This window comes from Lampris incognitus, chromosome 8, assembly GCF_029633865.1.
Source record: "Lampris incognitus isolate fLamInc1 chromosome 8, fLamInc1.hap2, whole genome shotgun sequence".
Taxonomy (NCBI): domain Eukaryota; kingdom Metazoa; phylum Chordata; class Actinopteri; order Lampriformes; family Lampridae; genus Lampris; species Lampris incognitus.
Window position 1 is genome coordinate 30,975,924 of NC_079218.1, and position 144,179 is coordinate 31,120,102.

Here is a 144,179-nt window from a genome sequence, read left to right on the forward strand (position 1 = left end):
TACATTACTCTTTTCAATGTGAGTAGGTTATTGTAAAAACTTTTAGCATCACTTTTGTTTGAATGTAGTTTGTCAGTGTGGGAAGTCCAATAAATTCTACAGGATTAAGTTGTTACAGATGAGGAGACAGTGTCTGCTGCCTCATTCAGTTGTGGTTCTGAAGTCACTGATATTATAAGAGGAAATCTCCGGTCCCATTCAAGCCTTTTAATCCAGGCCTGTGGCAAAGTTATAAAAAGAGAGGGATGGTGGGCTATGGCCTATGGGATAGACCTACAAAGTGTAGGTTTGAGGAAATGCTACCAGAAACATCAAGGTTGTGTATCCAATGGAATGCATGAATGAAACGGATGCAGTGACACAGGAGATGGTGTACCAGAGGCTGAAAATACAGAAACTGGACCTCAGCAGGGGGATCTGATTTCAGAGAGGCAACTGGTATAATAGTATCTCATGCTATACTATACACTCTTATACCCTGACGAAGACTCCCTGAGTCGAAACGCTTTGCTTTATCCATGATTTAACAAAGGATTTTAGTTACCATCAGAGTGCCTTGGATTCTTTGTAGACTGCCACCAATACCATGGACTTCCATTACAACTAAACTAGACAGTCATTGTTTTTCTAGTCTATGTCTTGCTAGCTTGCAGAGGTCCTAAAGCAGATTTTTTTTACATGACTTTTGCTTTGTAACACCTAACCTTGCTTAAACATTTACATTCTCAGCAGACTAAAATAAATCAGTCCTAACTTAGAGTTAATCAATAGACGGTGTGTACCTAAAATAAACTCCAGTGTCTTGTATTGGATTAACTCTCTTGTATGCATTGTGTAATCTAAGGGGAACATTTCCAAAAATGCTCTTAGTTGGTGGAAAAGGTTAAATCCTCTTGTGAGAAACATAAGATGATGTGTAAACACAGCATCCATTGCACGTTGTCCATCTTGGGTGAGAAATCCCTCCTCTGTTGCTCTCCCTGAGGTTTCTTCCTATTTTTCTCCCTGTTAAAGGGTTTTTTTTTAGTTTTTTTTTTAGGGAGTTGTTCCTAGGGACAGGATGTTGTGTTGCTGCAAAGCCCCTTGAGGCAAATTTGTAATTTGTGATATTGGTCTATACAAATAAAATTGACTTGACTTGACTTGTATCATTGGGGTATCAAGGAGACCTATTTAATTACACATTCTTCATGTTGAATTAGGTCCCAATCAAGTCAAGTTTATTTGTATAGCTCTAAATCCCTGTTGCAGTCTCTTGAGAACATTACATTTACACAGTGATACGACAATGGGTGACACCTTCTGGATTCATCTCTAAAACTGTAACTACTCCACTTCTTGGACAGATCCGCCTTTTCAAAATGCTCTCAGTGAGAGCCAAACACAATCTCTCGAGTAAGGTCAGTGTGATTAACTTGCAAATATAGTAAGGCTCACAAACTAGTTCGGAGCCACCACAACCTTTGATTAGCGATCATTTCTTTGGTTGATTTTCAAATAAATACAAAGTTCAGTATTTGTTTGATTTTGGCATCGTAATCGTATCAAACCAAGGAGGCTTTGTAGGTGAGACAAGATGCAGCAGCGTTGTGGCGGCAAAGATAAATTCATCAACTTTACAATGTGGAGTGATTTCCATGTTAAAAATATCATGAGAAGGGGTGTCCGGGTAGCATAGCGGTCTATTCTGTTGCCTACCAACACGGGGATCGCCAGTTTGAATCCCCGTGTTACTGCCAGCTTGGCCGGATGCCCCTACAGACACAATTGGCCACAATTCTCAGGGTGAGAAGCCGAGTGTGGGTATGTGTCCTGGTCACTGCACTAGCGCCTCCTCTGGTTGGTTGGGGGGGGGGCGTAGCGTGATCTTCCCATACGCCATGTCCCCCCGGCAAAACTCCTCACTGTCAGGGGAAAAGAAGCGGCTGGTGACTCCACATGTATTGGAGGAGGCATGTGGTAGTCTGCAGCCCTCCCTGGCTCGGCAGAGGGAGTGGAGCAGCGACCGGGACAGCTCGGAAGACTGGAGTAATTGGACGGGTACAATTGGGGAGCAGCCTTCATTTATAGAAGCTCACTAAAAGTGACAGTCATCCAATAGTTAACTTGGTGTAATGGATGACAAGATCAGGTGGCTCTCACAAGAGCGACATACTGATGTTCACACTCAAAAGAAGTTTGGAAACATACAAGAGTCCATCTCATTTTGTCCTCCCCTCCCAAAACATGGAATTTAAACTCATTCTTATCATATTTCGAACTTGTTGTTGTTTTGTTGTTTTTACTGATAGTACTTTTTCACAGACAAGGATTTTGTCATGGTAGGAGGCTCAACATAGAAACACAAATAACTTAAGCACAACACTGTTTGGTAGAAGAAAAACACCAGACTATCTGTACACGAGTATGTACGGCGCTCCGATTAGATCCATGGACAAGACAGTCAGGAGCCTGCCAATATGGAGACAAACACATATACCTTCAATAGTGTGGACTGCGGAGCTTAACAATAAGTTGTTAAAAAAAGAACACGGGATACATAGAGGTGTCATATAAATAGTCTACTAGTTAGTAACTACACAGCCTGTAACTAGATTAATTAATGATTAATGATAGATGGTTTTTCATCAAGCAGGAGGATTAGGTTTGGACTAGATAACAGCAGCAGGAAGTGAATGTCATTTAATGTTCATGTGTGTGTGTGTGTGTGTGTGTGTGTGTGTGTGTGTGTGTGTGTGTGTGTGTGTGTGTGTGTGTGTGTGCAGAGACAGTAGCAGTGTTGTTTGGGCCACTGCTAGTTGGATAAAGCTGTTTTTGTTTTCAACACTACAGTTGCATTCATTACTTATTGCACGTGCACACCACACACTCTCACACGCACGTATGCCAACGCGCACACACACTCTCACTACATTATTCCATGTTTCTGCTTGATTTATGTTGCCTATTTTATGTTTGCCATTTTATTTTGTTTTCTTGCTTGTTTACATTTGTGGATAACATACTTTTGTATTTGCTCATAATGCCTATTGAGGTGAGATTCCTTTTATAAGCCTCTAGGTTTTTGTTTTGTTTACATCTCACCTGCACATCTTGCTTATTTTCATTTGTTGTTGTCTTTCTGCTGCTTTGTTTTATATATGTGCAGATAAAATCAAAAATCAAATCATCGTTGCACATTGATGGGATGTAAACAGTATATACAGAGATGCTCTGCAGGACGGCTTTAGGGTGCTCATTGTCTCTGTTGTCTTCTGGATGATTGACAGACAGCATGGCGTGTGACTGGCAGCCAATCAAATCGACCTTGCTATCAGAGTAAATATTGCATCAACCACCATCCCTCAGACCACAGACGTCCTCATTGCTGTCTGTTAATATACTGTGTCTGCTCAAGCCGGGGAAAAATGTATTTGCCATTTTCATAGGTGCCACTTTGCGTCCTAAAACTTGGCACAAGCTTTTCAAATAGTTTGTTTTCTAACATAGAAAAATAAAACATGCAAAGCCCAACATTTGTTCCCCATTAGGATAGAAAAACCAGGTACACACACACGCGCGCACACACACACACACACACACTCACACACACACACACACACACACACACACACACACACACACACACACACACACACACACACACACACACACACACACACACACACACAGGCAGAAGTTAATCCCTTGTCAGGCAGATGAGCAGCCCATAATTCTATTTGCCATCAAAGTAATGTTAAAACTATGCCCCTGCCACAAAGACATTTTACATTAAGAAAAACATTATCTTAACATCTTAAATGGGATGTAAACGGTGGTTTTACTGTAAAACAAGTACCTATCCGTACACGCCATATGATGTAACAGTTATCGTGCCATGTTGCAGAGGGAGGGTCGTTTCAGAACGGTGTGTGACCCCATCAGGCATGTGTGGAAGACACCAGGCCAGGCCAGACTGTCATGGGTCTTCTGGCACATCTCACAGACGGCATCATTTATCTCTCAACTACAAACACCAGCTATCAGGAAGTTAAGAGTACGAGTCACTGGGGTAATCAGGTTTGCCTTCATTCACTGATGGTTTTTTTTCTTTTTTTTTTAAAGGCTCATGAAACGATAAAGAAGGCCCAATAGAGCAAAGAGTTGCCCAGGAACTGCTCCTCAACATCTTGCCAGAATTTTCTTGAATATCTTTATTTTCAATATGGCAATTATACATTAAAGGATAGGTTCACCTTTTTTTCTCCCCGCTGAGACCTCATTGAAATGTTGTCAGGCATCATTTAGAATTGTAAATGGTGTCTGGGTGGCATGGCAGTCTATTCTGTTGCCTACCAACATGGGGATCGTCAGTTTGAATCCCCGTGTTACCCCCGGCTTGGTCGAGCGTCCCTACAGACACAACTGGCTGTGTCTGCAGGTGGGAACCCAGATATGGGTATGTGTCCTGGCACTGCACTAGCGCTTCCTCTAGTTGGTCGGGGCACCTGTTCGGGGGGCGGGGGGAACTGGGGTAAATAGCATGATCCTTCAATGCACTACGTCCCCCTGGCGAAACTCCTCACTGTCAGGTGATAAGAAGTGGCTGGCGACTCCACATGTATCGGAGGAGGCATGTAGTAGTCTGCAGCCCTCCCTGGATCAGCAGAGGGGGTGGAGCAGTGACCGGGACGGCTTGGAAGAGTGGGGTAATTGGCTGGATACAATTGGGGAGAAAAAGTGGGAAAATCCCCCCCCCCAAAAAAAAACAAAAAAACAAACAAAAAAGAATTGTAAATGGTGACTTATATGTCCTTCCTGAAATCGAGAAGATCACAGAACAGTCACACGTGTTTTAATTCATTTAAATTAAAAAAAAAATAGGAGCAAGCCATGCTTTTGGTCAAGTTATTAAAGCCATTCTCTGGAAGTATGCTGCTGTAAGTAATCCTACAGCACTGCCTGGCTATCTCAAATGTGGACGTTTACAGTTGGTTGGGATGTCACATTCAGACCTCCTGTGCCTCCCTCCTCTGGCTAATCCTCATCATGCACCTCTCACCATCACTCACTCACCTGTTCCCCATCAGGATTCATCACTGCATCACATTTTAACCTGCTCTGTCATGTCCACTAGACCAGATGTCAAGTCATGTGTACATCAAGTTTTGTTGTCCTGCCTAGCCTTAGTCACAGCTATTTACCTTGCCTAGTCTTAAGTTTTGATCCACACAACAGTTGCCATGCTGGTTTTGTCTCGTCTGCCTTATTTTTGTGTTCTTGTCGATATTGCCAAGTAAAGGCCTTTTCAATTTTTCAAACTACATGTTTCACTCAGCCTTGTTCTCTCTGTGCCTGAGTCCCACCTCGAACCGGGTCAGTACAGTCTGCCCACAATGGACTCGATGGACACGGACAGAACGCCCTGACCACGCCTGGAGTCAGCAGACACCGCCCCTGCATCTGAGTCCCACCTCGAACCCTTCCAGATCAAACTGGATTTTGCTCCTATGAATAACACATTCTGAGTGGACATACATATATGAAGACACATGTGACCGTACTGTGAGCAGCGTTCTGTTTTGGAAATGAAGATATATCATGGTCTTTGAAAGATTGCCCATTGGATTGTGTTGAACCCTACGAGAAATCTGAGTCGAGCGTCCAGTTTCTCACCAATGCAGCGATTTGTGAATTTATGCAGAGGGGCAGGGAGGGCATCTGAGCATGTGTATGTGTTTTGTGTTGATGTGGGGTGATGGCGTTAGGTGTGTGTGTGTGTGTGTGTGTGTGTGTGTGTGTGTGTGTGTGTGTGTGTGTGTGTGTGTGTGTGTGTGTGTGTGTGTGTGTGTGTGTGTGTGCATGCATGCTGGCGTGCTTAGTACCATCATACCACCATACTATCAAGACATAATACTAAAGACAATCTAATTGAACATGAATTACAAATTAGCAACCATGAAACCTTGCCTTAGATAAGGTCAGCTACTATGAGGATGTTCAAACAACTGATTTAAAAGAAAAATGACAGCTGTGAATCCATTAAACAGCTGGATGACAAAGCTACCACTGTCATGCAGTTAGTTACAAAAAACCCATGCCATTCAAGAAGCGCGCACACACACACATGCACACACACACGCACACACAAACACAAGCGGGGGCATTAGTTACCATGGTAACCACTATGAAGCGCTGCGATTCTCTCCCTCCCCTCCCCCCATCCTCTGTCCTGATTGGTGGGCTCTGAGAAGACTGGCGAGATGTGACAACGGCTGCTGATCCCATCATGCCTTGTTGCAGGAAGCAGGACGATCTTGTGGGCAGCAGAGTGGATGCCGGTAAAGGAATGCGTTAGTAAACGGTGGGTGTGCAGGTGCTGCTGAAGGAGGGATGGCTGATGTTGTCTATGACTCAGAAATACGCTGCTCTCTGGGTGAGTCCTCTCTGTGTTGGGTTTTGTTAGGCACTCTTATGCTCTTCTCTGTTCTATTTGTTTTGGTCTCTTGAGTTTGTTGTATTTTCGTCCGTTTTGCTGTTCTTTTCTCTTCTGCTCTCATCTTGTATTGTCTTTAATCAGCCCAGCTCATCTCTTCTTGTCCATATGACAAAACTGATTTGGAAATCCTTGCAGACTGTTTAAACAGACACAATAGGCTACAGTGTGTTGATCATACACCAAACTAACAACCAGCAATTTATACAATACACTCCTTATCGGTGAGTGCTACTAAGGTAGCATATGGCCACTGACTTGGATTGATTCATGCAGAAGGAGGCTGCTGGTATATTTAAAGTGGTAGTGTAGTAATCCTGTCACACGTGTCTGGTTGATAGTCTAATTTACATTCTGAAAAGATATCACAAATGGCTCCTTTTGGTATTGAGGACATTTCGTTTTACCACTGTTCTTGTCCTCATATTATTAATATGGAGAAAAAAAACAAACATTCTGTTTGGACCTGACCTGTTGTGTCAAAGTGGGGAATTATAAGGGCTACTTTGTTGGAAGTCAAATGTGTGTGTACCCCCCCCCCCCCCCACACACACACACAAACACACCATGTCTCCCTTTACTTGTTGGGACCCCTCATTAATAATAATAATAATAATAATTCTATTTATATAACACTCTTCTAAAACAATGCCACAAAGTGCTTCACAAAACAAATAAAACCAGACAAGGTAAAAAGAAGAGTAAGACCAAACAAGTAAAAGTAAAAACAAAAACAGCATAGATAAGAACAAATATCAAACATTTGTAAAATCTTATTTGTAAAAGCCCATTGACTACATTCATTCCATAGCCCTTAATCCTAACCGTCATAACTACTTACCAACCTTAACCCTTACCCTAACCTTAACCTAATCCCAATTCTAACCTTAACCCTAAACCCAAGTCTGAACCCTGAAATAGACCCTTTCCTCATGAGGCCCCATAAAATGTCCCTACAAGGTAGGGGGTTTCAGGTTTTTCTATCCTAATGGGGGCATTTGTGTGTGTGTGTGTGTGTGTGTGTGTGTGTGTGTGGGTGTGTGTTTCTATCCTCATCAGGACAGAAACACACACACACACACACACACACACAAAAAGCTATCTGTTTTGGTTTGTATACTATGCTACAAATGTATTTCAATTGCAAACTGTGTTTGACAGATTGAGCGAGAGAGAGAGGGAGAGGGGGGGGCTAACTGCCATGTTTTCATGCTGACATGAAATAGGATGCCAGTCAACCAACTATGTCGCCACACACAGGCAGTTGGGCGAGCAAACAATGTACTGTAACCACACACACACACACACACACACACACACACACACACACACAAAGCTATCTCTGCTTTGGTTTGTATACTATGCTACAAATGTAATTCAATTGCAAACTGTGTGTTTGACAGATTGGGGGGGGGCTAACTGCCATGTTTTCATACTGACATGAAATAGGATGCCAGTCAACCAACTATGTTGCCACACACAGGCAGTTGGGCGAGTACACAATGTAATGTAACCACACACACAGACACACACACACACACACACACACACACATCATAAATGATGTATGTGTACAACAAAAGTAAAGACCAAAAAATAGTCCTGCATATACCCAAAATATCAAATATAAACATGCACACAATAAAGTACAAACACAAAAATTTACACTTATGCACAGTTACACACACAAGAACACACAGCCAAGGCTCTGCCACAACGAGAGAAGTTAATTATAATTTTAAAAACGTTCAACTATTTCTGAAGATGGTGCCAAACAGAAATGAAATGATAACTCTGGCTCCTGCCATGTGACTATATTGGCCTTTGGCTTGAGGATTTGTCTGAGGCGCTAAGTGTTTGTCCAATGGAGAGGCCTCACCTAGCCATCAAATTACTCTTCAGCAAAGGAACCACAGAAATGAGAGGCCAATTCTAGTGAAAAACATTAATTTTGTTTTTTATAAACACAACTTATTTCATCCCACTCCTTATCAAAATGTAATAACGGTCATGTAACTGTACTGCAACATACAAGCATCCATTTACCTTCTTGTTTCTGTAATTCAACTCGTTAAATAGTCAAGTTCTGACTGAGTTCTTGGCCCAACACAGTTAACAGTTCTTGGGTAAGAGTTAGTCCGGTGTCTGTTTCCAGAACCACCGTTGGATCTATAGGGTCAACTTTATAATTGCAAAGGATTTAGTGCAACTATCCCTCGTCTTTTCAAGCGGCAACATGAAGAAATGTTGGTGTTTGAGGAGGCTTATCGTAGTATATTAATGATCGCTGATGTTAAACGTTCAGTGGTGAGCAAAACCACCAAGTCAACTCCATGCAGTGTAAATTACAAATTACATCATCTAGAACCCACTGTTTAACTTGCACACATGCTGTATGTGTTGCTACAAGGAGGTCCACTACTTGATATATAAATATGAAACCGCCCTAATTTACCCAATAACTGCAACTTTGACATAAAGGGAAAACTGTAGACTGATTTACTGGCTAAGGATGCATGCTGTAGCCATTTTGTATAACAGAGCTATCGAACTAAAATAATTCATTATACGGTAGTGCTTGACTTGTGTTAAACAGGCAGTTAACCTGAGCTTGAGAAAACACAGGAGATATTAGTTTACACCTGCTAGTGGTGCCAAAGCAGACAGACAGGAACATGAACCACTCTGCTGCACCAGGACCAAAGTTGACAGAACTGAATATATTAAAACCTATACGTGGATATTGCGCAATGTTAATTTTATCTTATTTTATTTAGTAAGTAGTACCCGTTGTCCTGCAATGTACCAACATTTCGAGACTAATGCTATGATTTACCATGCTTAAAAGGTCTATCCCCCACTCACTTTATTACACAGCAAAGAAAAAAAAACTGCAAAGTTGTTGACCGGTAAGTATGCTCCCAAAGAAAGATAGCAATGACTCTTTGTTTATTGTACTTGATGAAGTAGCTATATCTATTATCTACTATCTAGGCCACTCAATCTAATAGGATGTATTTAAATTGTGTGGCATACTGATATATGAACCCGTGTTCTGTTTTAGTTTGCAAACAGGTTCACAGGCATAGGCGAGAGAAACACTCCAGCAGGGTAAATGGCCAAAGCCTTGTCATTCAGTAAAATATTGACTTGGTTTACCCTCTTGCCCTGATCGGCGTTAGATTGCCCAAGGGAGATCACTTTAGCAAAAACAAGCACACACTCACACACACACACACACACACACACACACACACACACACACACACACACACACACACACACACACAAACACATGTGGAAATGCAAAACCTTCACATTAACTTTAAAAGTGTCAAAAGGTCCCGCCCACTAGCCATTCAGCCAATAGGAATCAGTCTGAGTTGGACTCCAGAGGCCGTGCTTATCTTTATATTTATTCTGCATTGTAAAACCTAACATCTTCCTTTCTGACTGCTCACATGACAGAGAAGAGACAGACAAAGAGAATGAAAGGAAAAGATAGCGAGACGAAGATTGCCACTGGTTGAGCACAAGTGAGAAGTTGAGCCACTGACAAACCAACGGTTGAATCTTGGCAGGGATGCCATGTGAAGAAAGAAGTGGAGAGAGGTGGCACAATCAAGATATATCAGGGTGACAGTGTTGTAATTACTTGACGTCTGGTCAGCCCTGTACCACTGACTGTGTAGGTGAGTATATTTCATTTTTTATTGGAAAATTATTTCCTAATCACTGGATCAGAACAAAAAAAAAAAACAAAAAAAACAAAAAAAAAACCCCAACACAAATGTGTGGGTTGAAAAAGTACTTTGGGACTTGTAAATTTGGCACTCGGTCTGAGATGAACTGCTGTAAAACCGATAGCAAAGTTTATTTTTGATTTACAATATTCTGTTTTTCAGTGGCAATTTATAATCCACACTCATGCCTTTTTTTTTGTTAGTCTAGATTTCAATAATCCTCTGAATCTTCCTCAAATCTTTTGTTCCCAGAATCAATACCTACCACAATCTTAATTTGAAACTTGAAGAATGTTCCTCACCATCTCTTTAGCGAGCATACTGATTTTGATTTGGGTCATGGAGCGAACATGATCATGTTGATGAAGAGCATTTGTCATAAGGTCATACCAGTCTGGGTCATACCATATCTTTATTGGTCTGTTTTATGAGCCAAATTTGCAGTTCTGCTTGCACAATATATCCAGGCTCAATGCACCAATAACTTTGACACAACATGAACATGTGGAACCTAGACTGTTTATGTGTACAGACTGTTGGGGCCAGTTGTCCCCACAAACTTTAAAGGTCTATATAGGCATACAGGTAGCATAGCGGTCTATTCCGTTGCCTATCAACACAGGGATCGCCGGTTCGAATCCCCATGTTACCTTCGGCTTGGTCGGGTGTCCCTATAGACACAATTGGCCGTGTCTGCAGGTGGGAAGCTGGATGTGGGTATGTGTCCTGGTTGCTGCAATAGCAACTCCTCTGGTCTGTCGGGGTGCCTGTTCGGGGGGGAATAGGGTGGTCCTGCCATGCGTTATGCCCCCCTGGCAAAACTCCTCACTGTCAGGTGAAAAGAAGCAGCTGGCAACTCCACATGTATCGGAGGAGGCATGTGGTAGTCTGCTGCCCTCCCCGGATCGGCAGAGGGGGTGGTGTAGCGACCGGGATGGCTTGGAAGAGTGAGGTAATTAGCCAGATACAATTGGGGAGAAAAAGCCAAAAAATTTAAAAAAAAGGTCTACTATAATGTCCCTACCAATATTTTATAGCATATGAAGAAAGCATTGGCCACTAGTTAATAATTAATAGAGGCTGTGTTTAGTCAAATAAATAATGTTTGGGTTGATATAAGATCATAGTTTTGACTTATTCTCAATCAAGTTTGGCTTCTATCAGATCGTGTACCATCTTCTTGTATGCTTGAGTGGACAATCAATTCAGTTTTGCATAAATATTGAGGGAAAAAACAAATGTTCTCTCTAAGATATAATAATATCTACAATATTGAAAATGGCTGTGTAAATGAAATATGTAAAAACAGAGAATTCGTTGAAATTTTATTTCTCATAAAAATATAATTTTGTTTACACAAAAAAAAGGTGAAGATATGAATGCAGTCTGAATTTGTGTGGTGTTGTCCCATCAATTTTCCAGCCAAACCTTTGATTAAATGCCCAAGTCGGGCATCGGGTGGCGTGGTGGTCTATTCCGTTGCCTACCAACATGGGGATCGGCGGTTCGAATCTCTGTGTTACCTCCGGCTTGGCCGGGCGTCCCTACAGACACAATTGGCCGTGTCTACAGGTGGGAAGCCGGATGTGGGTATGTGTCCTGGTCGCTGCACTAGTGCCTCCTCTGGTCATTTGGGGCACCTGTTCAGGGGGGAAGGGCAACTGGAGGGAATAGCGTGATCTTCCCATGCGCGACATCCCCCTGGCGAAACTCCTCACTGTCAGGTGAAAAGAAGCCGGCGGCAACTCCGCATGTTTCGAAGGAGGCATGTGGTAGTCTGCAGCCTGCAGAGGGGATGGAACAGCGACCGGGACGGCTCGGAAGAGTGGGGTAATTGGCCATGTACTATTGGAGAGGAAAAAGGGGGGAAATCCAAAAAAATAATAATAATAATTTAAAAAAATGCCCAAGTCACCAGAAAAAGGTGAATAAATGGGCAGTATGCTCAGCCCCAACACACCATTTAAACGTGACTAGATCACGAGTAAGCATTAAGGTCATTCCTTAGTAGGGGTGGGGTGTCTTCAAGTCAAATGATGAGAGAGCAAGAACATTGATTTGACACAGTTGCAGTGACAGACATAAATTTAATTGATTGTTGTCTGTGCCTTTTCAGGCAGACATAATTAAATAGCACATTTTCCTTCGTAAAGGACTGTGATGTGAGCCCCGCGGTGTTCAGCGATCGGGTGTATTTGTTACTTTCTACTTTAAAGGAAACCCATGTGTAGAAGGAGGAATTACCAAAACTGTCTCATGTTTCAAGTACATTGTGTCAGCGTAAAGAGTCTCTGAATTAAACCCTGTCTTGTGTGTCAGACAAATAGAGCATTTGTTTTATGTGATGTTGCACTGTAAAACCAGATGGCCCCATACTTCCTGTATTCACGTGTTATTTTCCCCTGCTCCTTTGTGTGTCCCACCCGTAAATAGAGGTGAGATCCATAGGGAAATACTAAATCTCAATAGTGTTCTTGTGTCTAATTTATACGGTATCATGTGTGACATGTGTGACAAATTCAGTTCAGTTCACTTCAAAACTAATTTCTTGCAAGGGCAATTTAGCTTGGAGACAAAATTCAAGAAAAAACATGTTGAATGATCACAATGTTTTAATGTTCAACAATTGAAAAATGTTATATACAATATCAATAAGGGACTTACTTTTTCAGCCCCCAGTGAGTGGGAAGGGGTGTATGTTGACAGTTTTACCACAGGAAGCCAAAACCACACAGCATGCCAGTGTAATGTGGTTATGATGTAGTGATTATGATAAGACATCAGTCTTTTATGGTTTCTGGGGCACCATTATATCTGCTGGGACAGCAGCTACTAAGAACCAAGTCTGGAATAAGACCTACTACTCTGTCCCTGTGGTTCTTAAAATAGGGTCAAGGGTCTAACAGCAGGCTTTCAGGTAGCTCGAGGAGTTTCCCTGCAAAATCAAATATTTAATTGCACTATAATCTAAATCACAAGACATAATCCCAATTAACAAACAGATAACAATGACTTGTTTAGGCAAAACTTTCATCTATACTCTTATATTGTCTCCATATACTCAATTTTGAATTTTCAGGAATCAGGAACAGGAATCAGGAACACTTTTGTCATTTCACTTCATGTACTTGCGTACATGAAATGGCCGTTTCCCCCAGCCCACAGCAGTACAACACAAAGACAAAAACACATCCAAAAACTCCAAGAACACATATCCAAACTAACACATTTAAACTAAACAAAAAAATCCCTGTCCAAGGGAACAAACTCCAGCCAGGATGACTGTTGGAACCACCGGTCTGCATGGGTTAGTAGTCAGCTTAGCCCACCTCGCTTCTGCGTCCTGTCAGACCGCCTTTGGTGTTTCCTTCTTGGGTGCTGCTCCAGGCAGGGGCCACGGTCCGCAGGCCCACCAGATGAAGCAGACCAAGCTCTCCCAGCCGATCTAGCGCCAGCTCTCCCTGCCAGACACCCTCGACACACCTCTCTGCACTCCTCACGACAACATCAAACACACCACAGTCAACACCAGGTGAGGCCACCGCCAGACTGCCCTCGGTGTTATTGGAACTGCGGGCTGCATGGGCTAGCAGTTAAGTTAGCCTGCTGTACTCTCCCAGCTGATCCAGCGCCAGCTCTCCCAGCCATCAAACGAAGACAAAACTTAGACGCAGACGTGGACAAAGACACTTCATGGATGGTACTGGGTGAGGCCGCCATAAATGTGAATTCGCGCTGCCATCTTCTGACACCGGCGCTGGGTGAGGTCGCTGCAAACACGAATTCGTGCAGCCATCTTTCCACACCGGAAGCTGAATTTTACACATATCATTAATACATTGTGTTTAATAGGATTATCTGGGACACAAGCTTTTCAGATGTTCTCTTTGTTAATTCGTTTATATATTTGGGATTATTCCACCATGCTTTGCTTGAAAACAATACAAAGGCTTAGACTTTGCCAACACACAGCCATCTTCTGGGCTTTAAACAGGCATCTCTTATTTAAATTCTCATTATCCTAATTAAGGTTTTGTAGAGGGGCTCAAGCAGGAGTCGTGACAACTTTCTCTTTTGGCTACACAACGTGCACCATTTATTCCTTCCACCATTACAACAACAAAAACCCGCGCAGCGGAAGTGTATCACTGCAAACCCGAACTGAGAAAACAGCAGCTGTAAACCAATGTTCCTACTAGCTCAATAAGGGGAATTATGTATCCCCATAACCACTACAGTTTAGCAAATACTAGTTGTTCTGAATGAGCCAGGGGCAGATTTTCTGGGGGTGCAGGGGGTACTGTTACACCCGGGCGCACAGCTTGTAGCACCTGCTTCACAAGGCAAATGAAATGCTTGACGGGGAAGCAAGTTGTGCAATGCATGAGTACAGTACCTAGTGAGATGCAGGAGAAGCCTGGCCTTGAGTCACCCCAGAGTGCCTAGACCCTCCACGCTCCACCAGCCCCACCCTAAGTCAGGAAATCAGAATATCACTGGAACAAGTGGAACAAGTGGCCTGCTGCCAACAAGGAGAGATAGTGGCTCCAGTTTGATGAGTATGTGGACCTAGCACTTGAAGCTACAGCCAGGGAGGATGATGACCAGAAGGTATGGGCAATGTGTACAATGATCATCAGCATTGTTGCTGAAAGGTTTGGCACAAAGGAGCAGTGGCTAACAAGAGGTGCAGGGGGGCTGAACTGATGGCAAGTGAAGACCAGCCAGCTATGGCAGGAGCTTAGACTACTAGGATGACAGTACAAGAAGGCAAGGGAGGAGGAAAAGGTTGGTCTAGCAGAGTCCCGCAACATCGTGAGGAAAAAGCTCACCACCCTCAGTCAAGCTGAATGGCATAGGAGGAGGGGTAGGTAGGGAGAGGGCCAGGAGATGCACTGCCTTCATTGCAAATCCCTTCGGATTCACCAAGAAGATCCTCGGCAGATGTGAAGTGGCCAACTTTCCTGCACTCAGGAGGAGGTTGACAAGTACCTCAGTACCACCACCTACAATGTCAGTGCAAGGGAGCAAGACCTTGGGCCATGTAGTGCCTTGATAACCACCAGAACCCACCTCGGGGTTTAACATCAAGGAGCCCATCCTGAAAAAGGTCAAGGAGGTCATCAGCGCTGCTAGAACCAGCTCAGCAGCTGTTCCAAGTGGAGTGCCATATATTGTCTACAAGAGGTGCCCCAGATTCTTGCAGCGAATATGGAAAACTATAAAGGTCATCTGGAAGAGGGGGAAGGTGGTCCAGTAGTACAGATGTGTGGAGGGTGTCCGGATTCCCAAGGAGGAGAGCTCAAGCACCATCAAGAAGTTCAGGTCCATCTCACTTAGTGTTGAAGGCAAAGTATTTTTCAGTACTGTTGCCTGATGCATGACAGAATTCCTCCTGAAGAATGCATACATCAACACTTCGTTCAGAAGGGGGGGGGGATCCCGAAGGTACCAGGATGTATTGAGCACACAGGAGTGGTCACTCAACTGATCCAGGAGGGCAAAGGAGAACTGGCTTTGGCTTAACCTTGCCAGTGCTTACGGGTCAATGCCCCATAAGTTGGTGGAAATCTCACTCGACCGATACCATGTTCCAAGCAAGATCGGGGACCACATTCTGGACTATTACAGCTGCTTCAGTTTGAGAGTCACCTCTTCCACATCAACATCAGCATGGCATCTGCTGGAAAAGGGTATCATCACTGGATAAACCACTTCAGTGATCTAGTTTGCCTTGGCCATGCACATGCTGGTCAAGTCAGCGGAGGTGGAGTGCAAAGGCTCCCTCACCAAGTCAGGCGGTGGATCAGTTGTGGATCAAGTGATCCGTGGACCACACTACTTAGACACAAGTTGGGGCCTGATCATCCCCAGCTGGGTTGCCTGGGTGAGGGTGTCTTAAGTTGGAAGACCCGAAACACCTGATGATCCTAGGATACATCACTGATGATGTGTCTAAGCTGCATCAAGAGTTGTGTATCAAAACCAACTAGTTAATTAATTGATTTAGATCAGAATAATAAAATTTTGCACACTTATATAAACAACCCATTTTAATAATTTTAGTATAATGTCATTTTAAGGTGACTTTTTTCAGATAAATGTGGTTTATTTTAATTTAGTGTAAACGAGTTGGTGCAATTTGCCTTGCTTTACTACATTTTGTAAATTCAACTCACAATGTCACCAAATACCTAAGAAAGTCATTGTCTGTTTCTTTCAACTGTAGTCTTCACTGCAATAAGATCAGGGAGACTGCAATAGGTGTGCAAGGAATGTAGGTTCAGTATAATGTGTTTGGGTTGGTGATGTAAGTGTTTTCAAATGATCTTTATCAGCGTTTTTATGATGAGATGCCATATTGGTATGAAGTGCATTAAACACAATATCAATGTGTTTGAATTGCTATATTGGCATTTTTTTCAGGGACTATGAACCCATTAAGACTATTTAGTGTCCACTAAAGGTTTTTCCACATCTGAGCATAGATGGGTTGTCAATGATTTCTCTGTCCCCTATGCCTCTGCAGGTACTGTTACCATTGTCAATGTATGAATGCAGTCTGTCTAATATTGGACTGAATGTGGAAAAATTATAAGCTGCAGTGACTTTTTATGGGCAATGTTTACTACTGAGTTAGTCATTCAATGGTGAAAATAAAGTAAACCATAGATCAAACTGAGCCATAGAACACTTTCTCCAACACTGATTTGTGCAGAATCTTTATATTTTACAAGTATGCTATAAAGGACTGATTAAAGCCAGTAGATTTCCTAATTCAATGACTTTACTAATTTTCCTGACACTTTTGGCCCTGGAACATTTTTAAAATACAACGTGTACTGAAACAATTGTGAAAAATCCTTAGAGAAAAATGGCTGCAGCAGGAAAGCAAGGAATGAAAAGTAATACTAATTCCAAACTTTTTTTTTTTTACTTACAGTACTAGCATTATTCTTGTAGCTCATGGAGAATAATCTTTTGTTCTGAAAGTGAAATTCTGATAAACTGTGATTTTAGTGGCAAACAAGATTGAAAGCAATGGTGCAACCTCGGGCTTGGCCAGGCGTCCCTACAGACACAATTGGCTGTGTCTGCGGGTGAGATGCCAGATGGGTCCTGGTCGCTGCACTAATGCCTCCTCTGGTTGGTCGAGGTGCCTGTTCAGGGGGGAGGGGGAACTGGGGGGAATAGCGCTATGTCCCCCTGGCGAAACTCCTTACTGTTAGGTGAAAAGAAGCGGCTGGCAACTCCACATGTATCGGAGGAGGCATGCGGTAGTCTGCAGCCCTCCCCAGATCGACAGAGGGGGTGGAGCAGTGACTGGGATGGCTCGGAATAGTGAGGTAGTTAGCCAAATGCAATTGGGGAGAAAAAGGGGGGGGGAATCCCACCTCAATAAATAAATCAAATGGTGCAGATGAAATAAAGGATATGAACAGAACTTTTTTATTGCCAATTTTGAAACTTTAAACACAAGGTTATAGTTGCTATAAGTTTAGTTTGCTTAAGTTACAAACCCCAATTCCAATGAAGTTGGGACGTTGTGTAAAACGTAAATAAAAACAGAATACAATGATTTGCAAATCCTTTTCCATCTATACTCAATTGAATACACTACAAAGACAAGATATTTAATGTTCAAACTGATAAACTTCATTGTTTTTTTGCAAATATTCACTCATTTTGAGTTTGATGCCTGCAACACGTTCCAAATAAGCTGGGACAGGGGCATGTTTACCACTGTGTTACATCACCTTTCCTTTTAACAACACTCAATAAGTGTTTGGGAACTGAGGACACTAATTGTTGAAGCTTTGTAGGTGGAATTCTTTCCCATACCTGCTTGATGTACAACTTCAGTTGCTCAACAGTCCGGGGTCTCCGTTGTCGTATTTTGCGCTTCATAATGCACCACACATTTTCAATGGGAGACAGGTCTGGACTGCAGGCAGGCCAGTCTCGTACCCGCACTCTTTTACTACGAAGCCACGCTGTTGTAACATGTGCAGAATGTGGCTTGGCATTGTCTTGCTGAAATAAGCAGGGACGTCCCTGAAAAAGACGTCGCTTGGATGGCAGCATATGTTGCTCCAAAACCTGTATGTACCTTTCAGCATTAATGGTGCCTTCACAGATGTGCAAGTTACCCATGATGCCATGGGCACTAACACCCCCCCATACCATCACAGATGCTGGCTTTTGAACTTTGCGCTGATAACAATCTGGATGGTCCTTTTCCTCTTTAGCCCGGAGGACACGACATCCATGATTTCCAAAAACAATTTGAAATGTGGACTCGTCAGACCACAGCACACTTTTCCACTTTGCGTCAGTCCACCTCAGATGAGCTCGGGCCCAGAGAAGCCGGCGGCGTTTCTGGGTGTTGTTGATATATGGCTTTCGCTTTGCATGGGAGAGTTTTAACTTGCACGTGTAGATGTAGCGACAAACTGTGTTAACTGACGATGGTTTTCCGAAGTGTTCCTGAGCCCAGGTGGTAATATCCTTTACAGAATGATGTCGGTTTTTAATGCAGTGCCGCCTGAGGGGTCGAAGGTCACGGGCATTCAGTGTTGGTTTTCGGCCTTGCTGCTTACGTGCAGAGATTTCTCCGGATTCTCTGAATCTTTTGATGATATTATGGACTGTAGATGATGAAATCCCTAAAGTCCTTGCGATTGTACATTGAGAAACATTGTTCTTAAACTGTTGGACTATTTGCTCACGCAGTTGTTCACAAAGTGGTGAACCTCGCCCCATCCTTGCTTGTGAACGACTGAGCCTTTCGGGGATGCTCCTTTTATACCCAATCATGACACTCCCCTGTTTCCAGTTAACCTGTTCACCTGTGGAATGTTCCAAACAGGTGTTTTTTGAGCATTCCTCAACTTTCCCAGTCTTTTGTTGCCCCTGTCCCAGCTTCTTCGGAACGTGTTGCAGGCATCAAATTCAAAATGAGTGAATATTTGCAAAAAACAATAAAGTTTATCAGTTTGAACATTAAATATCTTATCTTTGTAGTGTACTCAATTGAATATAGGTCAAAAAGGATTTGCAAATCATTGCATTCTTTTTTTATTCACGTTTTACACAACATCCCAACTTCATTGGAATTGGGGTTTGTATTTCATGTTCTGCCCTGCTTTTGGGAATCGTTTGATAGGGAAAGCTGTAGATACAAATAGTGCTATATCTAATGGGGCTAATTTCACACATTTTATTTTACTTTGTAAGGTTACTGTATCCAATGACCAACGGTTTTATGGCTACTAGTGACTTGTACTGGGTTTATGTATCTAACGCTATCTCTTGTCCTCTCTGTCTCACTCTCCATCTTTCATTTTCTATCTTTGTCTTACTACCCGTCTGTCCATCTGATCATCTAGGAGCACAGCTGACCACTTTGGCCTCAACCCTTAACTGCACGACCACTACCTCCTCAAGGTCATGGATGCGGGTACCAAGGACATAGAAAACCCCCCACCCCTTCCACTTATCCTGGAACGTCGCATCCGCAAGAGGCGACCTCCACTTTCTATCCTGAGATCCAGGGTGAAACAGGAGGTGGCATGCTCCACACCTAGGGTTCGAAGCCTCTTTTCTGGGTTCTTTCCTGTGGTGCGTTGGCTGCCAAAGTACAAGCTCCAACAGTATGTGTGGGGGGATGTGATGTCTGGGCTGATCGTGGGGATCATCCTGGTACCCCAGGCAATAGCCTACTGTTTGCTGGCTGGAGTGGAGCCAATCTATGGCTTGTATACTTCATTCTTCGCCAACATTATCTATTTCTTCATGGGGACATCCAAGCACGTTTCTGTTGGAATCTTCAGCCTCATGAGCCTTATGATTGGTCAGGTAATGAATCAGCAGGGTAAAAACTGTTTGTTGTTTTGTTTAACTATGTAGGTAAATTAGAAGTGAAACAAATCTGTGTCATGTGACATTACCCAGAACAGCAGTCTCTTTTCCCAACATGCCTCCATTGTCACGGTTGCTCCCGGTTCCAGCCACTCCAGCCCTAGTGTCTACGTCTCATGTCTCGTCCTGCTCTGACAACACCATCCCAGTCCTGAGTCCTGTCCACTTTTCCTCGGTTCCCATTTGCCCCAAAACTGTTGTTGATTATTCAACCAAGTTTCTGCATAAATCTGTTTGGCTGTTTAGCTTGTTCATTGTCAGAGTGTTCCACGTCTGTACCATGTCACCTCTACGTTACCATGTCTCTACCAATTTACCACCATATTACCATGTTTCTACCATGTTATCACCATGTTACCATGTCTCTACCATGTTCTCGTCATGTGTGTTCCTGATAAACTCATGTTTCCTACCAGTAAACCTTTTGTTTCACTTCTTACTATGTCTACATTTGGGTCCTCAATTCCTGCTCAGAACGCTCTGACCATTCCTGGACCCAGCGGACACCACTCCTACTGTACCAGTGACAATCATACTGCCTAAATTAATCAGAATGTATTAAGATTACTTTTCTATCACTGATGGGTTTTTTTTTTCCATTGCCTCCAGGTAGTTGATAGGGAAGTGTATCTGGCAGGTTTTGACCTGAACGAGGACTCCGGAATCAGCGCAAACAGCCTTGACATCTTGAATGGCACACAGGGCACCAACCTCTCAGCAACGGAAATGGGGAGCATGGGCATTGAATGTGGCAAGGAATGTTATGCCATTAATATAGCAGCTGCCGTCACTTTTCTCGCTGGTATCTACCAGGTACAGAATCATTTGGTTGGTATTAAATGCTGCATGCCATTCAATAAAAAAAAAAAAGAAAGAAAAGAAAAAAGAATTTCTACTATTCTACCAGGACTGATGCAATGGGGCAGCCCCTTGAAGTTTAAATTTCATCCTGGAGCGTCCGGGTAGCATAATGGTCTATTCCGTTGCCTACCAACACAGTGATTGCCAGTGTGAATCCCTCTGTTACCTCCGGCTTGGTTGGGCATCCCTACAGATGCAACTGGCCGTGTCTGCAGGTGGAAAGCCGGATGTGGGTATGTGTCTTGGTCACTGCACTAGCAACTCCTCTGGTTGGTTGGGACGCCTGTTCGGGGGGGAGGGGGAACTGGGGGGAATAGCGTGATCCTCCCATGCGCTACGTCCCTCTGTTGAAACTCCTCACTGTCAGGTGAAAAGAAGCAGCTGGCTATTCCACATGTATCAGAGGAGGCATGTGGTAGTCTGCAGCCCTCTCCGGATTGGCAGAGGGGGTGGGGCAGCAACCGTGATGGCTCAAAAGAGTGGTGTAATTGGCTGGATACAATTAGGGAGAAAAGTGAGGGGGGGGAGAAAAAAAGAAAAAAAATCATTCTGGGAAGTCAGGTCAAGCAATATTTCTTAATCCCAACTTTTCTGAGATATAGTTGTCTGATGTCACGGGACAGGAAGACATATATTGCAATTACATTGGTAATTAGCAATTATAGGTAATTAGAGAAATTATAAAGATGAATTTATTATTATTATTAATCATTTATTGAAAAAATTTTATTGAAATATCAATAAAATATTATTGCATCCCATTCCAAGGGGATGGGATGACGCATAGGTCTTGGGCCAGATCCAAATGAAGGACATTGTTGCTAGGTCAGAGATTTTACTGTATGTATTCTATCTGACCAAGACACAAGGATGCTTCCTTGAAGGATTTAAACACCGTACATATGAATAATCACCTCCTCATTGTCCCATCAACAGTTCTGCGAGAAATACAGCGAACCATAACACAGTCAACCCCCCCAAAAAAAATCAACTGCAATTCATTTTGAAATATGGTGACAATTGTTAAATATAAAAGTGGCATGTCAAAGTGTAACCAACTGTTGTTTGAATTACTCTTTCTCTTCTTCCCCTACCTCGTCATCCTGGGGTCAAGGTGATGATGGCGATTTTTAGATTAGGGTTCGTTTCAGTCTACCTTTCGGCCCCCATGCTGGACGGATTTGCCACAGGAGCTTCATTCACTATCCTGACTGTCCAGGCGAAGTACCTGCTAGGGCTGAAGATTCCTCGTCACCAGGGCTATGGGACAGTGGTTGTCACCTGGATTAATATTCTTTCCAGCATTCACAAGACCAATATCTGCGACCTCATCACCAGCGCCATCTGCATCACTATACTAGGTAATAACAATAATAATGCATCCATCCATTCAAACTCAAATCCATTCAACTCATAATCCATTTCAGGATCATAGGGGACTGGAGTCTAGTCCAGATGGAAGTCAAGGAGACACCATAGACAGGTTGCCAGTCACCAAATCAAGCTACGTTTACACCACAGGTCTTGATGCCCTATTCCAATTTTTTGCCTATTTCCAATTTTTTGGACATGTGCTTATGCCATAACTCTTTGGTTTGCACTTGAAACAACCCACATGCGTGAGCCTTCATGGGAGTTTGGTCACCGATGCAGACGTTAACAACCGCACACGTAAACCATGTAATTCAAAATGCGACAAGTGTGTGAGTGTAACATTTTGAATTATGTACAATTTGTAATGACTTGAAAAATCTGATCTGTGTGGTTCCATGAGAGTTGCATTAGCATATATTAGAATCCATCTATCCATCCATTATCCAAACCGCTTATCCTGCTCTCAGGGTCCTATCTGATTTAATTCCACATATGATAGTGGGCAAATTAGAAAATCTGAAAATATCCGATTCCATGTGCTTTACTCCTGGTTACTCAGTCATAATACAAATCCAATCTTTGCCACATGTAAGCAAAATCAGAATTGGGTCAGTTGTACCAGGCAGTCTAAACATATTCCTACACACAATCACTCACACACCAATGAATAATTATAATGGACAATATAAATTCTCTGATTCCCCAAAAAGAGGAGACGTATTTGAAAATGGAGAGAACTTGCAAATTCTACTCCAGAATAAGGCCTGGCATTGAACCGAAGGACCTCTTTACACATGTTCAGAAATTGCTCATAAATTGTATGTAACCTAAGTCTCTGTTCATGAGACTTATCCTTGATTTCAGTTAATAATAAATTAAAATTAAAGCAGATCACTCCTAGAGATTTTAAAATTATCATCAGGAACCTTGAGGACGACACCAATAAGACCTGTCTCTCCCCCACTGAGCCAGCCTCAACTTTTTTTTTTTTAATATAGTTTCTTAAAGGGAAATTTCACCGATGGATTTGTGTATGTGTAATAAGTACTGATGAGTAATGTAGTTGATTGAAGGAATAAAGTCCTCACTGTGTACTATATTGATGGAGAAATCAGGGTTTTCCCACTCACAGAGTCTCTCCCACGGTGCCATACCAGAATGCATTGCACGTAAACGTCTGTATTGTCATCCATAAAATACTCTGTGCTAGAGTTGTGGGGCATCATTTGAACGTAGCTTAGCCGAGAGCATAAAGATGTATTTTTTAAACAGTGTCTTTAGAGTAGATTAGTGTTAAAAACCCTGCTAGGCTGTAGTTTTTAGTCTTTCTGGCCCCAAACTCGTGTCACAATATGCCACTTGGTGGTTGGGGGGGGTTCGGTTTCACTACCACCCCAAAGATGCAGAAACAATTGGGAACAACTGCAGGCGTTTGTCATGTCCTATCCCTGTTGCAGATAGGCAGAGACAAGGTTGAAAATCGGTGAATTATCCCTTTAACTGCACCACTTACAGTAGGGCTACTGCACATTTTTATGGACTGTACCGTTTTAACTTTCTTAAACCACTGTGCAATGCTTCGATGTTATTCCTCTGAAACATGTTTGTTACTGAAGCTGTGATTTCTTTAGCTGGGTCTAGGCTGGGTTAAGCAAGAACTAGATTTGAAAAAAAGTTTACAGCTTATGTGTAAAAATATATTTACTTCGCCAAAAAAAGAAGAAAAAAATGAAAATGGGAAAATAAAAATTGACAGTCTCACTTAAAGTGTTGACAAATGTTTGACTGCTGTTTGAGACCGATTCCTCCTAGACAGAATAAGTGCCTTTAAGAAATGCTATTCAACTTGTTAAAATGCAATGCACACTTTATGTTCCAACATACATTGTGTATGCATCTATGATGCCACGAGCTGAGTCCTGTCCACTCAGCTTGTGGCGTCATGTAAAAATGCTGACCTGGTTTTCTTTGCATTTTTAAACACACTGAAATACAAATGTGAGGATTTGGGTTTTCTTGAATGAGATGCAGTGTTTCATGCCCTTTTGAAATCTAATCCAAATCTTTGAATACAATTCCTGTAGCTACTGCCTTTTGCTCTCCCAGCACTATACAGGTGACACAACTGAATGCCGAGCATGTCAATTTATCTCTCTGTGATTAGTATTGTATTTCTCAAAAGACTGGACATTTTGTCTGAATTTCAGTGTATAGTCAATGTTCTGTTTGATAGAGCCTGTCAATTTTCATATACAGAGCACCAATCTAAAATTAATCCCTTATATTAAATCCTTCATCAAAGTTGCTGGAAAGGAGATTCAGGACCGCTACAAGGCTCGTCTGAAGATCCCCTTGCCGACTGAGCTGATAGTTGTGGCAGGAGCAACCCTCATTAGCCATTTTGGGGACCTTCACAGCCATTACGAGTCTAGTGTCTCCGGTCACATCCCCACTGGGTTTATGCCACCGACAGTACCCAGTTTTGGCCTCATGCCACGAGTGGCACTGGATGCAATTCCTTTAGCCATCATAAGGTATTGCATATCCAATTTGTTCCTCTATGTTTGTGCATGTGAGATATGGTTGTAAGTTCGGTTAAGAAATTGTGAGGTCCGGGTGACGCAGTGGTCTATTCCGTTGCCGACCAACACAGGGATCACTGGTTCGAGTCCCCATGTTTCCTCTGGCTTCGTCGGGCATCCCTACAGACACAACTGGCCATGTCTGCGGGTGAGAAGCCGGATGTATGTGTCCTGGTCGCTGCACTAGCGCCTTGTCTGGTTGGTCGGGGCGCCTGTTCAGGGGGGGAGGGGGAACTGAAGGGGAATAGCGTGATCCTCCCATGTGCTACATCCCCCTAGTGAAACTTCTCACTGTCAGGTGAAAAGAAGCGGCTGGCAACTCCACATGCATCGGAAGAGGCATGTGGTAGTCTGCAGCCCCCCCCCCCCCCCCCCCGATCGGCAAAGACAGTGGATCAGCGACCGGGATGGCTTAGAAGAGTGGGGTAACTGGCCAAGTACAATTAGGGAGAAAATTGGGGAACCCCCCCCCCCAAAAGAAAAAAAATTGTGAGGTTTGTTTACATATTCTCAACATTTATAAATGCATGTTAACATCTTTTTTCGTTAATGTATAATTCCATCTTTATGAGAAATTTTTAACATGTTCATTTTCTTTATAAGGAGTGCATTTATATTATTCAGAGAATGCTAGGCTTCTTCTCTTTGTATCCTTTGTGTCTTCTTGAAATAGGCTAGCTGATTTATACAGCAGGCCAGAGAGGACGAATCGTAAACAAATAATTGTAAAAGTCCTTTCCAGGCTGCCACTCTCTTCTTGTTATGCAAAATTATTTTGATCCTTCACTTAAGTCTACAAGAAATTAAAATATATAATGAGAAAGGCAAATTTTCTATTATTAACTCATACATGGCTAAATGGCATTTAACATTATTTGTAGAACAGAATGGAAAAATTAGTAATGGAGACAGAAATATTTTGATGTCATAAAAATATTGCTGGGGAGATTACAGAAGACCCCTAATGAACCTTTGTGCTCTATTAGGGTCAAAATGATTTGTTTTATATATAACCACTATTAACCAGCAATTGAGATGATGGTAAATAAGTTTTACAACTGTTTTGATATAAAATCCAGGTGGTCTAGGTCAATGTAGCTGGTGAACAGTTCATCCATTGCTAATTTGTCAGCAGAACATGAGGGGTGAATTGGGTTCACCTGTTTTGTTTTTGTTCAGTTTTGCCTTCACAGTGTCTCTGTCAGAGATGTTTGCTAAGAAGAATGGCTATACGGTGCGTCCAAACCAGGAAATGCTAGCCATCGGCTTCTGCAACATAATCCCTTCCTTCTTCCATTGTTTCACCACCAGTGCAGCGCTGGCTAAAACCATGGTGAAGGAGTCAACAGGTTGCCAGACACAGGTAAAATGAAAGATTATAAAACGTTTTTTTTTTCTCACTCAATTATTGATAGGTTAATTTTACATTATGTCAAGCCAGCAGGGTGGGCTATTTGTGGTAGGCTTTAAATTGAGAACAGGAGAATGACACAGTCCTGAGTTTCAAACACAACTATGGATATCATAACAGATACAAAAGATGAGGGGAAGACATAAAAATAACTTCTGCATGTTTAGTAATGCAGGAGTAGGAGACCTATTGTACAGATAAGAAAATGTGTAAAAATTACAGGGAGGGCTTAGAAAAGGCAAAGCACTTACCACTTTTCAGCCTTCGCCTTTTAAACCAGACTTACTATGTTGCTCAACATTCTCACTGGGATTTAATGAGGCCCAGTAAGCCAGGCCAAAAGGACAATCATTTAAGCTTTCAAAAACCATGATAGAACTAATTTCTGTGTTCAAAATATTGAATATTTCCTTTCATTGACCTCCAAAGAGGAGACACAAATAACTAAAATTTAAACTTTATAAAAATTAGTTCAAATGCGAATCAACTGCATTTCCTTCAGCTGCCCCCCCCCCCGCATGCAGTATATAAAGACTACATCATAAAAAATGTTAACAAGTACTATGCTCAACACAGGGATTACTCGTTTGAATCCCAGTGTTACCTCCGGGTTGGTCAGGTGTCCCTACAGACACAATTGGCCATGTCTACAGGTGGGAAGCCGGATGTAGGTATGTGTCCTGGTTGCTGCACTAGCACCTCCTCTGGTCGGTCGGGGCACCTGTTCAGGGGGAGTGGGAACTGGGGGGAATAGTGTGATCCGCCCATGCACCATGTCCCCCTGGCGAAACTCCTAACTGTCAGGTGAAAAGAAGCAGCTGGCGACTCCACATGTATTAGAAGAGGCGTGTGGTAGTCTGCAGCCCTCTCCGGATCGGTGTGATTGGGGAGAAAAAGGTGGGGGAGAACCCCCCCCCAAAAAAAAACAACCCCCCCAAAAAAAACGTACCATGTGCAGATCTATTTGAATCCTGACCTCTGTTGATCAGAAATATGAATAGCAATAAATAAAAGTAAACAAGACAAGGAAAGCGGCTACACTGCATGCTTGCCAACATCTGTCTTTTTTTTTTTGAGTGCCCTCATTGGGTATATTTTGCTACAATCACTGCATAGTTTCTCAAGGACTGTGAGTGCTAGCCAACAATTTGGCTAACATGGGAGGCAGGGTGTTAAACAACAAAAACAACTTTGCAAGCCCAACTGCTTTGTTTCTGAATGCAGAAATCTGCGGAAGTGTGTGTCTGTGTATGTGTGTGTGTGTGGGGGGGGGTGATGAGTCTTTACCTCTGATAAAGTGTCTATTTTATCATGCTTCAGGGTAGCCAAGATATTGCACACAGCCCCCCCTTTATAGGTTGACCGGCATCACAAACCACTGGTGAAAAAAAAAGAAAAAAAAAGAAGCTTCCATTGCACTTTTATTGCAAGTCGCAACCCTCTTTATCGTCATGTCATCGTTTCCACAAGTGAGCTTAAAAATGGAACAATAGAATAATGGAACAATAGAAAAGATAGCAAGGAGTGGATCTTATTCAGGTAAAGCCTCTATACTATGGCATAGTGATGTGAAGTCTAGGCAGAGCCAGTCTACAGACAATCTGCCCACTTCCTATTAATCCTACACGCTCCCCCTTCCACAGTAGGGGGAGCATGTGAGTGAGTGAGTCCTCAATGAATGGGAGTCAATGAAATAAACAGCTAAAATCATTTATTGACATTGTTTCTGGTGAATAATGTCACGACTTTCTTTCGCTTGTGGGAATTTCAGTGACGTATCATAGCTAAACATTATTGAAAACAACGTCTTCTCGATTTTCTACAGCAATGGCTCATTTTGGAGTAAACTGCAAGCATATAGGTCAGGTGAATTGGCTGTACTAAATTGTCCCTAGGTGTGTGTGTGTGTGTGTGTGTGTTTGTGTGTGGGCCCTGTGATGGTCTGGCAGCCTGTTCAGGGTGTCTCCCTTCCTGCTGCCCAATGACTGCTGGGATAGGCTCCAGCATCCCCGTGACCCTGAGTAAGGATAAGCGGTTTGGATAATGGATGGATGGATGGATGGATGGATGAATGCTTGCATTGCTGCTACTGTGTGTTGATTGGTTGGTAAGCTGACACGAAGAGTTACAACCAGTTACGACAAAACAACTTTGCTTACTGGTAGCTCCAGAGAGTTGGCTGTGGAGACATGGCCAGGACTGGCATGGAAGAATCAGCCATAAAGTAGCTTGCTCTGACGTCACCAGACCAGTGCATAAAGGAAATGACAAAACCCTAAAAACTGTTTTTAAAAAAATGCCATGGAAATAAGAAAGCAATTTTAAGATATTCCATGTGTTCGTTTGTGTTGGAAAAAGAAATAAAATAGTCAGTGACAATTAACCTTTTTGTGCAAATGCTCCATAGACCCCCATTCATTTTTGGATCGCACAATCACCCCTTAGTTCTAATTACAACCCGGAAGTGTTCAGAGACAGGGAGTTCTCCATATCTAAAACTTCTCTGGTCTATGCCCGCCCCCAACAATTCTGACTGGTTTAAGAAATACAAACAACCTAAAACGGTTTCTTTTCACCTACTCCAAAAAGATGATGGATTCTGGTTCCATCAGATTTTTCTCCCGCGGTGACACTGCTAAAACGTAGCTTGGAGATAGGTCTGGCAGCACAAGATCTATCAAGTAAGGTGATAATGTCTGTGCTTGAAAACTGGAAAATTTTAGCAGTAAGGGTGTACATTTCCATGTCTTTTTTGCAAGAACTTCTTATAATATGATTGCACTATAAAGTTTTCTTTTTCTCTTTCTTTCCATCTTACGATCAGGTATCCAGTCTGGTGAGCGCTGTAGTTGTCCTTCTTGTACTCCTCTTCTTTGCTCCTTTCTTCTACGCCCTTCAGAAGTGTGTCCTTGCCAGCATAATCATTGTCAGTCTCAGGGGAGCACTGAGGAAGTTCCGGGATGTTCCGGCCAAATGGCATACAAGTAGAATTGATGCCATAGTTTGGATGGTTACCATGGCAGCCACTGCTCTGATAAGCGTTGAACTAGGCCTCTTGGTGGGAGTTTTCTTTTCAATGCTCTGTATTGTCTTTCTGACACAGAAACCTAAGGTAAGTTAAAATTCAGAGGTCCATGTACCTTTCTGTCTGTTAATATCTATCTATCTATCTATCTATCTATCTATCTATCTATCTATCTATCTATCTATCTATCTATCTATCTATCTATCTATCTATCTATCTATCTATCTATCTATCTATCTATCTATCTATCTATCTATCTATCTATCTATCTATCTATCTATCTATCTATCTATCTATCTATCTATCTATCTATCTATCTATCTATCTATATATCTATATCTCTCTCTCTATGTATAGATATATATAATGGCTGGACTAACCTGCCAGGGGGCCACCTACCAACCTGACGGATTGTCCACTGTCTGTACATTGTGTACGAACACAGAGTGGACATCGGCCCCTCTGAAGTCCCCTTTAATTTCAGTTGATATTGTGCTTAAATGGTGCATAGTCCCAAACAAACTAGCATTTAGTTGAAGTACTACCACAAGCCAATTGACACACGGTAAACTTGTGGCCTTTGGGGCCCCAAAGGTCTTTACCTGGTGGGTAATCCAACCTTCATCTATCTGTGTCTATTTGTCTGTCTGTCTTTCTGTTGTCCATCTGGATATAACAAAAATGTTTTGGAGTCTACGCAAATGTACAAACCCCAATTCCAATGAAGTTGGGACGTTGTGTAAAACGTAAATAAAAACATAATACAATGATTTGCAAATCCTTTTCGACCTATATTCAATTGAATACACTACAAAGACAAGATATTTAATGTTCAAACTGATAAGCTTTATTGTTTTTTTGTAAATATTCACTCATTTTGAATTTCAAAAAGGATTTGCAAATCATTGTATTCTGTTTTTATTCACGTTTTACACAACGTCCCAACTTCATTGGAATTGGGGTTTGTAATTAACATATGTAGCACCTCAGGGATGTTAAATAATTTTTCAGTGTGGATTTTGTGAATAGGAAATATCATGACAAATGCTAATCACTATATTGCAAAGCAAGTTTTGTTTTTCATCTTTCAAATAACTGAAAAAAACGTCTCGTTCAACCTTAACTGTAAGGTCTCTCTCCTGGGCCGGGTCAACGACACTACGGTTTATGAGGACCTGGAAGAGTATGAGAACCTAATACCACCTGCACGGGTTCACATCTTCCAATTCCAAGCTCCTCTCTACTACGCCAACAAAGACTCCTTCCTCAAATCCCTCTACAAATCAGTCAAGGTGGAGCCCTTCTTGGAGTTGACCAAGAGAAGAAAGGCAGACAAGATAAAAGCCAAAGAGATGAAAACAGATAAAACCAATGGAGAGGTTGTTTTAGGACTAGTTGAGAGGGAATTGGATTTCCATACAATTGTTCTAGACTGTTCAACCATTCCTTTTATAGACTCAACTGGTGTGGCCACTATTGAAAGTTTGATCAAGGACTACAAAGAGGTTGGGGTGAGCATTCTACTTGCTAGCTGTAATACTTCTGTCATTGATAATCTGAGGAGAGGGTCATTTTTCAGGAAGAATGACAAAGACATTGAAAACATTCTGTTCTATACCGTCCATGCTGCAGTTCTTCATGCTAATACTAGGGCAGCGGCAGTGGAACACATGATGAATAAAGAATTTACTGTAAAAGAACTGAAAGAATAACAAATTGAATTTGAGAGAAAAGATGCAAAGCTGAAACCCCCAAGACACCAAGGTTCATTCTTATCTGCAAGTTCAAGACAAGGGAGGAGGGTGAAACCTAATGAGCCTCATCTGAATCCCTGGTGCTAAAACAAATGCAGGAACAAAAATCAGTGATTCTACCTTTGTTGTTTCCTGCTACCTTTCAGGACATTGTGTCAGACTACTGCTCTTATCTGCTTAGTTATGGATATATTTTGCTCTCATCAACATAGACCTCCTCACAGGTGCTGGAATGAAAAACAAAAATTGATATAAAGAGAAAGCCACCTCACTGTTTTGTTGTTTTCTGAAGTACTAGATATAAACTGTACAAAGACAGTATAGTATCAACTTGATTTCTTTATACATGCTCAATAATCGAGGTAAGAAAATCACAGAAAGTTGAATCAGTTCATCTGGACATAACGGTTATTGAGAGACAAACATTTCATCACTCATCTAAGTGCCCTCTTCAGTCTCAACTGACTGCAGGTATCCCCACCCTTGTAGACACAGTGGCATAACGACTGAAAACAAGGATCAGTTTCATATGCAAACTGCCGTGACCATCAACTAGAGTTTCAATGGACATATGTACTATTCACAGAGGATTGGGGAATGGTTGCAATCACAGCGTTGTAAATACTAGGTAAGCGATGAAATGTTTCTCTCAATCAACGTTGTGTCCAGATGAAGCAATTCAACTTTCTGTGATACCAACTTGATTGTTTGCAGCGTTTTAACGGCACTCCATTATCTGGTTATACATCTGATGGAACTAGCAGAAAATTTAAAGAAACATTCTATCCAGAAGTAAGGCAGTCTTGTATCCAAATCTGAATTACCATGGAAAAACGTATTTAATACAAGCCCTGGTGATGGGTCTTGTAATGAAATGTTGACTTTTTATGTCTGGGTAGATTCATGTCAGTCATCCAGGGGAAGTTCAGATCTATTCACTGTTGTTAGTTTTCAGTTTGAAGATGTTTCGCTGTTATTTATATGTTATTGTGGTGTGCTTTTGTGTTCTGCACATGTGCTCCATCGATCTGGATCAATGGATCGATGCAATGTTCAACGATCCAATATCACCAATGCAAAGTGAAAACATCAATCCATATCAACATCTTTAAGATGATAATAATAATAATAATAACAATAATAATAATAACACTTATATAGTGCTTTTCTAGACACCCAAAGTGCTTCACATTGAAGGAGGAAACTCACTTCAACCACCACCAAAGTGTAGCACCCACCTGCGTGATGCATGGCAGCCATTTAGCAACAGAATGCTCACCACACATCAGCTTGAGGTGGAGAGGGAGGAATCATTGAGCCAATTACACGGGGGGATGGTTAGGTGGCCAGATGGAGACAGCCAGGTTGGGAATTTTGTCAGGACACCGGCGGACCCCCTACTCTTTGTGACAAGTGCCATGGGCTCTTTAATGATGACAGTGAGTCAGGACCTTAGTTTAAGGTCTCATCTGAAGGACGACATCTACAGCACAGTGTCCCCATCACTGCACTGGGATTTTTTTATATTTGTTGTTTTTTTATTAGGACCAGAGGGAAGACTGCCCCCTACTGGCCTACCAACACCAATTCCGACAGCATCTCAGTTTTCCCAGGAGGTCCTCCATCCAAGTACTAGCCAAGCCCATATCAGCTTAGCTTCTGTCATCTGGCAGAGCCAGGGTACATGTTGGTATGGCTGCTGACAGCCTAGGATAGATATGCCTAGGATGTGAACATTTGAAAGCTCAATATCGCTAAACCACTGAGCACACATATAGAGCCTTGTAAATACAAGGTGATGAAGCAGAGATGTGCATGGTTTATGTTCATAATTGAAAGGTCATCAAGGGCTCTCTCAGTTAACTGATAAAAAAATGCACTTAAATATGAGAAATGTTACACTTTATAGTGAATAACAGGTCTATTTTTATTCTTTTTATTAAAAAGTATAGATTGTTTTTCATTTAAATGTCTGAAGGAGCTCAGTAATGAAATTGTCAAATCATAATTTAGTTGCTTTTTGTGAGTCGATATAAATGTAATTGATTGTGTTAAATGGGCATGTGACTTTGTCTCATATCGATCGCAGGCCCCTGAATTGAATCGAATTGAAATCGTATTGGGGCAGACTTTGTGACATCAGTAAATATTACATTGTTGTCCAAAGAATAGATATAATATCATATCATGATGAAACTTGTGATTTACTCCACCCAGCGTCAAAACTGAAGAAGTCATCCAGATGAATGGCGATACGTGCTTGAGCTGAAAACTAACATCAAGTGAATAGATTCAAACCTCTCCTGGATGTTGGCTTTTGAATTTGTGAATGTTGGCACTGGCATTTTATTAAAAAAAAAAAAAAAAACAATATTTGTCATGAGGGTTAAATTTTATTTGTAATCACGACATAAAATAACAGAGGAAGGCCACATAATGGTCCCATTTACACCTGGTATTTACTGTACATACAATCTGTACTGGGATGTTATCTGGAAAATGGACACATCAATCGACCTGTTGTACACCTAGTACTCATATGCATTCATGAGGTTCGCATTGTGGCTGTGCCATGATGGGATTTCCTTTTCAAAATGCACAATGTAAACCAGACGGGTAGGTGGTAAGGTGGAAAGTACATCTGCCGACACAAATCAAGCATAGCACTTTGTCCAGGATGCCATTTTAAACCCTGTTGGAGGCAACAGGAATGATGAGTTGTTTTGCCATATCTACAGCTGCTGTGACTGTTACTAGAATTGGCCATCCACTGTTGTGGTTGTGCCAGAGCTCAGAGCATCAGAGTAGATGCAGCAAGTGCTGGCTGCAGGGGCGATATTTCTTTCTTTCTTTTTTTTTGGACCCCCCATGATATTTCTACTATCGTGCCAGTACCATCTCATTTATGTGAACACACCGTTGTGATATTTACGTTCTGGCTGGAATGTGGTTATAAATGTGAGCAAGACAACCTCTGACAGATCTGACCAGAGCCCAATCTCACTGTCTGCTGTGTATGTTTAAACCTTGCATACACTGTGTGCAGTTACTTAATGGGTTTTTCTTTGTCCAGGAAAAACATATTTTAAATAAGATTGCATGTCAGTTCCAGGTGTAAATTTAAGTGATGTTTAGATACAAAACGAATTTACCCATTTCATATTACTGCCCTAATACAGATACTTGAATAACATGAGACCAATAAACTTTTGTTGACTGAGGACCATGGAGATTGCACACTTAAAATTGACTACCCAATTTATGCAAAATCTATTAAGGTAATCACTTTACTGTGATTAAACCTCGGTGAATACATTAACAAGTAGCACACTGTGAATTAACACACAGCGACAAAAATTACTTCTTGATGATGATTATGCACCAAGCAAACAGATTGCTTGTACAGAGATGAAAATATTGGGGATTGACACATGAAGGGTATTGATAAGAAATTAGACAATGATTGTAAATATATCATTTGAAAATTTGGGCTATCGTGAAGATGTTATATTTTCATACACTGCCACATCAAATATTAAACATCAAATAAAAAGTAATATGCCTTTTCTAAATAACAACTTGGTACCTAACAAAGCCAGGGCATAGTATGTATCATAAGGATCTCAGTTGTATTTTGATCACTACCGAGGCTTTTATGGTGCACCTCTCCACTCTGATTTAAAACTAATTTTTATTTCATGTCAGTGCTAGTGTGACTTTTTTAGGTTGGAGTCCGGGATCTGTTTTTTTTGTAACCGTTTTTGTAATTTTTTTTAAATCAGCCAAATAAATGAAGAGATTATTTAATGTAAAATGAGTTTTTCAGAATTTTTATTTGAACTAATGGCCAAATATTGTCTCAAGTCTTCTCTCACTGTCATTACCATGACATGACACCTGCTACAGACACAAAATAATCTTTATGAACGTTTGTAACTGCTGTCAGTAAGTGTCATTTGGTCGATTGTGTCATTGGAATCACAGTAAAAGATGATGATCTCAGATATTAGATTCACGTACTTCCCTGACAGGGTTAATTGGGTGTTTTGGGAGGTTAACTTCAAGGGAGATGAGGCTCTCATGTTGGCTAATTAAACAAACTGTGGCTCAAACGCCACAAGTTGGCTGTCCTGTTTTCGTGTCATTTTTTGTTTTTAAAGTCCCAAGGAGTGAATGAATCCACTTTGATGACGCTTAATGAGGAAAACACACAATTAAAATCCCACAGTGAAAATGCTAATGGTACCTGGTCACGATAGCCGAAGCTTGATCCTTTATAAATGCGCATTAAAATAAAATAATGTTAATGACAGGTGTCATGTCATGGTTATGACAGTGTTATGTCAGTCTTATGCACACCCCTTCAAATGAAATGTTACCCATAGAGGCTAACTAGAAAAGAAGATAAGCTCAGCAGCTTTAAGTAATATCTGTCACCAGGACAGGAAACTACAGGCGTTTTCATACTGTTTGTCTGATCGCAATGGTCTGAATCAGGGTACTGCTGGTTGATTTTATTAATTGGTACTGATTTCCCAGTCTTTTTGAAACATGGTTGCCAGCAGCAGATATTTTTGCTTTGGTAAATACACTGGTAGAAAAAGTTCCCTGACACGTTTATCTAATTGTAATACTTCTAAAATAGGTTTATCAACTTTTACACTTGGTATTTACAACATCTGCCTTTCTTTCCAGTTCAGCAGAGCCTGCAGTAAGTTTTACATTTGCCGGTTATCTCAACATCAGGTTATGTGTCTTTTCAAGGAATTCAAAATGCCTACCTTAAGTACAACTCACTGGTTTCCAAAATATTACAGTAGGATAGCTGGAGTATTTGTGTATACGTGGATGTTTGGGGTTCAAAAATATGAATGCACTGTAAGGTTTATGAGGCAATCCGAAAGGAAATAATGATTAATGTCCCTTAAAGGATAATCCCCTAAGATGCCGTTGTATAACTGTGTCCAGCCAAGATCTCCAAAATGACATTGGTAAGTAAATTGGTATAATAACCAATATGCACGATGGTATAAACCACAAAAATAAGACACAGGTTGTAAAAAAACAAAACAAAAAAACAATCATCCTGTGTTCATTCATGGGAAAATCATTAATAATTGCTCTGCCAATTAGAAATTAAAGTTAAAAATTACCAGTATACAGTTTAAATAGACTGTAAGCAAAAATTGTGAATACAAGCTTCAGAAAGAAAAAAAAGAAACTAATATAGAAAAATTGGGCAGCATGGTAACACGATGGTTAGCGCGGTCACCTCACAGCAAGAAGGTCCGGGGTTCGAGCCCCAGGGTAGTCCAACCTTGGGGGTCATCCCAGTTCGTCCTCTGTGTGGAGTTTGCATGTTCTCCCAGTGTCTGAGTGGGTTTCCTCCCACAGTCCAAAGACATGTAGGTCAGGTGAATTGGCAGTACTAAATTGTCCCTAGGTATGAATGTGTGTGTGTGTGTGTGTGTGTGTGTGTGTGTGTGTGTGTGTGTGTGTGTGTGTGTGTGTGTGTGTGTGTGTGTGTGTGTGTGTGTGTGTGTGTGTGTGTGTGTGTGTGTGTGTGTGTGTATGTATGTCAGCCTTGTGTGATGGCCTGGCGGCCTGTCCAGGGTGTCTCCCCGCCTGCTGCCCAATGACTGCTGGGATAGGCTCCAGCATACCCGCGACCCTGAGAGCAGGATAAGCGGTTTGGGAAATGGATGGATGGATGGATAATATAGAAAAATAAACATTCTAAAAAATAAGATACCATTACCATGGAATGATAGCATTCCATGGTAATGGTATCTCTGTTTAATTCAAGCATTCCTGTAATTTTATCTCAAGTCAAGCCTTCCTCACAAAGCTTTGAAAACACCCAGGAGTGACATGGTTTTACTGTTAGGCTATGACAATTATATGTAGAAACAAGGAAACAGTGTCACAGCTGCAAAGCAAAACTCTTTACAAAATTGTGTGTCCTATTATTAAAGAGTTGTAGATTTTGAGATATTTTCACTGCATACATCGCCGGTTTTCCAACATATCAAACAAAAAATAGGTGGCTGTGTGACTTTGCTGTGAATATACGTATGTTAAGGGGTTCATTGCCTTAATATTTCTAAGTGGAGATAGGCCTCATATTGACTGCACATTTTAATTATTGACATAATATCCTGATTGGATGCTGAACATTGACAATGTAAAATAGATACTCTTACGCCAGTTCGACAGCCAACGTTGAATTGTCTTACTAGCAACTCAGAAAAGTAAGCCGACACATCAGAAACACTTCAAAGGTTTTATGAAAAGATTGATTTGTTTGAGCACATTAAAGACGTTAGTGTATCTCTGGTAACAGCATTTCTACGAAATCCTACCTCATGAAGCTGCATGGGCAGGAAAGGCTAAGATCTTCAACAGGGGGTTCTTAGAGTTACTACAGGGGGTCCGCCAAATTATTTGATCCCAAACTTTTTTTTTCTTCCAAAAATATGTCCGAAAATACACATTAACAACTACGTTAATCAGTCGGTTGTGTTGCTGTAAAGCCCCTTGAGGCAAATTTGGAAATTTGTGATATTGGGCTTTACAAATAAAATTGACTTGACCTATTAGCCAAGGGCTAGCGAGTCTATTTATCCATGCATGTTACACTACCCACCTCCTTCGGGAAGCCAGCGTATCAGCTCCCTCACGCCTCTGGGCGCACACACTTCCAATGGCCTCACGGCCTCACCATCCCACTTCTGACACCAATTTAGAGAATTCGGGGGGCAGCCCGTTGGTCCCCCCTTTGCAGCTATAACAGCTTCCACTCTTCTGGGATGGCTTTCCACAAGATTTTGGAGTGTGTCCGTGGGAATTTTTGCCCATTCATCCAGAAGAGCATTTGTGAGGTCAGGCACTGATGTTGGACGAGAAGACCTGGCTTGCAATCTCCGTTCTAGTTCATCCCAAAACTGTTCGATGGGGTTGAGGTCAGGGCTCTGTGTGGGCCAGTCAAGTTCTTCCACATCAAACTCACCCAACCATGTCTTAATGGACCTTGCTTTGTGCACTGGGGCACAGTCATGCTGGAACAGAAAAAGGCCATCCCCAAACTGTTCCCACAAAGTTGGAAGCACAGAATTGTCCAAAATGTCTTGGTATGCTGAAGCATTAAGATTTCTCTTCACTAAGGGAACTAAGGGGCCTAGCCCAACCCCTGAAAAACAACCCCATACTATTTCCCTCCTCCACCAAACTTTACAGTTGGCACAATGCAGTCAGGCAAGTAACGTTCTCCTGGCATCCGCCAAACCCAGACTCATCCATCAGACTGCCAGACAGAGAAGCATGATTCGTCCCTCCACAGAACACGTTTCCACTGCTTGGCATTGTGCTTGGTGATGTAAGGCTTGCATGCAGCCGCTCGTTGATGGAAACCCATTCCATGAAGCTTCCGGCACACAGTTTTTGTGCTGATGTTAATGCCAGAGGAAGTTTGGAACTCTGCAGTTATTGAGTGAACACAGCATTGGCGACTTTTACACACTATGCCCCTCAGCACTCGTTGACCCCGCTGTGTGACTTTATGTGGTCTGCCACTTCGTGGCTGAGTTGCTGTTGTTCCTAAATGCTTCCACTTTTCAATAATACCGCTTACAGTTGACCGTGGAGTATCTAGCAGGGAAGAAATTTCACAAACTGGCTTACTGCAAAGGTGGCATCCTATGACAGTAGCCCGTTTGAATTTACTGAGCTCTTCAGAAGGACCCATTCTTTCACAAATGTTTGTAAATGCAGCCTGTATGGCTAGCTGCTTGATTTTATACACCTGTGGCAATGGGTCTGAATGAAAGACCTTAATTCAATGATTAAGAGGTGTGTCCCAATACTTTTGTACATATAGTGTATAAGCTGATAAGGAACTTGGCCACACCGCGGAAACCGGGGGATATCCCATATGATGAACTGGTCAGACTCGTGAGGAACCACCCCAATCCAAAACCTTCTGCAATAGTCCAACATTTCAAGTTTCACAGCCATTTTAGGAAGCGAGGTCAGTCTGTAGCCAACTTTGTAGCAGAGCTGCGGCAGCTGTCAGAACATTGTGACTTTGGGGCAGTTTTGGATGATATGCTTTGAGTCAGATTAGTGCGGCATCAATAACAACACCATACAACACTGCCTGCTTGAGGGAAACCCTACCTTGATTTGCAAGAAAGCCCTGGAGATTTCCCAAGGGATGGAGACGGCCTCTAATAATGCTAAGGATATCCAGAAAGGAAATGGAGGGTCGCAGACAGCAGCAATGCACAGTTAGGAGAGAGACTGGTAAGCGTGCAAAGCAGGTGGAATGTTTTCGGTATGGAGGGGTACACTATGCAAATTATTTAAAATTCAAAGATACTGTCTGTCATACTTGTAGCAAAAAGGGACACTTAGCTAAAAAGTGCAGGAGTGCAAAAGGGAAGGGGAAGCCTGGGCAGGGGGAAGCTAAACATGCTCAGGCAGCCACACATCACCTAGAAGAAGCAGATGAGGGGGCACAGTGTTCCTACATGTTTGGGGTGGAAACGGATGAGGAACCACCCAAGCCCTATTATGCCACAGTCAATGTGAGGGGGCGGGACATTAAGTTTAAGGTCGATTCAAGGGCTACGGCATCAGTCATCAGTGAGGAGACCTACAGGAGGACATGGGGGTCTAATCTGCCTCCCATCAGGCCATCAAAGCTCAAACTCAGGACTTATACGGGGCAGCCCATACCTCATTTAGGGGTGCTATTTGTGGACATTGCAGCTGAGAGCCAGAACGCACGAGCCAGGCTGGTGATAGCTAAGGGCAGGGGGCCCAGTCTTTTGGGCCGTGACTGGCTTCACAAAATCAGACTCAACTGGCATGAAATTAAGTATGCACACATGACAGAGGACATTCTGCAGTGGTACAGTGATGTTTTCAGGGACGAGCTGGGCACACTGAGGGGCCTGACAGTGAAACTCCATGTCGACTCTGAGGCCACACCACGGTTTTTCAAGCCCAGGTCGGTGCCCTATGTCATGAAAGGCAAAGTTGAGGAGGAGCTGGAGCATTTACAGAAACTGGGCATCATCGAGCCCGTCCAGTTTTCAAGGTGGGAAGCGCCCATTGTTCCAGTTTTGAAGGAGGACAAAACGGCAAGGATTTGTGGGGACTATAAGCTTATGGTGAACCAGGTCTCTAAGCTGGAAGAGTACCCATTGCCACAGGTGGAGGACCTGTTTGCAACCCTGGCAGGGAGTAAGCTATTCACAAAACTGGACATGAGCCACGCTTACCAACAGCTGCTGCTCAACGATTCAAATGAATACATCACAATCGACACTCACAAAGAATCGTTCAAATACAATCTGCTGGTTTTTGGAGTGGCCTCCAGCCCCACAATTTTCCAAAGGACAATGGACTCATTGCTGCAGGGGATTCCGCATGTAGCAGTGTACCTAGACGATATTCTGGTCACAGGGGCCACGGAGGCGAAGCATCTGGCTAACTTGGAACAGGTGCTGAAGAAGCTCTCGGATGCAGGGCTGTGATTGAAACGCAGTAAATGTGTCTTCCTGGCACCAAGTGTAACCTACCTGGGACACAAAATCACCGCTGAAGGGCTCTGCCCAGTGGAAGACAAAGTGCGAGCTATCAAGGAGGCTCCAAGCCCCAAGCGTGTCACTGAACCCAGATCATTTTTGGACATGATGAATTATTATGGAAAGTTTCTTCCTGACCTCTCAAAGGCCTTGGCTCCAGTGCTTCACAGTGACACTAAGTGGCAGTGGAAGGAAGAGCAGGAGGAAGTTTTCAAAGAAGTAAAAGAACTTCTCCACTCAACAAATCTGCTCGTTCACTATGACCTCGGCAAGGAGATCTCCATTTCATGTGACGCCTCGCCCTATGGCGTCGAGGCAGTTCTCTCATATGTGATGGAGGACTGTTCAGAGAAGCCTATTGGCTTTGCTTCACATACCCTGACAGCAGCTGAGAGGGGATAGTCACAGCTAGACAAAGAGGGTCTAGCCATTGTCTTTGCTGTCAAACGTTTCCATTAGTACCTCTATGGCCGAGCCTTCACGGTTTGTACGGACCATAAACCACTGATGAGCCTGTTCAGTGAGACCAAATGCATCCCACCACTAGCCTCAGCCAGGATACAGCATTGGGCTCTCACACTGTCAGCCTACCAGTACACCATAGTGTACAGAGCAGGGAAGGATAATGCAAACACTGATGCGCTGAGTCAGTTGCCTTTACCTGAGACACCTGCTGCTACATATGTGCCTCCAGAGACTATGTTTTCATTGGACAGGCTGTCAGAAATACCTGTGAAAGCAGTCCAGGTCAAGCAGTGGACAGAAAGGGTCATAATCAACATGCATGAGAGAGACAGTTAAAACCAGATGACCATGTCTATGTGAGGAACTTCAGCAATAACAACAATCAGCAATGGCTACCTGGGGTTATTCTCAGGCAGAGTGAGCCAGTCTCCCATGTTGTTAAGCTGACTGATGGACGTGTGTTCCGCAGACATCAGGACCATGTGCGCCACATCATGATACAGGCTAGGAGACAGTCAGTTCCAAGGAGCATCCTATGGTGGGACAGACTACTGGGGGGGGGGGGGGGGGGCGTGTCTGCCAGAGACTTTGCCATAGAGAGAGAATCAGGTAGAGGTGTACGTAGAGGTATGCAGCCTCTACTTCTGTTCGGCGAAGCTGTTGCAGCCGGGCCATCCGCCCCCCTCCACATTGACTTATGGTGAATTCTGGGGGGATGTATATAGCAGACTCTGTGGACATAATTCCCCCTAATCGGTTCTGGTCACTTTAAGAAAGTGTTTCTGGGTTAACAGGGTGAGCTACGATGATGATTGGTTGGGGCAGCGCCATGTTGCTCGGGCTGCTGGTTTTGAGATAAGAGGAAAAAAAAAGACACACGTTCGTGTAGTCAATGAGAGAAATTGTCATATATATATATATTTTCTTTCACTTATCTATCATCTTTCACTTATTCAGTTCACTTCTGTACAAATAATGTAAGTCAATGTGCATTCTTGAGTTTCCTAAATAAAAAAAGAATTACAGAAAACTGTTCTATAAATATATGACTGTCAATAATTATTTTAATGGCTTAGCATTGTATACACCATTATAAAGTACTTTTATACATGGCACTACAGGCCGCCCTACACATTATTTTTGGCACGGTTTAATAAGCAACACAATTTTATACGATAGGGGTCCCTATATAATATATTTATACAATAGAGGGTCCCTCTGCCGTGTCTCTATCAGCCAAAGGGTCCTTGGCCTGAAAAACGTTGAAGACCTCTGCTCTAAGCAATGTAAGAGGGTACTGTGATTGACCATGTCACAGGCAGTGCTTAAGTCTAAAAGAACTAAAGTCAAGCAGTTCCCTCTGTTTGCAGTCAGCAATAGGTCATTGGTGACCTTAACTAGAGCTGTGCTCTAAAACCAGACTTGAAACCATTAAACCCACCATTAGTGTTCATAACAGTATCAATGAGATTAAATTACTTTCTCCAGAACCTTAGATAAAAAAAGTGAATTTGGAGATTGGTATGTAGTTACTTAAGGACAGGGGATCCAAATTAGAATTCTTTAGCAATGGGTGAACATTGGCATGGTTAAACTGTCTGGAAAAGAACCAGATGCCAAATAATTATTAAGAATTTGCAGAATAACAGGGCTAACAGTGGAAAATACCTCCTTGAGCAGCTTAGTGGGGATGATGTCTAAGATGCAGGAGGAGGAGTTCATATTGGAGACTATTCTCTAACACTGAAATTGTAATGGGTTGAAACTGGGTAAAAGAGGCAGAATTAACACGGGGAATGGAAAGAATGCAAGGGCCAGGCTGGATTTGGGATCTGATTTCCCCAATTTCCACTCGGGGATGAATAAAGTATTCTGATTCTGACATTCTCCACCTTATTTACAAAGTTGGTGAGAAATTTTTCAGACAGCTCAACATCAGGTTAAAAAAAGAAAGATTAATAGAGGGACCATTAATAACAGAATCAATTACCCCAAAGATAACTTTAGGATTGTCGTTATTTCTAGATATCAATTCAGAGAAGTAAGTTGATCTCTCATTCTTAACTGCCTTCTGGTAAATTAACATTTGGTTTTTAAGGGCGTTATTGTGCTAATTTGGATTTGTTGACCTTCCATTGTAATCCAGATTTTCTACAGTGTCTTCTAAGGGCAAGAGTGTGGTCATGTTATGTGCTATCTTGGACTTGCTGACCTTCCATTGTCATCTAGAAGTTTGAAAAAAGAGAAGCCTGCTTTGGAGTTATCATAACACAAGTCCCAATATCACAGTATTCAGTAGAGCATCCTTTATTTCATTCAAAATTTTGGAAAATATATTTTACAGATTCATATATAATACAACTTTTAAATCAGTACCAGCATTCAGACATAATGGTCCACTCTGCTGTGAAAACTCATCAACTTCCACATTAAAATGATCACAGAAATGATATGAAATACAAACACATACGAGTAACAACAAATAAAAACAGTTGTAAAAGGTCATTCAAAGTCAACCAAATCATGGTTCTCAAAAGGCCATTGTTAATAAAAACCAAAGCAACAATTCAAAGGCAAAAGCATACAGTGCATTTTCCAGTCCCAGAGTCTGAGGTGCTGACAGCCTGAAATAAAACCACATCATGAAATAAAACCACCTCATTAAATAAAACCACTACATGAAATAATCTCATGTAGAAAGACACACTTGATTTCACTGGCCTCATGGGATAACATTTAACAACACACAACAAGAACTCATCTGACAAGAACTTGTGAACGAGCTGAATTCAACAAGCTCACAATTTATTGTTTAACACCAGCAAATAAAATGGTAGGGTAAGAATTTTTTTTTTTTTTTACAAAATGCTGTCAAACAATCGAAGGAAACAAGGCAAAAAACAATGTGGTGATGAGGCAGCTGAAAAGATTGTTCTGCAAAAGGGTTGTGACATGTAGTTGAACCTGTCCTGAAATGTGAAAATAAAACTAGTAGAGGATCTCACTTGGCCTTATTTTATTTCATCAGCTCATGTCAGCGTATGTGTCCATGTTACAGTCAGAACAAAATAATACTGTTAACCCTACCCAACCGACTGCATGAAAGTATGTCAGGGCCAAAACACTGGAGAGCGTGCAAAATTGACTTTACATTCACAGAACAGATTCCATAAATCAACACACTGGAGGATTTGATTTGCAAATATGTAGGTCAGTAGTGACTTTAGGAGATGAAAACTCATAAAATGAAGTTTTCTCACATTTGTTTCCTTCTTATTTTCTTTTCTTCAGCCAATGAAATGAGTTAAAACAACGTTTGTTCTTTGTCTGTATTTGCATATTTCTTTTTTTGAGGGACTGGAATTTTCCTGACCTTGAAAGGATAGGTTCACTTGATTTTAACCTAGACCTCAATAAAACATTGTCGGGCAACATTCAGAATCCTAAAAACAAAGACTTCACCAGTCACTTCTGTATTGAGAAACACTCCTTTGTTGGATTGTCTTGCTGGACTTCAACACAGTCCAACAGGGCACGCCATGATACATCTCCTTGATAAAAGGAAGCTAACACTACAGTCACATGTATTTTCATTTAGTTTGTATCTATCCATCCAGAATATGGACTGAATATGAAACAATTTAATATGAAATTAATTTTGTGAGTTTATTAAAAAAGAGAATATATTATGATGCCAAATTAATCTTGAAGACATTGAGTCTCAAAACAACAAACATCGCAATGTATTAAAAAATTGTGAGTCAACAAAAAAAAAATTGAGCTAAAATCAAAATTAGACACCTCTCAAACTACTTTTTTCATCTGAACACATACAGTCACATATTGGTACTTGCCACTAGTGATGGGCTATTCGCAAATGAATTGTTCATAAACATATTCTTATAAGTGACAGAGTTGAATTGGCTCACACGCGAACGAGTCAAACAAACTGATTCGATGACCGCAGAGCCCACCACAAAGCAAATACAGGAGACTGTGGAGTACAATCTAGGTTCAAGAACCCATTCAAGAGATTCAGGAAAGAACGAACAAATACGAGCCTGAAGCAAGGCTGCCTTCGCAATAAGCTCATTATTCTCCAGTAACAAATTTATCAACATTAACAAACTTGTTCATTGCCAAATGTTCGATTTGATTTTACTAGCTGACAATCACATTTAATTGAATCTGTGAGTGAAGCGAATGAATGAACAGAGTGAGCAGTTCATAAGTGTAAGATGCTGGAGCCTACGGTCAGTTGTTCAAAAAGCAAACCATTAAAAATAACTCATTCAACATGTAGGATTAAGGTGTGACCCGTGGTATTTGGTTTGTCGTTGTGGTGGAGTGGGGTGCAGACCAGCTGCCCTGTTAGCCTCATTAACATGGGAGAGAAGAAATAGAGAGAACGAGATGCGGAGCAGTGCACCTCTTTCCCATACAAATCCTATAGATGTCTTATTTTAACTTTTTTTGTCATGTTAGCTGTTATTGGTGAATTTAACTGTGTGTTAATTAACAAGCTGTTGAGCCTTCAACTTCCATTTTTGTCTGTGTCTCTGTGCCGGGGGGCCTTGCCATGTTCAATTCATCTATTAAATGAGTGATGGGGACAGCCATCCATCCATCCATTATCCGAACCGCTTATGCTGCTTTCAGGGTCGCGGGGATGCTGGAGCCTATCCCAGCAGTCATTGGGCGGCAGATGGGGAGACACCCTGGACAGGCCACCAGGCCATCACACAGGGGCTGACATACACACACACACACACACACACACACACACACACACACACACACACACACACACACACACACACACACACACACACACACACACACACACACACATTCACACCTAGGGACAATTTAGTATGGCCAATTCACCTGACCTATATGTCTTTGGACTGTGGGAGGAAACCAGATTACCCGGAGGAAACCCACGCAGACATGAGGAGAACATGCAAACTCCACACAGAGGACAACCCGGGATGACCCCCCGAGGTTGGACTACCCTGGGGCTCGAACCCAGGACCTTCTTGCTGTGAGGTGAACATGCTAACTATTGTGCCACTGTGCCGCCGGGGATAGCCATGATTTTTTTATTTGTTTTCATAATTTATTTTCATGACTGATTCAGAATCGACTCTCTACTCTCGGACAGTCCGAAAGAACGGAGTGTGTTGAAACACTAGGACTTCCCACCATTACTTGATGCTCATGTTGATTGACCTGAACACTTCCAGTTATATCTGCATGTCAATCAATCCGTGATGATTTGACCAACAGAAAAGCAATAGAGCTTCAACATTGAAAGGCCCTGTCCTAATGTCACCCCTTAAACATTTGTTCAGGAAAAACAGTGCAAATCTTGGAATGCAAACCAAATCCCACAAATACAAACTCAAATCCCATCAATGCAGTATCACTTCATGAACATCTGGTGATTAAAAAACAAAAACAAAAAACAACCAACCTGGTTGAAACTTGAGAGAATAACATTGTCAGTGTATCAGAATGTGATAACACACGTTCAGATGATGAACATCATTTGATAGGTCTCTAATTTTGACTGTAGATCGTTTTTTTTTAACTTGCAAATATGTGAATACTTATCAGAATTGTCTTTAAATTGTCTATAACTTTTGTTTGGCCTTCAATTTCTTTGCATTTCAATAAACTCACAAAATTGATTACATAAGTGAGGCCCTGCAGGAAGATTCAGCAGGTTTCTCAATATTGAATCTATCAGATCATTAACATATTTACCTGTACACCTGTACAATTCTAACTGATGCAAAACAATATTTCAATAAGGTCTGGGTTAAAAAAAAAGAAAGAAGAATAAACCTACACTTTAAGCTTCTTGACTTGTTTAAGAGCTCATGGATAAAAGCCTGTGTATCATTGCATAATATTGAGACAAAAAAAGAGTTTTGATTGATTTGGGATAATTAAGCTACTTATAATCGATAAAGACTATAGGAGGGTTTCCGTGCAACGTCATCACAGTGATGCGTGTGCAACTAGGGGGCAGAAAGCAGCTACAGCGCAGAGATTTTAACCAGATACAGCCAAGATGATGTGCAGTTGTTGTGCAATAAACTGCACAAACCGCCAAAAGGATGGGTGGAAAATGTTGAACATTTTCAATGTTGAACCGCTTTGGTAGCTCTCAAAAGATTATGAGATGCATAATCTTTTGAGAGCTACCAAATCAGTTTTGCTCCCTGGCTGCGCACGCACCCAGTAATGTCTGTAAACAGGAAACCCGTCTATACTAAGAAAGAAAGGAAGAAAGAAAGAATGAATCCCTGATTGGCAAGTTTCTTGCCATGTTTTACTAAAAACTAAAATTAAAAGTACTTCCAGCAAACAGGTAACAATAAACAGCACAGTGTTGAGATGCCCAAAACTTTTGCCTTTGTCATACAGCAACCTCCATGAGGCAGTGGGTTTAAAAAGCTAACATGGTGGCTACTGAAAGCAACAAAATCCAAACACTACTGTATCTATAGTATCTACAATGACTGACCCTTTTCACAGAACTAGAATTCTCGCTTTGAATTCTAACGTCTAGCTTTGTGGATGCACACTTTCATCCACCCTAAAGCCTTATTTTCATCATTCTCTGTCCAGTGTTCTAGAGTGGTTTAGATTCAGGACTGATGACATTTTTACCTATTAGCTACTGGCTCACCTTGTCACCTAGTGCAAGTTTGTGTTAGCCTAAAAGCATACTTTAATTACTCTAAGCATACGCAAAGTGGTTGCCATGAGAGCGACATTGTTCCCATATTCATCCGTGTATTTTTTGTCTGACTGGCGGTTTAAAAGGTCTATCCACTAGGGGACAGGACAGAGACAAGCTCTGTCAGCTTCGCTTCTGTTTCCACCTGTCACATATTGCACCTTGCAGAAAAGTAGCGCTAATTTTGGAGGACGTGCACAAACAACATGCCGAACAACCCCAGATTACAACAGCTATCTTGAGTGTGCGCAAGCATAAATAAAGCAAAGTATGTTTTTTTGGCCTCAGATGTTCTGCTCCAAGTCTCTGCAGTTAGCTTCTTAGGTACAGTACAATTCTTAGCCAATATCAACAGGTTAAGTGACTCACCACTTAATAAAACACTGGTCCTTATCAGCTGATGATGAACAGTGAGCAGATTATCAGTAGTCACTTGTTAAGGGCCTCAGTTTCTAACCATTATATAAAAGGTAAGATATTTTTGAAAGCCATCAATTGCAAGGCACCTTCAGTCAGTTCTTAGTTGAGTTTGTTTGAATTAATTATCATCTTCTTCTGTTCTATCTAATGAGTATCAGCCAATCAATGCTAGGCCTAGCCTTGTGCTAATGGTACCATTTTCAAAGTGCTGTTGCTCCTGATGAAAACTACGTTCACCATCAGGAGCCATTGACCCTCCTTATTGAGCTTTGTAAATTCTGTCAAAATGTTGTATTAGAAATTTTGGAAGATTAATTGTTGTCACTAAGGTTGCGTTGTAATTGTTTACCAGCAAGCAACATTATGTGGCTGGACAGTGCCACCAACTCCTTTACACTGTTGCTGACTAGTGTTAGGCACAATGTTGAGAACTTTTTTAATTTAACTCGCCAGTCATTAGTGCTAGAGCAATAAAATATGTAGGGTGACCAGATTTTCAAAATCCCAAACTGGGACCCTAAAAAGTGCACTGCACATTCGTGCACATGCACACACATATGCACACACTCACAAGCTTGTCTGTCTCACCGGACATGATACATTGAAGGATTTTTATCCCCTCCCACCAAAAAAAGACAGGCTAGAGTAGCCGGGACTTGGGACACCCAGCTTGAAACCGGGATAATCCCGGATAAACCGGGACGTCTGGTCACCCTAATAATATGTGCTACCATTGTATAATTATAATGAGCCAATATTAATGGTGCTTGGTTAATACCAACAGTGTTACTCTAATACTGTATGTCACCAGAAAAATCGGCCACCATCGCAAGCCTAACTAGCCCTTATATAATTTCTTTTTAGTTTTTATGTCCTAACTAGTCGCTACTTGATGGCGCTGAGCAGGGCTGGCTGTGTCTGAAGTGCATGATGTAGACAGCAGTTTGGTGCCACCAGTAGAACATGATGACCACAAGTACATGCCATACCTGGTGACTTGCACCCAAGTAATTCAGCTGGCCTTGAAGAGAGAAAGGAGAGAGAGATACATGTTTACCATTTTCCCCATACCAGAAACCCTATATAGCTCCTTCAAGCAATCTATCAATCAAACTTTATCCAAGTCATACATTTCATAATTATAAAATTGCAATGCAATGTACTTTACACGATAGCAAGTGGAACCCCTATTCAAACTCTGGTTAGAGTAAGTGTCAAATGCAATGAATCTTGGTTGGGTAAGGGAGAAGTGTGTGGCTCAATCTCAGTGACTGCACTCACAGTCTCACAAACTTGGGCATGCATAAGTCCACAAGAGCTCAGGGTTGTCCCATGGTAAGATCAACAAATGCATGAGGGCTTGCTCACAGACTTTTCAAGCTCTTACTGAACACGTTCTGTGTATCTACAGTCCTGCAGACCTCGCTTGAGGGAATAACCAACAATTAATTGCAATGTGACGTTTAAAACGGGGATGACAGGGAAAACCCTGTAAGTGTAAAACATGTAAAGAGAGGGAACTGCTCACATGGAAGGAACCGGCAAGAAGAATTTTACATGTATATCATGAAACACTCAATGTGCATGTCCAATGATGACATGATGATTTCCAAATACGTTTTCATTTGTTTTGAGCCTACTCACTTACTTACTCCTCTTTCTTTCTAAAATCCTTGAAAGAGTATTTTTTAACCAAATGTTGTCCCACCTGGCTCAAAACTGCACTTTTGAAAAATTCAAAATTTCAGAGCTTTCCCAGGACTGAATCTGCATTTATGCACCTTGATCATGCAGAATGCAAAGTAAAACTCAAAATAAAAACTCCTAAAACTGCAATTGTTAGAGACATCACAGATCCCAGTAGCAACAACTGGCAATGTTATGGTGACACTGTGATGTCAAAAAGTGTTGTCCCCTTTCTAGTAGAAAGACCATTTTGAGCACTTGCACCCCCTGTGCATTCACACATTTACATTGATCATGAAGGTGCCCTTAATATAAGTCTGTAAGGGTTGTTAAAGAATCACTCTCAGGGTTTATGGTGGACATTGAGATTGGGCCAATGTATCAGGGTGTGTGTGTGTGTGAGTCTGTATGTTAGTGGTTAATGGTGAGGTTGGGGAAGAGAGTTAAAGTTAAACAGTTAAATCTGTCAAATCAGAACTTGGATTTAAAAAGCCATTGAATTCACGATGTTGTATAAAAGGGTATTTTGATATAATTCAACATTTTCAGTTAATATTAGACATTTGAACATATTGGGTCTGAATTCATCTTGGAAATTCAGATGGAAAAAAAAAGGTTTCGAAAATTCAGATCGCATGAAATTCTGTACCTTATATTCAAGTGGCTTTATTGCAGGGTGTTAAATTTAGTTTTTAAAATTCTGGAAAAACATCTGGGGTAGTCAGTAATAGATGGAGACTTGAAATTAAGAAGCTGCTGAATTCATGATGCTAGAACCCCCCCCCCAACAAACAAACTAAAACAAACAAAAAAACCCACACCAGCATATTTTGATGTTGTGTAAATTTTTCACATTGAATCTTAGATATTTGAATATATTGGGTCAGAATTTACCTTCTTGAAATTCAGAATTTAAAAAAAATTCAGGTGTTGAAAATGTAGGTTTAAAAAAATTCAAGTTGACTAATTGGGCCTGAACTCACCTTCTTGAAATTCAGATCGGATGTTTTCCCTAAATTTCAAAACCTGAATACAACACCTTGAAATGCAGCCATTTAAATATAAGCTACCAGATTTTATGCTGCATAATGTTGTTCTAAATCTGAATTTTCAAGATCTGAATTTCAAGGGTGTGAATTTAGACCCAATATATTCAATCTGAATTTTTTTTAACCCGAACCTTTCACATTTTTTAAATTTTCAGGATCTGAATTTCAAGGAGGTAAACTCAGACCCAGTTATATTCAATATCAAAGATTACCTATGAAAAAATTCCTCATCAAAATATGCTTCTTTTTTTTTCTTCCAAGCATCATGAATTCGGTAGCTCCTTAAATTCAGGTTCTGCTGAAACTGATCTTACTCTATAGCCAACCTTGTCGTACTGCCCTTTATATGGGTATGAACTGCATCACATAAAACCCCATATTCAGTTTCATCCTGGCATATCAGTGGCTGTGAGATGATGTTTCAAATTAATAATCTGCATTACTTATTTAAATATCAAACAGTAAATTGATGATTTGGGTAACTGCATTATTCTACCCTTTCTAACTATGAATAAAACTAAAAAAATGAAGTGAACTTTAAATGATTAATTGGAAATTAAATTGAATATCCATTTTCTTTGCTTTCTGATATCAAAAAGGAACTTAGTGGTTTTCTTTAATTTGGCCGATTTAAGAAGATAAACTTTATTAATTCCTGTAGGGAAATCAAATAGGGCTGTTTACAATTGGTAAACCAAACACACATAAGTTTGACTTCAATTACTTCACTGTTTGCAAGAGGTAAAATATTAATACACACAATCACATGTTGTAAGTTCTAGTACTAGAAACTCTGATAATACTCTCAGTGTATTTTCCTTTTATGTGTGCTGAAGCCCGAGAGAGAGGAAGAGGGCGGACCAGCAACAAGACACAGAGAGAGGAATAGAAACAGAGAAAGCCCAAAGGCAGTGAGCACAGAGAATGTTAGAAGACAAAAAGAGAAAAACTTACCAGGAAAGTACCGTTCAGGGACCTTGGTGATGTAAAACACAAAGGCAGACCCAGCGATCAGATACATGACCATCACACGAGGCAGGAATACCTACACACACACAAAGACAATCAGTTAAGCAAAGACAGTTGTCAGAAACTGAACTGTTTGCTACATATCACTGTAGTTTTGTGAAGTGTCTTTTCTGCATAGATTTAAACAGAAATATAAACAGAGAACTGGAAAAAGAGAATTGACAAGACAGAGCATAGACAGACAGACAGAATAATAAAATACACCATTAACCACCACTACTCCCACAGGAACAGACATGCTAGTCCCGACCTGCACAACGACAGAGTTGAATCCGCCATTGAGCCAGACCCAGTGGCAGGCTGGTATCACACTGCAGCCTGCCACACAGCAGAAGGTGGCAGTACGAATCCGGCGCCAGTCATTGCTGAGGTAACGAGGGTGGACTTGGGTGCAGAAGACGGCCACGATCAAAGACAGCACGATCATCAGGTAGACCTGCCGCCAGAACTACGTGAGAGGTGGGCAGGGAGAGAGGACAAGAGTCAAGTTAACCAAGCACAGGGTCCCGCGGCAAACATATTCACCTCACCTCCCCCTGGCCAAAATGCAGATCTTCCCTGGTCATACAGCTAACTTCAGCTACATTTTGATCTTGAAAATGTTATTTAGGGTTATACAAATAAACTTGACTTGATCTGCTTTGCTAATATTCTTTGTGAACTGTGATACAGACAGTTTTATCTAACCTCATCTTTGTCAGCGCTGCCAACATTTCTCGGCTGTGCCCCGGCTAATCTGCATCGCTTTCAACCCCGCAATTTCAGTAAAGAGCACCATCTTGAGTATTACTTTTCAAGTGGCTCATACTTACAACGTTACAGTAGAAAGCATAGAATATGCCTGGTACGTAGCAGCCCAGGATGCCAACAGATATGCCTGCATAGTCCAGCGCCAACCAGCGACGACAGGTCTCCTCTGACCGGTGGCCCGAGAACAGGTGATACCCCACTGAACACAGCATACACAGCTGGAATGGAGACATATATTATGACAAAGTTGAGCAAGTGCCATGAATTTGGAAATAAATTTGTTGTCAATTTGAAGAAAATGCTCAATGATCTGATGCAGTGGTTTAAGTCAAAAATTGTTTGTGTGACTTAAGTGTTTCAGCCTCATGATTTAAAAGTTTATTTTGCAATTGAATTAAAAAAAATGCTATTTGAGCACCAACTTTTGACCTTTCCTTAACCATTCCCACTAAGCAGTCATGATTCAATAGAACAGCTTAGAGGAGACAGTTTCTTTCCGCCAGCTGTCATTCAAATGAATGCTTAACACTGTCAAATAAATCCAACGTTGTATATACTGTACTGTACGTTGTACATATACTGGTACACTCTGTCATGTCCATCTACCTCAGGCATATATGTAGGTAACCTGCTAACATCTATTTCAGCATCTCTGATATATTCTCAGGCTGGTACACTCTGTCATGTCCATCTACCTCAGGCATATATGTAGGTAACCTGCTAACATCTATTTCAGCATCTCTGATATATTCTCAGGCGGCACGGTGGCACAGTGGTTAGTGTGGTCGTCTCACAGCAAGAGGATCCTGGGTTCAAGCCCCGGGGTAGTCCAACCTTGGGGGTCATCCTGGGTCATTCTCTGTGTGAAGTTTGCATGTTCTCCCTGTGTCTGCATGGGTTTCCTCCAGGGGCTCTGGTTTCCTCCCACAGTCCAAAGACATGTAGGTCCGGTGAATCGGCCATATTAAAAAAAAAATTGTTCCTAGGTATGAATGTGTGTGGGTGTGTGTGTGTATGTCAGCCCCTGTGTGATGGTCTGGCAGCCTGTCCAGGGTGTCTCCCCACCTGCCACCCAATGACTGCTGAGGGAGGCTCCAGCATCCCCGCAACCCTGAGAGCAGGATAAGCGGTTCGGATAATGGATGAATAGATGATATATTCTCTGCACCACTGCACTTTATCACCTCTTATTTCGCCTGTATAAGTCAATCCTTGTTTATATATCTGAAGATTGTTGTGTTGTAGTGTTGTTATTCTATTTTAAGTACACTGAGAGAGCCACGGAACCGGAGTCAAATTCCATGTATGCGCAAACCTACATGGCCAATAAACATGATTCTGATTTTGAGGAAGAATCAGTTTGTGTTGTCTTCAACAAATGATGAAGGGGATTGTTAACTATGACTGGGCTATAAGGAGTAACACTACGACTAAAACTAAATGGCAATCTGAGCAAAGAGCTGTGGACTCTTTGCTGTTGTTTAGGATACAGCATATTACAGTGCAGACATGAAGCTCCTCAATTTAATGACAGTTCTCCATATAATATACAGAATTAAACACATAATTGGCTAGGTTTTATCCGTATCTTATTTTTGCCTTCAAATCACCAATTTGTCACCGTCTATGTAAATATTTATCTTTGACCTGTAAAGATTTGCAAAGGTTATTCACATGCTATACATGCACAATGATATATTTCCAAACTTGTTCAAGTAGAGAAAGTTGAGCAATTCAAAATTACTCCTACAGCTGCAATAATATGGAATAGAGCATAGCCATCTACCACGATATAAAGATGATCCCCATCTGTGACCACTAGTTCTGACTTATTGGCACTGTGCACCGAGAGATACCGATCATTCTCAGATTTCTTACTCACTCACCAAATAAATATTTGGGAATTTCAGATATATAGATACCTTTTCATGAATGTTATGAGTTTTTTTTCCGTGTTAAAATGCTAGTTTCATATCGTTTTGTATAATTTTCTTGTCATTTATCATCATATTATTATCGTTATTTCATATTATCAAGTCTTTAAGATTAGCATGCTACCAAGACAAATTCCTAAAAATGTGTAAACATACTTGGCAGTAAATAAAATTGGATTTGAAATTAATTTTTCCCAGTACCCACCTGTAGGTCTCCCCTATCCCGTCACCCTTTCCCCTGATGGGCTAACAAATGGTAAGAAAAAAATATAACAAAAGAAAGTGGGCTGACTTTTTTTTAAAGTTATTATATGAGGTGATGGTGAAATAGAAAATGGGTAACTCTTAACCAAACAAACATATAGTGTTGTATAAGATGTTCTAATAGAATTTTGTCTAAGTAATGGTTATGATCAACAACATTATAAACTATATACTGCAATCAAACATACTACACCACAACTCTGTATACTGGAGTGTACTCTATCACTACAAGAACTATGCCAACACACAGCTTACAAACCTGGGCAAGTAGAGATGTATTTGTCAATGCACCTGTTTCAGAAAAAGGCAAATCTACATGTTCATGCAAGCAAAACATATCTCCATAACTCGAGATTAAGTTCGACAAACTAGTTTCTACACAAATTGGTGACAACACCACATATTTTACACTTTCCCCTTAAATAATTTTACAAAGAACTGTCACACAAATATGTATACAAATGCCAAACCACTCTATAGCCAAAATAATGCACAGGACCATCTGGAGATTCTCTCTTGGAATCTTACTGACTGTTTTGGAGAGCGAGAGAGCAAGAGAGACAGAGAGCGATAGACAGAGAGAGAGACAGACAGACAGACAGACAGACAGAGCGAGAGTGAGAGCGAGAGATTGATTTGAATGAATCTAAACCTGGATTTGCTTGAGCCAAGAGGGTGTACACAGGTCAATTCCAGGAAAAAGACACAACTCAACAGTAGTGAGCAAGGTTATACAGTAAAAGCCTGGTTATGCCTTGTGTCTATGAACAATACAGTATGTTTTAGTCAGACTACTAGTCTGGGATTCTGAAAATGTTGTAGCAGAATGCAATATTGTAATGTGTGAGCTACAATCACAGTATCCATCACAAAGTTCTGCAAAATAAACGGTGCTTGGATATTTAAAAATTAATGATCCATGCAATGGTGGGATGACAAATTATAGGGATATGTGCAATTTCTATCGCTCTCTTTCATACACACACTTGTGCACGCATCCTGTAAAATTCCTGAAATTGGAACTTGGACAAAAAATAACAGATTCTGATACACAGGACCCTAGATGTATGTAAACAGAAACACTTCCACATGTCCCCACCTGAAAGCAGACTAGTCCTATAGCATAGATAAAGTAGTCTTCACTGCTGCCCCTGGAGGATGGGAGGACTGAGGAGAGGTCATTAACTCCCAGAGAGAAGAAAAGCAGGAAACCCAGCAGGTGGCTCCAGATGTTCACAGTCTCATTGGACAGGATGAAGATACTTCAAGAGGGGAGAAAACATTAAAGGTCAATATACCAAAAAGCTTGGCACTGTGGGTGGTATTCCTGTTGATATATGGTATTACAGCATAGCAAGTGTTATCAACTTTGCACCTTCAATACTGTTTTGTGCAAAATGAAAGCCCAGTACAAATGTTTGGTGAGTACGTTAAATGAATAAACCTATGCAACCACATGCCTAATGTCAACATCTAAACACAGATTAACACAAATCCAGGTCTACAAATCTTCGGGATAAAGGTGTCTCAACAGGAGCATTGAGGGGCCAACAGTCCTTTGCTTTCTTTGATGGTTTCACAATTTAAGCCTAAATGTTCCATTTTGACTTAAACAATATTTTTTTAGCTGGTGTCAATTAATGCAAAGCATTAATAAAACACAACTTTAAAACAACTTGCCCTTATTTCTTATCCCTGACTTAACATGGTTATTTTTGCTTAGATGCCTTGCTGATATTGTTAATAAAACATTCACACCAATAAAGCATTTAGAATTGAAAGAGAGAGGCAGACAGAAAACTGAGACAGAAACACAAACACACACAGATACAGAAAAACAGCGTTAGAGAGAAACAGAAATAAATAAATAGAGACCTAATATGGATGAAAAAAGCATGGAAGCAGAAGAAAAGTGGGAGTGAAACTCAGAGAGGGGGGTTTCACATTGTAGATAAATGGTGATGCTGTGTTTACAATCCCAGATTCCTGTAAAAAGACAAAATCCGCAGAAGGAGAAGTGACCTCAGTGCAAACAAACACGTACCTCTTCAGGCACAGTTTGGAGGACAGGTGGGCCCTGTAGCCATCTGTGATGTAGGGGTTGTCTCTGAGGAAGAGGGGGATCTGTTCATAGGTGTACAGCCGTATTCTCTGAGGTATCAATACTGGCCAGTGCTGGTAGCTGCCCAGCTCAATGTAGTGGGCTGTCTTCAACAGCTTCTGAGGGACCTTCAACAACATCTTGCTCTCTGCTCTTCTGCAAAGTAAGCTAAACAGTTCAGACTGTTTTAGTGGAGCAATGAATTAGTGACGGGCAAAATGAAAGACCAAATCATACCTGAATCATTTTTGAGCTGGATTCAACTCGAGCACTGGTGTGGCTAAAAATGTAATTTTAAAGTGGGCCTTGAGATGATTGGGGGCCCAATCACACTTTCTCTGAAAGGTTTACTGAGAAATGGTCTTAATATAAGAAGATAATCATATGAAAATAGCCGATGTCAAGGTGGACAACCCAATGTAGCATCAGCCACAATATTTTAAAAACAGACTAATATATATATATATATATATGTGTGTATATATAGCGTTTTTTCCCCCAAAACCATCAGTGGTGTTGAATGCTCGACTAATGATGAGCGGAATATCTACACGGATACAGGAAAAAATATTTTAATGCATACCAGTACATGCCTGTTTCATGCGTCTCGCACTCATCAGCTGCTAATGTTTTTTTTTTTTACAAAGAATCAGTTACGTTGCCTAATTTCGGTTGGACAGCAACCAATCAGATGGGGAAACATTCAAATTATAACAGCCAATGGGGTAGGTACTTATGATGCACAGCAACCAATGGAGGGGTAGAAAACATTACAACCAATGGGACTGGGGTTTGTTTTGAAAAGCATATAGGGCCCAGGGCACTGTTGAAATGGCGTACATTAAAAATAACAAGGTAACTTATGTGAATTATATATTGGGGTGGTCTAGCACAGCAGCCAGCAAACAGGTGCATTGATTGCCTACTAAAGGCACAGCGGTGTGAATAGGAATGAAACCCATTCATCTAAATGTGAATTGGACTGAACCTTTCCCCTCCTCGTATTAGAACAGATGACTTTGAATTGACAGAAAAACATATTTCATTGTAAAAAATTACCTGCCAAAAAAATTAAGGTCTTTGACTGGGTGGCCAGGGCTGACAAGTAGGTGCTCATGCAACAGATTTTTTTTAACTCCTGTTGATGTATGCTCTATTGTTTATTGTGTGCTTTATTATTGATTGTGCTAATGTTTTCACTGCTTTGTTTTGTTGTGTTTAATGTGAGGTGACCTTGAGTGTCATGAAAGGCGCCTTTAAATAAAATGTTTTATTACTATTCTTATTATTATAAATTGAGGGTCTACTAGTTCTGGGCCTACAGCATGATATGCCTGCTACTGAACTGTATGCAGCCATAGCCTAGTTTACCAACTGTCCAAAGTAATGAGGAGTGTAGAAGAGAAGTGAAGAAGAGAGTGCAGACAGGGTGGAGTGGGTGGAGAAGAGTGTCAGGAGTGATCTGCGACGGAAGGGTACCAGCAAGAGTTAAAGGGAAGGTTTACAAGACGGTTGTGAGACCAGCTATGTTATATGGTTTTGAGACAGTGGCACTGATGAAAAGACAGGAGGCGGAGCTGGAGGTGACAGTTGAAGATGCTAAGATTTTCATTGGGAGTGACAAGGAAGGACAGGATTAGGAACGAGTATATTAGAGGGACTGCTCAGGTTGGACGGTTTGGAGACAAAGCAAGAGAGGCAAGATTGAGACGGTTTGGACATGTGTGGAGGAGAGATGCTGGGTAAATCGGGAGAAAGATGCTGAATATGGAGCTGTTAAGGAAGAAGAAGAAGAGGAAGGCCAAAGAGGAGGTTTATGGATGTGGTGAGAGGGGACACGCAGGAGGCTGGTGTGACAGAGGAAGATACTAACAATAATAATAATAATAATAATAATAACCTGGCCCATTCCTCATTCTAGTGAGCAGTAGTAGCGTAGTGAGGTGTAGCGATGCAGAGGACAGGAAGAGATGGAGACGGATGATCCGCTGTGGCGACCCCTAACGGGAGCAGCCGAAAGTAATAGTAGTAGACTGCTGTTTAAGACGATACTACAAAGCTCAAAAGCGGACATGTATAAAGCACCAGTAAATAATCGTTCACACGCCAAACTTGCGTTAAACCGAACATCAAGCAGCCTTTTCAAGAAACAGCACATTTCTGGTGAAAGGCAAAAATAAGCTATCACTTGTCCTCAACTGATTTTAAATGGCCCCATCTACAAATTAACATGGTATGGAGCACACACACACACACACACACACAAAAATCAGCAGATTTAAATGGAGTTCAGCTTGGGCCAGTTATTAAAAAAAAGGTCAAAGTGCAAGTAATGTCCTCAATATTTATTGATCAGGCATGTTAGACCTCCACTGCAATTCTGCATGCACTGCACGCATCAGGATGGAGGACCAAGTGTGACCATACGTGCAGTAGTTTTAACTGCCATACCTGTCCTTTAATTTACAATAATAAGGCAGGTATATAACGCTCCTTTTGCCTCCTGTTGTGTGACTAAACGGGGGACCGGGTGACATCATTTGACGGAGGCATGGGTTTAACCTTGTGCTAACGAGACGTAGGTTAACATTAGCAAGCTAGCGATAATGCCAACCCATAAATACACGTGAGCCTACCATTTGATCCAGTCCAGCTATCGACGCTGAGACGTTTCGTCCGTATCCATAACAAAACGACAAACAAAACTACCTGGCAACTAAAAAAGAAGCATAGAAACGTCCCCACCGGCAGCCCAGCTCCCGATTCATGCCTCTAACCAGTTACCGTTAGGTGTCACATTGGCCATCCGGGTATTTGTAGGGAACGACCCCCGCCCCACACACACGCGCACACGCACACTCCCCTCAAGACGCGCGAACATCAACATTGTCAGTTATTGCAATTTCACACAATATTGACAGCGGAAGTGGAGAATCACGCCGATTCAGTCGCGAAAATCGTATGACGCGCTGCGAAAAGATCAGAAAAAAGAAATAAAAAGAGCCACGAAACATGTTTATATTTGCCTGACGAGACGTGTTTAGAGAACCCCACGAGTCTAGGCTATTATGTCCTGCTGTGTGTTATATATTTTCATAAGAGTTTGATTTTACATAGATATCCATCCATCCATCCATCCATCCATCCATCCGCCCATCCGCCCATCCATTATCCAAACCACCATGCATTTTCCTATTCAGCTGGTGAAATGCAGGTGGATCACGAATCCCACAATTCGACACCAAAATCACATCTTTTCATGTGCAGAATTATGAAATTACTAAACATTCCAATTGCGGTTATTTTTGCAGACTCTTTAGGGCAATTGTAATTTTTTTGATTTAATTAGAATACATTTATCACAGCTTGCATGCACAAATATGTCGTCAGTAAATCAACTGCAGATAATGTATTTCGTTAAAAACTTTCAAACAAAGGCAAGCGACGTCGTAATTTGGCTTGCCTGTTTGAAAAATCACCTAACTGTTTATAACAAACGCATACGTGTAAGTCATGTAGTTTTGCAGTCTCTCTCTACACATTTACATTACAAACTGAGGATTTGGATGACATACTGAGTGGTTTAGAGTCCATTGTCACAAAAATCTTCAGTTCTTGTCTGTACTCTTTTGTGTTTCCTCTGGGAATTTATTTTTTATTTTTACATGTGATAGGCCCTACAATAAAAAGGTACATTCGTGCCTACAGAAGCAGTTATGCATGCAAATTCAACAGGTATACATCAATCAAATACACCCTCTGAGGTGAGTGAGCTGGCAGCCCACTCTTCCCAAACGTTGATATTGCATGTTTCTGGAAATGTACAATACCAACGTCTGGATTTTTTATCTTTTTTTTTTTTTTTGCAGTGGAGCACTAGTACTGATGTAATACTTAACTAAAGCACTGTCCAAAATTACTGACATGGCCTTTAAATACAAATGTTAAAATTAAAATTGAGCAGAAAATGTGTTTATCATTTAATGTAAACCTTAAATAGGAATATACTGCTTTAACAAGTGTTATATCAGAACCGTCTGTCTTACTAAACTTAATCCAAAAGTCAAAGACCTCTCCAGCTAGCTTGGGAAACAGGAAGTCAGACTGTGTCAGTGATTTAGGAGAAATGGAAAATGAAATTCATTTTGTGAATTTCTGTCTGTTAAATTACGAGCTGAAAATTGGGCATTAAGGAAAGATTACTGTTTCCATGCCTAGCAGTTTTTTTCTTTCGGTTAGGTAATTATGAAAAACTTGATATATGTTTCAGAAGGGGCTTTCTATGGGGAAAACTGTGATACCTGGGAAGACTGACAATGTGCTCCGTTTATTAGATGTCAGCAATTTGTTTAGGAACCTATCTGCCGCTCGCAAATTGCAAAGAAACAAAACAATGCAAACAGAAATGTCTTGAAAGCCTCTGTGAGCTGGTAGCTTCTGCACAAGAAATTGAATTTGAATTACTGAATAGTTGTTTCCAGCCAAAAGTCATTTTAAGCAAACAATCAAAAGCTGTAAAAAAAAAATAAGGGCAAATCATCTGGTTTTAAGAGATTTTACAATCTCCCTGTGCACTGGATATGGTCAGAAACATTCAAGACCAAAAAAAAAGCTATTTATCAAATAATCTCCATCATCAATACATCAACTTGTTCACTGTGAGAGTTCAAAACCTTTGTGCCAGTTTTGTTGGTATTTTTGGCATTTCCATTCAGCTTTTATTTGAAATGTCAAAATGTCCACCAAACAGGTAGAAACACAGCTAATCAGTCATATACAAGTGTCTCTCCCCAATTCACAATACATTGACAATGATCCTTGTATTATATACAAAATTATTTTCCATTGTCTAAACCTGTCCCAAACCTGCCATCAGCAACAAACTAAGAACCCTAAGAAAACCTTTCAATGCCCTAATTTGACCTGTTAACTTCTCTTCAGTGTATTTCTCATCGTTTGAAACCTTACAAAAGAAAAAAACAAAACAAAAAATTATTGTGAATAGTCCATAATTAAACAATTGTGTAGTTGTAGAATGATTTTATTTAAATTCCACACACGCACACACACACACGCACACGCACACACACACACACACACACACACACACACACACACACACACACACACATACAATCCCAACCCCACAGCGTTCATTGTCCTCATCATTTCGCAGCAGCATTGCCATGTGATGCCTGCTGCTGCTGTGGCTGCTGCTGTTCTGCCAGCGCCTGCTGGAGCCGGGTGCGTTTCCTGGAGTAATGCTGCCAATGCAGCAGCTGCTGTTCGTCAATGAACTTGGCACATTGTGCATTGACCAGTTCTTTCCTGAAATGCTCGTACTGCAACAGCTCCAGCATGTGCAGGCAGTGGGGGTACCTGTGCAAGGCGAAAACCAGGAAGGACAATACTGATGTCAGAATGTGAAAGTGACAGCTTTCTTAATTCAACTTTTATGATTTTGCCAAATTCGAACATGTTATCTATCAGCAGTGTCCTGCTTTACAGTCCACATATTCTTACTGGGCAACTGTCCAGTACATCAATAGTCTTTGCTATTTGAGCTCCAGTGGGGGAGTTGGGATATGTGCCATGCTAACCAATATTTAATAGGATAAAAGGACACATTAGCTAGTAGATTTACACTCTGGTTAGTCTTTTTTTTAGCAGCTGGAGTCGTTTTTAATACTCAGTAAAAAAGTATGTAAAGAGGCTTCCAGCTGATATAGCCAGAAGAAATGCAGTTTGGCAGGCAATTTCCATATAAACACAGAAAATTACCTGCCAATTCTGATTCTGAATCACTTCTGATTAAAGCAGTTGGAATGTTCATTACCAAGGATTTAAAACCATATTCTGTGGTGGATATGGGGATAGTTTAAAAACAAATTTATCTTTCAGTGCTGTTGCTGTTTTTTTATATAAGTTACAGTCTGGTCAGACATTACAATTAAAGAAAAAAAAACAGCAGCTGGTTTTCTCTATAAATAAAGACTGTACAGAGCATAAAGGATCCAGAATTGGCCTTAACAGTGCCCTCAAAATGAAAATTCAAATCAACCGGTAAATTTTGAGAATTGTTACATCTCAAATTTTTACCATTTGTTTACTTTTTCTTTTGTTCCAGATCGATGCACTGTTTTGAGTCTGCTTGAAGTTGCAAAATTGAATTTCCTTACAACAATTAGAAAAATTATTCTATCTCATTTTTTATCAGTACTAAAACTTTTAATTTATATGGAATTTCAACTACGGAGTAAAACAGTAAACATGTTGATATAAGCGGCAAGATGTGCACTGCAACAATTTGAGTTCTCAAATCTCAGACTAACATTCTGAACTCAATTTTGATTTCGACATATACTCATCAATATGTCATAACTTTCTTGTCCCATTATTGAGTATCCCTTCAAGGGTACAAGGTTGTCTTACTTGAGGAACTTGGCGTACTCTGGTTCCTTCCAGTACAAAAGGTACTTCAGATAGTTGACAAAGGGCTTCTCTCGTAAATATCCCCTCTGAGCCAGAACTGGTGATTAAAACAAAGACACAATTTTTTTGCTTTATAAACTGATAGTAACATATTAAAAGAAAGAATGTGGTATTATCCAAGTACCACATGGATTTAACCTATTTTTAATCAACCACCCACAGTGAGTGGATTAACAATTTTACCAGCGAGTTCAATTTCTTTGGTTTTTCTTCAGAGTAAAAAACAAAAAGAAACGGCTTGGTAACTACCTAAAGGGAGCTGCCAAGAAAGCTAACTGTAAAGATGACATTATTTGCTATGCTAGGAAAGGACTATGAAGAGACTCTTGTCTTGCAAACGTCTTGCCAATTAATGATAACGGAATCATAATATTTAATCCATCTGTTACCATATGTATTCTATGTGAATGAAGTTATTTTGCTGATTTTTCATAAAAACATATCACCAGATATCCAGAATATAAAAGAAAATAAGATGTTCCTGTGATTTTCAGGCTATGGAGGGTGGCAGAGGTTTCACCTTGTGAGAGTTAATTTGTTGAATTGCCAGTAATTTGTAGCTTTTAAAGAACTGCAAAAGAGTAGCAATTTTTTTTATTGTGTATTATTTAAGATTTTTTGTATGAAACAAACATTTAAAGCTTAACTGTGGTTTGAATTTCCTAAGAACTGTTCTACAGGAGTTAAAGCAACCTGCCCATCTGAACGAATATGTTGTAATACCTTGTGGTAAAATGGTACTCCCAATAAATGAAATGAGGTAAACTTTGTTTAAAACTACCAGTCCAAAACACCTTAAGATTTTCTTGGTCTCTGAAAGGGTTCTACAAAGAATCAACCACAGGACTGTAGAAAATAATGGCTAGCACAGAGAGTGGGCCACCCTCCAGTGTTCCCTTTGCTATATCATGCATGGCCAGTTTGGCTGTTCAGTTTTCATTGTTCACCAACTACTTTACCATAATTAGGATATTATAGCAGAAAAGGCCAGCTGATTGATTAGAGAACAAAAGTGACTTGTGAGATTTGTAATTTAGCTATAACGTAAAGGTTTATGGTTTCCTGCTTTCACTCACAGTTCAGGTAATTTGGATTGGCCAGGCACTGAACAAATTCCAGTTCGGACTGGAAGCGATTCCTGCCCTGCTCCTCTGCAATGTTGGGAAGACAAAAACAGAAGAAGAAAAAAAAACATATCACTGCGTGACTTCAAAACAAGTAACATCATGGAAACATGTATTTATTTGCATCTATTAGATGGAAAACCGTTTCCCTAGGTTCTGATACATCTGTATTACATTTAAGCCATATGGGTAGTTTTAACAACTACGAGCAACTGCAATATTTACTCCTAAAACCATCACTGTCCGATAAGATAAACTATTGTCACGACATACTCAATCATTTTAACAGTTAAGGAATCACAACGTTAACTAATAATCACGATGGCTGGTATTGTTAACGTTATTTTTGGTTCGAAAACTAGCTTAGCCTAGCCACTGGCAATAAAATGTCATCAAACCTGTTTCCATAACACCTGCCATGGGTAAAATGAGGTCCAAATACGTTTTTTTGTCGTGAATATATTTGTCAAAATACGCAAATATATTTTGGTTACTCTCTCTGAGGTGTTCTCTAGCTGATCAACAGTAAGCTGCCATGTTTGCCGGAAACGGGCGATCAAAGGATCCACGTCAGTTTACGACACTTGCTTTTCCCATCTCTGACCACAAGAGGGCAATGACCAATAACTAACCACGAACCAAACCGTGACAGGACGAGCAGGCTTTTTTCCTTTGTTTTGTGAATTTGGAATTTCGAACTCGCTTCTTCTTCTTCTTCTTCTTCTTCTTCTTCTTCTTCTTCTTCTTCTTCTTCTTCTTCTTCTTGTTTTTTTTTTTTTGCTCATGGGAATTTTCACTTGGTAATTTTCTGCAGCCAGAAGAATACATTGTCAATTGCTTACAAAAAGTTGATGGTCACAGCTGAGTCTGAATCAGTTCCTAAGTGCTAAATGGATCCATTTGGGTCTCAGGTGCCCCAGGATAATTGCCCTGGTTGTTCTGCTGGTCTGCATAGACACCTGTCTGGAACATTGCTGTTTAGTTGTGCTTTCTTCATAGAGATGAGTGAAGAGAAAGTGTTTCTTTTAGCGAGGGGGGCAGTGGACTGTAAACTTCTATGTGGAAAATTGCAGATGTATTTGTATCTGTTCATGTTTTTGGGTGAGTGTCTGTTAATGTGCATATACTTGGGGGTGATTACATGCATTCATATGTACCTGTTCAAAGAGCCAGTCAAAGAGTGTGTGTGCATATGCATGTATTTTGTATGGAATTTTTGTGTCTGTGCCTTTGTGTGTGTGTTAGTGTGTGTTAGTGTATGTACATTTTAGATTTTCTGACGTCAATAAGAAACTTCTCACTTCCATCAAAGTTTACATGATTTCAAAAAATGACTTGGTCACAGTGGAAATAATGCAAACTTTCAATTTGAGTTACGTAAATCTTGTCCAGGAAAAAAAAATCTTTCTCGAAAAATACAAGTTTGAGTGAAGAACAAAGGCTACACTAATACTGAAGAGTCACAATGGTCAACAGTCAAACTTAAGCTGAGGTCAAACATCTGCTGCAAATAGTTGTGCTAACATGAAGAGTTTTACACCTATTACAGAGACCATTAACCTATTGTGCCCACAGATATTTCATAAGCATCTTTAGAGATACAAGTTTATTAACACGAAACAAAACTGTTAGAAACAGGACAGCGCAAAAATGTACCTACGTACAATATAAATTTCTTCACATAAAAATACAATGTTATTCCACAAAATGCCACACTTTTAAATATATAACTGTAAGTAAGAGTTTTTTTGTAAATTATAAAAAAATCATTATCATTTACAACAATAAACAAAATTTTTTATGTGTTTGGTCATGGCACATACGTCAATGTATATATAACAGAGTAAGACCATGTCTTAATGGCAATGACATTGTGAGCATGGTGTGAGAGTACTTAATTCTTAGAGGTATTTACAGATATAGCAGGGTGATCTCCTCTTACTAAACATCTTAGCCAAGTTTCTGTGTTGGCATCCTAGTTTGACAGCACACGTGTAGTCACATAGTCCTTGTGTTTTGGTAAAATAGAAGCACACTATTCCTAGACAGCCAGTGTGGTATTTGCCCAGGAGGGGAAGGTGTCCAGATGAAACAGGATTCGACCCCAGCTGTTGATAGCCAGGGTGATGCAGAGAATCCCAATGATGTTCATCACCACACCTGTTCTAGCCTGCAAGGTAGAGAAATTAGGAGAGAATGAATAAGAGTGTAAAAGAGGAGGGGGGTGAAGACAGGCAAGGACACGGATTGAAGAAGAGAGCAAGATGTGTTCATGAAGAAGAGAAAATGGTTGACATAAAGGTGAGAAAGTGAAATGGAAGTGAAACTTTTTGCCCTAAGCTAGTCACTACCAACTACTTACAGAGAGAGGCCAAAGTGTTGCTGAATAATGCATACAGGCGAGTATCATTCAATAATTTTTTTTTAATATTAAAAAAAGTTCCTTTTAAAAACTTTGTGGAAAACTCACCATGTCAGACACTTTGAGATAGCCATAGGAAAAGACAATGGCATTAGGGGGCGTGGCCACTGGTAGCATAAAGGCAAAGGAGGCACTGAGGGTGCAGGGGACCATCACATACAACGGGTTCACGCCAATGGACTGGGACTGAGAGGGGAGACACAAACAGTATCAGAATCTGCAGTTTTACACAAACAGGAGTTTGCACAAAAAATAAATTTGTTTTGGTGGGTTCCTTAAATGATTGCCCCAGTCTGAGCCATATTAACAATTATGTGCGACTCTAGTCAGAGTAAATACACTAAGAACAGTACTGAAACATTACTATGCAGCAATACACAAAGGGGTGCAGGCAGACACACACACACACAGGCACAAAAAAGATTTTTCTTCAGTTAACTAAAATTGAAGGGTGAGACAGGCACCATTGTTTATACAGTAAAAGTTCTCTAGGACTCTATGCAAATTGAAAAATGGAATAAAAATGCTGGTAACATTATGAGGCTGGTAGGCATAAATGATGTACCGGAGCAACATTCGCCGGTTTGCTGCACTCTGAAAGTACCAAGATGGTCAAATGTGGGCTTACAAGATAATACATCTTCTATACTGAATGTTCAAAATGCATAAGATTAGAACGTATCGACATAAATGTTTGTGTGTTCTTGTACTTCTATCTTTGTGAGGACCAATTTGAGTTTTAACCCTCAGTGTTGACATTTTTGCAAAGTGAGGACATTGTGTCCATTCCTCACCTCTTTAAAGGCCTAATTTAGGGTTAGGACTTTTGTCGTTGGTTAAGGTTAGCATTAGGGTTAGGTTAAAGTTAGGGTAGGAGTTAAGGTTAGATATGTAGTTCTGATGGTTAGGTTAAGGGCTTTGGAATATGAAGGGTTCTCACAAAGATAGAAGTACAAGTGTGCGCGCACGTGTGTGTGTGTGTGTGTGTGTGTGTACCATGGAGGCCAGGATGGGCAGGAAGAGTGTTGCGGTCGCAACGTTGCTGGCACACTCAGTGAAAGTGGCGACGAGGAGACACAAGACTATGGCGATGGCCCAGGAGGGAATGGAGTGGAGAGGGGTCATCTGAGCCCCCAGCCAGCGAGACAAACCAGACTCCTGGTGATACAGCAAATCAACCGAGTTATCTAGTCAGACCATCTTATATGTAAAAAATCATGTAGTACTTGATATTGTTAAATGTATTTTTTTTATTTCTTCTGTTGATTTTTATTTTCAAGCCTCTCAGAACATATTTTTTATTGACACTTTTTGACAGGTCAACAGAACAGAAAAGACGTTATAATACATCATAGCATTCAAAAGACATGTTCATTGTCCCCTCTTTTTTTAAACTGAAAACACAGATAACATCCTATCAACCAAAACAAAGGGGAGTAGAACAGAAATTATTCCACAAACAGACATTTCTCCCCTTAAATTAACCCAGCCATTCAATACAGCTTCAACATTAAGATTAAGATTAAGATGCACTTAAGCCCCGTGGAGAAATTCGTCCTCTGCGTTTAACCCGTGCTAACAGTGCCTGAGGACCACCTCCAGTTCTTCTTCTATTGCCTCGGTCAGGATCACAGACCTATTGACCCTATCATTTTGTGTTAACCCTAACATACATATCTTTTGATTAGACACAACTGTGGACAACACAAAACAAACACTGCAGTGAAGACAGCAAAAAAGGGCCAAAAAGTCCCTTGAGTATACCAATTACATCTGAATCCACCAAGCCATTATAGCAGGTGCTCGTACAAATTTAGCCAGATATTCCTTCCATTAAGGCCAGAAAGGAGCCCCACACTCGTTGGAATATCTCTTCTCTCCAAATGTCGCCATTTTTGTCATCAGCTCAATCCATTACTTAAAACAACATGGGCTAGACGAGTTCCAGTGTCTCAACATTATCCTACGTCCTGTTGTTGTAGCCAGACGAACCCATAGCTTCTTTCATTCATTCACAATGATATTGTCCTGTAACCAACCCAGAATACAGAAAGCTGGATATTTAATCAACCGTAACTTAAACAATGTATTCAGGAGAGTAATAACGTCCTCCCATAGCTGCTCATGTTTCTCATAGAAATACACGCGTACAAGAGGACCAGCTTCTTTCCCACATGTCCAGCAGGTGGCACTGTTCCATAGTTATAATTTAACTTACTTGGGGTCCAGTAGCTTCTATTTAGCACTTTATAATGAATAAATTGAGATTGTGCTTCGCGCGAACAAGTATGCCAAGAGGCAACAAACTTTTCCCATCTGTCTTCTGCAATTGTTTTCACCCAGACCCTTTTTCCCAAATTTATTCTCAAACCTTCCAATCGGGGTAAATGTACCTCTCAAATAAGCCCATAAAACTTGGAAGCGCCACCATTTTTTTTTTACCAGAATCAGAATCAGAATCAACTTTATTGGCCAAGTGTGCCTGTGCACACGAGGAATTTGACCAGTTCACAGCAGCTTCTAGCACTTGCAGACATCGCTCACACACACAAAAAAGAAAAAGAAAAAAAAAGAAAGAAAAAAACAAACAGAAGAAATAAAGAGAACAACAACAGGACATTGGAGGCAACATGTATGCACAACAGTATGTCACTACTATAGAGAGTTTTGTTATGGCTGAGTAATCAACAACCTATGTCCATATATTATACCATATTGCTTATATATCATATTGCCCATATACTATATCATATACCATACCACAACCCCACAACCCATCATGCCCATATACAAGTCAAGTCAAGTCAAGTCAATTTAGCCCAAAATCACAAATTACAAATTTGCCTCAAGGGGCTTTACAGCAACACAACATCCTGTCCTTAGACCCTCGCATCGGATATGAAACAACCCCCTAAAAAAAGAAGAAGAAAAAAAACCTTTAACAGGGAGAAAAAATAGGAAGAAACCTCAGGAAGAGTAACAGCATATAGCAACAATGCTATATACTCCCACTATATTACACTATATTATCTTATGTACCAGAGGTATACACTATACTATATTCACCTACCATCCACATCACAACTGCATACTATATTATATACCTATGTTACAACCACAACAATAACAGCAATGATTTGTAACAAGTATACAGCAGTTGAATGAGTATTTACAATTATAAATTTTTGCTAAGTTATGTGGAACAACTCCTGAATCCTACCAGGAGGGTCAAGATTATTATTATTATTTTTATAGTGGTCAGAACACAATGCCTGATCTGTACAAAATTACAAAAGTTCTCATGATTAAGATTATATTAACTCTGAATTTCATCACCTCCGTCCATTTTCACTAACCAAGTCACCAAGAAGATGGATTCCAGATCTGGCCAAATTCTCCCACATAATAGTTTTATGCCTATCAATGTTTGCTATGCCAGACCGAGGCTTCGGGAGTAAGATATGGACTAGCTTCTATCATTTGGTGAGTCCTTGTTCAAGTTTCTTGGAAAAAAAACACCAAAAAAACAAAAAACAAAACACAATACTGGATTCTTAAAAGGTACTGGTCTTCCCATGTGGGTCAGCAAAGCCTCCAAAGAAGTTTGGGCTACTAATTATTCTTCCCTGAGCACATTTTAACTTTAGAGCCATGCTCACGTTTCTTCGTCCACACTCCATGCCCTAACTGAGTACATCAACGAGTGACTATATGAGTGACTAAGTGACTAAGTGAGTTAATTTCTAGGATTTCTAGGTACATCACACACACACACACACACACACACACACACACACACACACACACACACACACACACACACACACACACACACACACACACACACACACACACACACACGTGTGTGTGTGTGTGTGTGTGTACTGTATGTGATTGTAAGTGTGTTTGGGTTACAAGGATAGATAGATAGATAGATAGATAGATAGATAGATAGATAGATAGATAGATAGATAGATAGATAGATAGATAGATAGATAGATAGATAGATAGATAGATAGATAGATAGATAGATAGATAGATAGATAGATAGATAGAAAATTACTAAACCACTTGTTAACCTGGTAAGCATTTAAGCTAGTAAGCATTACTTACAAGCTACAAAATAAAATTAATGTTTAAGTTTTATTTTTATTACATTTGCCTGAAATACATACATGCATAGATACATACATACATACATACATACATACAGACACAGTCACACACACACACACACGACTAGGCACACATCTTCACCTCGCTGCCCTTGGCCAGGGCAAAGCCTCCCCCCAGCAACAGCACAATGTTCCAGGGCATCTTCCTCTGAGTCACCTGCCAGGTCAGCAGGGCAGGAGCTGGCTCACGGCCCACCCAAAACTCTGATTAAAAAAAATAAAATAAAAATCATTCGATCAGGGGCAATTACAGCATTCATGTTTGGAAATCAGCATTTTGATGGTCTTTGTCTTTTTTTGTTCACATTTGTAAATCTGTCTGTCTGTTTGTCTGTCTATCTGTCCAGCTGTTTGGATGTCTATCCATCCATCAATCTTTGCTAACAGTATACTGAAAGCTGTAGCCACGGATAATGTTGAATAGCCAGCTGGTTTAAAGAAAGATTGTCATAAGCGTTTGCCGGCTTACTGTTCCCAACAAGCATATGGCCTAATCTTGGGATTTTGTGTCTCAACATGCTCTTTCAAATCCACGAGATCATTTACAAAACACAAAGTTTTTCATGTCAGTGTGTGCCTGTGTGTGTGTGTGTGTGTGTGTGTGTGTGTGTGTGTGTGTGTGTGTGTGTGTGTGTGTGTGTGTGTGTGTGTGTGTGTGTGTGTGTGTGTGCGTATACACTAGCGTGCGTGTACCTGCGTCAGTACTCCTCCAGCAGCAGAGGTGACGGGGGGGCTCAGAGGGCAAAACAAACAGCAGCACAGCCACAAACACTGCCACTGTCGCATCTGTCACAAACCTACAGAGAGAGAGCGAGAGAGAGAGAGAGACAGAGAGAGAGAGAGAGACAGAGAGAGAGACAGAGAGAGAGAGAGAGAGAGAGAGAGAGAGAGAGAGAGAGAGAGAGAGAGAGAGAGAGAGAGAGAGAGAGAGAGAGAGAGAGAGAGAGAGAGAGAGAGAGAGAGAGAGAGAGAGAGAGAGTTGGTGAGGGGAGAGAATGTGAGAAAGACAGAGGAAAGGGAAGGAGCAAGACAGAGACAGGGAGAGACAGGTGAGGGGCGCACATGCAAGAAGAAATTATTTATCTGACAAAAAAAGAAGCTTCGCTCTTTTACATCCCCAAAAAGCTGATGTTTGGGGAGATGGAAGAATTTCGATTGAGTCGTAAGATTGATTTTCTTGAAAAATCAGAAATGTAACGTACCATTGATCTGCTGCCAAAATCAACACCGCCCGTCTCTCCCCCTCGGTAGGTTGTGAAATGCAAGCTCGTTGCTTATCTTTTATCAGGGCACATGTTCCCCGTAATTTCATGAATGTGGATTTCACCGCAGAGGCCAAGGGTTCTGAATTGTCTTGTACTACATGACCAAAGGTACTGAATAATCTTTGATTCAGACTCCAAAGTATTGTTTTAAGTGAAGGAGTAGTTTCAACCCAAAACTTTATAAATCAACCTCAGAAAGGAAACTATTGCCCCAGGTCCACTGCTCATTATCCAAAGAAATGCAGAGGTAAACATCCTAAAAAAACAACATTATTCTGAAAATATTGGTGAAGGTAAATGTATGTTGAACAGTAGGGGGGGGGGTGAATAGAGCATTTTGCCCTGGAAGAAGCGAACAGACACACTTTCTATAGTAAAGGATCCATATGAGGCTATGCTACAGAATTTAAAATCAGTTCAATTCAAACTTCTCTAAACAAATTCTGGCATTATCGTAAAGCACACTGTGGATTAAAATTCATAATTATAGTACTCAAAGCACTATAATGTTGTTACTCGTTTGTCTGTTCTTTTGAAAACAAAAGAAGATATACTCTCCAAACTATTGAGTGCTGATGTGATTCATCCTGGTAGACCATTATTTTGTGGGTTTACTTCACGATATTGAATCAGGATCTGAATTCCAGCTGGTATCAAAATTATTCCCTTTCTTCCAGAACAGGTTGCATTATCTAAACACTTGAACAGTTGTTTATAACCTTTGATAAAATCTGAAACATGGATATACGTATGTGTTCGCTCTGAGCCATTTAATGTGAAAACTAGAAGAGTGCACTCTGCAGATCCCCGCCAGGCGTACCTCCCCTTCCCCGGTGCTCAGATTTGGGAGTGTAAAACAGGTTGTGCAAAGGCTTTGAATCACTGCGACCACGAGAGGTCCTTGATACCTTGATCCTCATAAACTCATAACTGTGCACAAAAATTATTAGGCTGACGGACTGTTATATATTGTAGTTAGTCCGCCGCCCACTAGGGGGGGCAGTAGAAGGGAGAAGTAAAAACAATACATGTAAAAAAGAGAGGAAAATAAACAGGGCTGGCCAGCTGTGCAGCGACCAGGACAAATACCCGCGTGATTTTGTTCGTACCCGTTTTTCGGGAACTCTGCCTCTGATCGGTTAGTACTCGTTGCCTCCGTTAGTTAGGTTGGTTAAGGTTAGGGTTGGGGTGGGGTTAGGGATAGGGTTAGCCAATCAGAGACAGAGTAGGGGCGGGTCTTCCCGGAATCCAGGTGGGAAAAATAATCACGCCACGTAGTTCCCGATATGGTGATGGCGTCCGGGTGGCGTAACGGTGTATTCCGTTGCCTACCAACACGGGATGGCCGGATTGAATCCTCGTGTTACCTCCGGCTTGGTTGGGCGTCCCTACAGAGTTGGACGTGTCTGCGGGTGGGAAGTCGGATGTGGGTATTTGGCGTGATTTTTTTTCGTACCCGTTTTCCGGGAACTCTACACCGCGTTATTATTTTTCCCACCTGGATTCCGGGAAGACCCGCCCCTACTCTATCTCTGATTGGCTAACCCTATCCCTAACCCCACCCTAACCCTAACCTTAACCAAACTAACCAACGGAGGCAACGAGTACTAGCCAATCAGAGGCAGAGTTTCCGGAAAACGGGTACGAAAAAAAATCACGCAACTACGTGAGCGACGCGAAGGCAAAGTTACATCACGCGTGAGTAGGCGGCGTAGCCAGCGAGAGTGACACCAAGTGAAGCATCGGCGACAAAACGATACTAAGATGTCGGTCTTTGGAAAAGTGGATGCGTTTGGAGTAGATACGTGGACAGACTGGAGTTTTATTTCGAGGCAAATGAGGTAACGGAAGAAAAGACAAAACAGGCCATTCTTTCTGCGTGCGGCAGCACACTGTGCGGGCTGATAGTGCGCCACTGAAATCACGTTTGCGGTCCTAGTTAAATGTGTAGGTGAAAATTTCGAGCCCAAGCCAAACGAAATTGTGGAGAGATTTAAATTTCAGTCCTGTACAAGAGGAACAGGTGAAGCCGTTTTATCGTATGTGGTTAGATTAAAACATCAAGTCACACAATGTGGCTTCGGTACTACAATAGAGGAGCGACTGAGAGATCAGTTCGTTTGGGACATAGGCTGTGAACAGATACATCTCCTCCTACTGGCAATCTCTGGTTTGACATGGAAGTCTGCCCATAATACAGCCATAGCACTGGAAGCAGCAGATAAAGGTGCACAAACCCTGCAGCCTATACCCCAAGTTAATCAGGTAGCAAACCCCGTGTCAGTTACACATGCACGACAAGGGACAAAGTCAACAACATGCTATCGCTGTGGGTGTCTACACACAGCTGACGACTGCAGGTTTAAAGACTTAGAGTGCCATTACTGTAAAAAACGGGGTCATATTGCCCATACGTGTAGGCAGCGGATAAAGGACAAAGGCAAGCAGACTCGGACGCTGGGCTCAAGGAAAGCTCATTGCATGTCAGAGTGTTCTCCATCGTCGGCTGTAGAGGAAGGGGAGGAACAGGCTGATTACCTTTTGGTGCTGAAAGACAGACCACATGGCCCACTAGTGATAACAGTGGAGCTGAACAACTGCCCAGTGCATTTTGAAGTGGAAACGGGAGCATTTCGTACGGTTATAGGTGACGAGTGTTTTACCAGACTACAAGCCACAGGGTTGGAGTTGCAGCCTTCGACAGTTGTGCTGAGGTCTTTCACGGGGGAGAAGGTCGATGTCCAAGGCAAAACTAAGGTGAATGAGCACTATAAGGGCCAGACAGCACAGCTGAACGTGCTGGTAGTCCGCAGCTGAGGTCTGAATCTGCTAGGATGGGACTGGATTGATGTGTTGCAGCTCAAGTGGAAAGAGCTTTTCAAGCCAATTTTCAAGGGCAATTACAGCATTCATATTTGGAAATCAGCATTTTGATGGTCATGTTGCAACATGTTCTCTTCACACATGATATCTTCAAAGATGAACTTGGGACACTAAAAGGGATGGAAATGCCATATTGATCAAACTGTAAACCCTCGCTATTGTAAGGCCAGACCCATGCCATTTGCTATGCGATCAAAGATTGAAGCGGCACTAGACCGAGTACAAGCAACATGGGTCATCGAACCTGTGACACACTCAGACTGGGCTGCACCGATCATTTGTGGAGATTTGTGGAGACTATAAGCTGACTGCAAACTTAGCTGCAAGACTGGAGCAATACCCCTTGCCAAAAATCGAGAAGCTTTTTGCCAAACTGGCAGGAGGCAGAAGCTACTCCAAACTAGACATGTCCCATGCCTATCAACAGTTGGTGTTGATGGAAGACTCACACAACCTGCTGATTAACACTCACAAGGGGTAATTCCAGTATTCACTGCTGCCTTTTGGGGTTTCATCAGTCTGTGCAATTTTTTCGGCGGACACTGGAGAACGTACTGGCCAGGATCCCACACACAGCGGTATACCTGGATGACATTCTCATCACGGGAGCGACAGAGGAAGATCTCCTTCGAAATCTTGACCTGAGTCCTGGAAGCAGGACTCAGGTTGAAAAAGTACAAATGCGAGTTCATGGCTCCAGCAGTTGAATATTTTGGACACAGGGTATCTGCTGCCGGTCTCCAGTCCCTGGAGAAGAAAGTAAGAGCCATCAAAGAGGCCCCAGCGCCCAAAAATGTGACACAGCTGCGGGCTTACTTAGGAATGATTAATTGCCATGGGCGGTTTCTTCTGGATTTGTCATCAGTCTTAGCCCCACTTCACTGTCTCCTCAAGACAGGTGTAAAATGGGTGTGGGGGTCTCAACAGCATGTAGCATTCCAGAGGTTCAAGGACCTATTGTCAGCATCAATACTGCTGGCACATTATGATCCACAGTTGCCCTGATCATAACATGTGATGGCTCCCCGTACAGAGTTAGAGCAGTTTTGTCACATAGGATGAAGGACAACTCTGAGAGGCCCATCTGCTTTGTGTCCCACTCTTTGTCACCAGCAGAAAATAGCTATTCTCAGCTGGAGAGAGAAGCATGAGCTGTAATTTTTGCTGTGAAGAAGTTCCACCAATATGTGTATGGCTGTAATTGCACCATCCAAACTGACCACAAGCCCCTACTGGGTCTACTAGGTGAGCTTAAAAGCATTCAGCCAGCTGCATCACCGCGCCTTCAGTGCTGGGCACTACTACTGGCTCAATATCAGTATGTCCTCAGATACAGGCCAGGACCCTCCATTGCAAACGCTGATGGCCTCAGCAGGCTTCCCCTCCTAGAAATGCCCAAGGACACACACAGGCCAGCCGAGCTGACATGCTTATTGAAACAGCTTCAGACTGCTCCTATTACTAGTCATCAGCTGAAGCAATGGACTTGTAGGGATCCCATGCTTGCTAAAGTGTGTCGCTTCATCCAAGAGGGATGGCCTGCCATCTGCCCAGCTGAGATTTTACATCCGTACTTCAAAAGGCAGGCTGAGCTCTGTGTGGAAGATGGCATTCTGCTCTAGGGGCTGCGTGTTGTGGAGCCACCACAAGCTCATGAAACCCTGCTGGAGGAGCTTCATGAACCACACCCAGGAATCTCGAGAATGAAGGCAACAGCCAGAGCTCATATGTGGTGGCCTGGATTGAATAATAAAATAGAATTTAAAGTGCAAGCCTGTACTACATGTCAACAGGTATGCAACACCCCTCCTCAAGTGTCAGTCTCACCTTGGGAATGGCCTGGCAAACCATGGACATGCAATCACATAGACTATGCAGGTCCCTTTCTGGGGGAGATGTTCCTGATAGCAGTAGACGTGCATTAAAAATGGCTTGAAGTTTGCCCTGTCTGAATAGCCACGTCAGCAGCAACAATTGAGCACCTAAGGGAGATATTCAGCACTCATGGCCTTCCCCATATGGTTGTGTCAGACAATGCAGCAATTTTCATGAGTGCTGAGTTTAAGGGATTTTTGACATCCGATAGCATAAGACACATAACATCTGCCCCCATGCAAGCCTTCCACAAATGGGTTAGTTGAAAGAGCTGTCCAAACAGTTAAGAGGGCTCTGAAGAAAACCGTAGGCTCAGGAGGATCCCATGGCATATCAAGGTTCTTGGTGGCATACAGATCAACACCACATGCAACAACAGGCATGTCACCAGCAGAGATGTTATTCGGCCATCCTGTCAGAACCAGGTTTGACCTGCTAAGACTGGATGCCCATGCTAAAGTATCCCAGAACCAAGAGCGCATTCTGTACAAAAAACAGTACCAGGCCAACCAGAACACTGGCATCAGGTGCAGAAGTGTGGGTAAGGGATTTCACAAGCCATAAGAAATGGCTACCTGGGGTGGTGATCACCAGCACAGGTCCTGTCTCCTACAGAGTGGAGGTGGAAGACCAGGTGCTTAGACATCATGTAGACCACCTGTTACTAAGAGGAGAGTCAGACAGACGCCACCTGCTCAGTGAAGACCAGCGGCAAAACCCCGAGGCCGACTGGGACACTGATGGCTATGGAGCTGAGCAGTCAACTCAGCCACTGGATACAGAGCCCGAGGACCAGGTACAACGACCACAAGCTTGTCGGGGGGGGGGGGGTGTTGGAAGTGAAGCTGAGCAGTCACCACAGCCGCCCAATACTGAGCCTGATGTTAGGGAGGAGGAATAGGGTACGAGGGCCCTCGCCATTCCTGTAGGTCAAGAAACCCCCCCGAAAAACGTTATATGTAGTTAAAGTGGCCAGAACTTGTTGGGGCACAATAATCCCCATTCTGAGACCTCCAGAGCTGGGACAGTCTTTCAGTGAATATGATGTTATTTGGTTAGACCAATATTTACTCATCTGTGAGTGTTTGTGGGAGTTTATTTCAAAGTAATAGTTGTGCTCAACGAGGGGTGGAGGGATGTTATATCTTGTAGTTAGTCCGCCGCCCACTGGATGGGGGGGGGGGGTGTAGAAGGGAGAAGTAAAAAACAGGAAAATAAACAGCTTTTTTAAATAATAAACTTTATTTACACAATTGAACTTACAAAATGGTCACAATTTCAACAAGGCGGTGCATGCTTGATGTATTGATAAATCATAATATATAAAAAGAAAATACATAAAAGGATAAAGAAATAAAATAAATGCAGACATAAACAAAGTTAAATATAAAAAAAATTACAAATCAAAATAAATCAAATTAATTACATAAGGCTCTAGTTTTCACAGCTTTTGAGTTTGTGCAGAATTTTAGTGTGTCCAGGTAGGATTTTAAGTAAGACATGAAAACAGTAAGGTTGGGTTTCTGTTTTGCAAATTTGCTGGCATGTATGTAGAATTTTGCCAATAGATAAACAAGATTAAATATAGCCGCAAGCGGCGATTAACGGGGTCCAAGCAATTTTACATCTGCCTACCAACCAACATACATGGCTTCTATGTGCCACAAAGAATACGCCTGTCAAGTTTCATGAAGTTCGGCCATTCACACTAGCAAATATTAGCTACTGAATTTTGATTAGCTGTTTGGCGGCCATTTTGGTAATCCAGCCAATCGGCACTTTAGGCAATGTAACCAAATGGGTCCAAGTATAAGTATACCACATTTCAGATTTTTAACTCAAGCGATTCTTGAGATATTGGCATGTGTCAGTTGTAGCGCCCATATGGACGAAATTTCACAAAATTTGGCGTGCTTCCAAAGAATGTTGTGATTGTGCGTGATAAGTTTCGTTAAGTTTGGACAATCACATCACTAGATATAGGCAATAGAATCACTATGGGCCACACCTTAAATTTTGATTGACATGTTACTTCGAAATGGAATGACATATCAAAATTTTTTCGACAACGTTCTATCAGCATTGTCTGGAGATGACGCATACAACATTTCATGCGAATCGAATGAACGGTCTCAGACTAGTTCATTTTACTTTCACTTTCGGTTTTTTGAAAATGGCGGGAAATTTTGGCGGGCGGGAGTTGGCGCGAATAGGTCCGTTACATTCGGGAGCTTGCAAGGAATTAGAGGGAACAATAATTTCTCAAAACTTCCATACAGAGCCCAAGATATGACCCAAAACGTAAATGTGCTTATTGTAGCGCCCCCTAGAGGTGTGTCGATGTAATATACCTTCTCTAAAATTATTAACAGGTCTGGAACCTACCTACTAGGTTTGGTGTCTCTGCAACGTATAGTTTTTGCTGCCCAGATACTGAGTTAGCGTTTCAACTGTGTGGTGACAGAATGAACAACGAGGATCAACATTTAGCCTATATTTTACAATAACAGAATTCACGGGATAACACCTGTGCAATATGTTTCAAAGGCACGTCTCGCACCTTATTTGAAACAAAATAGTTCTTGGGCAATAACCACGTTTTTTACCAGTCTATTGCAATATACAAATTATTCCAAACAAAAATAGAAGCAAGTTCGCTAATTGTGCCCCTCTGGATTATTTCCCTTATACATTTATTATTAGTTTTTCTACTCAACAAAGGACCTGAATTTCCTACGTACAATTCTGGTGGAGTAGTTTGAATGATAATATCTCTGGTTGACGCTGACAACAGAGATTTAATACCTGACGGAATAGCATCAAAGACGATAGCGAATTCTCTAGGAAGTACAGGAATGTTATATTCTGATAAGAATTCACTATAAGTAAACATATGAACTTCCTTGTTAAACAATTGACAGACATGTAGTATGCCATTATCAACCCATTTCTTAAAAAAAACAATGATTTGTGCTTGAAACATATATCCTCGTTATTCCAAATGTAATATTTGTGAGTGGAAACATTATGTTTGTATACCAAGGTCCAGCATAATAGTAACTGTTTATAAAAATTGGAGAGTTTTGCAGGGTGCTTTTCTATATTGTATACATCTTAATATAAAATCAAATCCTCCTAATGCATCACATACATATGTTGATATAAAGTTCCATACCTAATTTGGATTTGCCAAGTTTCTGTTGATCCATTTAATTTTAAAAGTGGAGTATAGAGTATGAAAGTCTAAAACATTGAAACCACCATTGAGCTTGTTAATCATTACATTTTTCGAATGAAATGAGATTTCCTTTTCCATATAAAATCAAACAAGGTCTTATCAATTTTTGTACATCATCTTTTGAGACATTGAGAGCTGAGCTAGCATAGACAAGTCTAGATACACCTTCAGCTTTGGATAGCAAGACTCGTCCAGTTATAGTTAAATCTCTCTGAATCTGTAAATTAAATCTCTGCTGTAGTGAAGAAATAAGGGGATTAAAGTTTTCACTCATTCTTGCAGTTTGGTCTTTAACAACGGTGACCCCCAAGGTATTTGACTTTAAATCTTACAGGAATTCCGGAAACTTCAGCATCACTGCAGGCCTTGATGAGAAGCAATTCATATTTGGATAAGTTAAGCTTGAGACCAGAACCTGAAGAAAATGTATTAAAGAGTTTAACTGCAATATCAATTTGAGATTTATCCTGTAGAAATAGAGTGGTATTGTCCGCTAGCTGACTCAGAGATTATCCTTCCTGCTATTGAGATTCCTTTTAAACTACTCTTTTTAATGTAATAGGCTAAAATTTGCATGGGAAGTAAAAATAAATATGCAGAGATGGGACATCCCTGACAGATCCCCTATTCTCTTCTAAATCTTTTTGTACTTCCATGAAGTAACTTAATCGAACTATTCCCAAAAGCATATAAAGGGCGTATTGATTTTCTAAAATGTTCTCCAAATCCAAATAAATCAAGAGCTTTGAACGTAAATTGATGCTCTATAGACAAACAAACAAACAAACAAACAAACAAACAAATCTTACTTTATTCAGACACAAAGGTAGGTCCATGTTAAAGACAACAACAAAGAAACACTACACAAGACAAGAACACAAAAATAAAGCTAAAAACAGCAGCTCACAAGTCCACAATGATTAAAAGCTATACAGACATTTGTTCCAATGTTTCCAGAAACAAGAGGAGCACCTGGTGTCATTTTGTGTAGGCTCCGTTAACAGCATTATAATGACATTCTTAGAATCAATTAATCGACACATAAATTTGTACATAAAATTCCTCAACACAGCATGAAAAGTGGGAACATTGCTAGCCACAAACATATGACTTGCACTTGTCCATCTTCGAAGCTTGAGCAAGATTCTAAATGCATCATTATATGCTACCTGCAGCTTTTTCATTTTTGCTTGGCTATAATTGCACCACAAGTGGGCTGTATAGAGTGGAGTACAGTAGGCCCTAAAAAGAGCAGTTTTACAGTCATCTGTACACATATGAAATTTGCGTGCCAGCATATTGGCTTGTGCATACAGTTTGCAACACTGGTGCTGCACATCATCATCGTCACATAGATCATTCCTGATGATGTGACCCAGATATCTCATTTTGTTCACCACATTTAGTGCTTGGTCTGCCAAGAAGAATGAGGGAAAATTTTGCTTCTTATCCTCCTTGGTTTTAGCAGTCATGACAACACTCTTTTTAGAGTTAAATTTAATGTCATGCTGCACACCATAACTTGAGCAGACTCTGAGCAGTTGCTGTAAGCCAGCACTATAAGGGGACAGTATTACTAAGTCACCAGCGTACATCAGATGGTTAATAAAATTATCCCCCACCATACAGCCAGTCTTACACTCTTAACCTTTTGGAGAGATCATCCATATACATGTTGAAGAGAACAGGTGACAGTATTCCACCTTGTTGGACCCCATTGGTCACTGGGAAGGGTGCAGATATACTCTTACCCCATCTGACTTGCATGGTTTGATATGAATACCAAAAATGCAAGATCCTTATCAAATAAGAGGGGACCCCTCGCTCTTGTAATTTAACAAATAATTTACCATGATTAACTCGGTCAAAAGCTTTTGATGCATCTAAAAAACACATAAATATTGTAGTGTTACGTCTTCTATATTTACTAACAACTTCCTTCAGTGCATATATGCACAAATCTGTGCTGTGTTTATTTTTAAAGCCAAATTTATTTTCAGTAGTTGATATACAGTGCAACCGGAAAGTACTCACACCCCTTCACTTTCCCCACATTTTGTTATGTTACAGCCTTATTCCAAAATGGATTAAATTCCTTTTTTTCTCATCAATCTACATACAATATCCCATAATGACAAAGCGAAAAAGGTTTTGTAGAAATCTTTGCAAATTTATTAAAAATAAAAAACTGAAATATTGCATGTACAAAAGTATTCACACCCTTTACTCAGTACTTGGTTGAGGCACCCTTGGCAGCGATTACAGCCTCAAGTCTTCTTGGGTACGAAGCTACAAGCTTGGCACACCTATATTTGGGGTATTTCTCCCATTCTTCTCTGCAGATCCTCTCGAGCTCTGTAAGGTTAGATGGGGAGCGTCGCTGCACAGCTATTTTCAGGTCTTTTCAAGTCTGGGCTCTGGCTGGGCCACTCAAGGACATTCACAGACTTGTCCTGAAGCCACTCCTTCGTTGTCTTGGCTGTGTGCTTAGGGTCGTTGTCCTGTTGAAAGGTAAACCTTCGCCCCAGTCTGAGGTCCCGAGCGCTCTGCAGCAGGTTTACATCAAATATATCTCTGTACTTTGCTCCATTCATCTTTCCCTCGATCCTGACTAGTCTCCCAGTTACTGCCGCTGAAAAAAATCCCCACAGCATGATGCTGCCACCACCATGCTTCACTGTAGGGATGGTATTAGCAAGGTGATGAGAGGTGCCTGGTTTCCTCCAGACGTGACATTTGACATTCAGGCCAAAGAGTTCAATCTTGGTTTCAATCAGACCAGAGAATCTTGTTTCTCATGGTCTGAGAGTCCTTTAGCTGCTTTCTGGCAAACTCCAAGCAGGCTGTCATGTGCCTTTTACTGAGCAGAGGCTTCCGTCTGGCCACTCTACCATAAAAGCCTGATTGGTGGAGTGCTGCAGAGATGGTTGTCCTTCTGGAAGGCCGCTACAGGGCTGCGGTTGGAGGATGTGGTGTTTGACAGTGCCAACGCCACACTCCTCTGCGAGGTTTCCACAGGCCAGCCTAGCCCCATGGTGTCCACCGGCTGGCAGCGCCATGTTTTTGACGTTATCCATGGCCTTTCCCACCCGGGTGTGACGGCGTCCACTAAGCTGGTGGGGGCCAAGTTCGTCTGGCCCGGCCTCAGGAAGGATGTCAAGACCTGGGCTGACTCCTGCGTGTCGTGCCAGCATTCCAAGGTACACCGTAATACCAAAGCCCCCTTAGCGCCATTCCTGGTGCCCGAGAGGCAGTTCGACCATGTGAATGTGGACCTGGTGGGCCCCCTGCCCCCCTCCCACAGGTTCACTGACCTTCTCACCATGGTGGACAGGACCACCAGGTGGCCGGAAGCTGTTCCCCTGTCATCGACCACGCCTACTGAGATGGCTAGATAGAGGGGTGAAGGAAGCCATCTATGCAAAACTGGAAAAACCATCCCTCAACAGAGGAGGAGGTCTGCGACACCACCTATCTCCCACTTACAATGCCGTCCTTTCATCTCTACCCAGGAGACTCAAGAAGCCCTAGCCTCCAAGAACAACAGTCGGTCACTTACGGCTCCAACGACTCTCATGACCACTGAACAATGAAGTCGAAACTAACAACCCCAACGACCGTAGCTGCTAAACAACTGCAAATCAATAGCTCCGATGGCGACGGGCGCGGCTGGACATCGGAGCACAGGAGAGCCACGCATATCAATAGCTCTGATAACGATGGGCGCGGCCATAACATCGGTACACAAAAGAGCCACGCATATCTATGGCTCTGTTAGCGACGGGCGTTGGTAAACATCGGATCACAAAGAGCCATGCATATCAATAGCTCTGACAACGACTCCTAGAGGATACATTCTGAGTCTCATCACCAGCCAGTCAGACTAGCTTGGTCTAGTCAGAAAGGCACGAACTGAGGAAGCCTCTTGGATGAGAGGCGAACCGTCTTCACGGATATATACCAAGTCCAGTTGCACTTGATTCAACTCCTTCGGATACCCTATCTATGCTGCACTACAGCAGCACACAACAAGCAGCACAAACAAAACCCGACAAGGCCAATCCAATGATCATTAACTCAGAGTGTCTGACAGTCTGAGTCTGAGGGAAGAGTTGTGAAGTTTGATGGCCACAGTCAGGAATGACCTCCTGTGGCGCTCTGTGGTGCTTTTTGGCAGAATGAGTCTATTACTAAAGTACTCCTGTGCCCAACGAGCATGTCATGGAGTGGGTGGGAGACATTGTCCATGATGGCACGTAATTTGAACAGCATCCTCCTCTCAGAAACCACCACCAGAGAATCCAGTTCCACCCCCACAATGTCACCGGCCTTGTGGGTCAGTTTATTGAGCCTGTTTGCATCTGCTACCCTCAACCTGCTGCCCCAACACACAACAGCAAACAAGAGAGCACTGGCCACCACCGACTCGTACCACACCCTGAGCATTGTCTGGCAGATGTTGAAGGACCTCAGCCTCCTCAAAAAGTAGAGATGGCTCTGTCCCTTCTTGTAGAGGGCATCAGTGTTCTTAACCCAGTCCAGTTTATTGTCTATATACACCCCCAGGTAATTGTAGTATTCCTCAGTGTCCACACTGACCCCCTGGATGGAAGTCATATAGAGGAACAAAAAGTTGAAATCTTATTTTGCATCTCTTTTCTAAGCAACTGTCACTTCAGTGTGTCCAAGTCTTAAAAGTGCTTTGTTGGCTGAACAAGTCATTCAGAGTTCTGCTCCCCTCCATGTGTTTCATGCAACCCACTGTCTGACCTCTGTGCTTGGTTCAATGGTGCAGCTTACTTCAAATTTAAAACTTTGGCGTGACAATGAAGTGCCCAGGTCATGGTATAGACCTACTCTGCAGCCTGTGTTCTGCTCTCTACCAGTACCAGTCAAAATACATGCTTTTATGTGCCAACCAGGTCATCACTCAATCTGGCCTTGTCTGTTTTCTCTCCACCCTGTTGGAATGAATGAACTTTCCATTTCCAGTGAGAAAAGCCCTCCCGGACTCTCCTCACATTCACTTTTTCATTATGAAACACTTCTCAGCCTCTTCCTCTACTCCATAAATTACACGATCCTCCCCCTTTGTTTGTCCTCTACTTATTGAAACATGTAGAGACACATTCACTCCTGTTACAATGGCTCCCTGTAAAGTTGGTGGTCGAGGGATATACTTCTGAAATCAAGTCAGTGTGGAAGAAAGTGTTCCACCAGGGGGATTCTACCCAGTGTAGTGGGTGCCACTTTATTTTGTCATTGTACAGGCTGCAGCGCCCGGGGACCAACTCCAGTTCTTCTTTCCATTACCTTGCTCAGGGGCACAGACAGGAGTATTAACCGAACATGCATGTCTTTTTGATGGTGGGGGGAAACCGGAGCAGCTGGAGGAAACCCATGCAGACACAGGGAGAACATGCAAACTCTACATAGAAAGGACCTGGGATGGACTGGGGTTTAAACCTAGGACCTTCTTGCTGTGAGGCAACAGTGCTAACCACTGGGCCACCGTGCCACCCAAAGTGATGTTCAAAACTGAAGCATTTAAAAATTGTCTGTCTTGGGAGAGAGATCCCTCCTCTGTTGCTCTCCTGAGGTTTCTTCCTATTTTTTCTCCCTGTTAAAGGTTTTATTTTTAGGGAGTTGTTCCTTATCCAATGCGAGGGTCTACGGCAGTGTTGTAGTCGAGTCACTAAACCTCGAGTCCGAGTCGAGTCTCGAGTCCCCAGTGTTCGAGTCCGAGTCCAAGTCCGAGTCACCAAAGAAAAGTCGAGTCGAGTCCGAGTCGAGTCCCCATTACCTGAGTCCGAGTCGAGTCCCTATTACCCTAGTCCGAGTCCGAGTCATCAAGGTTGAGTCTGAGTCGAGTTCCAAGATGGCTGCAGTGATCCACTCGGGCACAGTCAAAGATCTGACATACAAATAAAAAAGGTCTACATTAAACAAAAATGACACATCTGTCACCATTACAAAGGGAGTTTATTTACTTTGTGACACGATAGCCAAACAAATGCACACCCACACACTCGCACACATGCACGCGCAAGCATGCGCGCACACACACATTTTTAGAACAGTCTGAATTTCTTTGACATTTTGAACATTGGATGTGCTTCAAAACACATTGATAGCTGTAAATAGCATGATATTAGCAAATGGTGGAAACAGTATACAGAAGTAAGTTCCACAGCATACAATACATTCATAAAAACAAGTCAAAAGACATTGTCTCTCAGGAATAGTTAGGAACAAAAGGCTGGTGGCACTAGTTTTAAGCATACACGTTGCATTTCAAAAACATAAGATCTGACAGCATGGAACTACTCAACCTTGCACGGTGAGGCCTCATCAAAATGCCTCCATGACTAAATACCCTTTCAATGGGCGCACTGGAGGCAGGGATAGAGAATACCTGTGTGGCAATCTGATAGAGGGTAGGGAATTTGGATTTGTTTTGCTGCCAAAACCTGAGGCACGGGACTGAGTCAGAGTCCTGCTCAGCAATCAAGTTGAGGTATGCAGTCAACTGAGCCTGGCCAGACGGCTTCTTCTCGGTGGAGGAGGGAGTCCTCCTATAGTGGGAGAACATTCTCAACTGCTTCTCAGGAGGAGACTCTGAAAGTTCACCTTCCCCTGGTCCTGTTGCTTCCGCTGCATCTGCTGTTGATACCGCTTGCTTGTCACCCTCTGCCTTTATATACTCTGAAATGAGAGGGGGGCATGGAGGACTCATTACAAATATGTTATTGACTAGGCCTTCATGACAAATGACACGTCTATGTGCTTTATTGTAGCACCTTCAATGATATAAACATCACAACAATCAAATAGTTAATCACTTAACTAACATTAATCAAAACATTTCTCACCTTTGATCTCAGTCTTCAGCACATCTCTGATGTCACTGTCCAGCTGCACATCATGTTCTAGCCACTGGAAGCCAAATGCTGGGTCCAACACAGATGCTATGAAGTAGGCATTGGTGAAAGGAAATTTGGTAGGGCCTCTTCCTTCAGCTGGCTCACATCCTGGTATCTTGACTGCACTGAAAACCTCTGCAAACCTTGTTTTCAAGGAGCTCTCCAGAGCTCTCACCAGAGGCCCACAGTATCTGGCTTTTCCTCTTATTTCCTGCAGGTGACAGCGCAGAGTGAGGACACAGGGCACAATCACACTGACGGTGACAGTAGTCTCACCCTGAGTTAGGTTGGTTGCCTCTAAGAACGGATCAAGAACTTCGATCAGTTCTTTAAGCTGAGCATACTCTCACGGGGATAAGATAAGGCTTTTGTGCCCCTCTGATTCCAACACACTGGACAGCTTTTGCATGTCTAAATGCACATAAGCCTTCACCTGCTTCAGAGTGGAATTCCATCGTGTGGCATTCGCTGTTGGAATTGTTGCATCACCAAAACACGCTTCAAAGCAGTCTTTAAACGAGGTGCCACTGTGGAGGAGGTTGGCTGCACGGGATAGCTTTGCTAGGGTGCTTGACAGCCCACTGGTGTCTTTCAGACCATCTTTTATGACCAACTGCAGTGAATGTGTGAAGCATGATAGTCTCTGCATCTTACAGTTCTCAGCCAAAGTGTCATTGACTGTCTGTTGATCTTCTGGCATCAGGTCTTGCCATATTTCATCATCCTCCTCAAATGTGCTGGGATCATGAGATTCAGCATCACAAGGATCCTCTAGGGGAAAGCTGGCCTGGAAAGCTTTTCTCATGTTGGATGCATTGTCAGTTATGACAAAGTTGATCTTGTCCTTAATCAGGTATTCTTCAGCACAGCATTCAAACATCATTGCAATCTTCTCTCCTGAGTGTTTCCCATGCACTCTTTTGCAGGAAAGAAGATATGACTGAAGGCTGAGTTCCTGTTTTTTTTTTATCCATTGCCACTGTGTGTGCTGTCACTCCAAGGAATGACCGCATCTTTCGATCACTCCAAATGTCTGTGGTAACAGCAACACTCGATGCTTCTGCCAGCTGGTTCTTTATCTGTTCTTTCTTGACTTCCACCATTCCTGGAATGGTCACAGAGGAAATTGTGGATCTTGCTATGGGCCGGTACTGAGGGTCCAGGACATGCAGGAAGTGCTTGAAGTCCTCGTTGTCAACGATGGAGAGTGGCAAGCAGCACTTAATGATTAGATCTTTTACAAGGGCATCACTTATAGCCTTCTGACGTGGATGTTTGAGGTCGTACATCCTTTGCTGTCCATCATTTAAAAATGATGTGATAGTCTTCTGACCTGAAGCAGCTGGCATCACATCTGAAGCAGTGGAGGCACGGTATTCTTGAAACCTAGGGGAAGATAGGATACACACTTTAGCTTGCTGATGCCAAACTGTTTCAAGTAATCTTTCTCACAGCAAAAAATGTGTAACGTTATAGCTATAACAATATGCAATAACAATACAAATGTTACACATTATACACATAGTTGTTTGAACCATATCCAGTTAAGTTACATATTTAGTTATCTATATAACTAACATTACCATATTAGTAGATTAACTAATGTAAGCTAGCTGGATAAATGAAAAGTATGAGAAAAGATACATAATTTATGAGACAAACAGGACAGGGATTAATTAGCAAAACCCAGTCATTTAATTATTGATTTAAGTATGTTACATGCTACCTAGCTGAGCTTTAACTCTCTATCCTCCGTGAGTCTGTATGTTTATTCTGTATGGGTCAGGGAGGGTGTGACTTTGTTAGAAGACAGAGCCAGTTCATAGTACTGTTCAAAAGCTACGTCGCGCGTGTCTATTTTTAGAATTTGGCACACCCAATGCTGCATATATGCAAAGAAAAATATCCCCATATTTACAGTAGCCTATGCCGTGTCACCAATCGTGATACGGTTCGGTAGTTTTCGGTACATCGGGGGGGGGGGGGTGCCACATCCGTCAAATCTCGTACCGTCTCCAGCTCTCAAGAAAACCAATGGCGGCATCCACATTAGCTTTCTTCAATTAGTCCATTTGGCGAGTAATAGCCTACAATTATTTTTATTTGCATTGTAAAGTTGTGCACATTTTATCAACATTATGTGTGAATGCATATAGGCTAGACTTCTTCCTTCTCCGCACGTGGAGAATATTCATGGCGGAGACCTGCCATGTGCAGATTTGTTATTGCTAGTTAAGATTAATGCTAACACGGTAGTTCAGAGTGGTGTGTTTTTTTCTGTTAAGTGTATGCTACTTGGTAATTAGCTAAATGATAAATAGGAAAAATCAGTTTTAATCTCCCTATAACACGAAGACGCTGCGTGTTACTTACCAACTCATCATTAGTGAGATGGATGGCACGCTCGTACCGAAAGCGAACCGTACTGTGACTTTTCTGTGCAATGTTGCATTAGCACCTTAACAGTAACGTTACTTAACTTACCTATACAATCTCACTTGGTTCTAGTGATATGATATACCCGCCACACGACCTAACCGAACATCTTGGACCAGTGGTTGAGTTACTTCAGAGGCTATTGTTACCGTAGCTAGATAGCTAGCTAGCTAACGGTAACTGATCACCAACCATATCATCAACTGACTGCATATCACTTACTTTTCTGGGTGCATCCTTGACAGATGTCTGTTGAAGTTTGAGGTTGTCCCGGTCTTCTCCTCAATGGTTCGTTTACATATCGAACATCTAGCAGTGATCTTGCTGGAATTTGTTGTAAAATCTGTGTAAGCAAAGCGCACAATTCGGGGCGTCTCTTTCGGCATCTTCGCGCTACTGAACATGACGGTATGCACGCCATGTGAATCCGCATGTAGGTGGAACACACGTGCCTGCCCTTACACGAAATTGAATAATGTTACAGTACTAATATAGCTATCAATATATTTTAATAGGGCCTATTATTAAAAAAAATCTAACAAAACAGCCTTTATCAATTAAAAAGTCAGAGTCCGGGTCTCCAACTTCCGAGTCCGAATGCAGTAAATTCGCGAGTCCGAGTCCAAGTCCGAGTCATCAGTGCTCAAGTCCAAGTCGAGTCACGAGTCATGAAAATCAGGAGTCGAGTCGGACTCGAGTCCGAGTCCTGGACTCGAGTACTACAACACTGGTCTACGGACAGGATGTTGTGTTGCTGTAAAGCCCCTTGAGGCAAATTTGTAATTTGTGATATTGTGCTATACAAATAAAATTGACTGACTTGACTTAAATGTAACATGTAAGCTATAACGTGAGCCTACTTAACCATTCTGCTGCATGTTTCTGTCTTGAAGTTGAGCACACAGGAAAATGAGACAGGACAAGGGGAATTTGGAAAAAAGGGGTTGATTAGCTTAGATGTCCCCCAAAAGGGATAATGTAAAACTCAAAAAAGAAAATGATCATTATAGAGGTGAAGAAAATCTGTCATAAACAGAAGCCAAAGGAGATATGAAATAATTAGACCGGCATTAAAGAGCTGGTCTAGTGTAATGCAACATGGCACCGACCATGTCAAGGTTTGGGTTCCAGTTGCTATGCAGCTCTGTGATGTTATCGCTGGTCACTCGTGGTCAAGTATGACATTCCTCCTTCTGGGTCCTTCTGAGTCTTCAGGTGGCTGTAGAAGTCGATTCTGGAGCCACATGATGGGAGGATGCCTGCACATGACAGTTTTTTACGTGGAGTGGCAGATGTGCCTGCAGCCACCACATGGTCATTGGCAGTGGGTGGCCAGAGTCCAATGACATGGAGAACCAAGACGATTGGGGACCATCCTCTGTTGCAGCCTTCACCCACCTTCACTGCCATTATGACCTTGCGACATCTTCCGCCAGGTCTGCTGTTGAGGTCTTTGTTTGATCCCACTTTGCCTGGAACCTCCCCCTTGAACTATCTGCCTTGGGTGACCCTACCAGGAGCCAAGCTCCAGATGGCAAAGCACTTGGGATCATTGGTACACGCAAGCTTCTCCACCACGCCAAGGTAGCAATCCATGAGAAGCATGCAGCACTATGGGAAGTGGCATTTCATTTCCTTAATTTACTTACTCCAGTGGATAAAATAGGGTGCTGACACAGCCAGTGTTTGGTATCTGATCATCAGTGGGGACATTTATGTTAATGACATTTGCACTCACAATGCTGTGAAGTTTCTCAGATACAATTCTTCATCAAATGGCATCAAAGGGCAACGGTGCTACACACCTCGGCTTATTTGTGTTCATTTAGTCCTGTCCTTTATACCAGCCTTGACTTAGTGCCCCAGACTGTTCCTTCACCTATCACCCAGTTTGTCAGTGATACTCCCATTCATAAACTCCCGGAGTGGAATGTGCTGCGCATGTCAGCCATCGATCTGTTTGTTCTGAAGCATGTTTTCCTGCTACTTTTACTAGGAAGTTATTTTTAAGTTCTGGGAAATGTGAAGATCTGTTGTCTTTTCCTCACCCTAGTGCTGCTGACTGTGGAAACTAGTCATTTGCAAAAGGTTCATCAGAAGCAAAGAAAGATTGTTTTCTTTCTCACTGTACTTTTACTATAAAGCAAATTTAATCTCAGAAAATGACACAGCAGGTGTCCAGGGTCTAGTGATCACAGGCCTGACACGATATCCATGTGGATCCTGCGCACTCTGTGAGCATGTACAACCAGTGTGTTGCTGAGGTCAGAGCCACATCTGTTGACATGACACTAAGGTTTACTCTCTGTCCCCTGAACACACATCTGTCTGTTTTTAAAAGTCAGGGGTTTTGTCCCAAGGTCTAATCTATCTGTTTAAGGAAAACTTTTGTCCCAAGATCTAATCTATCTGTTTAAGGAAAACTCACAAGGGGTATTTCTTGAATTATGCATGTGTTATTACATTTATTTTTTTTAACTTTTGCGCCATGCTGTTGCAGGGATGAAGTGATGCGCATTAACTTCAACCCATAATCTCTCAATGAAGAAGCTGTGTCTTTACCAGTTTATTTGCTATATTATTCTCAGTTTTGGTATTTAGATTACTTGAGTTAAACTCAGTACTATCGATTTGTGTTGTTCTGGAGCATCAACCCAGTTATCATGGGTACATTAGATCAGTGGCAAGTTTCAGCAACTAAGAAAACTGTTAATGTTAGAATTTATTTTGGGCAACTCAAACAACTTCCAGCGGGATGTCACTGGATAAATCCAACAGACCACATTCCTTACGGCCTTATGGCATGGCACTCATTTTCTTGTGCTTTTCTTTTTTATATTCTTTTTCATTTCCTTTTTTCTTTTACATTATCATTATATGGCCACAAAAATATCTTCAGGACAGTATGTTTCTCCTTACTGATTTGTTGCTTGCCATGTTGTTGCTATATGAACTGAGTGCTGCATGAGCTGTATTCCTTTAGAAGATTGAATCTGGAATCAGGAACATTTATTTGTCATTTCATTAAATGAAATGAAACTAAATATTGTTTTCCCCAGCCCACAGCAGTGCAACACAAAGACAAAAACACAGATATCTAACATATCCGAAAAAAGATTTTACTGTCCAAAAGAGCGAACGCCAGCCAGGATGATTGTCGGAACTGCCGGCTGCATCGGCTAGCAGTTAGCTTATCCTGCTCCGCTTCTGCGTCCTGTCAGACCGTCCTTGGTGTCTCCTCTTCAGGTGCAGCTCCTGGCAGGGCCGTGGTTCTTGGGCCCACCGGATGCAGCAGACCAGGCTCGCTCCCCCAGCCGATCCAACACCAGCTCTCCCAGCCAGACACCTTTGACACACCTCCCCGCAATCCACACGATGACTCCAAAACCACAGTCAATGCCAGGCGACGCCATTGCCAGATCACCTTTGGTGTTATTGGAACTGCTGGTCTGCATGGGCTAGCAATAGCTTAGCCTGCTCCGCTTCTGCGTCCTGTCAGACCGTCCTTGGTGTCTCCTCTTCAGGTGCAGCTCCAGGCAGGGCCGTGGTTCTTGGGCCCACCGGATGCTGCAGACCAGGCTCACTCCCCCAGCCGATCCAACACCAGCTCTCCCAGCCAGACACCTTTGACACACCTCCCCACAATCCACACGATGACTCCAAAACCACAGTCAATGCCAGGCGAGGCCACTGCCAGATCACCCTCGGTGTTATTGGAACTGCCGGTCTGCATGGGCTAGCAATTAGCTTAGCCTGCCCCGCTTCAGCGTCCTGTCAGACCGTCCTTGGTGTCTCCTCTTCAGGTGCAGCTCCAGGCAGGGCCGTGGTTCTTGGGCCCACCGGATGCAGCAGACCAGGCTCGCTCCCCCAGCCGATCCAACACCAGCTCTCCCAGCCAGACACCTTTGACACACCTCCCCGCAATCCACACGGTGACTCCAAAAACCCAATCAATGCCGGGCGAGGCCACCGCCAGATCACCCTTGGCGTTATCGGAACTGCCGGTCTGCATGGGCTAGCAGTTAGCTTAGCCTGTCCCACTTCCTTGTCCTGTCAGACTGCCCTCTGTGTTTCCTCTTCGGGCACAGCTCTGGGCAGGGCTGTGGTGCCTGGGCCCACAGGACGCAGCAGACCAAGCTCTCCCAGCCGATCCAGTGCCAGCTCTCCCAGCCATCAAACAAAGACAACTTAGATGCAGAGGTGGACAAAGACACTGCATGGACGGTACTGGGTGAGGCCACTGAAACGTAAGCTCGTGCCACCATCCTCCCACACCGGTACTGGGTGAGGCCGCCGCACAAATGAGTTCGCACCACATCTTCCCGCACCGGAAGTGGAATTGGTATTACCACAATTGGTATTCACTATACTTTGTTCATCCCCCTTTGGGAATTAATAAAGTATATTAAAAATCAAATTTGGTGCAAGTTACCTGCAACTTTGAAACCCTTGCTTACAAAACACAAAATATCTTAACATCTAATATAATGTTACCTTATTTTACAGCAGCCCCTTCATGTTAGTCATTGAGGATTGATCCTTCAATAAACACATCTCTGTGTTTCAAATCACATATGTGGTTTTGAAACAGGGTTAAAGAGATTAAACACTATTCATTAGTTGGTGGAAAAAATGCCCTTTAGGATTCATCAGTCAAAACATATGCAGATTCAGATTCATTCGTTTTTAGTTCAATAGCATGCAATGAATCCCCATGACAATGAATCAGATAAGCACTCAGCATCCGTACATACCCAGTTTGGTTCATCAAAATCCTGTATTGCCATTGAAAATGTGGTTGTGCGGCTTGTGCATGCATACATATAAAGGTAGAAGTTGTCACATCTGAGTGTTAAACTTACTCTGCCTTTGCATTAAAGACATTCGTGGCCCACCCATCGACGAAGCCTGGATCTCTCGTGAACCACAGAACCACTAAGAGGATGAAAAGCGCCAGGACGCTGATCTCTCCATAACACATGGGCCCAAGCCGCTGGTGCTCCTCCCGGATCACATTGTACGCTGCCTGCTCCTTCTCTGAGGGGGCCGCACCACAGCCCCATGAACGCCGCAGGCTATGTGGGACAGAAAAGGCAAGAAACCAGGGAATGGGAAGGTGACGTCAATGATCTGATCCATGTATACAACAATCTGATTATTGAACTAATTCCAGTTTCTAGTTGCCAGAGTAAAATGCTGCTATCTGCAACCTTGTTCAGTGAAATAACAGAGCTCATTAATCTCTCAGTTACTTCCTGGACTGATGAAGAAGATAGCATTGATTTCAACGTATTTCTTTACATCATGTTAAAGTTTACACCAGCAGTCAGAAACCTCAACTATGTTAAATTGTTGATGAAGCTTTGAGACTAAGGCAAGGTACCTGATATATTCACTCACTTGCAACCGATATAGAGGAACTGCAGCCAGAACCAGGCCAGAACCAGCATTAGCAGCATGGTGGGGAAAGCAAAGGCAAACCAGGAGGCAAAGTTGATGACATCACCATTCTGAGGGAATAGTCTATGTAAAAAGAGGAGGGTGAAAACCAAATAGATTAAAACTGTGAAATTTGCTCGGGCAAATATACTATATATAAAATCCAGTTAGTCAAGTAAATTTTCTATGAGACAGTACAAACCTGTTTCATGGTATAAGCAATCATATATATATATATATATATATATACACACACACACACACGCACACACACACACACACACATACATATATATATATATAAATATATATATATATACACACACACACACACACACACACATATACATATACATATACATATGTGTGTGTGTGTGTGTGTGTGTGTGTGTGTGTGTGTGTGTGTGTGTGTGTGTGTGTGTGTATATGTGTATTGTGGCGGACACTAGGGGCTATGCCTCTCACCCAAAAGGGCTGTTAGCTGGGGGCGTGGTTTACGTTCCCGGGCTCTCTGGTGCAAGGTTGTTCCTGTTTCAGTTTGGTTTTGGAGCTGAGGAATAAAGTTCAAACTCGCCTTCGTCTCCTGTGTTTTTCCTCATCCTGCCACAATATATGTATATATATATATATGTATATATATATATGTGTGTATATATATGTGTGTATATATATATATATAGTTTTTTTTCCGAAACCGTCAATGGTGTTGTTATAAGTGCTCAACTAATGAGGAGCTGAATATCAACACAGATGCAGGAAAAAAAGTTTTAATACATAGCAGTACAGGCCTGTTTCGTGCATCGTGCACTCATGAGCTGCTAATGTGATTCAACAAAGAAAGCCATACAGTTTACGTTGCCCTTCGTCACACCCCTAATTTTGGTTGGACAGCAACCAGTCATCATGAGGAAACATTTAAACTATAACAACCAATGGAATAGGTAGTTATGATTCACAGCACCAGCTCTCCCAGTCAGAAACCTCAACCTACCATTGGCTGTAATGTTTTCTACCCCACCATTGGTTGCTGTCCATTGGTTGTAATGTTTTCTACCCCACCGTTGGTTGCTGTGCATCGTAACTACCTACCCCATTGGTTGTTATAGTTTAAATGTTTCCTCATCTGATTGGTTGCTGTCCAACCGAAATTAGGGTCGTGACGATGGGCAACGTAAACTGTATGGCTTTCTTTGTTGAATCACATTAGCAGCTCATGAGTGCACGACGCATGAAACAAGCCTGTACTGCTATGTATTAAAACTTTTTTCCTGCATATATATATATATATGTATAGGGTGAGGCCACCCAGTACTGGTGTGGGAAGATGCTTGCAAACTTGCGTTTGCGGCGGCCTTGCCCAGAGCCGTCCATGTGGTGTCTTTGTCTACATCTGAGTCTAGGTTTGTTTTGTCTTCATTTAATGAATGGGCGAGCTGGTGCTGGATCGCCTGGGAGAGCTTGGTCTGCTGTGTCCCGTGGGCCCAGGGACTGAGGCCCTGACCGGAGTTGTGCCCGAAGAGGTAACACCGAGGGCGGTCTGACAGGACATGGAAGCAGGGCAGGCTAAACTAACTGCTAGTCTATGCAGACCAGCAGTTCCGATAACACCGAGGGTGGTATGGCAGCAGCCTCTCCTAACTGTGTTTTGGTGTCGTTGTTTGGCATGCGTGGAGTTGTGTCGAAGGTTTCTGCCTGGGAGAGCTGGCATTGAATCAGCTGGGGGAGCCTGGTCTTCGGCGTCTGGGGGGCCCAGGGACCACGGCCCTGCCGGAGCTGTGCCCAAGGAGGAAACACTGAGAGCAGTCCGACAGGATGCGGAAGTGGGGCTAACTGCTAGCCCATGCAGATTGGCAGTTCCCACAGTCATCCTGGCTGGTATTCGTTCTCTGAACAGTAGAATTTTTGGACTGTGTTGCACTGAGTGGACTGTGTTGTTAACTGTTTTTTGCTTTGTTCTCTTTGTTTTTTGTATGTTTTTGGTGGTGTCATTTTTGGGAATTTCGGATTTGGATGTGTTTTTGTATTTTGTCTCACATTGCTGTGGGCTGGGGGAAACAGAATTTCATTTCTTTTGTATATGCAAGTACATGAAAGAAATGACAAATTGTTCCTGATTCCTGATATATATATATATATATATATATATATATATATATATATATATATATATAATATAGATAGATAGATAGATAGATAGATAGATAGATAGATAGATAGATAGATAGATAGATAGATAGATAGATAGATAGATAGATAGATAGATAGATAGATAGATAGATAGATAGATAGATAGATAGATAGATAGATAGATAAAGATAGATAAAAGCTGACAAATCTATCATCACTCAAAAATGTTTGCAGCAGAATCATTTATGTTTAGGCAATTTTATCCAATTAATTCAGCAAAACATGGTGAGTTGACTGGCTTGCTCAAGGGCTCCTTACAGTGTAATATGAGAAATATGGCGGCCATTTGTGTGTCTGACATTCTTGTGTAAGAAATGGGGTTTTTGTGAAGTGTCCAGTGTGTTGGTGTGGTGTTCTGTGTCTGTCACATCTCACTCTCAACCTTCACCGCTGGCTAGCAGAAATGTGAACAGGAGCTGAGCACGTAAGTCTCTCCCTGCCAGTACATAGCCTCTCCAACAGCAAGCCCTATGTAGTGCTTCCTCGTGGTGACACATGGTAACTGGATACACCTTGGATCCTGGCTGAACTACAAGGGCCTCAGAGGAGGTCTGGCCCCTAGATGTGCGGTACGCAGGCCCACTGGTGTGTGGATATCCCCTGATGCCCACGAACCAGCCCCCAGCTATGGGCTAAATAGTGCTACTGCCTAGTGGATACCTCGGGAGAGGAATAGGCTATGGAAGTAAGCCCCTACAGTAAATCAGCGTCCACAGTGCTGTTGTTTTTTGTTTTTCTTGCCCTTATGTATCTGTTTAAGTCGGAGAGTATTGCTGGCGTCGTGTGTGGCTGCCGCTTCTCCTTCTCGTAGCCCCCCTTCCCATCCACCCCTGTATGTCTGTGTTATGTTTAGCTGTTGTCTTCTTTCACTGCTGTTTATTGTAAAGCGACTTTGAGTGTTAGAAAAGCACTCTATAAGTTTTATTCATTATTATTATTTAATAGCATGATCCAGTTCCCCTCCTCAGCTTATTCCACAACACATTGGTTAAATGCCTAAAACATGGTGTGTGCAAAATTGTGTGCTTGAGTGTATGTGCATATACATATCTGTGTATGTGAGTGTGTGTTTACCTGTGTGTATAAAAATATTTGTGTGTGTGTGTGTGTGTGTGTTTATCTGAGTGTTTGCGTGTGTGATAACACTCACTGGTTCATTTGCCCGATAAGAACCAGATTGGGTCCAGTCCCTGTGAGGGTAGCAATTCCTCCAATGCTGGCAGCATAACACACACACAGCAAAAGACCTTTACACATCCTCTTCCTCTCCTCCTCCTCCTCTTCCTCCACGCCAATCTCCACTAGCTCATCCTGGAACCTCACTCCCACCATGGACAGCACCGCTGTATACAGGTGGGAAGCAGAAAAGATTTGATTCATTTCAATCTTTGTCTAGGGAAGGATGACTGAACTTGCAACCTTTTTTTTTTTGAGATGCAAAGCAACTAATACAACTGGAAAAGTATTCACTCACTCACTCACTCACTGTTAGCTAATCAAGCTCTACAGTGTGTTTGTGGGGGGATGGTGAACAAAAAAATTGATCGATGTATTCAGAGGCTTGAATACAGAAGCAAGTAAATAAAAAAAACATGTAATGATTAGAAGTACAATTTAAAATGATGGATAATACAATTTCCCCTCCTGCTATACACTGCCTACAACTCTTGAGTAAATTATGCTGTCATCAGCCTCATGCCTACTAAACACAGAGTACAAACATGTCTCCACATTGCTAGTGTTGCTAGTGGTGGAGGTGAACACTTGGATGGGGCTCTATAATAATGAGACAAGTTTCACAACAAAAGACATTTTCCTGCTTTGGCTTGATTCACATTTTGACAATACACATAAAAATGTTCAAATAAACAAGGGCCTTCTCTTATCCATATTACTCCTTGAGTCGTTTTCCATCATTTGCTTTTGATTCTCGTCTCTGCTTAGACTAAGTAGATCTCTAGTTTTACGCTTCCTCTCTGGCCCCGCCCCTCCTTAATTCTTATTGGCTGGCGGAACTAGCGTCGAAATTGATGAGCTGCATGAAATCTGCTCTAAAATGGGTCAGGCCTTTTTACATTAGGGTGAGTCTAACAAGTTAGCTTTCCATTTAACCTCCTTACACAATTTTTGTGCCTTCTGTGAGCTCACCGTTGCCATCGTTCTGTTTCCCACTTGTGTTGTCTGGGGGAGGTTTATCCTGGGATGTCGCTTTGACACGGGGGGTAACTCTGTCCTGGCTGTCTGGCACATCGTCCAATTCTGTTTTCTCCTGAGAGGTCACATTGTGTTGTACACTACAGTTTTTCTCTTGCTGAAAGGCTTTACCGCTCAGACCTTGGCAGAAGGATGATCAATATAATTATGAAGGGAAAAAAACAAACAGACAGTCTTCAAGAAAACATCGCTAGATTCTAGCTTTGCACTGGGTGATAAAGAAAATCAAGGTAATCATAGGGGATTTTACACAATATTGATGTATTGGTGTATATACACTCACTGGCCACTTTATTAGGTACACCTTGCTAGTACCGGGTTGGACCCCCTTTTGCCTTCAGAACAGCCTTAATCCTTCGTGGCATAGATTCAACAAGGTACTGGAAACATTCCTCAGAGGGTTTGGTCCATATTGACATGATAGCATCACGCAGTTTCAGCAGATTTGTGGGCTGCACATCCATGATGCGAATCTCCCGGTCCACCACATCCCAAAGGTGCTCTTTTGGATTGAGATCTGGTGACTGTGGAGGCCATTTGAGTACAGTGAACTCAATGTCATGTTCAAGAAACCAGTTTGAGATGATTTGAGCTTTATGACATGGCGCGTTATCCTGCTGGAAGTAGCCATCAGAAGATGGGAACACTGTGGTCATAAAGGGATGGACATGGTCAGCAACAATACTCAGGTAGGCTGTGGCGTTGACACGATGCTCAATTGGTACTAAGGGGCCCAAAGTGTGCCAAGAAAATATCCCCCACACCATTACACCACCACCACCAGCCTGAACTGTTGATACAAGGCAGGATGGATCCATGCTTTCATGTTGTTGACGCCAAATTCTGACCCTACCATGCGAATGTCGCAGCAGAAATCGAGACTCATCAGACCAGGCAACGTTTTTCCAATCTTCTATTGTCCAATTTTGGTGAGCCTGTGCGAATTGTAGCCTCAGTTTCCTGTTCTTAGCTGACAGGAGTGGCACCCGGTGTGGTCTTCTGCTGCTGTAGCCCATCTGCCTCAAGGTTCGACGTGTTGTGCATTCAGAGATGCTCTTCTGCATACCTCGGTTGTAATGAGTGGTTATTTGAGTTGCTGTTGCCTTTCTATCAGCTCGAACCAGTCTGGCCATTCTCCTCTGACCTCTGGCATCAACAAGGCATTTTCGCCCACAGAACTGCCGCTCACTGGATATTTTCTCTTTTTCGGACCATTCTCTGTAAACCCTAGAGATGGTTGTGCGTGAAAATCCCAGTAGATCAGCAGTTTCTGAAATACTCAGACCAGCCCGTCTGGCACCAACAACCATGCCACGTTCAAAGTCACTTAAATCACCTTTCTTCCCCATTCTGATGCTCGGTTTGAACTGCAGCAGATCGTCTTGACCATGTCTACATGCCTAAATGCACTGAGTTGCTGCCATGTGATTGGCTGATTAGAAATTTGCGTTAACGAGCAGTTGGACGGGTGTGCCTAATAAAGTGGCCGGTGAGTGTATATCATGTCAGCTTACATAAGCCAATAGACCACATTTAAGAATCCAACTGAGGCTTATCACCCTAAACTGTTTGGTGATATCAAGCCAAAGGTAGTTTTTCAAACAATGCTTCTTCAAATATTTCTGACCTAATCTTGTGAGAAACGTAGGTCATAGATTTTCCTTATCATTTATTTAGACAACATAATGTATACCATGAAACAACAATACCTGAATTTCATCCCGATACAATCTCACTGAAGGATGATAAACAGTGACATTGATTTGTTGACTTGCCCTATTCTAGCTGTTGGTGGTCGCTCTATTAACTGTGCGAGCCACTCTGGCTTTGATTACTCATAATATTCCTCTGTAGCCTCATATTTCTGTGACCTTTTGAGATAACAGGTTACATTTTCTGTAAGAAACCTATTTATTACTGTTAATTTCATCAATTTTAAGTGTTTTCTCATTTTCCAGGGACTTGCAGAGAAAAAAAACTAAGATAAAAGAAATCATCACCCTTGTCACTCAAACCTATGCAAATATCAAATTGTCTAACAATAAATAAGTGCATGAGTTTTAGCATGGATGATCCCAGTTGAGATCAAACTTCTAATCCTGGCATAACAGTGCTGCCGTGCTTTGCCTTTCGAGTCATTCAGGTAATAAACTCCTTAGCATGGAAGTCGCTGCAAAGCTCTGTCCATAAATCTACACAGGATCAGTAGCAATCCTAATCTAACATACATCATATATTGGTTTCTCTGTCTGAAAGCAGCATCTCACCATTCTCCAGAGTACTCAGAGGAATGACTTGTAAGCTGGTGATCTTTTCGTCCTTGTGGTGTTTGCTCCGGGGCACTGCATCACCTTTCTGGCTGCTGGGGTTTTTCTGGGAGTCCTGGGGGCTGTTGAGCTGGTCAAGCATGGCCTGTACGATGGGAACCATCATGGCGGTTGTTGCTGTGTTGCTGATCCACATGGAGAGGAAGGCTGTTACTCCCATGAAACCCAGCATCAACCTGGCGACAAAGAGGGGTAAACACACAAAAAAACAAAACAACCCGCAGGGCCGAAAGGGCTTCCTGCCCCATAGATTATCAAGAATAAGGCATTATGGCTCAAACATGTTCCCCTGAAAACAATCCCAAAAAACAATAGCCCATGTCTATTTTTTTTTAATTGACAAAATGTTGTTTGCCTGTATAGTATGCCAGTAGAGTTTGATTTACAACACATTTTTATTGGTTATGTGCTGCAGTTGACTTCAGTGTTTTTTTTTCCATTAAGTGTTTTTACCATGCATTTCTATGTGCTTCGATTTTAAACCCTCTCTGTAAAACCTCTCTGTAATATTGAACTGAATGGGTCGTCACTCACAGGGCAGGCCGCACCCCCACGATAAGCAGAACCCTGAGGGCGATGCGCTTGTGAAGGTTCCAGTGCTCCACCGCTACCGCGACCATCAGCCCCCCCACAAACAGCATGTTGGTGTCTTTCAGGTACTGCATACACACCTATGTGACATTATCACCACAAACACACACACACACGTAAGAAAAAAAATCATTTCCTTTGTAGCATAATATCTATTTCTGCAGAATAAAAAAAAACACAAAACATTAGAGCAGTGGAAGACAGCTGACTATTTTTGTCTGAAGGAATGTTTTTGTTGTTGTTGTGAACTGGCTTCCATGTTGTGGTTTGTAGGCAACACTTTTGCTGTTATTTCACTGCAAAACAAAAAGCACAATACACATGGAGGTCTTGATACTACTACTACTACTATTATTGTTATTGTTATAATAATAATGATGATATTATTATCATTATTATTACTATTGTATAATATAATATAATAATAGCCCCTTGAGGCAAATTTGTCATTTGTGATAGTGGGCTATACAAATAAAACTGACTTGACTTGACTATTATTATTACTACCAGTAGTAAGAGTAATAGTAGTAGAATACCTATAAAATGTAATGATAATAATAAGACAAATTAATATTGTCAGCACTAGCAGCAGTAATAATAGAAGTATCCATCCATTCATCCATCCATCCATTGTCTTAATTGCTTATCCTGCTCTCAGGATGCTGGAGCCTATCCCAGCAGTCATTGGGCGGCAGGCAGGGAGACACCCTGGACAGACCACCAGGCCATCACAGGGCCCACACACACACACACACACACACACACACACACACACACACACACACACACACACACACACACACACACACACACACACACACACACACACACACACATTAATTCCTAGGGACAATTTAGTACCGCCAATTCACCTGACCTACATGTCTTTGGACTGTGGGAGCCCCCGGAGGAAACCCCTGCAGACACGGGGAGAACATGCAAACTCCACAAAGAAGATGACCCGGGGTGACCCACCAAGGTTGGACTACCCCGGGGCTCGAACCCAGGACCTTCTTGCTGTGAGGTGACCACACTAACCACTACGCCACCATGCCGCCTAAAGCATAATGACATCATTTCCCAGTCTATAAATATTATACGACAACTACTAATAGAAGTAGTTGTCGTATAATATTTATAGCGGTGATATTAGCAGTATTTGTAGTCTTAGCTGTTGTAGCTGTTGTAGCAGTTATCCAAAGGAATTGAATTGAGTGCAACTGGACTTGGTATATATCCGTGAAGACGTTTCGCCTCTCATCCAAGAGGCCTCATCAGCTTCTGATGAAGCCTCTTGGATGAGTCCAGTTGCACTCGATTCAATTCCTTTGGATAACCATGACCTGGATGAATGAGAACATTAACAGACATGTTGTAGCAGTTGTAGCGGAAGTGGTAATACCAGCAGACATACTACGTCAGTACTCTTAGTAGCTGTAGTAGTAGTAGTAGGAGTAGAGGATCGGACATCAGTGGCACAAGTAGCAGTACTATATACTATGGTACAGTTGTAATGGAAGAGATATACTTTTAGAAGTAGAAGTGGTAGAAGTAGTAGCAGCAGCCCCGGTAGAAGTTGTAGATATAGAGTAGAGGTACCATCACCCCAGTGCCAGCATGTTCAGTAGCAATAACAGATATAGCTAATGATTGTAGACATGGTGCAGCAATAGTGGAATAAGTAATGGCAGCAGCAGCAGCAGCATCATTGAGTACAATAGCTGCAGTAGTATTACAGCAGATGTGTTGTGGTCCCCCTGTCTATAAGAGACAGCTTACATCTTTTGATTCCATGATGCCCAACAGAGGGAAGATAACAGTGGGCAGGATAGCTGTCACAGCCAGGGGTAACACCTCAGTACACCAGTACACTGCCATCAGGGCTATCACATAGCCACATGCTGACTCCTATAACATACATGCACAGGGAGAGAAACATACACACATAAATACATACAAAAAGATAGATAGATAGATAGATAGATAGATAGATAGATAGATAGATAGATAGATAGATAGATAGATAGATAGATAGATAGATAGATAGATAGATAGATAGATAGATAGATAGATAGATAAAGAGAGAGAGAAAGAGGGGACGTTACATGCCATTATTTAGAGCAACTTACAATTATTGCAGAATGTTTTATTTGCTGTATTCCATTACAAGCATTATAAGTGAGTAATAACAAGTGCAAGAGCCCACACACACACACACACACACACACACACACACACACACACACACACACACACACACACACACCTTTATTCTTTATATTCATGTTTGGTCTTTAGATATATACAGCGTTTCATAGATTAAAACAATAATCTTGAGATTTGAGCCTTGTACTAACAATATCACCACACCACCATTATGCAACATGAACAGTAAAAGGAGTATTTTGTCAGGAACCGAAAACGGTTGTTTATATAGACACATATTGTGGCCTTCAATATTATTGGGCCCTAAAATACGACATGCATGTGTGTCGTAACTCTGCACATGTTGCTTCATGTGGGGTAATTCAGGGGTGCACACATTGCGCTGGTGGCAGTCTACTGGTCAGAGAAACAAGGTTGAAACCAGAGGGTTCTGGTTCCATGTCCCAGCAGGGGAAATCTAGGTAGACATAGTGAATGAAAGATAACAAAGATGAATGCTCCCAACTACCCCTGATGGTGAGCTCCGAGCTCCCAATGGTCAAAATTAGAGGCCAGTTGTTCTGGGCAGTGGGAATGAGTGGAGCTAGATGAAGATAAAGCAAACGTATGCTGAAAATTTGTGTGCATGCTCAGCAGATACTCCCCAAATGGAAAAAAATTTGAAGTAGAAGCTGGAAGAGACAAGAGTTTTAAATGAGGAGGTTTATTACGAAGTGAACTACCTACCATTTTAAAAATGTGAAACTTGCTTTTGCAACATGATTGCTACGGTATTTTTTTTAAACTTGTTTTATAAAAAGGATTTAAAAATGGCAACTAAATAAAATTATTTTTGTGAGAAGAGCCTTTTGGCTTGGTGGCCCCATTACCATTGGCCATGCCTATCCCTGGGCACCACAGGGATATATATCATGGAGGGCGATGACAGGACAGTCTTTATCAAAACATAAGATCATATGGCATGCTTTCATTTCCTTTGTTGGTTTTAACACAAAAACCTACCCATACCTCCCCCCGCATGAGGATACCTGCTGTGGGCAAACCGAGTACATAATGTCTAGATTGTAGAAATGCAAACAGACATTTTGAAGAAAAGCTTTGTTAATCCAATGAACTTTTGTCACGTTTTACATTATGAATGCAAGATCAAAATATTTTTTTTTCAGAATTATATTCAAAACTGGATTCAGAATTACACTTGTCCATTTAATTTGACAGCCAAAGCAGGAAGATTGACTGACTTGGCAACCTTACCAGTTTGACAAGTTGTAAGCAGTTGGCATTCACAGCCAAAAAAAAAAGAAAAAAGAAAAAAGAAAGTGTAATGGTCATTTTGAAACCCTGGATTTTCCACAAAACCTTTCAAAATTGAATCAGATGATAACGCAAATGAGGGTATGGGCAAACGAGTGGAGGTTGGAGCGGTTGTTTGTTTAGTTAGGACAATTGGCTAAAGACAACAGGGGTGGATGCTTCACATCAGACGCTCCACAGAAGATGGAGGAATTTCCCCTAGTGTCACGCGAGGTCTTGATCTCCTGACCCCCGCTGAAAGCTGGCCACAAGATTGGAACTACTAGTCCTGCTGCTACTTTTGCCACTGGTATCGACTGACATTTTCCCATCTCACCCCCCCCCCCCCCGCGCTCTCTCCCTCTCTCTAGCACTTGGTCTCTCTCTCTAGAACTTGGTCTCTTTCTATCTCTCTCTCTCTAGAACTTGGTCTCTCTCTCTATCTCTCTAGAACTTGGTCTCTTTCTATCTCTCTCTCTATCTCTCTAGAACTTGGTCTCTCTCTCTATCTCTCTAGAACTTGGTCTCTTTCTATCTCTCTCTCTATCTCTCTAGAACTTGGTCTCTCTCTCTATCTCTCTAGAACTTGGTCTCTTTCTATCTCTCTCTCTCTATCTCTCTAGAACTTGGTCTCTCTCTCTCTCCTGTCTCTAGAACTTGGTCTCTCTCTTATGTCCTCTCTCCTCTCTCTCTAGAACTTGGTCTCTCTCTTATGTCATTTGTTCAGTGAGGATGAATTACTTTTTAGTGATGTTTTCAGATAATGTTATTTCTATTTCTGAGTCTTTCTTTCAAAGCTGCTGTAAATGTGTGACATTGTATTAAAGTTGTTTTTAAAAAAGTCAGTCTCTCTCTCTCTCTCGCCCGCTCGCTCGCTCGCTCGCTCGCTCTCATTCCCTGTTTATGTACATGCGCGAGACTTAGCTTAGGGTATCTCGCCAAGTAGAGGTTCTGAAACGAAAGTGACTCAAGACAAAAAAATTAAAGAGGGCCCCAAAATATGAACCAAGAGCTCGGCCTTTGAGCTCAATTCTTAAAACGTGAATTCTACAATTGGACCTGTTTGCTATATGTAGGCCTAGTGAACCACCAAAAAGTAGCTGTACAGTCTTAAGAGTATTAACTACGTCGCACTGATAGACTCTTCGCCAGTGGATGACAGAAGGCGCATCACAGAAGGCGCGAAGCATGATAATTTCTTACCGTGGTTCCAATGACGAGCAGCAGCGGGAGTAGGAGGAAGGGTGTGCACAGGATGATAACTCCGTTTTTAAACCTCCACGCTGCGCGCAGGGAGGAGAGGATCCTCTCCCGGAGCGGTAGGACCGACATGACTCAAACTTTTCAACAAGACAGGTTGATTTAGTGTTTGCAACTCTGCCCCACCTGTGATGTGAGTTGCGTGTGTGTCAATGGGACGGGATCTCTCTCTCTCTCTCTCTCTCTCTCTCTCTCTCTCTCTCTCTCTCTCTCTCTCTCTCTCTCTCTCTCTCTCTCTCTCTCTCTCTCTCTCTCTCTCTCTCTCTCTCCCCCTTTACGTATATACGCACGTGTACTCTGTGTACGCCGGACACTTTTCAGCCAAAGCGTTTGTGTTGTTTAACCGTGTTGACACTAAAGATTAACTCGTTGCAGGTTAACACACTCACTGCCCCACTTGAGCGAGTTTATCTAAACGCCTACTGGAATAAACACCAGAGAGGAAATCGTATCTCCTTTACGCAACATCGGGGTCAGCGGTTAGCGTCTCCCATTTGCATAAATTAACTGCGCAAGCCATGACATTTCTTCCGATTAATCTTTTCATTTGCACCCTATCGTCATTTACATTTAAGCATTACTGTACAAAAAAGCAAACATTTTTTTAGTAAAAGCAATCTTAAACCACGCGTGAAAAGGGTTAACAAATACATGAAAAATAATAAATAAATTATGAAAAGAATAATGAATAATGAAAATGGCTGAAGAAAATGAAAATGGGAAAAATAAGAACAAACTGCAGGTGATGGAAGGGATTTTTTTTTAAAGCCTTTAAATAAAGAGTTGACTTTGGAGATGACAGAGAAGGGGACGTTGATTCAGCCTTAGCTCCTCAAAGAGAGGCCTTGCTCTGACCTGGCAGACACCCAACACTAACACATACAAGTCAAGACGATGCAGTAAATATAAACATTCCTGCGTCACCTTGAATATTCATGTATTTCAAGAAAGCTAGCGGTGCATTGGACATTTAACCAAGGTAAGTGCAGTGTGTTTTAGTTACATTTTAACCTAGTTGTCGTGGGAAAGTTGACGGAAAGTGTGTCCCCCGCCTTACATCCACACAGTCTCACACACTCACTCCTAGGTGCTGCCTACAGTCTCCTACTCTTTACCAGTAGGAAAGGACAGCACATCTTCAACATTTTAACTTTCCAAATGATCTATTTGATTTTTATTTGCATCTCTTTTATCCCCAGTGGGCTAATTGTCCAAGAGCCAACAAGCCTTTGTTACATAAAAAAAAATCATTAAAGGAAGACAATAAATACACATTAAGATTACAAGAAGTAACAATATACATCCACGAACACAATGTTACATGATACAAAAACTTTCCATTGCAGTTTAAAGATGCATATTACAATACATTTAAAAAAAAATTCACCCAACCTATGATTAAGATGATCTTAACAGGGAAATCGAACCAGTGACATTCAGGTCTTAGGTATGCTTGTTAGTTTGATGGAGAGTGCATAATGATTTGTTTAGGATGTGAAACTCAAAGTTTAGGACTCGGGACTTGACCTGGGACTTGTCAGTCCTAATTTGGGGGACTTGACTTGGGACTTGTCAGTCCTAATTTGGGACTTGACTTAGGACTTGTCTGCCTTCACGTTGGACCTCAGTGCCAAGATTTGAGATTTACTTATGATTTGGAAAACAATGACTTGGTCCCACCTCTGGTAGAAAGAATGAGTTTGGCCATATAATTCAGGGTATTTTTCCAGTTTGGCTTCCTTTGTCCATTTTTGAAATTAAATGTCCCTTTTACACCAGTTAACCGTAAAACGTTCATGGTGAGGGCCACCTTCTGCTGTTACACCCTGACTGTCAATGTTTAGCCTACCATTGCCATTTGCTTTGCCCCTAGAAATCCTATTGCTATTTTTCCTGGTGATAATGTAGACAACAACAACAACAACTTCAAATTATATAGCACCTTTCAAGGGACCCAAAGATGCTTTACATATAGTGGAGCAGACAAAACAAATGATAGTAACAGAAAAATAAAAAATAACAAAGATTGGCAGGGATGATAGAGACCATAAGCCTCAGTAAACAGGTGAGTTTTCAGGAGTTTTTTAAAAGTGTCCAAAGAAGCAGTGTTGCGGATCTTTGGTGGCATAGAGTTCCAAAGGGTGGGGGCTGCCACAATGAAGGCTCTGTCCCCAAAAGTCCGCAGGCTGGTGTGGGGGATGGAAAGCAGGTCTTTGTCTGTGGACTGCAGATTCTGGGATGGAATATAGGGGTGGAGGAGGTCTGATAGGTGCTGAGGGGCAAGGGCATGGAGAGATTTGTAGGTGAAGAGGAGGATTTTTGTAGAAATGTGGGACTTGATCAGGAGCCAGTGAAGGTGGATGAGGATGGGAGTGATGTGCTGCCAGGGCTTAGTGCAGGGGAGAACCCTAGCAGCTGAGTTCTGCACATACTGAAGCCTTTCCAGGGATTTGCTGGGTACTTTGGACAGCACTCCATTGCAATATTCCAGACGGGAGGTGATGAAGGCATGGGTGAGGGTCTCTGTCACAGAGTTTGAGAGTAATGGATGGAGTCTGGAGATGTTTTTGAGGTGAAAGAAAGCAGTTTTAGTGATGGATTTGATATGTGACTGGAATAAGAGGGTGGAGTCCAGAATGACATCCACGCTGTGGACTTCTGGGGATGGGCAGTTGGAGCAGCCATCCACATCAAGAAGATCTCCACCCTTCTGGAGCAGCGCCTTGGGAGCCACAATCATGAGCTCTATCTTATTGCTATTTAGCTTGATTAGATTTGATGACATCCAAATTTTTATTTGTTACAGGCAGTTGACAAGGGATTGTGGGGGGAGCTGAGTGCATGGTGGGGTTACAGAGCCTTCTCTATAGCTGCCCCCTCCCTCTGGAATGCCCCCCCAAAGCACATCAGAGACTGCCCTGATCTGTCCACATTCAGATCATTAATCAAAACTCACCTTTTCAGAATTGCCTTTAATGTTGTTTTGTTATATGTTTTTGGTGTGTTGGTTTTATGCTTATTTTAACTTAGCGTTTTTGTGTACCTTGAAAAGTGCACTGTAAATAAAATGTATTTCATTATTATTATATCATTATTATTATTAATATTAATATAGTTTAGTGCTGAGATACAGCTGTGTGTCATCAGCAATAGAAGCTTAAACTGTGGTGGCAGATGATCTGACCAAGGGGGAGCATGTAGACGGTAAAGAGGAGGGATACAAACACAGAGCTTCGGGCACGTCTTGGTTGACTTGGGCCAAGGGGAAACTGGAGTTTCTGATGGTGACAAACTGTTTCCTGTTGGAGAGATATGACTAGAACCAGGACAGAGTTGCAAAGGTGAGGCCTAGGTATTCAGATAAGCAGTTGAGGAGAATAATGTGGGAAACAATAAGCAGGCTTCCATTAAAGTTTTGTGCAAAATAGATGCGATTTTTTTTTTTAAAAAGTCAATGAAACACAATTGAGAATGGACTGTGTTTCCATTGAGTGATGTTATGTGATTAAAGCCTGGCTTTATCCTCTCGTGATATGACAATGGACCTCCGACACACGATAAGTGTTGGCACGGTGATTTTGATTGTATGCACCATAATAGCTGTGGCAGTGTTTAATCGAAGGCGACAAGGTCATGTGATGCATGCAATGATGAAAAGGCAAACCTTTTATATCTGGCAGCAGCCGCATATCAGGGATTTGTTGGAAGTCATTGTCTGCAATGATTTTACAGAGGTCCTGTAGATCCAAAACTTCAGAATGACCTACTTAACATTCGATGCAATGCAATAGGACCACGCGTGGCGCCTACCGTATCATGCCTGAGGTTGCTGGTGTAACAGCCCAAGATATACCCCCTGGCCAGATTATACCTGGGGTTACATTCTGGGCTAGTCCAATTTATATCCCGGGGAATTATTTAGGCTAGGCTATTTCATACCATTCTAAACCAGATTATACCCCCCACACTCAGATACACAAAATAATCAAGGATACAGTATTCAATTTTGATTTATTTCACACACTGATGACACAACCTTATAAACTATCGTACAACAGCTAGTGCCAACCATCGGCAACTGTGATGAATCTTGAATAAAATGGAGTCTATAAAATAAAATAAATAATACAAAAGGCTATATTAGTGAATAATACTGATCAATAAAGGGTGCCAGAGCCCCTTTTTTCTCGCTCTTATGCTCTTGCCATTGTAACCTATGTTTGGACCGGGTACATACATTTCTTGTCTGTACCCTGCAAATACTCTGCTGTGAAACTTCTTTCAACTTGAAAGTCTGTGACCGTTTGTTGTATGCTGAGGAAGAAACCATCTTCTGAGCATGAAGAACTTTGAACTCTAACTACAAGCTCTCAGGACTCTGAACCAATCTAGACTGCTTGACATAACCGCAGTGCTAAGTTCTCTGAACGTTGAACTCCACCAAACGCTAACAAGCATTCAAACAGTCTGAAACTAACCCGATTGCACCGCCCTCCGGCTTCAATGAGGACTCACCGGCGGGTGGCCTCTGTTTCCGAACCAAGCATTCCAATGTCATCCACGTGTCTCTTCCACGCTCCCCGGGCCAGCACAATGCATCCAAACATAAGGTTGATTTGCAAACTAATCAAGTGCAGACTTCAGTGAATCATGAGCTAACAAAACATATATCTCAACACTGATTACAACCTTGAAGTGCTCTGACACATTCTCAAGATAAAATGCATGATCTGTCAAGCTCTGGAGACTAAAGCTGGCATAGGTTAGCCACTGCATTGTCTGGCCAACCTTGGTATATACTGCAACGTCACATCCCAACAAACTGTCTGTGGCCATGACCTCGGCATCAGTCACCCATACTCCATCCCGTGATATTCTAGAGGCAGTCACATAGTCATTAACGTTCTGGTTCTGGTTCAGGTTCAGGTTTAGGTTCAGGTTCAGGTAGTGTTGGAGCTTTGTATTGATGTCAGTGTGGAGGTGTACTAAATGCATGTAAGCTTTCAAATCTCTATCACCTTCCTAGCCTATTAGCTTTTGGCTAACTAGCAACTGTTTTTAGCCCTTTTAGTTAAGCTAATAAATATTTTAGCTTAAATACATCAGAAATAACAGCAAAAACTTGCCTTTTAACACATATACGTTCACTAGGAACCTTCTTAACCTTCCTAACCTTGATCTACCAATCTGAAGGACTTTTGTATGCATTAACATAGTTTGATTGATAAGAGATCGAGGGAGAGAGAGATGTCTACTCACCATGCTTGCTGAAATTACTGCGTCGAGAGCAAAATGACTTCAGAACATTGGGTTGCACATGACTCATATGTCACATAGTTAGAGTTTTGAAATAGCGCCCCCTGTAACCCCCCGGAGGGGTAATCTGGATAGAGGGGTATACTCTGACCTAGCCCAAAATATACTCTGAGGCATAAACCAGCCTAGGCTTTTTTATACCCTGTGGTATATTTTAGGCTAGGCCAGACTATACCCAGGTATAGTTTGGCAGGGGGTTAATCTGGCCTGCTACCCCGGTTCCAACCGAGAAGCGCATAGCCATCGCTCTTTATAAACTGGCTACCTTGACTTAAATGTGAAAAATGTGTTTCCATTTCAGTTTTGCGAAATATTACCTTGTAGAATCGTCAGAAAAACCCCCTCATGTGAGTGTATAAACTTTTTTGTGATATTTGAGAGGTTTTTTTTTTTTAAATTCAAGTGTTTCCATTACTCGTTTTTTAGTTCGCAATTTCAAATTGCAAATTAAGCAGGTTAATGGAAACCCACCTACTGTCAAAGGCTGCAGAGAGGTCCAGGAGGATGAGAATACGGATGTGGCTCGAATCAGTAGCAATGAGGAGGTCATTGCCCTTCTAGGATAAATGAAGCTTTCTGAAATCTGAATCTGAACTGATGATTTTGATAAGGACGGTCTCCGTGCAGCGGTGTGCTCTGAAGCCAGATTGAAGGGGTTCATAGAGCTCATGGTTTGACATGTGCTGAGGGAGTTGTGCAGCAACTGCTCTTCCAGGATTTTACTGAGAAAATGAAGGTTGGAGATCAGCTGGTAGTTGAAGAAGAAAACCACTTGATTTTGTCATTGCACAATTGTTTGATTATAATGAAATTTGTCTTGTGCATTTGACCCATCCTATTGTATAGGAGCAGTGGGCGGCTGCAGCACCCAAGGACCAACTCCAGTTCTTCTTTCCATTGCCTTGGCCAGGGGTACAGGTGGGAGTATTAACCCTAACATGCATGTCTTTTTGATGGTGGGAGGAAACCGGAGCACCCGGAGGAAACCCATGCAGACACAAGGAGAACATTCAAACTCCACACAGAAAGTACCTAGGATGGCCTGGGGTTTGAACCCAGGACCTTTCCGTGTGAGGCAACAGTGCTAACCACTGGGCCACCGTACCGCCCAAGTTAAGTTAGTGATGCCATCTGGGTCCAGACCAGGCTTCTTGAGGATAGAGGTGACTGCAGCCATTTTGAAGCTGGGGGGTACCATGTGAAATTCCAGAGAAGAGTTGATAATCTCCACCAGGATGGGGCACAGGGTAAGGAGACATGCCTTGAGCCGGGCTGTGGGCATGGGGTCCAGAGAATAGGTGGAGGCCTTGGCTACAGTGACCAACGTAGCAACTTGAGGAGCATCCACAGGGGAGAAGGAAGAGAGGCAGCCCTGAGGCAGGCACACAGTTGGGGGGGGGGCAGCATTCTGTGGCTGAGATGCCTGTAGGGAGGGGGCAGGCACCAGAAGCTGCTGGTGGATAGAATCCTCTTTGACCTGGAAGAAGTCCAGAAACTTGGAGCAGAGGTTGGGGGCACCTGAGGGGTGGGGAGCATCAAAGGGGTGGAATAGCCGGTTGACTGTGGAGTACAGCATTCTAGGGTGATTTTGCTGGTTGCCAATGAGAGTGGGGTAATATTGCATCTTGGTCTTGGAGAGAGCTTCTTATAGGTATTTGTGTGCTCTTTAAAGGCCTCGAGGTGGACAGTGAGGCTGGACCTTTTATAGAGCCTCTCCAGTTGACAACTAGTGGCCTTCATGGTGCGAAGTTTGGTGGTGGACACAGGGCAGGACGGGAGAAGGAGACAGTCTGCGTTTTGAAGGCTGGGGTATAAGGCTGCATTGTAATAATAATAATAATAACAACAATAACACTAATTATTACATTTATTTAGCACTTTTCTAGACACCCAAAGCACTTCACATTGAAGGGTGTAACACACTTCAACCACCACCAATGTGTAGCATCCACCTGGGTGATGCATGGCAGCCATTTTGCGCCAGAATGCTCACCACATATCAGCTTGAGGTGGAGAGGGAGGAAACATTGAGCCAATTACATGGGGGGGGGGTGATTAGGTGGCCAGATGGAGAAAGCCAGGTTGGGGATTTTGCCAGGACACCGGAAGACCCCCTACTCTTTGCGATAAGTACCATGGGATCTTTAATGACCACAGTGAGTCAGGACCTTGGTTTTAATGTCTCATTTGAAGGATGTCATCTCCTACAGCAGTGTCCCTGTCAATTCACTGGGGCATTGGGATTTGATATATGTTTTTGTTTTTTTGTTTTTTCATGAGGCCCAGAAGGAAGTCTTCCCCCTACTGGCCCACCAACACCACTTCCATTTGTAGTGGGCTACCAGGCCATCCACCGTGGTGTCAGGGGGATCTGAGGCCATATGGGTCACAATCATGTTGGTCAGGGTTGGTACACTCACTGTCTTGATGTTCCTGAACGTGATGGTATATTTTGTGCACTGCCTGGGCATGGGGACAGGAACAGTAAGGTGGATGGCATGATGGTCAGATACAGCTAGGTCCAGGCACTGCAGATGGGAGGGAGTTGTACCAGTTTAGCACACCAGATCCAGCATCTGGCCTTTGGCATGGGTGGAAGTGGGACCTTGAACATGCTGTGTGATGCTAAACAGTCCAGCAGTAACAGGAATTCAGCAGCAAACATGCAGCTGCTGGAGTCCACATGGATATTGAAATCACCTAGCAGGAGTGTAGATGGAGACATGGAGCAGACAGGTGAGTAGCTCAGATAGCTCAGACATGAAGGTAGTGGAGGCTTTAGGTGGGTGGTAGACAAGGACCACCTGGAACTGTGTTGACCCAGCCAGTGTGAAAGCAACACACTCAAATGAGGAAACATTGAGTACTGAAAGATCTTTAACCAGGAGGTCATCTTGATGTATAACAGCCAACCCACCACCACAACCCATGGAGTTAGGTTTCTGTATGTACACATAGCCTGGGGATGTGGTTGATTGTCACAAAGTCCTGCTGATTTTGCCATGTCTCAGTTAAGCATAGAAATTCAAATTTTCTGTCCATGATGATGCGATTGAGTAGTAGTGCTTTATTATTTAGAGAGTGAATGTTCCGTAGCATGAGCTGTGCGGTGCTGATGCTGAGGCAGGCGATGTGGAAAGAGCACAACTGTTAACACAGACCAGGGGCTTCACATTGTTGGCATGAAAGTGTGATTGCCAGTGTGTACATTAAAAAACTGAATGAAGCAGTCAGAGCTTATCAAATGATAACATTTCAATGTTATCATTTGATAATTGTAACATTGATCATCAAATTTTTCAATGTTATAATTGTAACATTAAAACATCTGATAATTATAACATTCAGCCTAACAATGGTGCCATTGCATGAGTATTTATCCATGATTTACAAAACTTGGTTATGTAAGGATGTAATTGTGGATACATAGGCTTGAATTGGATAAACATGAAGAAAACATTGCCTGCATAATGTAATACCCTCAATGCCTCTGGTACAATGCATTGTTCATTTTAGACACATTTGAGTGGACAGCATTTTTACTTAGTATTTCTGTGTAGTTTTGCATTTTTTTATTTAAAGAGTAATGAAATGTTAAGTCTCATAGGGCAGAAAACTAGTGTTGCACTGGCCTCTATAGATTGAACATTTCAACCAGGTTGCACTGTTGGTTACACCTCTATTTCCTCAGTTGTCAACTGAAAAAGAGATGAAGTGGCATAAAAAGAATAGACCGGTTACATAAAAATAGAAATCGAAACGTGACTGATGTAGCATGTCTAATTGATTATAATGGAAGTGTTCTCTTATGGCACTCCATGAGCAGACAGGTGGCTCCACCTCCTTAACCAGTGTAGCAGGGCTGTAAGTCTTAAATGTTATTGATACAGGGTGTTTGGAGATTTACATTGCCAAAATAAATTTGGTTTGTTCATACATTGTGTTCATACAGGATTTTTCCTGTGACATAGGCTATGTTAACTAAAGATTTTTTTTTTACAGAGTTTCAGCTCAGTTTGCTTGTAGACATGATAAGAACAAAAGTAACTCAAAGTAATTACCCAAGTATTTTTCTAGCAAGGAACTCAATTAATCTTAGTTGAGTAATTTTCTTAATCAATACTTTTACTTGTACTCAAGTAAATCATCACTAAAGTAGCAGTGCTTTTACTTAAATAGAACATTTCAGTGCTCTTTCCACTTTGGTTTTCACTATAAGCTTGTTCATGAAGACCATGATAGGGGAATATCGGGACTTGGTGATTGGGCTTACTCACTCCACTTCTGCATATCCATGGCCAAGAAAAAGACAATGACTGAATTTGGTACACTCAGTGATAATGAGGTGTACTCCATCTGTGATTCACATGTGAGTATTGGACTGAAGTTGTAATAGTCCAACATGAGGTCTCTGGTAGCCTATCACATGGAACAGAGTTCCAGACTAAAGCTGTTTCCATCGGTTTTTGAGTTATGGATCCAGAGGCATTTGTTAGGTCCCCCCACAGCAATGCCAAGTCTCAACTTCCTTCCCATGCGTTCCTTACAAGCTGAGTGACCACACCAATATTCTGCATGCATCCTGGTACCTTCAAAATCCTGCCCTTCTTACAAAGAGGTGTTGGGAAATATTACTAAATAGTATCTTCCCCTTTAAAATTAGCAGTGAGATGATACTGAATTGCTGGATGTTACTTGCGTCTTGACTCCCTCTGCACAACTCCACTGTTTTGGATACTCTGCCTCTCCATAAGATCACCTTCCCTCCAACAGAAGAGTCCACAGTTGGTACAGAAGTTTGGGGCACTTCTTGTACATCTTGTAAGGCACACCACTTGGTCCAGGGGCTAAACTTGCTCTGGTAGTTCTAACCAACTACTTCAGATCTTGTTCCTTGAAGTTATAGAGGTAGATGCTGGTGAATCTATCATGGCTCTTCAGTGCACAGGTTCCTGCTCCTGCTCCCTTGCTGCATTACTATCGGTGTTATGGAGATGTTGGTTGATCTCTTTTGAAGAGAGTAGTTGGCCACTCGGCTTTTGCCCCCTGCTGTCATTGTGGTTGAGTGGTTACTTTGTCCTCATTGTAAACAACCCTCTCTCTCCCTCTCTCTCCTTCTCTTTCTTTCACTCTCCTCAAAGGCCAGCTCTTCTCTGGCAGTTCTTTGTCTCCCCTTCTTTGCACTACTTGTACTTTGTCTTGATTGAGAGAGGAGAGAGAGTAAAAAGGGAGAGGGGAGAGAGAAAGGTTGAGGAAAGAACAAAGAAGCAGAATCAAGAGGAGGAGAAGAGAGAGAAAGAGGAGGAGAGAGTGAGAAACAGAGGAGGAGGGAGCAGGGGTAAAAAGAGGAAAATAAGTTCCAAGAGGACACACAAGCAAAGGATGGAAAGTGAGAAATAAGATGAGAGTAAATCAAAGAACAGCTTGGAATGATTTTACAATTTTCAAGACCTAGGCTATATTCACCAATGCGCGGGCTATACTCACCAATGCGCGCGCACGCGCATGCGCATGCGCACTACACACACGATACATGTTCTATCATTATCTCTCTCTCTCTCTCTCTCTCTCTCTCTCTCTCTCTCTCTCTCTCTCTCTCTTTCTCTCTCTCTCTCTCTCTCTCTCTCTCTCTCTCTCTCTCTCTCTCTCTCTCTCTATATATATATAAAGCAAGTGTATGTTTCTATGTTCGCTTAAAACTGCAGAAATACTCATTGTAGAGCAAAAACAACGGTATCTTTAGAATTAGCACTTTCCAAGAATTGCACAGTTCGAAAAATATTTCAAAAAATGAAAAGTAACATTTTTGATTTATTTGCGAAATTTCGTTTATTTTGTGGCGCTTTGCGGCGGCGGTGGCACTGGCTTTGCGGCGATTAATACACACAGTGGCAAAGAATCTTGAGGAATGGATTGAAAATTATGACATTTGATAATTGCACTTACATACCCTGTTGAACTGCTCAACTCTATTGCGCTATCAGGCATACCCCTCATATCCTCAAACTGAAGGATGGTGTGCCAATCATGATTTTGCGAAACATCGAGCCTCCGATGACCAGCAATGGCACTCGCTGCAGCGTAACTCTCTTACATGCTAATGTTATTAAAGCCACCATCTCATGTGGGCTGCACAAAGGAGAAGTCATCCTCTTACCAAGGATACCCTTTATTCTCTCTGACTCCGAGCTGCCCTTCCGGTTTCGCAGACTTCAGTTTCCCTGCAAGCCGTGTTTTGCAATGACCATCCACAAAGCCCAAGGACAGACACATAAACGATTGGAGTAAATCTTTCTCCTCCATGTTTCTGAAACGGCCAGTTGTATGTAGCTGCCTCCATAAGTGGTAGTGCAGAAAAGCTTTCTATCCTAGCGCCAAACAGTAAGACACGCAACGTGGTTTACCCTGAGGGTTTGACTGAGCGATTAATACACACATTGGCAAAGAAGCTTGATGAATGGATTGAAAATTATGACATTTCATAATTTTCGTTAATACGATTCGTTTATTCGACATTCATTTATCACATTTATCATATCATAAATTATCCTATATTTCATCATCGATTATATCGTAAAGATCAGATCGTGTTGGTTGTTTTGGTGAGAACATTTCCCCCGGGCAACGCCGGGTACCTGCTTAGTGGAGACTTCCGGCAAGTCCTTCCAGTGGTAAGGGAGGCACTACACCTAAGATTGTCAAAACTAGCCTGAAGGCACGCAACCACGTTGCCCTGAGGCACTTCAGCACTGAGCGATTAATACATTGGCAAAGAACATTGATGAATGGATTGAAAATTATCACGTTTGATCATTTTCGTTAATAAGATTCGTTTATTCGACTTTCGTTTATAACATGTAACATATCATAAATTATCCTATATTTCACCATCGATGAAAAATGCAACTTGATTGATTGATTGATTATATCTTAAAGATCAGATCGTGTTGGTTGTTTTGGTGACAACATTTTCCCTAATGTGTGTGTGTGCGTGCGTGTGTGTGTGTGTGTGTGTGTGTGTGTGTGTGTGTGTGTGTGTGTGTGTGTAAAATGAGGTGTACTCCAGGGAAGGGAAAGTGCTCAACAAATAAGGAGCAAAATAACCCAGTGAATCGAGTACATTCTTTATGAGACAGTACAAGCCAATAACGGTACTCGGTGTAGCTTTATTGACAGCTGATGGTTGCTTATGGCATGAAACAGACTTATACTGTCTCATAAAGAATTTACTTGACTCACTTGATATATACATATATATGTGTGTGTGTATACATATACACACACACACACACACACACACATATATATATATATATATATATATATATATATATATATATATGTGTGTGTGTGTGTGTGTGTGTGTGTATAAAACCTTCGCTGAGCCAGGTGTTATCGTGGGCACCTCTTATTAGATATTCAGCCTGTTTAGCATTTCCAAAAATTAACTTTTAAGGAGATATGACTGCTGACTGGTAGTTTGAAAACACATGACTATATTACATGAAGTGTTTTTCCTATATCATAAGTAAAAGGTCTCAGATAATAATCATTTGCGGTGATATTCCTCAGAGTATCAGTAACCTTCAACAGTCCCGTTTAAAGTGTACAAAGCAAAACTCTGTGGCCGTTTGTTTGTGTCGTTGTCTTATACCGCCACCTGGGAGTCATTTGAAGAATTGCATTGTATTGTTCCTTTCATTCCCTTGCAGTGTGATTGATGGCCCAAGCTGAACAGCGCAACTGCTTATTAAACGTTTACATTTTGATCATTGTGACAATTGAAACTGTGACCGAATGATAAAAGCAGTATTCAGAAACCAAATATGATGCTTGACTTAATATCCAAACCTGTCCTGAAACGCATCCTACAGACACTTGTGATGTGGAGTAATATCGAAATAAAAATGTGAGCCAAATATATTTTGCTAAATAGAAATACAAAGTAATTGCTGGTATGAAAGTAAAGGAAGTTATCAGCTATTTTGGAAATTTGGAAATTTTTTCGAGAAACATTTTTTGAAAATTTGGGAATTATTTTGGAAATTAGAGCCCATAACATGCCTTTACTTTTTTTTAAATCACAGTATCTTGAAATGTCGAAATATTGAAGAATTTTAACATTTCCTTTTTGTTTCTAAATACCGTCTTTTTTTTCTAAATCTTGAAAGAATTTTCTTTAGATTTGCCTAAGATTATTGAGTAGATCCTTATTTTTCATTAACAAATCAAATCACTTTCACCAAATAACATATTTATTTCTACTTGGTACAAACATTGCTTTCTATGATTTATTTATTTTTTCAGTAAATGTTTAGTAATTACCAGGGGAATGCCCTGGCATAAATGTCCGAGCTGTCAGCGCACCCCCTGGTAAACTGTGGCTATATGCCTTCTCAGAATGTCCACATAAGCAGAGTGGAAAAGTGGAAAGTGTGTGTGTGTGACTTGCAAGTTGAAATGTATTATCTCAGCTAACATGATATCGTATTATCTTTTCATCTATCATCTGTGAGAATATACAAACATTTCAGTATTATATCCATCACGTTCAGACTAAGCAAACCAATCTGATGTTGTTAAGGTTAGAGAGAGCATAGATATGGTTTGTAGCTTTTACAAATTACAGTACAGAGAAAGCCCTCTATGCAAGCCTCTCACAACTGCTACCTCACAGTTTGGGTATAAATGTAGACCCCTAGTGTTTAAATTTGGCTGGTAGGGTAATATCCACAGACTAGTGGTGGGTGCTTACAACCATCAGGAATACTAAAGAAGAGGCAAAAGAGGTGGAGACATACTGTTAAGTGTCAGCAGTCATTGGTAGTCCCTATATTTGGAAGATGCGCTGTCATTTGTAGCCTTACCATGCCTCTGCCTACATTGCCTAAGATGAAAGACAAAATAATAATATGCATTGCTCTTTTGTATACCTGAATGCTTATTCTCAGAAATAGCGCATGTTATGAGGCCATACAGGTAATAAAGATATGAAGTGTCTGTGTTTGTGTTTGTTTTTGTGTATGAAGGCAGCTTGCATCACTGCTGTTATTTCCAGCAGCTGTGCTGCTAATATAGTGTAAGAACTGATCACCGGACAACAAAAATTTTGCTTCCTGAACACGTTTGGGTATATTCTATGGATTGTGGGCTGCCGATCATGAAAATCACCTTAAAATTTCCCTATCACATACTGTTTTGTAGATATAATCTATTTTTGTGATTTCCCATCATATTTTAAGTCTATTAGTATATTGTCCACAAAGCAAGTTGTTTTGGTCAGTCCAAGCATGCCTGGGCATGCACTTAGTGTAGGTGCCATACAAATGTCTTAGGCATGCTTGGGCAAGTTTAGTCAGGTTAGATGCTGGCATGCAGGCTATACAAGCTGCTCACATTTACAGATGCTGGTTGGACACATGTTGAAGCACATGTTCTTTACGCAATAGCATAGTGAGTATACTTAACAATAGGATTTATTATCTTGAGGGAGATTTAATACAGCAGAAATATCTCATCAATGTTGCAACAGCTGCGATACATTCTGTTACATCTGTGGCAAGTATACGCTTAACGCTCAAAGATGCACCATGACTGCACTTATTAAGAAAGCCTATGGACTCTACTTGGGATGTAAAGTTGGTGACCAAGAGAAACCCTGGGCTGCTCACATTTGTTGTGCAACATGGGCAGTCAACCTGAGAGCTTGGCTCAGTGATACTTGGAAGTCAAGTATCACTGTCGCAATGATATGGCGAGAACAGAAGGATCATGTGATGGACTTTTACTTCTGTCTGACCAATGTCTCTGGCATCTCTACTAGAAATAAGAAGTCTATTGAATACCCCAATCTGCCTTCAGCCATGAGACCAGTCTAACATGATGACAGTTTGCCAGTACCAAAGCCACCAGACATGGAGCCTAGATGAGGCAGATGAAGATGCCACAACACATGAACCAGATTGGAAAACGACACTGATCCAGATGTTGAACCCTTTATGCCTGGTTATCCTCATATGATAACACAGCCAGAATTAAACGACCAGGTCAGGGACTTAGATTTGTCAAAAGCTACAGCAGAACTACTTGGTTCAAGATTGCAGGGATGGGGTTTACTGTCACCAGGTACAAAAATGTCTATCTTTTGGAACCATCAAGAAGATTTGACAAACTTCTTTACACAGGTTGACAACCTCTGTTTCTGCACTAACATTGATGGATTGTTCATGACTTTGGGTTGTGTGCATGACCCACAACAATGACGTCTTTTTATAGATTTGTCAAAGTTAAGCCTGAAAACTGTCCTGTTACACAATGGCAATGTCCACCCTTCAGTACCCACTGGCTATGCAGTACACATGAATGAAACCTACAATAACATGGAACTGTTGTTGAAACACATACAGTACAACAATTATGACTGGAACATCTGTGGTGACCTACAAATACTGGCACTGCTACTAGGAATGCAGCTCGGATATACAAAGTACTGTTGCCTGCAGCTTGTACAAAATGCAGCTGCTCGCCTGCTGACAGGAAAGAAGCGACGTGATCACGTAGCGCCTGTACTGGCCTCCCTTCATTGGCTTTCTGTCTGTTTTAGGATCCAGTTTAAGATTTTATTACTTGTTTTCAAGTCTTTAAATGGGCTGGCACCATCTTATTTATCTGAGCTAATACATTATCATACACCAGTCAGAGCACTCAGGTCAGCAAACCAGATGCTCTTACATGTTCCGAGATCCAGGCTTAACAATAGGGGCGACAGAGCCTTTGCAGTTGCTGCCCCTGATCTCTGGAACAACTTACCAATACACATAAGATCTGCTCAGACCCTAGAGACTTTCAAATCTTGGTTAAAGATCTACCTCTTCTCGCTGGCATTCAATTCAAATTGAGCTAGACACCGTGATTTTATTGTGGAAATATACTTTTACTCTTGTGTTTTATTGTTTACATTTTAAATCCTTTATTTTACTGTGTCTATTTTACATGTATTTTTATATTCATATGTGTTACTTATTTTATATTGTATTTAAGCTTGTGCAGCACTTTGGTTCAACTGTGGTTGTTTTAAATGTGCTATATAAATAAACTTGACTCGACTTGCCTTGTTGTTTCCTTTGTGAATGGGATAGCTGTGCTAATGAATCACATTACATTAAAAAGAATTGGCCGCTCCATAAGCATTTTGTTCCAGGACAGAAATGTGTGCACATAAACCACTTGTCAACCCAACAAAGATATTTCTGCCTCCTCTTCATATAAAACTCGGATTGGTGAAAAATTTTGTGAAAGCAATGAACAAAGAAGGTGATGGATTTGGCTATTTGAGACAGATGTTCCCAAGAATAACTGATGCCAAGATTAAGAAACGCATTTTTGTTGGTCCACAAATCAGACAGGTCATTAATGACAGGGAGTTAGGAGATCTGCTAGTGGGGCCAGACAAAATAGCATGGAAGGCATTTAAGGATGTTGTTGAGAATTTTCTTTGCAACTGAGAGCACCAAACTACATTGAGTTGCTTGACAACATGCTTAAAGCATACAAAACCATTAAGTGCAACATATCATTGAACATTAATTTTCTGCATTCACACTTGGACTTCTTTCCTGCTGATCTTGGTGCAGTCAGTGACGAACATGATGAAAGGTTTCACCAGGACATTGCGACCATGGGAAAGAGGTATCAGGGCAACAGGAATCCATCAATGCTAGCCAACTATTGTTGGACACTGACAGGAGAGGCACCAGATGCTGAATACAAACGAAAACCATCTGCAAAACATTTTAAGCTCAGTTGAACTAACCCAATGTGTCAATCAATCAATCAGATTTTATTTGTATAGCACTTTTCATACAAACAAATGTAACACAACGTGCTTCATACAATAAAACAATGAAATCAATAAAATCCCCCCTCCTCACCAAAAAATATATTGATAAAAGTACAGGCAAATTTTATAAAAGTACAAACAAGTTTAAACTGAGTTAGTAAAATAAATAAAAGTGCCATAAACACTGATTAATTAAAAGTAACAACAGAGCAGAATATATAAAAATAGCAAAATATAAACACTCACAAACACACTATGAATCTAGCTGTAGGCTATCCAAAGGAGTTGAATCAAGTGCAACTGCACTTGGTATATATCCATGAAGACGTTTCGCCTCTCATCCAAGAGGCTTCCTCAGTTCATGCCTTGCTGACTAGACCAAGCTAGTCTGACTGGCTGGTGATGAGACTCAGAATTTATCCTCTAGGAGTCGTTGTCAGAGCTGTTGATATGCGTGGCTCTTTGTGATCCGATGTTTAACAACGCCCGTCGCTAACAGAGCCATAGATATGAGTGGCTCTTTTGTGTACCGATGTTTGGCCGCGCCCGTTGTTATCGGAGCTATTGATTTGCATTTGTTTAGCAGCGACGGTCGTTGGGGTCGTTAGTTTCGACTTCTCATTATTCAGTGGTCATGAGAGTCGTTGGAGCCGTTAGTGACCGACTGTTGTTCTTGGAGGCTAGGCTTCTTGAGTCTCCTGGGTAGAGATGAAAGGACGGCATTGTAAGTGGGAGATAGGTGGTGTCGCAGACCTCCTCCTCTGTTGAGGGATGGTTTTTCCATTTCGCATAGATGGCTTCCTTCACCCCTCTTCAAACCATCTATCTTCTCTGTCCAAAATGTGTACGTTGCTGTCCTCGAAGGAGTGTGTCTTCTCCTTTAGGTGTAGATAGACTGCTGAGTCTTGTCCTGAGGAGTTTGGCCTTCTGTGTTGGGCCATCTGTTTGTGTAGTGGCTGTTTGGTTTCTCCTATGTATAGGTCAGTGCAATCCTCATTGCATTGTACGGCATACACCAGATTGCTTTTCCGGGTGTGTGGTACACGGTCTTTGGGATGAACCAGTCTTTGTCGGAGTGTGTTGCTGGGTTTGAAGTATACCGTGATGCGGTGTTTGTTGAAAATTCTCCTGAGTTTCCCGGAGACCCCAGAAACATATGGGATGATTGTGCTATTCCTTCTGTTCCTTTTCTCCTCGTCGCTCACCTGGTTGGTCTTTTTGGAAAGTGTTACAGTTTTCACAAAGGTCCAACTGGGGTAGCTGCAGGTTTTTAAAGCTCCCCTCAGGTGTTTGTGTTCTTCTCGTTGGGCCTGAGTGCTGCTGGGCACATTGTCAGCTCTGTGTTGCAAAGTTCTGATGACGCTCAGTTTGTGTTCCAGCGGGTGGTGTGAGTCGAAAAGTAGATATTGGTCTGTGTGTGTAGGTTTCCTGTAAACCCCAATGTGGAGGCTCCTTCCTGTCTTCCCCAATGTGGATGTCACAGTCCAAGAAGGGCAAACTGTTGTTCTTTACATCTTCCCTTGTGAACTTAATGTTCTTGTCTACTGAGTTGATGTCTTTGGTAAACGCTTGCACCTCGTGTTTGGATTTTGACCCATGTGTCGTCCACATATCTGAACCAGTGGCTTGGAGGTGTTCCTCTGAAGGAGTTCAGGGCCCTGTGTTCTATCTCTTCCATATATAAGTTGGCCACAATGGGCGATACTGGCGAGCCCATCGCACAGCTGTGTTTCTGTCTGTAAAACTGGCCTCTGAATTGGAAATATGTAGTGTTCAGGCAAAGGTCCAGTAGTTGGCAAATCTGGTCTGGGCTGAGGTTGTTCCTATTCTGGAGGGTGTCGTCCCATAACAAACGTTGCCTCACAGTTTCCAAAGCCTCCATGGTTGAGATGCAGGTGAATAATGAGGTCACGTCGTAGGATACCATGGATTCACCCGGTTCCAGTTTTACACCTTGGACCTTATCCACGAAGTCAATGGAGTTTTGGATATGGTGAGGTGTTTCGCCCACTAAAGGGGTTAAGATGTTGACTATATGTTTGGCAATGTTGCACGTGACCGAGTTTATGCTGCTGACGATGGGCCTGAGGGGGGTTCCATCTTTATGGATCTTAGGGAGTCCATATATGCATGGAATGTTATCTTGTGGGTAGAGACGGTGGTATTGTATCCGATCAATGGTTCCTCCTTTCTGTAGTTTCTGTAGGTACTCTATTATTCTCCTCTTGTAACCACTAGTAGGATTGCATCTCAGAGGTTCATAGGTGTCGGTGTCGCTGAGTAATGATGTGATCTTGGCGTGGTAGTCTGTTGTGTTGAGGATAACCGTGCATCTCCCCTTATCTGCTGGAAGGATAGTGATGTTTTCGTCCTTGCTCAGGGCTGTCACGGCTTTCCTTTCCTCCATGGTTAAGTTGGAATGAGGGAGTTTCGCATTGGACAGAGCTGCTGATAACTTTATCCTAAGCTGTTCCGCCTCGGTTTCCGTTAGCTTGTTTTTCCTTATGGCTGATTCTGTGGATGTGATGAGGCTAACTATAGGTAGTTGTTTGGGTGTCATGGCGAAGTTCAGTCCTTTGGCTAAGACCTCCTTCTCTGATTGTGAAAGTACCTTGTCCGACAGATTCTTGATCCATCTGTTCTGCGTTCCGTTTTTGTGGCATGTTCTGTCTTTTGTCTCCAGGTAAGTATATCTGCTTGGCTAGTGTTGTTGGTCCTTCGCTGTAAGTTTTGAAACTTCCTTGTCTGCCTTTCTTTGGTTTTGTGGTGTTGAGATAGTTGGGCTTTCTTGGTGAAATCAGTGATCCTCTCCAAGACTGCACCAGGCAAGTGGGATGTTATTTGCTGGAGTAGTTGGTCAGATTTCTCCTTCAGCCCTTCAATAGCGAAATGGACCTGTCTCACTCTTTCATTCAGGAGTTGATTCTGTGCCTTCTCTGTGATTCTGTTTGCTCTATGTCCTTTCATTGTGGTACACAGGCGCAGGCTAGTGGGTATGAGCCTGTGTTGTCTGCATCTCAGATTGAATCGCAAGTGGTTTCTGTAGTCTGCAATCTTCCGAGCCATCCTTTCATATTCCCTCACCATTTTAAGGGTGTCAGACCCAAATTGTTCCGCAACATGTCTGTGAATGTTCTCATTCATCCAGGTCATGGTTATCCAAAGGAGTTGAATCAAGTGCAACTGGACTTGGTATATATCCGTGAAGACATTTCGCCTCTCATTCAAGAGGCTTCCTCAGTTCGTGCCTTTCTGACTACCAAGCTAGTCTGACTGGCTGGTGATGAGACTCAGAATTTATCCTCTAGGAGTCGTTGTTAGACCTATTGATATGCGTGGCTCTTTGTGATCCGATGTTTACCAACGCCCGTCACTAACAGAGCCATAGACATGAGTGGCTCTTTTGTGTACCGATGTTTGGCCGCGCCCGTCGTTATTGGAGCTATTGATATGCGTGGTTCTCCTGTGCTCCGATGTCCAGCCACACCCGTTGCCATTGGAGATAACATTCCATGAATATATGGACTCCCTAAAATCCATAAAGATGGAACCCCCCCTCAGGCCCATCGTCAGCAGCATAAACTCGGTCATGTGCAACATTGCCAAAAATATAGCCAACATCTTGACCCCTTTAGTGGGCGAAACACCTCACCATATCCAAAACTCCATTGACTTCGTGGACAAGGTCCAAGGTGTAAAACTGGAATCGGATGAAACCATGGTATCCTACGACGTGACCTCGTTATTCACCTGCATCCCAACCATGGAGGCTTTGGAAACTGTGAGGCAACGTTTGCTACGGGACGACACCCTCCACAATAGGAACAACCTCAGCCCAGACCAGATTTGCCAACTACTGGACCTTTGCCTGAAAACTACATATTTCCAATTCAGGGGCCAGTTTTACAGACAGAAACACGGCTGTGCAATGGGCTCACCAGTATCGCCCATTGTGGCCAACTTATATATATGGAAGAGGTAGAACACAGGGCCCTGAACTCCTTCTGAGGAACACCTCCAAGCCACTGGTTCAGATATGTGGACGACACATGGGTCAAAATCCAAACACGAGAGGTGCAAGCATTTACCAAAAACGTCAACTCAGTGGACAAGAACGTTAAGTTCACAAGGGAAGATGAAAAGAACAACAGTTTGCCCTTCTTGGACTGTGACGTCCACATTGGGGAAGACAGGAGCCTCCACATAGGGGTTTACAGGAAACCTACACACAGACCAATATCTACTTTTCAACTCACACCACCCGCTGGAACACAAACTGAGCGTCATCAGAACTTTGCAACACAGAGCTGACAATGTGCCCAGCAGCATTCAGGCCCAACGAGAAGAACACAAACACCTGAGGGGAGCTTTAAAAACCTGCAGCTACCCCAGTTGGACCTTTGTGAAAACTGTAACACTTTCCAAAAAGACCAACCAGGTGAGCGACGAGGAGAAAAGGAACAGAAGGAATAGCACAGTCATCCCATATGTTTCTGGGGTTTCCGAGAAACTCAGGAGAATTTTCAACAAACACCGCATCACGGTATACTTCAAACCCAGCAACACACTCCGACAAAGACTGGTTCATCCCAAAGACCGTGTACCACACACCCGGAAAAGCAATCTGGTGTATCCCGTACAATGCAATGAGGATTGCACTGACCTATACATAGGAGAAACCAAACAACCACTACACAAACGGATGGCCCAACACAGAAGGCCAAACTCCTCAGGACAAGACTCAGCAGTCTATCTACACCTAAAGGAGAAGACACACTCCTTCGAGGTCAACAACGTACACATTTTGGACAGAGAAGACAGATGGTGTGAAAGAGGGGTGAAGGAAGCCATCTATGCGAAACTGGAAAAACCATCCCTCAACAGAGGAGGAGGTCTGCGACACCACCTATCTCCCACTTACAATGCCGTCCTTTCATCTCTACCCAGGGGACACAAGAAGCCTAGCCTCCAAGAACAACAGTCGGTCACTAACGGCTCCAACGACTCTCATGACCACTGAATAATGAAGTCGAAACTAACACTCCCAACGACCGTCGCTGCTAAACAAATGCAAATCAATAGCTCCGATGGCGACGGGCGCGGCTGGACATCGGAGCACAGGAGGGCCACACATATCAATAGCTCCGATAACGACGGGCGCAGCCAAACATCGGTACACAAAAGAGCCACTCATATCTATGGCTCTGTTAGCGGGCGTTGATACAAGGCAGGATGGATCCATGCTTTCATGTTGTTGATGCCAAATTCTGACCCTACCATCCGAATGTCGCAGCAGAAATCGAGACTCATCAGACCAGGCAACGTTTTCCCAATCTTCTATTGTCCAATTTTGGTGAGCCTGTGCGAATTGTAGCCTCAGTTTCCTGTTCTTAGCTGACAGGAGTGGCACCCGGTGTGGTCTTCTGCCGCTGTAGCCCATCTGCCTCAAGGTTCGACGTGTTGTGTGTTCAGAGATGCTCTTCTGCATACCTCGGTTGTAATGAGTGGTTATTTGAGTTACTGTTGCCTTTCTATCAGCTCGAACCAGTCTGGCCATTCTCCTCTGACCTCTGGCCTCAACAAGGCATTTTCGCCCACAGAACTGCCGCTCACTGGATATTTTCTCTTTTTCGGACCATTCTCTGTAAACCCTAGAGATGGTTGTGCGTGAAAATCCCAGTAGATCAGCAGTTTCTCAAATACTCAGACCAGCCCGTCTGGCACCAACAACCATGCCACGTTCAAAGTCACTTAAATCACCTTTCTTCCCCATTCTGATGCTCGGTTTGAACTGCAGCAGATCGTCTTGACCATGTCTACATGCCTAAATGCATTGAGTTGTTGCCATGTGATTGGCTGATTAGAAATTTGCGTTAACGAGCAGTTGGACAGGTGTGCCTAATGAAGTGGCCGGTGAGTGTATACCAAGTCCAGTTGCAAATTCATAGTGTGTTTGTGAGTGTTTTATATATTTTGCTATTTTTATATATTCTGCTCTGTAGTTACTTTTAATTAATCAGTGTTTATGGCACTTTTATTTATTTTACTAACTCAGTTTTGTGTAGTTTGACATTGTCTATCATAATCTCTAATTTTTTTTTTAGGACGCAGAACGTTTGAAAAAATGTTGTTGTACAGTGAGATCATATCCTTGTTGTTGTAGCTTTGAACGTCCACACTGCAATGGTACATAACAGACTTGAGATGAGGTAATTAGACTGGAAGGTGGTATGGTTAATGTCTGAGAAAGCTATTGTGGCAATGAAATACGATACATACTATAGGTGGCGCCCCTCTTGCCACTCTTGCATTCTGGTTCTAAGTGAACATAATCACAAGGTTTTATGTACACTTTACAAAGAGGGCAAGTGCAATACTCTTAAAAGCAAAACTGTCTGGTCTTGTTGAGCTGGACTGAATAAAAGAGAGCAGTTGTGTGTCTGCAGCTTTCTACTGTGGGTTCTCCCTGAGGCACCGTAACCAAAAGTCTATATGGACGGCCTGAATAATAGAGGCTCTGTTGGTTCGTTGTTGCAGTGCGAAGGTCTCCTGTGGGCGTTCAGCTGGAATAAGGCAGTTCAAACGAAAAAACGCCCCCTCCACATTTTGTGTTGACTACGTGTAAAGACTGAACATTAAGGATATGATGGAAACAAGTGTTCGGTATTGTCAGCAGAACTTTTTAAATCTATTTATTGCCACAAATCATCTAAATACTTTACCAAGAATATAATGAGTATTTAGTATGGCTATTAACTGAGATGTCTGCTTGGCAGTAGCTGTGATATTTATGTTTGTTTAGTTTGATTTGAACTCTGTAAGCAGATATGAAACACTGATAGGATATGATGAAAAGTGAAACCACTACAGATTTGTGCTGGTAAGACAAAAAAGCAACAATGTGTTGGTGAAAACATTTCCGGCAAAATAGACAAATAAATGAAATAAATAGATCCAGATGATAAGCAAAATTCCTTACCCCTTTACTAAATAACTCAGTATAACAAAACCTTAGCAGAAATCCTAAGACAAGATACATAAAATAAGTGAGTATAAAAAATGGGTGAAGGAATGAATTGAAGCACCAGAGAGTAAAGACATCAGTAACAGTGATAGTGTGGCGGTGTGCTCAGTTGGCAGTAATAGAGTTAGATTTTAACAAGTATGTCATCGAATTTAATAATGCATTCTCTAGTGGATGTGAACGGTCTCATTTTTAGCATTCATTTAACTAAGGCTCTTGTCTGGACCATGTCACTAGCACAATAAGTGGCCAGATAGGGGTTCACTGCCTTGCTCATGGACATGCTAGCTGTAGTGTGAAATTAAATCCTAGACCTTGTGGTTATAGGGGAAAAAAAAAATCCTGTGAAACTTTTGACTTGAATACAGATACTATACAGATCAACCATGGTATAAAGTCATAGAAGTATTACACACATTAGGCTTGTGTGAGTGAGCATGTGTGCTTGCAGATGTGTGCTGTTGTGTGTGTGTGTGCATGTGTGAATACGTGTGTATACGTCTGTTCATGTATGTATAGGTATGCTTTCTTGTGTATGTGAATATTTGTATGCAGATGTGCATGTTTTGTGTGCATTTGTGTGCACATATGGGCATGCATTCCTGGACGAGATTTAATCTGAGTGACCCCACATTTATATCCCTCCAAAAGTGTTCCATTTTCCTAAAGCATCACAGCTCAAGCTTTTAACGCTCATTGGTATAAAAAAAACTGACCTATGTGCCGTATGGGTTGTTATATTTACATTTAGCGGTGACTAAAGACTGCCATTGGTCAATCCAGGCTTGAATATTAACTGGCCGACAAGAGGGGATGTGAGTTTTTGGAGTGCGGGAGCACAAGTGTAAGGCTCAGGAAACGTTGACCATCTCTCTCCCTCTCTCCCAGTATCTGCCTCTCCGTCAAATACAGACTGGGTGAGTTCCTGACCATTTTTGCTTTTTTTTTCCCTTTCAAAGCTTTTGTTCAATTTTACTTTGTATTGGTATACAGAAATTTATTCATTTTTTTAAGAAAGGACAAGAACATTAACACACTCGAATGCAATTTAATGGCTATGTAGCTGTAGCAGGTTACTCTAGCATTTTATATTCTACTCAGGTGGAATAAATAAGTTGGATGTGTTTGAAGATGCTGGCACTATTAAACAGACCCTTATTGTAGGGCAACGAGGGTTGTCTATTTAAGCTAATGTTTGCTGCTTGTTAAAAGAGTGACCTTTGCTCCCCTGGTAAATACTTGTCAATATCCCCCATAAACACTCTGAACACGCCTGAAACCTAAAATAGCTACATAGATAGATAGATAGATAGATAGATAGATAGATAGATAGATAGATAGATAGATAGATAGATAGATAGATAGATAGATAGATAGATAGATTGATTGATTGATGGTTTTTGCAGCCATGGCTCAGTGCAGTTTCACAAAACAATTGAGGTAATGATAGAGTTTGACACTAATGAATGGAATCCATTAAGTGGAAATAGTTAGAGGAACAAAATTTCCAACACTTGATTACCATAAAAAAATGATTATGGTGTATTCAGTCATTTACATCATAATTTTCACATTCAAATAGAAATAGTTTTCTAAGATAGTCACCTTTTAAATTGAACAAGGACCAAACCATGGTGCCATACAAATGCCATATAACATTACATGAGTGAAACACGAATAATATAGTTTGTTGTGTTTTTTAGGTTGGTTGCTTGGAAATGAAGCTGTGTCTACCTCTTCTCCTGCTACTTGGAGTCTGCTCTTTGGGAAAGACTGTAAGAAGATGCTATGTGGTTTGGTGCATTGCAGTTTTTTGAACACCTATCACCCCAAACTTAAACTTTTTGATCCGTTTCATATTATTCTCAATGCTTTTCCAGGTTAAAAAATGAGGTCCAATTGCCTAAACTTAAAAACCCAACTTTTCAATTCAATACCAGCCAACCACACATCCTCATACGCCTCTATGCATGCATGTTTGCTTGTTTGTTTGGACTATCTATCTATCTATCTATCTATCTATCTATCTATCTATCTATCTATCTATCTATCTATCTATCTATCTATCTATCTATCTATCTATCTATCATAATAATAATAATTATAATAATAATAACTTTTATTTATATAGCACTTTTATACAACAATGTTACAAAGTGCTTTACAAAGAGATAAAACAAGAAAAGGCAAAAATAAGATTAAGACCAAATAAGAGTGGAAAATAAAAACTGTATAAATAAATAAAAAACACATATCAAACATTTTTAAAATCTTTCACATAGAGAAAGGTTTTAAGACGAGATTTAAAAGAGGCTAAAGACCTACTTTGTCTGAGTTCAATAGGAAGGGATTTCCACAGTGTGGGGCTCTAACAGCAAAAGCCTGATCACCCTTGACAAACCATGACCTGGGAATAACGAGCAGGGCTCCATCTGTGGATCTTAATGGTTGAGAGGGCATATACCAGGTCAATAAATTGGAAATGTATGTAGGAGCAAGACCGTTTAAGACCTTAAATGTGAGCAATAAAATGTTAAAATCAATTCGAAATCTAACAGGGAGCCAGTGTAGGGAAACAAGTGCAGGAGTGATATGGTCATGCCTCTTTGTCCCAGTAATGAGCTGAGCAGTGGCATTTTATAACAACTGCAGATGGTAGAGGGAGCCCTTGCTGATACCTGAGTAAAGTACGTTGCAATAGTCAAACCAAGAATAGATAAAAGCACATACAACTTTTTGCAGATCGGCAATTGATAAAAGAAATACCAAATTTTGGAGATTACCTTTAGCTGGAGAAACTATGACTGAACAACATATTTGATTTGATTATCAAAACAGAGGTTAGCATCAAATATTACCCCAATATTCCTAGCAGCCTGCTTAAGACTATTTGACAGATCACCAATATTAGTACCAAAAGGCTGATGGAATTTGGGGGACCGAACAGAATGACCTAAGACATATCATAATCAAATTTAAGAAAATTCTGAGGCATCCAGGCTTTATTGTCAGAGAGGCAAGTTGAGAGATTTGCTAGGTCACTAGGATCTGTGGGTTTTAGTGGCATGTACAACTGAGTGTTGTCAGCGTAAAAATGGTAAAATGGTAACACTTAAGTATGGGGAACGTAGTCACCATTAATTAGGTGCTATTAGCATGCAAATTAGCAACATATTGGCTCTTAATTGGTCATTATTACGTACTCATTAATGCCTTATTCTGCATGGCCTTATTATACAACCAGTAAGCCATTAACTATGAGTTTTCCCTCTATAACCTCAGAATTATTGCTTATTAGTAGTACCATCTCAATATGCTTTGCTTAGTATGGACTTTATAAGGCGGTAGTACCACAAGAACAGTTATTCTCCCTTACTAACACTTAATGAATATGGTCTGTTCTTACATAACAAAACACAAAACTATAAGTGTTAATAGTGTTACATTACTGTAAATTAAGTTTTTGTTACTTAGAATATGTTCCCCATACTAAAGTGACATCTTGATCATAACTAATTCATTAGTAATTAAGTTTTTTTATGTTCCCCGTACTAAAGTGTTACCGGTAAAACATATCATGGTTTTGAATAACCTGGCCAAGAGGCAGCATGTATATAGAAAACAGAAGGGGGCCAAGAACTGAGCCTTGAAGGACGCCACAACTCAACCGAGCCATCATGGAAGTAGTGTTACCCAGAAAAAAAAGTTATCTTGGAGAGAGGTAAGAGCATAATAAACCAAGACTCAAGCCCTTGATGCCCACCCAAGTCTCTAAGCGATGTAAGAGAATACTGTGATTGACTGTGTCAAAGGCAGCACTTTAGTCCAAAAGAACTAATATCGAGCAGTCACCTCTGTTTGCAGTCAGCGGTAGGCCATTATTAACCTTAACTAGAGCTGTCTTGGTACTATGAAGTGCTCTAAAACCAGACTGGAAACTGTTAAAAACACTCTTAATTTTCATAAAAGATATCAATTGAGATGAAATTAATTTCTCCAGAACTTTAGATAAAAAAGACAATTTAGAGATTGGTCTCTAGTTACTTTAGGACAGGGGATCCAAATTAGGTGTCTTTAGCAATGGGTGAACAATAGCATGCTTAAAACTGGAAAAGAACCAGAGGCCAGAGAATTATTAAGAATTTGCAGAATAACGGGCCTAATAGTTGAAAATACCTCCTTGTGCAGCTTAGTGGGGATGATGTCTAAGATGCAGGAGGAGGATGACTTCATATCTTCATATTCATATCTATCTATCTATCTATCTATCTATCTATCTATCTATCTATCTATCTATCTATCTATCTATCTATCTATCTATCTATCTATCTATCTATCTATCTATCTATCGGGCAGCACGGTGGTCCAATGGTTAGCGCTGTTGCCTTAGCATCCATTGCACATTGTCCATCTTGGGAGAGATCCCTCCTCTGTTGCTCTCCTTGAAGTTTCTTCCTATTTTTTCTCCCGGTTAAAGTTCTTTTTTTTTTTAGGGAGTTGTTCCTTATCCAATGCTAGGGTTTAAGGACAGGATGTTGTGTTGCTGTAAAGCCCCTTGAGGCAAATTTGTAATTTGTGATATTGGGCTATACAAATAAAATTGACTTGACTTGCCTCACAGTAAGAAGGTCCTGGGTTCGAACCCCAGGCCGTCCCAGGTCCTTTCTGTGTGGAGTTTGCATGTTTTCCCGTGTCTGTGTGGGTTTCCTCTGGGTGCTCCGGTTTCCTCCCACCATCAAAAAAACTTGCATGTTAGGGTTTTATCTATCTATACTCCTGTCTGTGCTCCTGACCAAGGCAATGGAAAGAAGAACTGGAGTTGGTCCTTGGGTGCTGCAGCTGCTCACTGCTCCTATACAATAGGATGGGTTAAATGCAGAAGACACATTTCATTGTAACCTGTAAAATGATAAAATAAAGTGGCTTTCTTTCTTCTATTTATTTATCTATCTATCTAACAATCTTTCATCAGATATAGCCCATTTAGCATTTGTCTGTCTGTCTGTTTCTATATCTGCCTTTTGTTTGTATGTCTTTCAATCCCTCTTTTGTTCTCTCCCAAATTACTATTTTGTTAATTCAGAGACCTTTAGGAACGTTTTCTAACTAATCTCTACTATTTTCATGCCATGTATAATTTTTTTAAGACCAGTTTCATATTCTCGGTAAATCTTTTAAAAAAAATTCAAATCATTATTGTTTTCCCTATCTTGTTCCTTTCCTGCCACTCTGCCCTCACACCGCGCTTTTAGGAGGAGGCCAGCACTGTCCCCTCATCACCTGATGCCATAACTTCTGGGGGGAAGGATGAGATGGAGAGGAAGGAGGAGAATGGGGGTTGTGGAGGAGCACAGCAGTTCAGCCCTGAGGCCCGCCAGGTAGTGGGAGGAGCCATAGAGCGGCTGGGTCTGCAGCTCCTACAGAAGCTGTCAATTGGTTCCCAGCAGCCAAATGTCATCATATCACCTCTAAGTGTGTCTCTGGCCCTGGCACAGCTTGCTCTAGGTCTGCCTGTTTCTTGTGGTTTGCACAGTTATCTGTTTGCCCCAATGAATAAGCCTGGATTTCCCCACTATAAACAAGTTAGCAGGACTGAATTCTCTCTCTCCTAGGTGCCCGCAATGAGACAGAGAGGCTGCTGTTGAGCAGTCTTCATGCCAACAGTGAGCCATGTTACCATCACATCCTTGGGGGCCTGCTACAACACCTGAATAACACCTTCCTGGACGTGGCCACACGCATGTATCTGCGACCAGGTGTGTGTGTGTGTGTGTGTGTGTGTGTGTGTGTGTGTGTGTGTGTGTGTGTGTGTGTGTGTGTGTGTGTGTGAGAGAGAGAGAGAGAGAGAGAGAGAGAGAGAGAATTTCAATTTAAAGTGTTTCTTTTCAGAAAAACTGTTTTTTGTTGGAAAATTGTATTCTCTCTTCTCCCAACCTCTTTGTCTCTTTACTCTTTCTGCTTCATTTAATCTTCCATTTTACTCCTTCTATCTCTTGCTACAATGCTTCTCTCTGTCTGTCTCTCTCTCTCTCTCTCTCGCTCTCTCACTCTCTGTCTCTCTCTCTCAGGGTTTGATGTGAGGGTCTCCTTTGTGGATGACTCTCTGGCCAGGTACTACTTGCTCTGAGCACAAGAAAAAAAAACAGTTATATAGAGAAGTGTGAAATGTTTCATTGTTATTTTTTGTTTTGTTTTTGTTTTTTACCAGAATGAGTGTATGTTAATGTTATAACATATCAGTAACAGTACAGACAGTAACAGAGAAGCCAAAAGTTATCAAACCAGCAGCAACAGCAGGTTGTTCCTTCCTACTTGTTTCCCAAATACAGCTAAGTTCTGCTTTTGCTCAGTAAATCATTCAAATACCTTGACAAAGAAGAAGTGGGATATTTTGAGAGTGTTGTCTCCATCAGGTATGGGTCAGTGCCCGCCCCTCTGGTGTCTGTGGAAGAAGTTAACCAATGGGTAGAGAACGCCACTGAGGGCCACATTGCTAACTTCCTGGAAAGCCTTCCACATGACATAGTGCTCATGCTCATTAATGCTGTGTACTTTAAAGGTAGGCTGCCCCGTTAAAGGCCATTTACTAGATTGAATAAGCCTGTCACAGAAACAACATACTAACCTTGAGATTTACACACAGCCAAATGTTAATTTAGATACTTTTTAAGACAATAGTTGATCTTTGAATATCAAAACCATGGACCCATCTGCAGTTATACATTTGAATGGTTATGGCAAAGTAGGACTTTCCTGGGAAAAATGATATGGCACGTAACACTTCATAGCAGCCAAGTCAAGAAGAATAAGATAGTGGTGCACGTAGTGGTGTTTTAAGCAGGGGTGATGGTATTTTTCAACTTGAAAAATCCTTTCCCTCTCTTTGGACCTCTTAAGAGACATATTATAACGGTCCTAGATTCTGACCCTTAACCTTTTTGCTCTTTGTTGCATGCAAAACCGCTGATCTGTAAAGTGAAGTTCACTGTAAGCCTAAAATCTAAAGCTCAAGTGATGGGTAAACCTGAGTTTTACCCACTGATGTTGTAGTATAATTTGGTAAAACAGGTTAGTCGTTTGTCTTACACTTTACTCTTCCATATTTGGCCACTATGGTGAGGATGTACAACACCATATCGTTTTACACGGTAAAGGCTGTAACCATTAAAATGAGCGAGCGCAAAAACATTCATAATTATAAATGTGTGGATTAACTTTTGTCTTAAATATGGCAGCACTAGAAAGCATCTAAAAGGGTTTTATTTGTATGTAAACCTCCTGAATTGCAGTTTCAAGAGGTTTGTTAAAAAGGATTTAGAAATGATTTTGACCTGTTTTTGGTGGCTTGTGTCACTGAATACCTTTTTAACTAAAAGTCTGTAGTGTGTTATTCTATTTATTTATTATTTTTTGGGCTTTCTACAAGGTTCAGTCTGAAAGCTAATATTTTGACAAGCATAGAGTTTTCCAGAGCTAAAGACATGTGGATGTCTTGTGGTCACATGTCTATCAGATATCTGTTGAATCCATTGTTTTCGAACATTTAACCGTGCAATAAGCATACCTTTTTTTCATGGGTGATAGTATCAGTTCCACTGAGCCACATTATCTCTTTTGTTCAGAGCAGAATTATTTTTTCAGTGTTCACAACAGCAAGAAGGCACTGCTGCATTTCACTGACAGCGCTAAAAGATTAGCATGCTCAGGTCTTAAGTCTGAGCAGTTTAAAATATTTCAACTGTCATCTAAAATGTTCTGCACTTTAAATCAGTTTTCAGGATATGTTCACCGTGTGTAGATTTTTCCTATTTGCCAACGTTTTAGTTTTTCATTTTGTGCTATATAGCAAAGACACTTTTTGCCCCATGAATGTAATTATCTGTAATTACCTATTTAAATTATGTTTTGTTTTGCACAAGCAACCAACCAAGACAATTTCCCTGTATGGGCCAATTTATTTAGCAAATGAAACAGATTCTGGTTCTGATTCTATATGAAAAGTGAAAGTGGTACCAGTTCCTTTCTGTTTCCTTTCTGTTTCCTTTCTGGTTCATTCAGGTGAATGGCAAACCCGTTTTGACCCCCAGGTTACCTCTAAAGGAGCGTTCTACCTGGATGTCCAGAAAGCAGTGTCAGTGGACATGATGAAGTCAGCTCATTACCCTCTCCGCCTGATGGATGATGCAGAACTGCAGGCACAGGTAACCCCAAGTTTTTAGGTGTTCACTCTGATTAGTTTCCTTAAAAGTGAGGGTACATGACTCTGAGCGGAAGTTAGCAAGAGCTAACTAATTATATTTTGAAATCATACTACAAAAGAATCTGCCCCTCACTTTTGCTTAAGGGCCTCGTGAACACGCAAACTGATTGATTGATGGACTGATTGATGGCAGTTTGCAAAGAACTCTCCTGATTGGCTGATAAGGAAAACATTTTATATTAGTATTGATGCTAGCCACTTTAAGGGATTTTGCTTTGATAAAAATGGAAAACAGGACAGAACGAGAAAGGTCACTTATTGAGATAAAAACCAAAACTTGTCATTCTAGGGACCTGTATTCAGCAGTACATTTTACTTTCTCATTTGAAAACCCAGAACCAAAGTCTTAATGCTAAATCATCAACACAATCAGCCCCAATATTAATATCAATGCTTACTCCAAAGTCTTTAGGTTCTGGCTTTATTTTCTTGAAATTCTCTTGAAAGCTACAACTATGAAGATTTACATGCAAACAAGTATTCTTTTTATACTTTTTTATCACTGGTGTATTTAAAAGAGACCCATTTTAATAGTCACTGTCTGGTAGGACTGTTCTGGTTGAAGAAAAAGCTAAGTCGCTGTGGCTAACAAGCATACTATATGGTCAACTAAGCTTGTAGAGAAACTTTACCAATTAATACAACATCAGTAGCTGGAATTCAGGTTCAACTTCATTTTGTTTGCTTGTTTGGAGGTGGGGAAGGTGCTGATGCAACATCAGTGGGAAATGTTTCATTTGGAATAAAACTCTCGGATTCAAGAGTTTGGCAGCACCATCGCGGACAGATCCAATCCCTCCCACCTCCTGGTTAGGTTTAGGTATGGGTTCGGAGTGGTTAAGGTCAGAGTCATTCCTTCTGGTGGGAGGAGTTGGAGGTAAGTCCACTGCCAGATCCCTCTCTTAGGGTTTGGGAGGGCTCCAACACCACTGCAATTGCAATGACTCACCACTGGTGCCAGTAAGTTTAATAAACAATGATTGTCATGAATGTAGCCTTACATTTTATAGTTTCACATTTAAAACATGCTTTTATCCAAAGTGGATTGCAAGAAAGACAGCAGATGTTTTGGTGTGTTAACCGAAAGGCCTCTTAGAGCACTGGATTGTAATCATATCATGTCACCCTTGTTTCCTGCATTTTTTTTTTACTTGTTCTTACCGTTGTTTTTTTTTTTAAATTTTCCCTATATTTGGTGTTTTAGCTACCGTTATTGTGAAGCATTTCATCAAAAACTTTATAAAAATATATCATTATTATTATTATTATTATACACAAGAGTGTATGTCATGTCAACTGCAGAATGTGTAAGTATGCAGCAGGTAGATCATCAATACTGAGTGAATAATTGGGTATTCAAAAATTAACAGAACAATGTTATAAGACAGTGTTACAGTCATTTTTAGATATAATCTATGATTTAAGGAAGGCCTGCAAAAACAATAATTTTTAGGTCCTTTTTAAACGAAGTCTGGTGCCCTGGTGGAAAACAGAAGTTTACTCTTCCATTTTGGGGCCAGGTGAAAGAAAGTTGGACCTGTAGTGCAGATGTGTGGTGTGCATACACAGTGGCCCTCCAGATGTAGGAAAAAGGGAGTGAGCAGGCATGTGGCATTTGAAACTTGGCGTGCAGCATTGCTCTGGATTCTTGGCAGCGGTTGGAATGTACGAGTTACGAGACAGCCCCTATAAGTATTCTTTCAGATTTTCTCAAGAGAAAAAAATAAGAACGATATCAAGAAACTCTTTGCAATTTGTCTTTCCATCTTCCAACATTGTCGACAATTCATCCAGTTCCTCAGTTTATAATTCTTTAGCCCACTCTCCAGAATTTGATTTTTCTCTCTCTTTCATGCAGGTGGCCAGCTTTCCCTTCAAGGGCAACACTAGTTTCCTGGTTGTCATGCCATTGCTAGGAAGAGCGAATGTGTCATCAGTGCTTCCCAAACTGAATATTTCCGACCTTTACAGACGGCTACCTCAGGAGACAACGATGCAGGTCAACCTACCCAAGTTTAAACTGCAATATCGTCAGGAACTCCAGGAATCGCTCACTAGCATGGGTGAGAAACACAGCCAAGGTGGATGGTCCAAGCCACCATGAAGAGACAGCATACATTTTCTCCCTCAAAGCAGCCACGTGATGCAGTTTTGGTTTTTGCTTGTTCTCAGCTCAAAATAATAAAAAAAAGAGTCATAAATGGTTTACTACGCTTTTAGACCGTTGCCTACAAACACGGGGATTGCCAGTTCGAATCCCTGTGTTACCTCCGGCTTGGTCTGGCGTCCCTACAGACACAATTGGCCATGTCTGCGGGTGGGGAGCCGGATGTGGTTATGTGTCCTGGTCGCTGCACTAGCGCCTCCTCTGGTCGGCCGGGGCGCCTGTACAGGGGGAAGGAGGAACTGGGGGAATAGCGTGATCCTCCCACGTGCTACTGTAACAGTTTGGGTCCGTGTTTCTTGGTTGAGGTAGCTTGGACTGGGAAGGCAGAAAGATAGGCAGAAACTCGTATCCACACAAGTACTGGGATTTCACAAAACTTGCCGTTTATTACTACACATCAACCTTACCAAGCCCGGTTGTACGGCTACTATTTTATCATACATGAACAAAACAGAGGCCAGACGTAATCTAAACGTTACTCTTGAGTTGAGAGGCAAACGAAAACAGGAGCTATGTTAATAGCATGCGTCCGTTCACAGCATGCGTGCCGCTCAACTAACTCAAAGAACACAAGGCGCCGTCTGATGACGCTGCCTCTCCAGCATCCAGGCAAGTACGTCTTAAAAGAGGTCTGTTCCGTTGCCTACCAACACGGGATCGCCAGGTCGAATCCCTGTGTTACCTCCGGCTTGGTCGGGCGTCCCTACAGACACAATTAGCCGTGTCTGCTGGTGGGATGTCGGATGTGGGTATTTGTTCTGGTCGCTGCACTAGCGCCTCCTTTGGTCGTTCGGGGCGCCCACCGGATCGGCAGAGAGGTGATGGAGCAGCGACCGGGACGGCTCAAACAGAGCGGGGTAATTGGCCAGATACAATTGGGGAGAAAATAAAGGCGGGGGGGGGGCGTCTTGAAGGTACACTTCCCAATTTCGACTGTTACTCTACGTTCCCCTGGAGAAACCTATCACTGTCAGGTGAAAAGAAACGGCTGGTGACTCCACATGTATCCGAGGAGGCATGTGGTAGTCTGCAGCCCTCCCCCGTTCGGCAGAGGGGGTGGAGCAGCGACCGGGATGGCTCGGAAGAGAGGGGTAATTGGACGGGTACAATTGGGGAGAAAAGGGGAGGGGGATCTAAAAATAAATAAACAAACAAACAAATACATAAATTTAAAAAAAAGGTTTACTACCCTTTTAATGGTTACTGTTGAAGAAGACTTTCTCAGGAGAAACGATTAAAACATAGGCTCCAGCATCCCCGCGACCCTGAGAGCAGGATAAGCGGTTCGGATAATGGATGGATGGATGGATTTTGAGTTTGGCGATGAAATAAAGACTTGATATACCAAGCTCCTCCCGTTCTTCTAAAGCTAACGTTCTCTCTCTCTCTCTCTCATCTCTCTCTCTCTCTCTCTCTCTCTCTCTCTCTCTCTCTCTCTCTCTCTCTCTCTCTCTCTCTCTCTCTCTCTCTCTCTCTCTCAGGCCTAGGCTCTCTGTTCTCTGGTCCTGACCTCTCGGGGATCTCGGACCACCCTCTGAAGGTCACAGCCGTCCGCCACGCCAGCGGGATAGAGTTGTGCGAGAAAGGGGTTGAGGCGTCCGCAACCACCGTGGTAACCACCATGCGCTCCATCTCCCTTTTTTCCATTAACTCACCGTTCATCTTTGCCCTTGTGGACGAAGCATCCCTGACCCCTTTCTTTTTGGGCGTGGTCACCAACCCCGCCCCCGACGATGATCCCATGCCAAGTGACGATCCCCATGGCAACAGGACCCAGAGCGATGAACCTGTTAAACATAATGACGGTGAAATAGACATGAATAACAAACAAAGCCGTGGTGCGATCGGTGATAGCGACACTCACAGTGACGCAGAGCTGACAGCTGACAGCAGTGTGCAGCCTTGCGGCGCCCCTGCTGATGGAAAGGAACTACAGCAGTCTCTAAATGGACCAGGGCAGCCTGGAGAGGGGGACTGTTAGAATGTGTCCTGGCCTAAAAGTTAATATTCCTAACCCCACAGTGTCATCAAAGATGCTCATGCGCAAGTGTTCCTAGAGAAACATATAGTAACACTTT

The 144,179-nt window shown here is 41.9% G+C and overlaps 6 protein-coding genes across 7 annotated transcripts in view; 2 read left to right on the plus strand and 4 right to left on the minus strand.

Annotated features, from left to right (window-relative positions):
- The first annotated feature begins 10,070 nt into the window (after nt 1–10,070).
- On the plus strand, nt 10,071–31,687 carry slc26a1 (solute carrier family 26 member 1). Its single transcript, XM_056285087.1, has 8 exons — nt 10,071–10,167; nt 19,608–20,076; nt 20,749–20,952; nt 22,115–22,361; nt 24,677–24,908; nt 26,136–26,319; nt 29,192–29,479; nt 30,523–31,687. Exons 2-8 carry the CDS (start codon nt 19,669–19,671, stop codon nt 31,102–31,104), a joined length of 2,145 nt encoding a protein of 714 aa, XP_056141062.1. The 5' UTR covers nt 10,071–10,167; nt 19,608–19,668; the 3' UTR covers nt 31,105–31,687.
- Nucleotides 31,688–49,133: 17,446 nt separating this feature from the next.
- LOC130117278 (progestin and adipoQ receptor family member 3-like) lies at nt 49,134–57,325 on the minus strand. Of its 2 annotated transcripts, none has more exons than XM_056285487.1 (6): nt 57,129–57,325; nt 56,184–56,346; nt 52,949–53,104; nt 52,387–52,584; nt 52,062–52,152; nt 49,134–49,393 (listed from the first exon to the last, which is right to left on the minus strand). In XM_056285487.1, exons 1-6 carry the CDS (start codon nt 57,323–57,325, stop codon nt 49,251–49,253), a joined length of 948 nt encoding a protein of 315 aa, XP_056141462.1. In that variant the 3' UTR covers nt 49,134–49,250. The 2 variants fall into 2 exon arrangements, with proteins under 2 accessions (XP_056141462.1, XP_056141460.1); XM_056285485.1 differs by having other exon boundaries at nt 56,160–56,346.
- A 3,465-nt stretch (nt 57,326–60,790) lies between these two features.
- med31 (mediator complex subunit 31) lies at nt 60,791–65,466 on the minus strand. Its single transcript, XM_056285054.1, has 4 exons — nt 65,200–65,466; nt 64,754–64,828; nt 63,618–63,714; nt 60,791–62,564 (listed from the first exon to the last, which is right to left on the minus strand). The coding sequence occupies exons 1-4, from the start codon at nt 65,219–65,221 to the stop codon at nt 62,351–62,353; spliced, it is 408 nt and encodes a 135-aa protein (XP_056141029.1). The 5' UTR covers nt 65,222–65,466; the 3' UTR covers nt 60,791–62,350.
- A 702-nt stretch (nt 65,467–66,168) lies between these two features.
- slc13a5a (solute carrier family 13 member 5a) lies at nt 66,169–107,603 on the minus strand. Its single transcript, XM_056284382.1, has 13 exons — nt 107,439–107,603; nt 104,556–104,684; nt 102,720–102,856; nt 102,126–102,361; nt 99,793–99,978; nt 98,795–98,987; nt 95,419–95,541; nt 94,881–95,093; nt 72,092–72,195; nt 71,481–71,602; nt 68,220–68,381; nt 67,272–67,409; nt 66,169–66,971 (listed from the first exon to the last, which is right to left on the minus strand). Exons 1-13 carry the CDS (start codon nt 107,565–107,567, stop codon nt 66,843–66,845), a joined length of 2,001 nt encoding a protein of 666 aa, XP_056140357.1. The 5' UTR covers nt 107,568–107,603; the 3' UTR covers nt 66,169–66,842.
- On the minus strand, nt 88,419–90,324 carry LOC130116476 (zinc finger BED domain-containing protein 4-like). Its single transcript, XM_056284383.1, has 2 exons — nt 90,241–90,324; nt 88,419–88,968 (listed from the first exon to the last, which is right to left on the minus strand). The coding sequence occupies exons 1-2, from the start codon at nt 90,252–90,254 to the stop codon at nt 88,455–88,457; spliced, it is 528 nt and encodes a 175-aa protein (XP_056140358.1). The 5' UTR covers nt 90,255–90,324; the 3' UTR covers nt 88,419–88,454.
- Nucleotides 107,604–132,538: 24,935 nt separating the features above from the next.
- Nucleotides 132,539–144,179, plus strand: part of serpinf2a (serpin peptidase inhibitor, clade F (alpha-2 antiplasmin, pigment epithelium derived factor), member 2a) — a 12,793-nt gene continuing 1,152 nt past the window's right edge. The window contains exons 1-9 of the mRNA XM_056285159.1: nt 132,539–132,591; nt 133,378–133,449; nt 136,927–137,179; nt 137,287–137,430; nt 137,743–137,785; nt 138,088–138,233; nt 139,733–139,875; nt 141,793–141,997; nt 143,583–144,179. The exon at nt 143,583–144,179 is cut by the window's right edge and continues 1,152 nt beyond it. Of these exons, the coding sequence (XP_056141134.1) occupies nt 133,393–133,449; nt 136,927–137,179; nt 137,287–137,430; nt 137,743–137,785; nt 138,088–138,233; nt 139,733–139,875; nt 141,793–141,997; nt 143,583–144,082 (1,491 nt within the window). The 5' untranslated portion in view covers nt 132,539–132,591; nt 133,378–133,392 and the 3' untranslated portion in view covers nt 144,083–144,179. The remainder of the gene's footprint in view (nt 132,592–133,377; nt 133,450–136,926; nt 137,180–137,286; nt 137,431–137,742; nt 137,786–138,087; nt 138,234–139,732; nt 139,876–141,792; nt 141,998–143,582) is intronic.

Excerpts from the sequence above, each read along its gene's own strand:
- LOC130117278 (XM_056285485.1), bottom strand. The coding sequence starts at position 57,325 with ATGTTGTTGAAGGTCCCTCAGAAGCTGTTGAAGACAGCCCACTACATT. Across the intron at positions 53,105-56,159 it reads GGACATGTGGAAGTGTTTCT|CTGTGTATGCTGTGTTCAGT; the intron begins GTTTACATACAT and ends TCTCCATTCCAG. Across the intron at positions 52,153-52,386 it reads TCAACTCTGTCGTTGTGCAG|GTATTCCTGCCTCGTGTGAT; the intron begins GTCGGGACTAGC and ends GTGTGTGTGTAG.
- slc26a1 (XM_056285087.1), top strand. The coding sequence starts at position 19,669 with ATGGATGCGGGTACCAAGGACATAGAAAACCCCCCACCCCTTCCACTT. Across the intron at positions 20,077-20,748 it reads TGAGCCTTATGATTGGTCAG|GTAGTTGATAGGGAAGTGTA; the intron begins GTAATGAATCAG and ends CATTGCCTCCAG. Across the intron at positions 22,362-24,676 it reads CATCTGCATCACTATACTAG|TTGCTGGAAAGGAGATTCAG; the intron begins GTAATAACAATA and ends CCTTCATCAAAG.
- med31 (XM_056285054.1), bottom strand. The coding sequence starts at position 65,221 with ATGGCAGGTGTTATGGAAACAG. Across the intron at positions 64,829-65,199 it reads GGCAGGTGTTATGGAAACAG|AGGAGCAGGGCAGGAATCGC; the intron begins GTTTGATGACAT and ends CCAACATTGCAG. Across the intron at positions 63,715-64,753 it reads CAATCCAAATTACCTGAACT|TTCTGGCTCAGAGGGGATAT; the intron begins GTGAGTGAAAGC and ends TTTAATCACCAG.
- slc13a5a (XM_056284382.1), bottom strand. The coding sequence starts at position 107,567 with ATGTCGGTCCTACCGCTCCGGGAGAGGATCCTCTCCTCCCTGCGCGCA. Across the intron at positions 72,196-94,880 it reads GTCTTTAATGCAAAGGCAGA|GTTTGTGACAGATGCGACAG; the intron begins GTAAGTTTAACA and ends CTCTCTCTGTAG. Across the intron at positions 68,382-71,480 it reads CCCTGGCCAAGGGCAGCGAG|GAGTCTGGTTTGTCTCGCTG; the intron begins GTGAAGATGTGT and ends CTGTATCACCAG.